This window comes from Dendrobium catenatum, unplaced genomic scaffold, assembly GCF_001605985.2.
Source record: "Dendrobium catenatum unplaced genomic scaffold, ASM160598v2 fragScaff_scaffold_151, whole genome shotgun sequence".
NCBI lineage: Eukaryota > Viridiplantae > Streptophyta > Magnoliopsida > Asparagales > Orchidaceae > Dendrobium > Dendrobium catenatum.
This window is the reverse complement of record NW_021318613.1, coordinates 120,410-264,588: the sequence shown is the minus strand read 5'-3', so window position 1 is coordinate 264,588 and position 144,179 is coordinate 120,410. Positions and strand designations below refer to the sequence as shown.

The window sequence follows — 144,179 nt, the reverse complement described above, 5'->3', positions numbered from 1 at the left end:
TTTTTATTTTAGCATGCATATGCTGAGGCTCGTGAGGGTATGCTAAAAAATAATTTTCTACTTAAAACCAATTAAAAATTTTAAGCTAATATAACAACTCTAACCATCCAAGAAGTAAGTCCGAGATCGTCAGGAGTTAGCTTAATCATATTTTTTCCTTCTCCTCCTCGTTAGGTACCTTCCAGCCTGTAGGTTTTGGTATACCACCAAGCCTTTGAAGGTGTAGATTTGTCAAGGAGATATTGTACAATCTATAGGAAACAATAAATTTTAATCCTCTTTTAAAAATCGCTTCATATACATTTTATGCATTTAATCAAGTCGATTAGTATACATTGCATTAAAATTATTTAAAATTTTAATTGCATTCGTTTTAAGCATTTTTTACCCAACATAAGTCAAGGGACCAATTAAGATCTGCTATAAACATGAATCCAATTCTAAAAATTTTAACAATAACGTCCATAGCATTCTTTCAAAAAAAAAATCGAACTTATGAATTTTAATGGGCTAGGTGGTTAACTAGTTGTCTAATACAGGCTGGGGTAAGTCCTTATTTGCATTGCATTAACTAAGTTCAAGTCACTATTATTAAGTTCCCAATTTAGATTTAATATCAAGGACAGATTTTAAATCATAAGACTCCAACCTCCAGAAATATAATCCTAAATTTCTAAAAAATTATTAAACTCAAATAAAAATTTTTCTTAAAAAAAAATTTAATGCCCAACACTTAGCTTTTGCTGAGGCACTTCTAAATTATTCCAAATTCCCAAAGTGTCTCCTACTCCTCCTCCATTGACTTCAAAAATAAGTGTTCAAAACTCTATATAATCCCTATTCAAATTCTAAACTCACTTTCTTTGATACCACTCTTAGAAAATATCTAAACTTAATTTCTACCATTATTGTAATCGAGAGTATTCATAAGAAATTCAACCTTACTACGATGTAATTAATTACGAGGGCTTGTGCTCGTAGAAGATTTAGAACCCAAATCTACTTTTCATATTCAATTTTCAAAACTTAACCAGTCTTTTTTTGGAAAATTAAATCAACAAAAATCATTATTGTCATAATTGATTAATCAATAATATGTGATATCTTTTCTCTTGGAAAGATATATCAAGTATTGCCATAACTTTGAATATGAAGATAATGGTGTTTCATCTAGGTTATGAGAGTAAAATTCAGTTAGAACGTCATTTGGATCCTTTAAGGTTATACGTATTTCTTCCTTCGATTTAAATATTATAATCGAAATAAAATTTTTAGTTTCATTACCGGCCTAAACCCATTAAGAAATGATATCATCACCTCCAAGGGCGTTATATTATTCGTAATGAACTATTCGATTTTGAGGTTGAAATACTAAGTTAAAATTCCCAAAAAAAAAAAACTAAACTTTTCAAAACCGCTTTCAAATTCAACCCAAATAACACAAATAAACAAGCCATCTTTTTTTATAGGAATAGAGTTTCATCAATCATTCACTTGAGAAAAATTTACAATGTTGTTTGCTAGCATGAAGTAAGAACAAGTAAACATAGAAAAAATAGGTATTTCTCAATTAAGAATCTCAGCGAAATGGTAAAAATGAATAATAGTGATAAAAATAATTTTTATTTTATATATTTTATTAGAAGCTTTTATATATACACTTCCCCAAAGGGCTCAATCTATTTTCTAGTGAAATAACCCCTGTCAAGGAGAGCAACTCTGAAATGTTAAGAGGAATGATAAGATAAATCTCAACCCTCATTTTTCCATTTTTATCACCTGACATCTCTCCTCTCCCTTAGAAAGTATTTCATTAAAAAGAAATCAGGAGCCTCTCATGCAACTCTCCTTCCTACAAACAAGTGCCACATTCTACCAAGTGACTCAGCAAGAAGAATGAACTTCCCGACCTGCTCGATGAGGTTGAATAAGCTCCTCAACCCTCTTAGCGATAGTCAACTAGTGTATCATCTCATATGCGCTTCAACTAATGTCTTCACCTTGAAGAATCAAAGCAAGAGAAAAGAAAATATGGAAATCATGAACATGACACTATCTTATAGCACCCAAGCTATTTTCCCTTTCACTTTTCCCAAAAAATGGAGCTACAAGCCACCTCTTATGTAAGAAATCCATTTACATCGAAAGGCTAACATTGGGAAGGAAGACACATTTCATTTCACTTTCTTTTTATTCCAAATTTCACAGGAAGAAGTACAAAAAATTTGACGAAAGCTCGCAGAGATGCCAACCATTAGAAGGTAAGCTTATCCTCAAAAAGTTGGCTTAAGGAATACCACCATCTCAACAAATGTAACCAACAAACAAGTTTATTCACACTCCAAAGAACCCACTCATTTTATTTATAAATGAAAGATTGTGAAGCAACACGCTAAAAGCCATAAAGGGTGACAATTAATCATTAAATATAAAGGACATTGAAATACAAATCATAATAAATGTGCCACCTGTAATTATGAGGTAATCTATTTCACCTCCCAAAATATTTATTGTTTTGTAAAAAAAGGATAAATATTTCCCTATATAGACAAGGATCACATCATCAATAGTAAAAAGCTAGCTTAAGCCACTATTGGCTGACTCCTCCCATCATGACAAGCTCCATAATGTGTAGCATGTGAATCCTCAATAAAAGTCAAGCCTTAAGTGCCTAGCACTTTAGGAAACTACAGGCACCACGTGCCATTATCCACTATAGGGTCTACCCTCTCCTTTTGTGACAAGCTCCATAAAAAGTAGCACATGATTTCTTTCTCAATCAGTGAAGTCTCGCACTGCAGATGATAACTGTGAATAGTCATGACAGGTGATTCCCTCTCCCTTTAATTCGACCAGCTTCGCAATAAGGGCATAGCATGGATCCCCTCTTCCAACTAGTCTTGATGGTTAGCCCCATGAAGTCCAAGAGTCTGACATAAGTTGTAGACCATCACAGGTGACTTCACATAAGCAATAAGCTTGCTCACCACTAAGTCAAGAAGATCAACCTGTATATCAAAAAGAAAGAAAGTTTGTAGTCTCAATTCTTCACAAAAAGCTCAACATGCTTAATATTAATACATAAAAACTAACTAGTATCACCACTTTTATATGATAAGGTATGAAAAATAACTAAGTTATAAAAGAATCTCTTTATATCTATGCGTGCATTAAATCAAAAGTACAACAAAATCATAAAATTTGGCCTGATGCAGCTCAATTATTAGTCACACTCGTTCCTTCACTATCTTTTTCACTATCACTATCAAGAACGTTTTTGAAGTAATAGGAAGGATCCTCATATCTGGAATGGCATGTAGCCATCAGCCTTTGAATGCAATCAGTTACCCATCAAAATAATGGCACCTAGTAAACACATAAAGTCTTTGTCATGAACATTATGGAGAATCTCTTCTAGCTTCTCAGCCAAGTTAATAATGATTTCTTCAACATGTTCCTTGACCTTTACGATCGTAGTAAAATCAGCAGCAATCACCTCAACCCGATCTTTAGCCTCCACGACTAAGATCGCTACAGTCTTCACCGAGTCCAATTCAAATTGATGTTGATTCTTCAGTCAGATGATCTTCTTCTCTATTAGATTCAGCTTCTTTGTCATATTCAAATGAATATTCCTCTCTTCCTCTAGGTCAACCTGGATGAGCTTCTTTATATCGCTCAGGCTATCAGCTATATTAATTAAACTTAGATGATGCTTGTTAAAAATATCTTCTACAAAGAATTAGCCAATGAGTTCATGGCTGAGCAAACCAACTCGTGAGGATCAAACTTTGATATGAACTTCTCTAGCTCAGCATTTTCGAGTACCTTACCTTTCCAGAAGCACTAATTGGATACTAAAACAAGACCTTGATCCTCACTCACAGTACACTTCTCAATGGAGGGTGAACCTTATTATCATCTAAATGTATGTAACCCCTAGACTCCTCTAAGGCTTCAGTGTAACAGGCAAGCTCTTTTCCTTTACTCGGTGTAATAATATTATCACCTATAGACGTCAGCTCGGCTAGCACTTCCTCCTTGTTAGAATATTTTATAGCTTCTGTTCCCCTCACAGGTGGGGGAGGATAGCTAAGAGTGTAAATGAGTCGAGTCGAGCTTGAGTCATGCCTAACTCAAGCTTATATTATTAAAATAAGAGTAAGCTTAAACTCGAGCTTAATCTTGAGCTCATCAAAATATCTAAAAAATCACACTCGACTTTATTACTCAATGGTCAAAGCTTTTGTAGCTCGTGGAAAAGGTATTACCGTGGCTAGTGGTAGCTTGACTCTGGAGAAGGCTCTGGTAGCTCACCGGAGAAGGCTATGAAAACTCATCAGAAAAGATATTATAGAGGCAGCTCATAGATAAGTCTTAGGTAACTCATCAAAGAAGGAGTGGAGTACAAAATATAAAGTTAGGAGGGTGAGCAGTAACTTTTTTATTAATCATTTTAATGTTTGATGGTCGTAAACTTATAGTGTAGCATTTTTGTCAAGAAAATAAAAGTATTGTAACAATGCTTTAACTATTGTATGAATATAACAAGAACTTTGCCATTTTATCTTTAAAAAAATGCTTTCAACTTAATTTTTATACAACAATAACAACAACAACATTAAGCCTTTGTCCCAGTATGTGGGGTCGGCTACATGAATCATTTTTCGCCATTTTGTCATGTTAAAAGTCAGATTCTTATTTAAATCTAATAAAGAAAGATCATTTCTAATATTTTATAAACAAGTCTTTTATGGTCTAGCTCTACCTTTCTTAACATAAGTCAAATATAATACCTCAACTTTCCTAACAGCTTAATTTTTATAGAAAAATGAAAAATTTTATCAAAAGAAATTTAATGATAGATATTTTTATTAAATTTAATATATAAAAATGATGATACGAGCTAACTCATGAGCTAACGAGCCAAGCTCGAGCTTGAGTCCATTTATCAAACGAGCTCTAATTTGAGCTTGAAATTGAGCTCATTAGTTGACAAGATCGACCCTTTATTAATGAGTGGAGCACATGCCAGCTCAAAAGCCAGATTGGCAAACTTACACTGCTAAGGATAGCTCTACCCCTCTAGCACCCATGATCTCTTTGCCCCTAGCACCAAGTAACTCACTGATTCTTCAAGCAAACCTCTCGATAAACTTCAAAAGTGACCAAAGAAGGCTTCTCCTTCAACCTCATTATTGCTATTGCAACCATCTTTAGAGATGTCAGGTCTGCAGGGAAAGTGCAACAGGTGAACTTCCTTATAAAGACATGCATAATATCATAACGAGGAAAATACTTCATCGCATTAAGACAAGTGAGCCACTTACTATAAAAGTCCTATGAATATTTTGATATGTGACATGATGTTGAATAATCAATAGTTAATTCTTCACAAAAGCCAATACCACCTCCTCTCCAGAAGATAATCCAGAAAGGACCAACTTCTTTTACCTCGGTGCTATCAAAGTAATCAACACCTTTCATCTGAGTACACTCAAAATCAAGATTTTAAAATTCAGATTGGACGGCGTTTGACCAATTCAACTGTGAACCTGTGTGAAGGTCGGTCCGGTTCAGCCTTAAAAACCGACTGTGCACCAAACCATCCCATTTAAATAATTAATTTTTTTTTTTAATTTGAATAATTTTTTAAAGGAAATATTACTTATTTAGTTAATAATACTTTATTTTTATCTATTTAATTTTTAATATATTTAATTATATATTATAAAGAATTAAATTTTATTGTGAGTTTTTTTATATAATTTATTATTTACTACGTCATCCGGTTCGACCCAGCTTCAACTAGTCGAACCATAAACCTCTTCTTCTTTTGGTTTGTTATTCGGTTTTCACAACCTTGCTCAAAATAACAAGCTTTGACTTCGATTCTCACACGTTATTCCCCAAGCTTACTATATATCTAGTCGAAAGCTTGCGAAAATTGGATGAAGAATTCTTAAGATGCCTTTGCCATAAAAAACATGCTTGAACAAGTTTAGCGACCATGAAAAATTGAATTCACACAGAAAGAAGCAAACAACATAATCAATACGCCCTTGAGTTTAGTGAAAGTTGAGCAGAAATGACTCCATGGAAATTCAAGGCTTATTTTATCTTGACCCAAAGAGGACATCGTAGCTACAACATCAAGTGATCTATGGGAATAAACAATTCTTCATCTAGTATAATGTTAATTTGCTCATCATCCTTTGCCAACCTCACTAATTAATCGGTATGAGAATAGTGAAAAGCTTGGAAGACATGCTCAGCGTACTCTTTTGTAAGATCATTCATAGGAAAGCCCATCTAACAAATTAACTTACTAGCACCCTTGCATAAGCGAGACATGTCAAAAGAGGTATTCAAGAATAGAAAAAATTAAAGAGGCAAAGTATATATCTCATTCTCAAGGGCCCACCTCTCCTATTTATAGTCCAAACATGGTACGCGGAGATTAAAACATCCTAAATCAAATTCAATATGGAAGAGCATGCCATTCCCTCTTGTTATTATAAGATTAAAAGAATCATATAAAACTTTCTCCCAATTTCCACAATGGTTGTTCTTAGAATCCGGGCACACCTTCCACCTTGTACTATTCGATGAAATTTTAAAAAAGATAAATATTTGTTGGTCATTGTAAGAAGCTAAATATTGTATTCATGAAAAGGAAAGTCTTGCTCGGGTTCACAAAAAGATACATTGATTGAAAAAAGGAAAATAAAATCAACCTATATAGCTACTATACAGGGCACGCTCCAATACAAGACACTTTGCAATACTCAGCGCTAATCCTCCCAGGCTTTCAAGATATTCCACAATGTATTGAGCTTTTGTTATAAAATCCCCCTAGCTTATTCTGACAAATAATTTAACACCACTGGAATCCCATTGATTTATATAGTTTTACACAGACACCATTTGATCATTAAGCAAAATCATAACAACTCTTATATTAACATTTCCCATGGTAGCAGCTCCCTCTCCACCAACATGTTGACCTCATTTTTGTATGAGGTCATAAAGTTTTTTTCCAAATTTTTGTTTGTTAATATGATGGTTGATATTCTTCTAAGTGTCAATCATCTAGAGATTTAATCTAGTTCAAAATTTAAACTCCAATTCAAACCTCAATCTAGCCTTCAAACCAGCATCTAATCTAATTTCAATCCTATCTAGTCATTTAAAATCATCCAATAAATTGTGAATGATGTGAATAATTCAAATTCAAGTATTTAAATCCAGAATTCTGATCAAACCCAAAAATCTAGACCAAAATATAATGCTAAAGGGCTAAGTCTTGAAACCCTTTTTCAATGATTTTTCAAACATTTCAAACCTCACTGAAATGACCCCCAAATCATGATCTATTACTTGCATATTGATTAGGCATACCCCTAGGCTCTACCCTCCAAATTTGAGTTCATTTTGAAACCTCTAACCCCAGAAACTGGATTAAAATCCAAAAACTATAAAACCTTAAAATATTTATGGCCTATGCTATTGGACCAATCCCTTTGTTGATTTTGACCATGGGCCCTGTCCTAAAACCCTTAACCATGTTCATAACCTTCGTTATTGAATGTTGACCAGTAAACTATATTTTGTAGGATTCGATTTGACCTAGAACTGATCAGGGAACAAATTACCAAAATACTCTTTAATTTTTTGGACTTTTGGACAAAACTCAACATTGTTCAATCTCTTCAACCCTTGAAACCTCTTCCAATGAATCCCAAATATCATTTAGGAGCTTTTGAACCCCAAACTCAAGATTTGATTTGGCATGGTTGATCAAGTCAATTGGGGTTGACCAAAATAGCCCCTTAAGGGTCCAAATAGTCAAATTGACCCAAATGACTATTCTAACCCTTGGGATCACCTCCACTATACTCAAAATATTATTTAAAATCTGTTTAGCCCAAAGCCATCCCCTGGGTCAACTTGGTTGACCAAGTCAACCTAGTTTAATCCAATAACGCATTAATGACCCAAATATGCGATTTTAACCCAGATGACCAATTTGACTCCTGAAACTACCTCCAATAGACCCCATTTATCATTTCAAATTTGTTTAACCTTGACCTAGGTCCTGAGTTAACATAGTTGACCAAGTCAACCTAGGTTGACCCAATCAACCCTTAAACTTATTTACACCCAATCAAACTCCAGATCAATTCCAAATCCTCTCTAGCTTACTTGATCACTTCTCCTAGAGATTTAACCATGATTGGATCTTCGACCCAATCAATAGTTGACCTAGTCAACTGAGTCTATGATTGGTCAAAGTTAAGCTATATGACTTAGTTTAATGCACTCAATTAAATCAATCTTTTTTAAGCCCCATCAAATCCTCAAATGCATTCAATCCATGGCTCAAGTGTCTCTAAACTCACCATGAGTCAAATCATGATGGATTTCACCAAGTCAACTAAACATAGCTTGGTCAAACTCCCACATGTGTATGTTTACTCACTCAAACTCTAAGTAGATTGCTTCTAATCCTTTCCAACTCACTTTTCTAGCTCCTTATGTTCCCTTCACTGCCACCTCAGCAAGGTTTGACTTGTTGATTAGTAAAACAATTCAACAAATGATTAAAAAAAGCTTTAAGAGATTAAACTACCCTCTCTCATCATGAATTGGTATGTGTTATACTCACCACTTACTCTCCCCATACATCTAGATAGCCTTACGGATATTTGGTATTAATCTAAGATTTCCCTACTCAATCTTAGCCATCTAAACCTAAGGGATAAGGGATAACTACCATAACTCTTCCAAGAGTGATGATGGCTTTTCATTTTCCAAAAACCTCCATCTCCAGTAGTCTCTAGCCCAACCAAATGGTGATTTAAGCTCTACAATTATAAGAAAGGCTTTTCTAAGCTTTTCCCCACTTCTTCCAAGCTTCCAAACCATACTTTGGTGAAGAGAGAGAGAGAGAGAGAGAGAGAGAGTGAGAGAGAGAGAGAGAGAGAGAGAATCAAGACATCCAAAGATATCTTTCCATCAACCTAGAACCAGGTCCTAATGCCTTCAAGGAAGTTGTGAGGATCTCTCCAGCTTTCCAACAAGCCCAAGATCATCAAAATCCATCAACTAGATTGTAAATTATCTTCATTTTAAGTTATATGATCAAATGTTGATTTCTCTGAAATCTCTATTCATGGAGTCTTGAAACTCCATAGCTTGAAAGATTAAGGTATCTATATACTATGTTTCAAATTTCATAAAATTTGAACGGTTTAATCAAAAGTTATGAGAATTTGTAATCCTAGTTCATTTTGTACTATGATTTTTGGAGCGATATAGGTTGCTCGATCACATTTGTATTTCTATCAGATGGTGGAGATCAAGCCGAACTACGCGCTATAGCCAGCGGGTTTCGAACCCCCACCATTTGGCCAAACATGCGTTGTTGTGGTAAAATATGGTTTGTCCATTCGATCTAGCGCAGATCAGACGGTTGATATTCTCGCAGTCATGGCAAATGGCTCAATCAGATTACGTCACGTGTCACATATGAGGAAAGCCACTGCCACTGTCATTCCAATGACTGGCCGGCAGTTAGATTAATTGAAAATGTATTTAAAATTTATTTTAAAAGCTTAAAACTTCAAAAATTCATGGAAAGTTCATTTTTAATCCAAATTAAGTGTTCTTGGGCTTGTTGGAAAGATCTTGACCTCTAAATTATTTTAAAATTTATTTCAGACTATTTTAATCATAGAATTTAGAGAAAAATATAAATGATTACTTTCCATTCTTCTCAAAATTTTCAAAATCCAATGGTCAAATTAACCTCAAATTAGGATGGAAAATATTTGGGGTTATCCATGACCTACCCTAATTTTCTTGGGTCATGTTTTGATCAGAATTGTTTTTTATGAATTGAATTTTCAAATGCATGGGTTCATTTTGGACCAATAAATTAAAAACTCCATAAAAAATTCCAAATAAATTCTAAACACATAAAAATATTCCCATGGATCATTCCTAACCTTTGGAACTGATTTCATATAGTTTAGAATGAGTTTGGATCAAAACAAACAAAACCTTCCTTATTAAATAATTAAAAAAATAAATAATTAACCAAACTTTAAAAAAAAACATAATTATTTAAAAATAAAGCCAAATTGAACAAAATTAATGGCATTGAACTTCATCTAAGTTCTAATATTTATTAAAAATATCAAACAAAAAAATCATTTAAAATTAAAAAATTCTTTTTAGTCAATTTTATTTTAAATTTCAACTTAAACTTCTAAAATTCATAACTAAATATGCAAAAATCTAATTCTAGCAAACTTATAGTCTAATTTCTCATCTTAATATTTAGTATTTCAAAAAATATTAAATTTCCAAAATTCAACTTTAATAAAAAATTTAAAACTTGATCCCTTTAATTAAGGCATTTAAAAAATTCAAACAAATCCAGAAATTTAATAATTGATTTTAAAATCCAAAAAACCTCAATCAAACTTTAAAATGAAAAAATAATAATAAAACTTAATTACTATTTTTCTATGCTTTCTGTATTACAGGTGAAGATGCTTCATGGCTTGTACCATCCAAATATTTTAAAATTTTATTCTTGGTGAGAATTAAGCAAAACTGAGAGTTCCCAGCCGTTGGCTGTACTGTATTATGACCTATGGATTAAGTCCTTAAGTTAAAAATGATTTGGATGCTCAATGAGTTTTCTGCAGATGGTCGTGCTCTTGAAGGGCAGTAAAAAGGGGGCTAAAAATGATGATAATTATTATAAATGTTACAGGTGCTCCAGCTTGCTTAGCCCCCAAATAAATAAGAGCACGGTTAAGTGTGGCTGGATTGAGTACTTTAATTTCATTATATATATAACGGCTTGAGATTAATTTATATTTAAATGCTTAAGATAATCCTACAGGAGAATCTATAATTTTTATTTTTATATAAATGTATTTTATTCAAAGTTAAGAGTAGTAAAAGTGTCTTTGAGTTTGTGATACTTAAACCCAAAATTAAATTCCAAAGAGTAAAGGGTACCCCTCAGGGGGATAGTATTTTTCCATTTGGAAGTTCAATTTTAGGTAACTCTACTACCCAAAGTGGTAAGAATAACCTCCCTCTCGTGGTAGAGTTTTCTTTCCCATTTAGGTATCCAACGACGATGAATCCAAGAAGCTCGAACTAAAGGTAGAAGAGTATCCCATTTGCGTTTGTCTTAGGATTAGAATTCAAGTTTGTTGTTAGTGGTGTCCGATCACTTTTAATTTATGTAATTCTAGGTTGAATTAAATGGTGCATTTACCGAGGTCACTACTTTAAGTTATTAATTATATTAATGTGTTTGATTTGACTCAATTGTGTATAAAATCTAGACCGCTTTTCCTATTTTTTTAGCATTTATGTGCCAATTTTATTTAGCATGGATACATAGAGGCTTATTAGGGATCGTTAAAACTTTTTCTACTTAAATTAAATTTAAAAATTTTAAGCTCACATAGAAATTATAATACTTTTAAGAAGTAAGCCCGAGACTGCTGGGAGTTTGTATAAGCATTTTTTATGCATTCTTTTTGCCTTTTGTTAGGCACTTCCTCACCCACGGGTTTTGGCAGACCACATTGCCTATAAGGGTGTAGATCTGTCAAGGAGAATCTATGCAATCTCTAGGGAAAAACCTATTTTTAATCCTTTTTAAAACTCCTTCATTTTGATTTAAATATTTATCGAGTAAACTAGCATGTTTTGCATTAGATACAAATTTAAAAGTGTATAAAAACTTAATTACATTTAGTTTTAGTATCAATTTACCCAGCATAAGTCAAGGGGTCAATTAGGATCAACTCTAGATGTCAACCCCATTTCTTAAAACTTAATTAAACAAAATTTTAACCACTCTTACATAAAAGACCAAACTCATAATTTTAAATCAACTAGGTGGGTAGCTGGCTCCCCAATATTGGTCAGGGTAAGTCTAAAGTTTATATTGTATTAGCTAGGTTCGGACTACTATGATCTAGTGTCTAATTTAGATTTAGGATCCAAGGCATATTCTGAATCATAAGACCATAATTTCTAGGAATATAATCCTAAATTTCTAATAAATTATTCAATTCAAAATAAAAATTTTCTCAATCCAAAATTTAAAGCCCAACACTTAGATTAGGTTGGGTCACTTTTGAATTATTTTAGAATCTCAAAATATTTCCTACCCCTCTTCTTTTGACTCTGGAAATAAGTGCTCAATCTTGCTCCAATACCACTCAAATTTCTAGTTTCACCTCATTTTATATCCACTCCTTGGAATCTCTAAACAAAATTTCTACTATTATTTTAATCAAGAGTTTTAATAGGAGACTTCAAATTCCTTTGATGTAATTAACTACGTAGGTTTACGCTCGTAGGAGATTTATAACCCACGTCATTTTTTTAAAACACAATTAATATTTCTTTTGAGAAATCAAACTTATAATGATCATCATCGTCATAAATGAATGATTGCTAACATATTATATCATCTTTCTTCTAGGAGATATATCACACGTTAACATGAATTCAAAAATGAAGTTAACAATCACTTCTCTTGATTGTCATAGTCGAATATTTGACTTAACTTCATTTAGACCCTCCAATGTCATATGTGGTTCTCTCTTAAATCAAGTTACAACATTCGAGAGAAAATTCATAATTCCAGGTCTGAACCTATTAGGAGATTTTATCTTCGCCTTCCAGGGTGGTATATTATCCCAAATGGTCTATTTGACTCTAGAATTGAAATTTAAACTTAATTTTTAATTTTCCCAAAGAAATTTAATTTAGATTTGTTTTGCACCTTGAAAAACAAGTCATCTTTTCAAGCACTTATTAACACTAACACAACATTAGGTTCACCTACATCCTTAGTATTAACTATTGATTCCAAGGTTACTAACCTTTATATAACTTCTTCTAATAAAATTCACTTCAGGGGAAGGGCGAGGTTAATGTACAATGTATATTAGAATGAAGTCAACGACTGCTCGAGGATCTTGCCCTCACTCCACTCCTAGGAAACCTCTTTGGCAATCTTTTTCAGTAGCAATGGAAGTATCATCAACAAATACATTCCATTTTTGGCACTTGCCACCTTCAAAGTGGCCTCACTCGTGCACTGTCTTGTGCTCTTGGGAGGAAAGGAATGATTCTTCCGTTCATCTAAAGGCCCTTCATGTTCCTCAGTCATCCCTCCTGTGATTAGAACAATGAGAGTGGTTATCTCCTTTGTCCATACAACAAGATTAAATGACTAATCATACTCAATGACAACAAGATCCCTATCATCAACATGCATCTTCTAATGTAGAGGACTAACAATAAGATTTGTCAAGTCTATTGAAACTTGCTCACCGTCTTAGAAAATAGACTTACTTAGTATGGTTTCTTCCATATTTTAGGCCTCCATACAAAAACTAGCTCGTGCTTTCTTGAAAGTAGCTCTCTTGGAAGCTTGAATGCCGAGAAGAGAGGAAAGATCCATCTTACTAAATTTATGTAAAGTTTTCAAGTTGGAAATAAAAAAGAAAGCACCTACTTGACTCGAAGCCAGTATTTACATAGAATGTTGGTGATTGGACTGTTCGATCTTTAGAGATACATGAACCCCACACAAGATTTAGGGTAGTAAATTTATATTTACTCATGCTTTTTTCTTTATTTTATGATTTGTTTTTCATACCTTTTTAACATTTGATTATTAAAGGGATAAATAAATTGGGGTACTAAATGTACGCTCATAACAGCTTGTGCATGTACCCTCTCATAGGTATCTTATAGGTTACGTTCAGGTTGTGTGGAAGGAAAATTCTCTCTTCTTTCAGGACAGTCAATTTGAAGGACTCAGTCAAGAAATGGGAAAGAGCTTATCAATGGTGAACAATAGATCACCTTATGCCAACATCCTTTAAGAAATTGCCTTCACTAGTGTGGGCGACTATAGAATTTCCTTCTTAGTTGGACAAGTCTTTCTTCATCTCCATCAAAGTTAAGTCATCTATGTGAAACCTATCAAAAGTCAATCTAAAGGCAGACATCTCAATCACAAGACATCCTTCATAAGTGTATCATGATTGAGCTCATATATATACTCTTTCTCTCTGCCTTCTTTTTCCTTACGTAAAGGTTCTCAACTCAAAGGAAGACCCATAAAGTACAGTCAGACATTATCCACTGAATAAATCTAGATTCAACACCCAATATCTAACTTTGTTACATCAAAGAGTCCATTGAAAGTGAGGACGATAATTGTTATCTCCTTTTTCATAGCTAATGTCCATATGAAAAGAAGGCCAAGAGTCTCAACTTCAAAATCATCTTATTATCTTTTAGATCTCTTTTTATCTCTCTCATTCTTAAGGGCAAGCTCTTCTCTAGGAATTATTATTTTTAAATTTCTTGATATTCACATTCAAATATAATTGCTTAACATCTACATTATTGCAACCATTTGATGTTGTAGTTGACTAACTTAAATTTTTAACTCATTGTAGTTTCTTACTCATTTCATTATCATCTTGGCTATACTTGCCTTTTTTAGGTTTCTTATAGCGGTAATACTAGTTCTTATGATTTTTTACAGTAACTTTTCAATAATGTATTTCACTCTAAGTTATCTTTGAATGTATACACTTTGATACTAAAAAACCCAATAAGTAATCCTTTCATGTCAATAAAAGCCACTGAAATTGAGAATTAGTAACTTTGTTTTTATATGAAGAAAAAATTTAAAGTAATAATATCATTAATAGACAAAAAAGCCATGAAAAGATATAATAAAAGGTAATAAGCTCTTCATTGAATATCCTTTTGCTCTATGTAGCTCTAATACTCGAAGTTTAGTTTAAGCGTTTAAGACCTAAGGTATAACAACCACCATTCTTTTAATATGAATATTACATTTTATGACCTTCTACACCTCTCATATTATTCCATATAACTTCCTTTATAAGAAATGGCAGGTCTATTATAATATAAATTACAACATAATAATTTTTTATTTTATTATGGCACACACATATGTTTTATATTTATTAGATAATATAAAGACTATGAATGGGAAGTTGGTATGGTTGACCTCACTTGCATCTTAATAGCGAAGCAATATTGCTAAGTAATAATCATTATTATGTAGCCAACAATTTTCTATGCTTTTAAAGTGGGTTTATCTTTTGAACACTTTTGAGGAGCCTTTTTGGGTTATATAAATTTTTATCATCCTAATTATATGGATAATGATGCTCAGTAATTCAACTCCTAGCATAAGACACTTATGAATTTCTTGATACCCCTTATGAACTATGATTGGGTCCAAAAATCATCACAACAGTAACACTCTTTTCTTTTAGTCTCTTCTTAGAATTATCATAAACCTCATTAAGACTCCATTCTTACTTCCACATCACAAAAATAAACACCCACAACATAAAGTGCTTGATCTCTTGATAAAATGGCAATATTTCTCATTATACGTGTAGGCTTAAAAAATGTAAACATATTCGATACACTTAAAGGTTTGTCTAGTTGAAGTCGCTTTTCATGCTAGATTTAATAACTAGTGTCAATTTAGATCACCTGAACTTGATTAGGTTAATACCCCTATCATGATCCTTTAACCATTTCTAAGAATGATTCCAGTGAATGCCTCCTCTTTTGAATTATATTCAATCCAAATCCTTAAATCATTTGTAGTCCTTAACTCAATCTTAGCTTATCTAGAAAGCTAAAATACCTACAGTAACAATTTTACACCTATTTTGACCCAACCCGGTATGCTTTGTGTGTTAGAACTTTTATATTTCCATTCTATATAAATTTGAGGATATTTTATATGCATATGAACGTCTAAATTCTATTTTGATGTGTGTCTTGAGGGTTTGTACGCATGAAACTTGAAATATGATATTTTTTGTTGGGAGCATTATGGCAATGGACTTGGGGGAATTGTGGTGCCAAGCTCTCAGGTTTAGGTCATTTTATTATAAATAGTATCGACACATTGGTGTCGTTGTCTAAAGCTCCATGGCACTAGGATATTTTTAAAATATCAAATTCCATTAAAATTTTATTTAGCCAAATTCCCCCTCTCCCTCCTTAAGCTGCCAATTCAGAGAGTGGGAAAGAGAGGTTCTAGAAGAGAAAGTTTGGGTTCAAGTGACTTTGGTCTATTTTTTGTTGTCGGCCTAGTACAAGAACTTAACCAAATCGAGGTCCTTATGCTTTTGAGGGATTCTCTTTTAAATGATTACACTGTATTCCTTGGTTAGGGCAACAATTTCAAAGTACTCTAGTTTTGTCTTTTTGTTCAAAACATTTTTAATGAACTTAACATAGGTGGACATATGTTATAGGTCTTCTATAAAGGAATGTAAATAGTCCATTTTTAAATACTTCTAAAAATTTAGAAAATTGTCTATCTAGGTTCTGGTTTAATAACCTTTAAGGAAAGGGTGGTGGTAGTCTCTTAACAGCCTTTCTAATAAACTTTATATTTCCTTATTAGGTTAAGGCCATTCTTAAGTCTTAGTGGGTTCTGTAGATTCTTCAATAGGTATATCCACCTTAGATTTATCCTTATTCCTAATTAGCTCATTTAACTCTCTTCCACTCCTCAATTGAATAGCTTCACATTGCTCCTTACATTTTCCATAGAATTTACCTCTATATTACTAGACCATTTTTTCAACCAAAGGATTTTCTATGTTGAAGGGTTTGGACATCAAAGAACCTCTTGCAGTTGCATTAATGATTATTATTAGATATCATACAAGCCTATTATAAAAGGTTTTGATGATAAGCAAATCAGACAAGATTTGGTGTGAGCGCTTCCAAAGCTCATTAAATCAATTCCAAGCTATATATTTTGATTCTCCATCTAGTTGAGTGAATTCAGTGATATTATTCCAAAGTTTTGCATTTTTGGATGGACGGAGGTACTTAGCTAGGAACTTGTAAGCTAAATCATTCCATGTGATAATTTTAATAAAATTTGAGGATTTTTAATATTTGATGGTAATAATTCTTATTTATTTGAAATTTTATTTATGTTGTTTGAAAGGATTTTAGTATTTCTCTTGAGATAAAAGTAATCAAGAATGTTGCAGGCTGAGAAATTCGCAACAGTAGAGTGAGAGTTTTTCATCTCAGTGATGCACAAAAATTCAACACACAAATAGATAATTTAGATGACAAGGGAACATAAGAATTTTTTTTTCATGGACAACCCAAAGAGGAAATAACCAAGAGACCTTGCCCATATGAAAAGATTATATTATATTTTTGTAGATTATAAAGGTCGACCCATCCTTAATTCAAAGATGGTAAAATTATAATAATTTGGGAGAATTGGAAATGCCTTACATGGGTACTTTGGAATTTGCACTAATTGTGATCAAACAATGGATGTGAAAAGTTAGGTGGCGGAGGCCAAGACAAGGCTTAATAGAGGCTTAGCCCTAAATACAACTTGGTGATTGGACGAAGTTTGAGTGGTCAAGAGAAGATCCACTAGGTGCGATGACACCTTAGAGGATATCCGTCAATAGTCTAAAGATAGGTAGAAGTCCTATGGTGATTAGTGGCCAAGAAGAAAATAGATTGAGTTTGTGAGGAGATCGTGTGATAGTTAGCAGACAAGCAAAAGTACAACGATGGTTGTTGATTGAAAAAAGACCTAGCGATGCAGCACCAGGGAGGAGATCCAAAGGAAACGATAATGATTGAAAAATATAAGAGATATCTCTTGTCTTCTCTTTCTCTTCCTCCAACTTTGTGTGAAGAATGAGGGTCCACTTATAATTTTTTGGGATTTCCATGCTTAATAATATTAAGAAGATATAGGGAAAATTTCAAGTGTTATATCGAATTACTTCAATGCAAGCATGCCATAAATTCCCTTAGGTTAGATGCAGTGTCAGCAGTAAAGAGGAGATCCAATAGGTGTGACGAACCGTAGAGGAGATATGGTGATAATCCACATACAGGTAGAAGTCTGACGATGATTAGTGGCCAAAAAGAAATTTGACAGAGTATGGGAGGAAATTCAGTGATAAGTAGCAGACAAGCAGAAGTTTGACAATGATTGTTGGTTGAGAAAAGTCCTAGTGGTGGAAACACCAAGGAGGAGATAAAACGTCGATGGAGAGAAAATATAAGAAAGCTCTCTTATCTTCTTCTTCTCATCCTTCAACCTTATGTGAAGAATGAGGGTCTACTTATAATTTTTTGGGATTTTTATGCTTAATAAATATTAAGAAGATCTACAGAAAATTTGGAGTGTTCTATCAAATGAATGATATTAATAACCTCGATCATGGAGTATTCTTAAAATATTTATATGTCATAATGATGTCAAAATTAAGCCATATTGGGCTCGTTGGATTCATCTTTTTGAGCCACTCAATTTGACTATAAGTATGTCGGATTTGAATATCATTTAGTCATCTAATTAGTGCATTAAAGCTTTCAAATACATTTGGGCCCTTCGATTTGTGCCTATTTGGGCTCAGATTGGACCGAATTTGGTATCGTTGGGTTTATCTCCTTGAGATGTTCAATTTGTTTATAAGTTTGTTTACATCATAGTTTGGATGTTCCCAAATTTAAATTTGAAAGATTCTAATTCAGATTCTTGGTGATATATCAATTTTCACCCTATTTTCTGATGTCAAAGCTTATAAAGTCCGAAAATATGTATCAAAGTATTCTAAAAAATTATAAATGCTAAATTATAGTTTCAAACAAATTATAAGGCATAACCCTTCCCTAGATGTCAATGTGGATTTCTCCTTATGGTCGTAAACCAAGTAAAATGACTTGGATTATAACTTAAACATTTCTTAAAGTTAAGGCATCGATTGAAACAAGAATTGTTGAAAAATTTTGCTACCAAAGTTTAAAATTGCTTGATATTAACTGTAGAAATTTCGTTTTACTCTAAAAGTGTTAAAAGTGATTCCATAATGTTGAAAAATAGCTTCAGGGACCCTAAGAACGTCCAAATTAGATTTTCTGGGCAAAATATTGGGCTCAAATGCAACTTGGCGGCCAAACTATCATGCCGACCACCGCCCACTGCCTTTCACCGCGGACCCCTACATGCGGGTAGCTATGCATCTATACGGGGTTAAGGGGAGCCCCACCTATAGTAGCAATTTTTGTTTTTTGTTTTTTCTTCTTGCCACCTCCAAGAGGGGGCAGCTTAGACATCAATACTGTTGTCTTGTTTAAAGTAATTGTTTTATTTTATTTTATAGAAATAATTGATTTTTTTCCTTCTAAAATTCCAAAAATAAAAAACCAATTTTTTTGACTTTTTTTGCCTTTCAAGTGCTTTGATATAATAATTATGGTATTCATTAAATGCTAATTTCAAGTGTATTTCTTCAGGTGGTGAATTAATGAATGTTTTAAGATTTACTCGTTTTGCTCTCAAAGTAGTGGGACAATATAAAGTTCTTTTGAATACGAAGACAAATGTTATTGCCTTTCATACTTTTTGATTTTATCGGATCATATAATCATCTTCTATCCTTTTTATAGTAATACTTGAGATAGCATGGCGGTGATTCACATGAAGTTTTATTTTTTGAATGATGTATTAAATATTGCCCCAAAAAGATCTAACCAGGCATGTTCTCCTCCTTCGAAATTCATAATAGTGTTCGAGATGACATTACATGCATGATTGAGGTTCCTTTAGCCCCCGAGTAGTTGCTCGAGATCTTTAGGGCATGCGACATTATTCTACCTCATTTTTTGTGTAGAACAACAACGATCATGATGGGCTAAACAACCTTATTTTAGAGAATGTGGGGCTGTCAAAGTTGTTTCTCATGTCAGGCTAATAAGAAGTTGTTATATTTTATAATACATGATCCTTCTAAGAATTGATCTAACTCATTCTTTTTTGTAAAGAACAAGTGGATCCTTCTTGAAAGATGAGGGAGGTTGAAGGGGCTACCAAATTCTCCTCATGTAAGAGAGGAGGATATATTTAAAATTCTAATTTTTTTCGATGTAGAAAGCCTTCAGTGGGAGCTGCGCTATATTAGTCGGTACCTAACAATAGAGTACCTTTTCAAAGTTGGCCTTTCCATTCAAGAAAGAAGATCTCATGCAATATAGGAAGGTTAATGAAGTAAGCTCCAGTTAATCCAAAAACCTCTAGAAGGTTAAAAAGAAGATGATTTTCCTCCTTGAAGAAAAGAAAAGTGGATGATAGAGTGATATTGCTAAGGTATGATGATGGATGTAGGGAAGTAGTACATCCCTCGATGATTCGTATTATTACTCTCGATTTAAATAGTGGGATTTGACCCTTAATGTTACCCATCCCTGAAGAAGTTTTAAAGCATGTTTATAGCTGAAGTTGAACATACAAATGCAATGGTTAATTATCTTGATCTCCCTTTTCTTCTTCTCATTCTTTTTCTTTACATATTTTAACATGATTATATATCTATTACAGATGATCCAACCACCATACTTGGAATCCCAATTTCAATAAGTACTAGACGAGTAAAATACTGAATTTGTTAAAGGCAAGTATATTCAAGGAGAATATGAGTGAAGGTTGAATGCAAAGATCAAAGAGACATCATCCTTGGATAGCCAATTGGCAAAGTGCCAAGTTGAGCTGGAAATGATTACTACCACTTTTTATTTTTAGATTTCGGAAGCCAACTTCTCTCTCCATGAGTTGATTGAGGCTCGCACCGAAGTATATCAACAAAAGAAATCTTGAAGACTTTTTATTGTAGAGAAGAGTGCCCTTTAGGCTGACAAGAAAACTCTTGAGAAAGTGTATAAAAACTTATAAAATTATCTTTTGAAGAGGGAGACAAACATATTAGATAATGTAGCTCATACTGAAGCCATATCATTAAATGCTATAAAAGAATACAAGAAGTCTTCGTATTGTCATTGAGAAATCTAAAATTGCATATAAGAGGCTTATGATAAATTAATGTGAGGGATTTCGAGCATCAGAGTCTTGAGAAAAGCTTTGCTCGTGGTTTCTTAAAAGGAGTTCGTCTAGTTCAACATAAGACTGAAGTTAATTGTGGTTGAAGGGCTGACTCCTAGCTAGATATTCAAGGATTATCCTCAACATCCAAGCGATAATGGTATTGAGAGTGTGTTGAGAAAAAGCTTTTCAAGTGATGACAAAGTTGTTGAGGTTATGTAAATTATTATTATTATTATTATTATTTATTATTATTATTATGGAATATTTTTAATTACATGATCATCTCTTTTTATTTATTTTAATTTTTTTAATATGGGATTGATGTTTGCTTGAAGTAATGAATAATCCATCTTTATTAAAGAATAATTTAGATTTGTGAACTTTCCCCCCAAAAGAAACTAAGTCCTTTATGTATTTTTAAGACATGCTTTGATATATTGCCCCCAGTTATATAAACTAGATTAGAGGAATTCATTCTTTCTAAAACTTTTATCCCTCTAGATTTTTGCAGAATCTAAGAAATATATATCTTATGAGGCTTTTAATCTTGAGATTTTTATGTACATGTAACTTTTTAAGATTTTAGCATTTTATGATTTTTGGTATACATGTGCCTTTAGAGGTGTATATCTTCTGAGATTTTTAGATAATCCTATACTCTATGAGGCTATGGCTTTTAAGGTTTTACTTGTATATATGGTCTTTCTAGTGAGGACCTTCTCTACTATTAACTTCCCTTCGAGGATACCTCATGGGCATGCCTTCTTTATATTATTTTGATCTCCTTTATGCTAAAGCTGATTATATGTAAATTACCTTTGCAAATAATGGCCTAAATGTCCTTGGTGAATTAGATGTTCAATTTCAACCTTAAATTGAAAGCATTTTTTAGTTAAGTGTTCTTTTGAATTGTGGAAGCTACAATATTGAGGTTGCTCTTCTCCGTTTGGGTTCCTTAGGAGCTTTGATCACTTGAGATGCTCAAAATTTTGAATCTCCATAAAGAAATTAGCCATTGATTTATTTAAAGGAGTATAGTTAGGTGACTTGGGATGCATTTGGTGAGATTTTTTTTTTTGTTTATTTATCCTGCCTTCTTCGTTGTATATGTTGATTAAATTCTTGTAATTTTTTCTATTTGAAGGAGTATTGATCAAATTACTTTTGATGAGCACTAATGCTTCTTTTATTGTTATTTGAGCTTCCACTAGATAAATCAGATCAATGTATGAGCGAATAGTCTCTCACATCAATGAAGAGTAGAACAATCCAAGTTAGAGACCTCCTGAAAAACACCACTTAATAATTTTGGATATACTCCTAAAATTTTACGTTCTTCAAAAGAAAATCTTTTGAAGTACTCTTTTAGTATTTCTTCCTCATTTTGACGAATCCTAGAAAGATAAGAGGAGTTCTTGATAATTCTTTGATTAACAATAAATTATTCAACAAAAAGTTTGGCAAGGTGGGTGAAGTTGTGGATAATATTTCTAGAGAGTCAGTAGAACCAATTGTGAGATTGACTCTTGAGAGTAAAAGGGAAGATCTGACAAAGAAGTGCATTAGAAGCTTATTGTATATGCTTAATAATTCTATGATGATCAATATGTTTGTAGGGATAAGAAGATCCATCATATGTATTAATAAAAGGCAGTTTGAATCGCACTTGAATAGGTTTCCAGAGAATTTCATTTATTAAGGGTGAGAACTCTTGAAAGATATATGGATGAGTAAATTGATTCCATTCCCTCAAAGGAAATTCCTTTCTGAATAAGGGTTCATACTACATTTCTTATATTGTCCAAAGTAGCATCAGTAAATTGATGTTGATCTAAGTCCTTCATAATAAATGGATGATTATAGGTTGGCTAAACAGTATGGGGAAGATGTGTTGAATTAGTTGTATTGAAGAGAACTTCATTGACTCTATCTCCAAACTGTTGTTTATATTGTGGAGGGAGAGATCCATCATATTGCAATGGTACCCTTTTATGTCCAGCCTCCTCTAACAATTGAAGGATTTGACTTTGAAGTTCATCCATCCTATGAATTTGATCCCCTATGTGAGGCTTGGGGGGACTTGTTCACCCACATTTTGTTATTTTTGATTAAGGGATTGATTCATATTAATTGAAGAAGTATGTTGGGAATGCTTCCCATAGACGATTCCAAATTATTGTGGGCTGAGAAATTCACAGTGGTAAAGTGAGATAGTTTATTTTTTCTTAGGGATGCACAAAAATTTAGCAAACAAATAAATAATTGAGATGATAAGGGAACACCATAAATTTTTTATGTTGAAAACCCAAAAAGGAAAAAAATCATGAGGCCTTGCCTAGATGAAAATATTCTAATATATGGCGTGGTCAAAAGGTGCAGTAGAGGTCTGAATGTAGATGTAGCTTTGGTGGTTGGATGGAGTGTCAGCAGTCAGGAGGAGATCTGGTAGGTGTGATGGCAGATAGGAGAAGATCTGACGATAGTCTACAGATAAGCAAAAGTCAACGGTGGTTGGTGGATGAAAAGAAATTCAACGACGTCCGGGAGGATATCAAGTGATAGTTAGCGGACATGTAAAAATTAGCGTTGGTTTTTAGTTAGTAAAAGACTCGGCAGTGGAAGCACTCGAGAGTAGATCCAGCGATGACGATGATGGCTGAAAAATATAAGAGAGCTTTCTTGTCTTCTCCTTCCTCCTCCGCCCCCCTTATGTCAAGAATGATGATCCATTTATAGTTTTTTGGGAGTGTCATATATAGTAAATATGGAGAAGAATTAAGAAAATATCGGAGTGTTCCTTCGGACAACTAATATCAATTCTCTTGATCATGAAGTATTATTCAAATATTTATATGTCATAATGATATCAGAATTAAGTGATCTTGGGTTGGTTGGATTCGTCTCAACGAGCCACCCGATTCGATTATAAGCATGTCATATTTGAATATCATTTGATCATCTAATTAAAGCTTTGAAATATGTTTTGGTCCTTTGATTTGGGTCTTTTTAGGCTCAGATTGGACCGAATTTGATGTCGTTGGGTTCTTCTTCTTGAGATGTTCAATTTCACTATAAATTTATTGAAATTGGAGTTTGGATGACCCCCAAATTTAATTTTGAAAGTTTTCGACTAAGATTTGCATCAAAATTCGTGCTTGATCAAAACATTTTTTTGGTGATGTATCAAGGAAATTATCAATCTAGCTGTAATTTGTGTGTGTCTATATATATATTGCAATGCATTTCATAAGGTTTCTCCACTATTTCAAGTATTCACTAATTTTCCAATACTTATTTTGGTTAGTTTCCTATTTTTTAAATTTCAAATAGCCTTTATTTCAATAACCAAATATAAAAAAGACCATAAATAGCTTTGTAAAATTTAAGTTTGCTTAAATATATTATTTTATGTGATCATGAGTGACACAACTCATCTTGATCTGTTGATTGGGAGTTTTGTATATCAATTAAGAGATATAGGATTCAAAGTTTGTGTATGTGATGTGTATGTGAATTTGTCTTAATTAAAATAAATGTAAAAAAAAAAAGATCATGTGTTTCTAATCATCTCGATTGATTAGAAACACTCAAACTTATTTGGCATTTTTAAAATTCCTTAGTAATTTATATAATTAATCTGATATTTATATTAATTTTAGAAAATATAACATAATTGAAGAAAACTAATATTATTTGAGAGTAATTCTAATATGTGCTTCAATATTGGATGTGTATGCATAATGATATGTAATTTTCATGATAAATAGCTAAATTTTTAATAATAAAAAGCATGTATCATTTGATTTGGTTGTTCGTGGATGGAATACTCTTTGATATTTGTTTATTGATGGTTCGAGGTTGACAATCATCGGAAATGGAGAAGATGCCAAAAAGAAGTAAGGTCGAGCAACTCACATGATTGAAATATTGTATAGCCGTTCAAAGAGAATTCCAAATCTATTTATTTAAGGGTTGTTTGGTTGGATTACATAAGAGTGTAAATTATTTTAAATGCAAAGGTTTTGAAAATTTTGGTGTTTGGTTGGATGAAAAAAAAAAATAGTATAAACCATTATAGTTCATTTTTTAGGTAAACCAAATTCATCCAATTTTGAACAGGAACGATTTACATCGTAAACAAGCTCATTTGACCACCGCCAATAGCTGCCGATCACCTCCACCCGCCTTCGCCAGTCACCGTCACCTGCTGCTGGCCACCACCATTGCTGCCACTCACTGCTGATCACCACCATCATCACCTACCTGTCGCTAGAACTTGCCCACCAGCCACCACCCTGGCCGCCCTTCAGCCACCATCGCCTCCTATGTTGCCACCTACCACCCGCCACCTGCCACCGACTATTACACTCATTCAAACAACTTTAAAATACTCTTCATACATTATAGTTCTTTTTTAGCCAATCAAACAATGCTTAAAGTATTATGTTTTGATTCGACTTTTAGGCATATTCAATTTAAATACAAATAATGGAGTCTTATACAATTTCAGAATTTCTATTATTTTAGGCTCTATAAAGTCAAATTTATGCATATAAACGACCGAAGATAAAATTTGGGTTTCGCGTTTTTGTTCTAAAAAATATTGATTCAATTGTCTTCATATTCTCGCATTGCACAAAGAGAAATGTGTTTGAGTTTGATCTATTCTCCTCCCCAAAGACACTCGCAACGCTCGAACCAATTTCTGCTCGGTTAGAATTCCATCAGTGGTTAAAGGGACCGGGGATTGTGGAAACAAAGCAAAGGGAAACAGAGGAATCTGAGGAACGAAGATGGTGAAGGTTAGAATGAACACGGCTGACGTGGCCGCTGAGGTGAAGTGCCTAAGAAGACTCATAGGGATGCGATGCGCAAACGTTTACGACATCTCTCCCAAAGTATTGCCTCCCTTCAGAACCCTAATCCTAACTTGCCGACTTATTTTTTGTCCAACCATTATTTTAACTTGATTCTTATATCACAATTGATTTATCCTTCAGAACCCTAATCCTAACTGACTTAAGGTGAAAGTTAGCTACTGGGAATCAAATATGCAATACGTTAAGTTGACTGAAGTCCATCGTATAATAAATCTTATGCTCGAACAAGAAAGAGGAGTGTAATTTGGCATGCCTTTGTTAGCATAGATCCGTGCATGATCGTTTTCCTTAACGTAGCTTAACCATTTTTGCCAACTTTCCAAGGTGTTGATATAGAAAACTAAGCAAGTTATTGTCCTGTAGTCTAACTCCTAGGCCATATTGGGCAACTACATGGACTTATTGTTGAAACAATAGAACTCAAATTGAAAAATTAATATCGAGAAGCATGGAAGGGTTGGAAAGTAGCTAATAAAAGTGGAGGCATGCTCCTATTGTAGTCTATATCATTAATGAGTTGAAAGAGAATGATAGGATTGTTTGAACATGAATTTGTGCATGGCTAGAGAGAAATATCAGTTAAAAGAGAAAAATTAACTGCTTTTCAATTTTTGTAGTTCATGTAAATGACCAAGTGAATGTTTATGTAGCTTTTCAAGAAATTTTTGCATTGTTGTTTACTGAAGTATGGATGTCTAACAGTTGTTCTGATCTCTTGTTGCATATTTTATAATTGTTGTGTAAGAAGTGTTTTGGCACTTTTCATATTTTGGCTACTGGCCTAGTATTTTGAAAGGCAATGCCTTACCACAGATATTTATTAAGGTTGCTTTTGGCTTTTGTGTGGCTTTGCATGCCAAGTTATGTTCAAACAAATGGAAAAGGGAGTTGCAATGTGGGTTGTTCTTTTACTAGTTATGAATTCCAACTTTGTTTTCTAAATGATAGTTGTTTGTTGAATATAGGGAGTTTGCTAGGGGTGTAAGTGAGCTGAGCTGGCTCATGAGCCGGCTCAAGCTCGTCTCATTTATGGGCTCACGATCCGAGCTTATCGAGCTCACGAGTCGAGCTCGAGCTAGAAATCGAGTAAATGAGCTTGAGTTCGAGCTTGATTAGGCTCGGCTCACGAGCTTGCGAGCCAGCTTGAAATTATTAAATTTAAACATTTTAAAAAATTAATAATAAATGTTATATAAATCCTGCTGTAGTTTCAGAGTTCCTGCGTGTATTTTGAGAATTTTCAAATCTCGTGCATGTATTTAAAAGTCATCTCTTTCTCTCTCTTCTCTTCTCTTCTCTTCTCTCTAACAGACTTCAGCAGTTCAATAAATGCTGAAGTAAAATATTCATTTATTATCGCTTAATAATAAATGCGGCCCAATACCTCTCTCTCCCTCCCCCTTTCTCTCATGCTGCTGTTTTAAAAGATTGCGGCGGAGGCTCGACAAGTTTAGAATGCAAACCAGATAGCGCCGTAGGCTTGACAAGCAGCTCGAGCTCATTTATAGTGGGACGAGCTTGAGTTCGAGCTCGCTTTCTAACTGACAAGCTTAGCTCAATAGTGCTAAAACTCGACTCGACTCGTTTACACCTCTAAAGTTGGCTGCTTGCTTCCCCTTTGTTTTTAACTTGATCTATGTTGTTTTACACAATAGTACAACATTCAGGATTATCATTAACAACCTAATTTTAGAGCTTGGAAAATTTGTCTTTGATTTGCCAAAACCTTGAATAATGGTAGAAATAAGTCAAACATGAGCAAGCTGGCACTTGTTTGAGCTTTATTCAAGTTTTCAAAATCCTATTTGTCTTCAGATTTTGTTTTAAAATTATTCATGATCATTCTCTCAAACTCTTCTTTTTGTCTTCTTGAAGCTTACGTCTAGCTTGTGTGGAACTTGCTAAGGTTAATTAGTTGAACTTGAGCTGTTTTAAAGCATGATGTGAAATTTATAAGTTCAAGATAAAGCTATTATTTGAGCAATGCACTTTATAAACAAAATTGACTTATTTTAAAATATCCCTTGTTTCTATCACTTGGGAAAAACATGAATGCGTTTGCATACCCACATGTGCACCCTTGTGAACATTTGTGCACCCTTGTGAACATTGCCCATTGTTATCTCATCTTTGTAATATTGTTTGTGGCTAGTTCATGAAGGAAGATAGGTTATCACATTTGTTTGCAATCAATTTTAGTCATTTACTTCAAATCTTCTTTGCTCATTTCTCCTGGATCCACTTTGCTTTATGAACCTGGCAATTGTGAGCTCTTCTAGGGCTATTTAGCTATGTATAATATACTTTCAGTTTGCCCCTCAAATAATATAATTTGCTTTACTTATGTGAATTGAAAAGCATATGCCATTTATGTTGTTCATTTTACTAATTGTTCTAACAATCTTAACTCCCAAGTCATTGCTGTTATCAACTTGTTTCTGAATTGCTTATGAATTGTCATAACCTTCTATCTTGCACTAATGGTATCCTAACAAGCATTCGCTCCTGCTTCAACAGACTTATCTTTTCAAGTTGATGAATAGCAGCGGAATTACTGAGTCTGGGGAGAGTGAGAAGGTTTTGCTGCTGATGGAAAGTGGTGTTAGGTTGCACACAACTGAATATGTGAGGTATATATATATAAGTTCTCATGAATTTCAAATTCAATGTCCTTTTCTAATTCTTATAATTTCTGCTTAATGTAGGGACAAAAATACAACTCCTTCCGGATTTACTCTTAAATTACGTAAGCATATTCGAACAAGAAGGCTTGAAGACGTCCGCCAACTTGGATATGATAGGGTACACGTGAAAAAGATACCTTCCCCCAATATTGCGAATGAATCAATGCACGAAATAATTTATACTCTCTATCAGAGTTCTTGTGTTTGACATGTCTTGTTATAATTGCATTATGTTTTCTCTATTTGTTATCTGAACTTTGCATTATATCAACCCAACAACTTGCACTATATCAACCCAACAACTTGCACATGATTGTTAAAGGATATTCTTAACTGTATCACATAATCGTATGGAAGCATATCGTCCACATCAATTTCGATTTATATACTCTATATTTGCAAAAAGATCTAATTTAAAACAATTTTTTTTAGTTGTATAAACTTTTTTTTTTACTTTTTATTTGCATTCTCATTGCCTTCTACTGTAGGATAGTAATTTATATGCAAAGGTGTCATATTATGATGTGAACGTGACAATTAGCATCTTTAGGTTGGTCTAACTGGAATGTTTGTGCGTTTATTTATTTTTAATTGTGGGGGAGGAGCTTGCATACACTGGTAGAGTGATTATTTGTTGGTAGTGGGCTATTTGAGCCTACATACCTAATATTTATTGTTAACATTTTTTTATCTTATGGGATTCTTAGTGACTAGCACTGATCTTTTTGCATTTTGTTTTGCTCGAGCAGATCATTCTTTTCCAGTTTGGATTGGGTGGTAATGCTCACTATATTATTTTGGAGTTATATGCCCAAGGAAATATCCTTTTAACAGACTCCGAGTTTACTGTCATGACACTTCTACGATCACATAGGTTTGTTGTTATATCCCCTGGTTTAACTATAATCTAATTTGATTTTTTTTGCTATTTTGCATTGTGGTTTTCTTATATGCCTTTGCTTATGCTATAAAGAGTATAAACTTTGTACATTTGAAATTTTTTGACTTCTTTCATGTTGATTTATAACCAGGGGAATTGGAATTGGATTTTGATTTTGATTTTCTTTTTAGATTTATCAAGATGGAAATGTTTTTGATTTTTCAATTGAAAACCTTTTGATTTTCTTGTTTCTAAAATTTCCCCAAAAATCATCATTCAAGTTAGTTAGTCATTTGCAACATCCTATTATAACTTATATTGTCGTATACTTGTATAACTTATCAACTTATAGTGGACGCTAGTGCACTAAAGTATTTTGCTTATTTTGTTTATAAAGAAATTAAGCATAAGAATTGCATTCTTACCTACGCTCTTTCGAAACTGCCATAGGGAAAGTAAATAGAAGAGAGGAAATTATTCATTTTTCTATTACATCCCTTAGTTTACATTCTTTATTCCTTTTATATTAAATCATATTAGCCTTCAATTACGTTCTTTAAAATAGAAAACAAAATAATAGAAATAAATGATCATGCTAATTAATCAGGGTGCCTAATTTGTTTAGCATATTGAAATTTCAACACTCTCCTTGATAGATGCTTATTATTCTCAGATTGAAACTAGTTTCTTCAAAAGTTACCCGAGGAAGGGTTTTAATGAGAATGTTTGCGATTTGATGGCGAGTTGGAATATGCTGAGGGATATATTTCCACCATATATATTTCGACCATCTATCTTTTCCTTGCAATATGTTTTATCTGGTCATGATGCACAAATTTTTTAGTAATATTTATATAGCTTGATTATCACATGATATAGCTTCATTGTCTCTTCTAATTCTGTTCTAATGATATGAACAATTAATTAAGAAGTCTTCTTAACTACGTTATCTTACATATTCCATGGCATTGCTGTAAACTTATCTTCTACACTGCTTTAGGCAACCACAAATTGCTTTTTATTGCAACATGTAACTGAATTTCCCCATACAAATTCACAATATCCTTGAGGTATCCTGAGGTAGACTTGCAATCCATAGTTGAGCCTACCCAATCAACATCAATGAAAATCTCAATCTTTCTATCCGTAAAAAGTCTCTTGAGTTTTCTCATTTCTTTTACAAAGTCTCCTATGTAAAATGCTATTAACTTGTGCAATCAGGACTATAGATTTACCTTCAAGTGATCTTTTGTCATAGAGATTGAAATTGTATGTATCCATAAAAATTGAGCAATTAGGTGAGTCTGTCAAATCAATCTCCTCATTGATATCACATCAATCCATATCCAACATATTTTTCTTTGGTAGTGTTAATGTATCAGGAGAACACGCTTATGAAGAGAAGCAAAGCATAATGGTTGTGAAGCTTCTTTGGAGGGTGGGAAGCATGGAGAATCTATTTGCTTTGTTTTGAAATAGCTAATTACAACGGTGTTTGCACCATTGTTTCAAACATTCATTAATTAAAGATTTAGGTAACATTAAGTACTTCTTAGAGATGGATGTGAGCATAGCTCGAAAACTTATTTCATTTAAACTAGACCTGACATTTGATTTCATGTGAGCATAGCCAACCAATTCTTGAAATTTTGCTGCTCAAGAACACATGGGTGCTATTTTTTTTTTTTTTTTTTAAATCTTGAGCCACTTAAAAATGACTCTAGGAAAGGAATTCTTCTTCTTCAAGAAAATTACCAACGGAACATTGAAGCTTTTATTGATGTAGATTAGGTTGGATCAATAACTGAATGTAGACTCATTTCTAGTTATTCATATAAAGCATTCTCGTGACTTAAGAAGCAGAAAGCAACCTATTGTTGTTAAATGTAATGCAAATATGATTTTGGGCTATAACATATGGTATTTGTGAAGGAATATGTTTAAATAGACTTTTTAACGAGCTCTTTATTCTTGGAAGTTAACATATCAACTTTTTGTGCGAAAGTCAAGTTGCAGTTAACATTGCTAAGAACTCAGTTTACCATGATTGGACAAAGCATATTGAATTTGCTTCATCAAAGAAAAAATTGACAATAGTATAATTTCTCTACTTTACGGTTCACCTTTGGCTATTGGTTGGGAGCTTTGGCTACCATCTAAGAGGTGTTGAGTTTGAGTCTTGCATATGTGATGTGTGTGTGAGTTTGCCTTAATTGTTCCGTCCCAAAAAAAATGGCGGCCTTTCGATCGCCCGATTAGGAGAGTGGATTTGACTTATGTTAAAAAAGATAGAGGTAGATCTAAAAGACTTGGTTAGAAAATATTAGAAATGACCTTTCTTTATCAGATTTAAATGAGAATTTGACTCTTAACAGGACACAATGGAGAAAAATGATTCATGTACCCGACCCTATGTAGTGGGATAAAAGCTTGATGTTGTTGTTGTTGTACAGTCCACCATATCTTGAACTTACTGACATCCTAATCAAAGCCCTTTGAAGGGCCCAATTTAATAGCTTAATGTCCAAGCTAGGAATGATGCATATTTATGATGATTTAAAAGACTTGGTTAGAAAATATTAGAAATGACATTTCTTTATCAGATTTAAATGAGAATTTGACTCTTAACATAATACAATGGAGAAAAATGATTCATGTACCCGACCTTACGTAGTGAGATAAAAGCTTGATGTTGTTGTTGTTGTACAGTCCATCATATCTTCAACTTGCTGACATCCTAATCAAAGCCCTTTGAAGGGCCCAATTTAATAGCTTAATGTCCAAGCTAGGAATGATGCATATTTATGATCCAAGTTGAGGGGTAGCGTTGTAAATTTGATCCTTATGGGTAAATTGACATAACATAGAATCTAGAAAAGTTTCATCTAACTTTGCTCCTGTTCCAGTCTAAAAAATTGGATTATTCAATATGTGGCTTATAATTTCATTTGGAAGTTATTGTATACATCATTCTCGAATATTTCTACAAGGAAAGCATTATATATATTGCGAGTTTTTTTCTTGGTTGCATACATGATCTGCTTGGTTTTAAGTTTTTGTATTTCTTTGCATTTATTGAAAATAACTTGTTATTTATTTTCTAATGTTGTTTGTTAAGTTATTTCTAATTTTTTTGCAATAGTTTACTCAACATTGAATTAGAAGAAAAAAATACTTCTTACATATTTTGTTCTCTGCTTTTCCTAAAAAATCCCATGTTTTGTTCTTTGAAGTGCTTCAATCTCTTCCCTGATAGAGGTTTTTCATTTAAGAATTTTGATTGCCTGGAGATTTGACTTTGGAACATGTATTTGATTTTAAGTGCTAACAAATGTACAGAAGCTGGGTGAAATACTTCATAAGATACTAAGTTACAATAGGGTGATTAGTGCAATATATCACTTATTTTCTTAAAACAACTAGCCTGAAAAGTTCATTATTAATTAATCAATTATTCGTGAGCTCAGTGGAGGTATTTTCTTAAATTTTTAATGGAGTCTAGGCTCAGATTGGACTATTTCCTTGCGCAAGGCTTGATGGGTGCTTCAGTCATATTTTTCTTCTTTTCTTTCTAGAGTAAACAATCATCTCATGATTTTTTAGGTATTGATAGACTAGGTGATGAGAGGTGCTCTTCTAGATTATTAGGAAGAACGGGACTCGATTATTCATGAAATTCACAAAGATTAAGAAAAAAATTAGCACTGTAGTTTAGACCAAGGGCGATTTTTAAGGAGTCTATGCCTGCTCAAAAGGTGTAATAAAATGTTATGGAATGAAAAGATTTTTGGTTTCTCCCTCTCTAGTCTCTCTTCTTCCCCTTCTTATTCTTTAAGGAGTCTACGCCTACTTAAAAGGTGCCTTCCCCTTCTTGATGTAGATCAACAAGCATTACAAATGGTGCTCTCGATGAGATCAAACTCACATATCCACCTCCTATCTCGGTCAGCCAGCAGTCTCCACCACAGGCCCACTTCTTTCAACCTCTAGCCACCTTTCTCTTCCACCGAAACCCACATTTTTCACCTCCTATCCCTGCAGGCCATCAGTTTCCACCGCAGCCAGCCTTTTTTTCCTCTACAGCCAGCATCCATGCTGCTTTCCACTTCACCAGGAGCAGCCTGCCTTCAGACACTGTTATTTTTCTCAAGAACTGCTCTTCATTTCAACTCAAAATCTGCCGTCAGCTGCTGCTCTCCAAAGAATCTGCCACCTACCTTCCTTTTTCAGCATCAACTATCAAATGGTGCTCTTGTTGCATTAAATTGTTTCTTGACACCACAACATTCCTTCTTCTCCACAGTTCTTGCCTCCACGCCAGCAGCAGCCATTGGTTTTTCGGCATCAGCGAACACCAAATTCTGCTCAGCAACCAGTACTTCAGCCTCTTCTTCCAGAATTCAGTTGCCACCAGTCACAATACAAGCAGCTTCTCAAAATTTCTGCTGTTTTTCAGCTTCTGCACCCAGATTCAGCACCTTTTTAGATTTTGCACCTGCAAGAACTTCAAAAACAGCCCTTCAATCACTACTTTTTCAGATTCTGCAAGAACCTGTTCTTCAGCCGCTTACTCTCCCCTGCAAGCTCCAATTGATATCAGCTGGCCACGAACCTAGTTATTTAGCTTCTTGCCATGGAATAGTTACCTTTTGTTCTTTTCACTGCCGCCAGTCATTTAAGTACAGTCATTCAACCACAACCTTACTTCCAAACGTCAGCTGCATTCATTATTACATCAGGTTAAGGTTCTTTTTATCAAGAACCACATCTTTTATTCATTTTCAGCAGCCACCAAAGAACTCTCAACATGAGAAACTTTGATTTGGCAGAAGCCATCCGGGCAATGCAAACAAATCAATAATTACAATTCTCTGAAATATAAAAATTTCTACAATAAGTCGATGTTTAATTTGTTTCCATTGGCTCATCCCTTCAACAAATTCATGCTTTCATGAATTCCTTAGACAAGAAAATTGATAGTTTGTGTATTGACCGTCCACATACTTCACTCTATCAAGATACTTCCTCTTCTGCCGGCATATTTGGTTCCACCTGCTGAATCCCTTCTCCACAATCTCCACCTCCTACTAATTTCTCATTTCTTACATATTATCTACCATTATCCAGTTCCACCTTACTCAAACAGTCTCAACATTGTTTCAGCCACCACAAGGTTTATCTCAACCTCATATCATTGATTAATGTATTTATCTTCCATCCTTATGTCAATTAGTTAACATATGTCCTTATCATTCTCCATATTTTCAAAAGGATGTTAATGGTACTTGGCATGCTTGCATTAACTCTAGACCCCTTAATATACTCAATATTAAAGTTAAATTTACTATTCCAATAGTACATGAATTTTTAGATGAATTACATAGAGCGTTTTTTTTTTCAAATTTCATTTTCATTTTGCCTCTCAAGATTCATTTTAAAGATGTTCATCAAACAATTCATGATGGTCACTATGAATTCCTCATGTTTTTTCTCCTTCTACATTTGTACAACTTCGCGGTCAAGTTTTCTTGCAATGGAAATTAAATTTCCAGATGATGTCACATGGAAAAATTTTGTAGCCCTCTCTTCATCTTTTTCTTCTCTCAACTTTGAGAACAATGTTGTTTTCAATTGCGATGGGAGTTTTATACATCAACAATATATCTTTAGCTAAGTAAAGTACAAAATAAATGGTCTATACATATTTAATAAGCACTTGTTTATTTCTTGTATTATATTACGTTTATGTTAGGTAGACCAGTTCTATATCGTAAACTTAGTCTATATTGTAAACTTTGTTTACCCAAGCATTTTAAATACCCCTCCTATTATAATAAAATGTTATGAAATGAAAAGATTTATGGTTTCTCCCTCTCTAATCTCTCTTCTTACTCGTCTTCATCTTGAAGGATTCCATGCCTACTCAAAAAGTGCCTTTCGCTTCTTGATGTAGATCAAGAAGCATAACACAAATCGACCTTTAGTAATATTCTCTAAATAAGAAACCACATAATAGATATAAAGAAGGCAAGTACTTATCGTAGTTAATCCATTTACCTAATATGGTCATCATATTCGAATTTTGATAGTATGAAATGCCCATGTTCCTTTTTCAATATGAGTTTTTGAAGACGACAGTACTCTAACTTTCTAGATAGAATTCTATTTGTAAATAAGTTAGAGAATTGAAGGATCATGTACCTTTTAGATGGAATTCTGGCTGGCAATGAGTTGGAAAAATTGAAGGATTATATAATGATTACATAAAGCTGAAATCTGTTATAACCTTAACCTTCTAGTTGAACTTAAGATATCCTGAAGACGTCGGAGATTAAACATAAAGCTAAAATGCACCTTATTTCTTTTTATATTTTTAAACTTTTTTTTTTAATATAGCTTGTTGCCACGGTGCAATGCATGCCACCCCATCCTCTTTTCTTTCTTCTGTTGCCACAGCTCAAGTATGGAAGGAGGTTCACTTCCACAACATAGGAGAAGGGAGATGTTAGAGCCTAAATTTTGAGATATACTGCTTAATGAGGGAGCCGAGATCTATAGTTTGCAGCTTTTCATTAGATAATGTAGTTACATTACATTAAATGAAAATCTCATCTAGAAATGTTAATTCTCTACATTTTAGAAATTCAAACATAAGTTTCTCTAGATTTTCCTGAATGCTTGCTCTCATAGAATTCTCTTGTTGACGATAAATCTTTTGGTTTGGCCCTAATAGAGATGGGTGGGATTTGTGAGATATCATGGGGCAAGTGTTAATTTTTCCAAGCACATTTAAAAGTGGAAAACAACGTAACGGGGCATTGAAATATGTATTTGGATAGAATAACGGGGAATGAAACTCAAGATATACAAAAAAATGCCATCTTATGTTCAGAAACAAAATCTGTAATGCGATTATTTAAATAGAGTATATATTGTATTTACCTAATCTATCTTGTGTTCATCCTGATGCACATTATAAGCCATGCCAAAAAAGGAATACATTTGCTTCACTTATGGGACTGAAGGTCCAAGGAAATTGTTCAACAAACAATTGATTTGAAAAACATTTTTAGAAATTCAAATTGTATGTTTTAAGCTTCTGGGAGAATGACGTAACTAAGAAAGGTTTTACTTAAGCCTCAAATGTGGATGTCACTTTTATCAGGAATTATTGTTGGGGCATCTTGGACTGAAATGATCTTCTTACCATATTCGCTTTGCATGGTGGAAATTATTAATTTGCAATTCCCTAGCCATGCTGAACAGAGCTTATTAGCAGAGCAAGCATTTCTTTGTAGAAAATTGCCTGATTGTCCTACTGTGTTTGAGATTCTTGTCAGTGCTGTGATATTGTTGTGAAATAGAGCCATTTGCTGAGTTAACATCACAAGTCATATTTTCTCTCAATGGTAGAAATACCAGCTTTTTATTGTTACACATGATATTTACCTCAGAGATGATGATAAGGGACTGGCAATCATGTCACGCCACCGCTATCCGATTGAAGCTTGCCGTGTTTTTGAGAGGACTGACTTCACGAAATTAAAAGCGTCTCTTACTCTCTGTAAATCATCAGATGGTGCTGAAGAATCTGACTTTACTGGAGGTGGTGCAGACTCATCTAATTTGTCAGAGCAGGTTAAGAATAATAACACCTGTAATGTATCAGGAAAGAGCAAGAAAGCTAATGATGGTGCTCGATCTAACAAGACTTCTTTGAAAGCAATTCTTGGTGAAGCATTAAGCTATGGTCCTGCGTTGGCTGAGCATATCATATTGGATGCTGGTCTTTCACCAAGTATGAAGGTTGGCGATGGCAGTAAAATTGATGAGGGAACAGTTGATATTTTGGGGCAAGCTGTCACAAGGTTTGAAGATTGGCTACAGGATGTTATATCTGGTGCAAAAGTGCCGGAAGGTTATATTTTAATGCAGAATAAAATTTCTGATAAGAAGGGATCTACAAATCAGGAGTCTGCTGTGGACAAGGTAGTTCAAATTTTTTTTTTTTCAGTTACACGAGTAATACGAATGGAAATCACTCAATATTGATATTCTTTAAGTAACTTATATAATTTTGAAGTTATGATGATCGTATTACATGAACTAGTTTTATGTTAAATTGTTTTTGCATGCTGTGGTTGCATATTCCAACTCCCCATATTTTCTTTTTCCTCTTTGAGAAATACTCAGTTTTACCTGCTCCTTGCTAAATGTACTTTGGATTGAACATTTTGCCTTTTTTATTCTGATGAATTATTTTCTTCACTATACCTATGCAATGCAACACATGGACTCAAACATAGACTCATGACGAAAATCAAAGTCCAAACTAAACCCAGATCAAATCAATTCATGAATTTTAATGTATTTTTTTGTTTTTCTAGGCTTATTTTTATTTAAATTAGGCAAAAATTATCCATGTTAAGGCTCTAGTTTTTAATTTTGAATTAGATGATAGTATTTACATTAAATTTGAATTAGATTATATGATTAATTTTGAATTTAAATTGTAAAACCGATTTATATGAACAGTTGAGGGATTTTTTTCATAATGGTGAATCACAATTGAAAATTTTCTCTTAAATCATCCATTATAATTCTCTCTTTTCTCCTAACTAGCTGAACCGTCCGTCTCTCTTGAAAAAAAGTTAATCTTTTTCTTCTTCTCACGCCCTTGATCTAATTGAAAGAATCACGCTTCTTTAGGCAGATTTTGCTCCTTTCTCTCAGTTTCTACAATCAACTCAAAGAGATAACCTCCTCAGAGATCTTTATCGGCAAGGTCTCCACCAATTTGGTATCAAAGTTGAAATTATGAAAGTAATTTCTAATTTAGTTCAATGTCACTGCCATCATTAATTTTTCCTACCTCTTAGCCATCTAAAATGAATCATCTCCGTCCTTTCCCAGAGCGAGCCCGCACCTCTTCTTCCTAAGCCAACCTGCTGAACCCCAACTCAACCGCTCTTCTTCCTAAACATTAAATAAAGAAACCGTTTTCATAATTCAGAATTGCTCCTCAGAGATCTGTATCGACAAGGTCCTCACCAATTTGGTATCAAAGTTGAAATTATGAAAGTAATTTCTCATTTAGTTCAATGTCACTGCCATCATTAATTTCTCCTACCTCTTAGCCATCCAAAATGAATCATCTCCGTCCTTTCCCAGAGCCAGCCCGCACAACTCCAACCCAGCGCCTCTTCTTCCTAAGCCAGCCTTCTGAAGCCCAACCCAACTGCTCTTCTTCCTAAACATTAAAAAAAGAAACCCTTTTCGGACTTCAGAATTGCTCCCCTTCCATTCTACAATCCAACTGAAATCAGAAACTCTAAAATCTAAAATATAATCTTAAAATCTTAGCCAAAATTCTTTGAGGCTCAAATCAATTTGGAAGACTAATGCAATCAATCAGGATAGGACAAATTGGGTGGAGAGAAAGATTTGTGTTGATAAAGTTCATTGGTGGACCTCACATGTATAACATTGCTTGTTAGTGGAGGTTCAATCTTGTTCAGTGGTAATGTTTGATCTCTATCTAACTCGAAAAATTTTAATTCTATGAGACATTTTACTTAAATTTGCATCGACATCCTACTAAGAATACCATACATTAGCAGTTGTTTACCAAGCATCAATCTACTTAACTCCTCCAAAAGTCTTGAAATTGCCAACTGTTTTAAACGAAAGTTTATTGTCAATTGTCTTATAATTCAAGCATGTTATGAGCTTAATTTAAAACTAGCAATTTATGTGAATAGAAACTATCAACTAATTTCATGATTTTTTTAACAATTTGTAATCTATATTGGCATACTTGCGTCGTGGCATTTTATTTTTAGATTCCTTTCTATACCTATCATAATTATATGTATTTATCTATCTCATAATATAAATTTATTACTTATTCATTATATTGCGTGTAAATAATTAAAAAATGCGTTACATGTGTGGGTCTCCGGAAATATAGTGCTAGCATCATAGAATGCAAAGGATACGATTGCACTATCCCATAGGACAAAACGATCACAAACGTTTACACTCTACATGAGCAGGCCTATAGAAGAGTAGATACAATTATATATATGATCATCCATAGAAAATAGTTGCTTTCTCTTACACATTTTGATGTATAATTATATATATATAATTCGATAGTTACGAGATTTCCCCCATTCAATACTTCAACTTAAGTGGGGTTTATTTGATGTGGGCGTCGGTTTCGCACGGAAGCATGCTTCCATGGTTAATTACATCTTAGGCCTTGACCTAAGAATACTCTCGATTAGGGATGATATTTTATCTCTTCTTGGTTTGGTGCATAGCGGGATTCCTAGGTTCTTCTAATTCAAAGGTGATAAATTCTTCTCTTCATCTTTAGTGAGGGTTTTATTTATTTTTTAAATGTATGAAGATTTGATTAAAAATTTGAGTTTAGAAGACTAAAGATTGATTTATTATTTCAGGAGAAATTATAGATCTAGAATTTATTTAGGATTTAGAGAAGACACACTGAGGGGTGCATAATCTAGATTTATGTTTGTCTTAAGTGGACAGTCAGCTAGCATTCTAGAAATCAATCAACGCCTTATTCATGCAATATAGGGTGGCTCTATCTTAGAGTCAAGGATTTTAATTTGAAAATTTAAATCAGGGATATACAAAATATGCAAATGAATTTACCTAGTGTCATTATTTATGATGATTTATGGAGCAAATACATAAAGAAAAATCTTTTATTCATTTATTTATAAAATATAAATACAACCCGGGTCTGCAAGAAAATTAGGTGGTCAAACTCCATCGAAACAAATCTGGTTTTCTACCTCTATGAAATATAGGTTTAAATATACTTGCTTATCATCTTTTGACTTCGGGCCTTCTATAGAATTTCAAAAGAGAACATCCCTTAAGGAAGAGGGGATTATCTTTTGGGGTCCTATATGTATATGTATAAGAAAATATTTTTAAACATTTACAACTCAATGAATATATATACAATTCAATCTAGTTACATTCTAGACACTTTATATTTACGTTTGACTCTTGTATATACATTTGCACTTACGTACATTCCGCTTCACTTACTTTTTACAAGGAAGCCTAGATATATTCTACTTTGCTCTTCTTTTTGCATTAAAGAAAGATATTATAAATATGTACATGCAATGCATGTATAATATAACATTCAGAGTGAATAAAATAAACAAACACACTAAGGATACCTTACAGAAAAATATATCCACATAAAACTAAACACGCTACGACTCAGTCTAAAATTAGAGTAAGTGGCCCTAACAAATAAATTCAAGTGTGTGAAAAATGTCATGTGCTGTTGATATGTCCTAGGATATATGATATTTAAATTATTTAAGTTTGAATTTATGTATTGGTTATAGGCCAATGAAGATTTTAATTTAAATTTAAGCTTTAATATTTTAAAATTATATTAATGTCTTTGAGACTTATTATTGATTTATTAGGCGACTTAAGATACAGGCCTTATAAATCCAATATATGTATGCTCTCTAAAAGGAATAAAGTATAATATATGAAGGGTTCAAATGTCTAAATGTTTTTTTATTGATTCGGATGAATGTTTATTTAAATTGAATATTTATCACCTTTGTTAAACCAGGGTAATGAGATTTATTTCACTCTCATTGGGGCTAAATTAATAGCTTTGTGGGCCGGGTTACCCAACAATTACCTATTTATTTAAGTTTGATTATTGGTTAGTGATTAGCTAAATTTTTGGTGATTTATTGAATTGTCACATTTATTCAAATATTTAATTAATTAAGTTTGACCAAACTGTCTTTTTAATTTACATTGGATTATGCAAATATTATATTCTCTTATAAATATTAGACTTAATGAATTATTTAAAGATCCTCCAATCCAATACATATGTATCTTCTAAGTAGAGTTAAATATAATGCATAAAGGTTCTTGATTTATTTAAAATTTATTAGAGACTTATAAATTTTAATATTTTATTTGAATGTTTAATTAATTTATCATGATTATTTAAGTTACATTATTGAATTTTATTTGGAATTTTCTTTTTAATTTATTTAATTTAGATTTATTTCATGTCATTTATTTGAACTTAATTTGTTTAATTTATTTATGTTTGATTATTCAATTTTATTTTTATTAATATATTAGTTTTACTTTATTTATTTAGAATTATACACATTATGGTTTATGAAAATTGAAAGGAGAAAATTCTAAATGTCGGTAATAAATCAGTACTACGTGTCCCTACACTTGACATTAATGAGTAAAGTCTTACTCACTAGCGAGTTACCGGGTTCGAAAAATTAAATGCGAGGTTTCTACAAGAACCTAAGATTTATGGAATCCTATTCACATGCAATACTTTGCAGACATAGGGGCCCTAAGTTTTAGATAGTTTACCGCATCAGAGCAAGTCAATGATGCGATCGATTTGCTCTCGTCTTGCAAAAGGCGAGATGGAGGGAGGAGGCCCGAGCTCGCTATATAAGTATTTCCTCGCAAATAAGACGAAGAGAGAGGTATGTGTCAGAATTTAGTGAATTGTAATTTCTAAATGTATATTTGCATATAAAATTTATGGTGATACTTAAGAATCATTATACACATAAACATAAGATATTGCTTCAAGTTCTTCCTTTCATGAATTATGAATACATGCAACTTAACATAGAAATTCATTTACATAGATCAATGTTTAAAATTGCGTAATCGGGTATTGAGACATTTTTTGTTCGTGAAGTGAGGCGTAAGCCTCAAAATCAAAAAATGACGTAAACATAAAATGATAAATTTTGTATATACTAATAAGTAAATAATATATAAAATATAAAAATGCTACTTACCATATCTTTGAGGATAAATAGCAATGACATATCACTTAAGAACTCATAAATCATCAACATTGTCATCAGTCATCACCATGGGGGTCTTCATTTGAATCATCCTAGTTGTGATGGATGTTGATGCTTTAAGACCATCAAAGAAATAAACTTTTAAATCTTCATCTTGTAATTCAGACAGCATTACTTCAACTTCATCATCTACAAACTACTCATCTTTAGATGCCACATCCTCGCAAAGCAAATGATATTCATCACCCATTAATCTTTTTTTCTTCAAATTCCTATCTCTGAGTCTCCTATTGTATATAATGTACGCCAGTGAATTCATCCTCAATGTCAACAAGCGATTTCTCCTCGTTGTATGACTTGGTTGTAGGTAATCCAATTTCTTTCACAGCTAGATGAAGCATGCCCAAAACTTTCACAGCAAAATGCTACAATTCTGGAGTCCCATCACCAAATTGAATCCACCACTCTACTAATATTTATATAAGAGAGTTTAATTAGTTTGAAAAAATAATTTTTAAATAAACGTTTAAACATTAAATAAAATCACCTGGAGATCGTTTGACAATTGTATCATTTGCTTGTTGTAATCCAAAAAAGCCTTCTTTGTTCCTAAATTGTACTAATTGCATGTCAGCATTTGATCTTTCAGTTGCATCACTTATTAGCCGATCCATGCAATGATACACTCCCAACTTTATTTCAGTTTTTGTAGACTTGTTCTCTGCATATTGATACTAGGGTTTAGGTAATAGCCAGTTGCCTGCAAGTGCCGGTGAAGATGTAGCTCCCACCTATCATTAATAATATTCTAAATTTTCCTAAAGCTTCCCTCATTGCCTCCTAAGTTGGAGGCAATCATCTCTTTGGCTTCATCAATGACATTGTAGATGAAACCCATTGTAGGCTTCTTCTCAGCATTCACTATCCTTAAAACATGAACTAAAAGTTTAGTGGTTGTAATGACATATAAGAAACTTTGCCAAAATCTGTCGTTTAAAATAATCTTTTTAATCTCTTTTCCCTTATTCTTCTTCGCCCAAATACAACTCAACCACTGTGTAGATGTGAACATAACCTCTAAAGATTGTCTAGCATTCAGCATGCTCTCTAAGGTCAAGTAAGCGGTGTCAAATCTTGTTGCTGCTGGCATTAAAATTTCTTTATTTGAAAATTTCCTCATAAGAGCTAGAACCCAAGAGTGCTTGTAAATAAATTTGGTTTTTTTTTTGCTTTAGTAAGTGCATTTTTATGTTGAGGTAGCTCCCCAAGCTTCTCAAGAATTAGATCTATGCAATGTGCAGCACATGGAGTCCTGTATAGATATTTCCTCTTCTCCATAAGTTTTTTACCTGCAGTCTTGTAAGCACTTGCATTATCTGTCATAACTTGTACAATCAAATGTTCTTCAACCTCATCAACAATATTATCTAATAATCCAAATATGAACTCAGCATCTTTGACTTGATCAGATGCTTCAATTAACCTTTAAAACACAATACTATAAGGATTATTAATGAGGATGTTGATCAGACTTTTATGTTTGATATTAGACCATCCATCTGACATAATTGTTACTCCTGTTTGGGCCAAAGTCCTCTTAATTTCTTCAATGCTTTTATCATTGTTTTCCAACTCCTTCATAATCCATGTTCTCAAATCATACATGGTTGGAGGTTTGAACCCTCTCTCAAATGCTCCAACTGAACGAATCATATTATAATAGGCAGGTGATGTTGCAACATTAAATGAAATTGCATTTTTGTTGAAGAATCTACCTATATCCTTACACAATCTTCTCCATGCCTCCCTTGAATTTTATGGGGCCATCTTCTGTGTAGTAGGAGGCTTATCCTCTGACGTGTCAACCATATAATGATCCATAGGCCCTCTAGCACCCCTAGATGAAATGTGCTTCATTGAACAAGATGGATTCCTAACGCTGCGCTCACTCCCGTAGTAAGAGCCAACATCAACTCTGTCCTCAAATTGCTTCTGTGCAAGATGTTTTGACATGGTAGACTTATTCATGTATGACTTTATCTTCTCCCTTATAGTATTAGGAACTTTAGAGCATGGAACAACATTCTTGTGAGACCCTGAAAGGTGTTCCTTCATCCTAGTCACACCACCTTTCACAATTTTATCATAATAATTGCATTTTAGATAGACATATGTTTTATCACTTCCTCTTGCATCCACTTGAGTGCTGTGTTTCCATGCTGGATCTTTTCTATGACCTGATGTAGCTTTATCCTTATTTTTGACAATTCTTTATGAGAAGAATATGAAGTAAATGTATTTCACCTTTGTCAATAAACCCTAAACTCCAACCACGAATAAGAAGAGCTTAAAGCGGTCGGTCGGAGGAGACAGCATCCCAACTCGTAGTAGAAGAAAACTTCAAGCAAGAGGCGAAGAGCAGCTCTCGTTGCTTCAACACTTAGACCTCGGTAAAGGTTTAAGTCGTATGTGCTGCGTACTTATGAATACTTGGAGCCGTCGAGGAAGCAGAACATTGCGTATACTATGCGTATTTTCTGCATATGTGCAGCGTACCTTGTGCGTACATACTACGTACATTGTGCGTATGTGATGCGCACTTTGTGCGTATGAAAGCCTGATGAATAATTGATGTTGGTTGTAATAAATCTTGGGAATGTCTGGGATTCAGGTTTGCAATCTATTTTTAAAATATTTGTAAATTAACAGTTGGAGTAGTTGTAAATTAATGTATTATTTTGTATTAATAGTTAATAAAAGAGATGATTTTCTGCGTAAAGTATGCGTACTGGTTGTGTTCAGCAATATTTTCTGCATATATTCTGCGAACTCAATGCGTATTTACTGCGTATATTGTGCGTACTCTCTGCGTATTATCTATGTATTTTTTAAAAAATATTAAAAAATCATTAAAAAAGTTCTTTTTCCTTTAAACAATAAGAATGTCTGTGTACATATTCATAACAGAATAAAGGAGTTTCATAAATGATAAAAAATTACAAAATAAAAAACACAAGGAACTAATTAAAAGAACATTTAGAACAATTATAAGAGAACCTATGTATGCCTCGCTTTCTTGCTGAGACATGATTATGCAAACAGAAGTAATGCAGCCTCAAATAGAAGGAAAGATTTTTTTACTTCAGAAATAAGTCTAAGGTTGCTGGTAGTTTGTGATTTGTTTGAGAATGAGGATTAACTAGTTTTTTTATTCTTACAATTTCGCAATCTACTTAGTTATCCTCATCTTCAAAAGAATCACAAACTAACAGCAGCCTTAGACTTAGTTTCTGAAATAAAAAATCTCACATTCTGGCCAGGCTGCATTACTTCTATTTGCATAATCATAAGTACCCTTAGCCAAACTTTCCCACATTATATAGTGAAAATTAGAATATTGAATAACAGTAAGCAATAAAATGTTAATAAAGGTTCATAAAAATTCAACCAACTCTCCCAACCATATCCGCCCACTCGTTAGTCCATAGCTAACAAAAATTATTACGCATGTCACGACCCACAGTCTTTAAAATTGTGTAACAAGGCAAAAGATATAAATAAATTTATCTACTTAATTAAATCATCTAATAGCAAGTTATTAATATGGATTACTGCGTATTCTATGCGTAATTTATGTGCATGGTCTGCGTATATTGTGCGTAATTCATGCATATTTTTTAAAAATATTAAAAAAAAAATTCTTTTTCCTTTAAACATTAAAGAATGTCTAACACTAAAATTTAAACCCAAATTACAAACACTAAAATTCTTTGACATCGTATTCCTTATTCCTCATCCTTAAATACTATCTACAAAGATCCCTAAACCCTTTGTACTTATTCCAATGCATTTAAGATTAGAAAATAAAATCATAATAAACACATTTACTCTAAATTGTAATAACAAATTTAATTTCAATGCGTAAAACATATTCCTCATCATTTCAATGTAAATAACTTAAAAATATAAATTTATCAACTTAATTAAATCATCTAATGACAAGTTATTAATATGGATTACTCTGTATTCTATGCATAATTTATGCGCATGGTACGCATGGTCTGTGTATATTGTCCGTAGTCCCTGCATATTTTTTTAAAAACATTAAAAAATCATTAAAAAGTTCTTTTTCCTTTAAACAATAAAGAATGTCTAACACTAAACTTTGTGATTCTTAGGTATAGCGCTTGCACTTGACACATCTCTTTGAGCTTCACTTTTGGCTTGGCCTTGCATGCTGTTTTATAGCAAGCGTGATTCTTATTGATGCCTTCTTTGGTTGATGCACTACCTTTAGGCTTTTCAAAAATTCTTTTAGCTTCTTTAGTTTCATTTATTCTAGGCAAGACTTTGACATCTAATTTTGTTTCTTTCGGGCTGGTTAAGGAAGCTTTAAGTATGCGTGACTTGTGGGTTCAATTGCTTTTCTTATTATGTTATTTTTGTTGTTACATGAGGATTACGAATGTAGGCTTTGAAGCCTTCAGAAAAAAAAAAAATTATAAAAAAAAGCTACTTTTGGACGTGAAAACCATTGTTCTTCTCTGAGATTCCAATATATAATCAGGTATTAAATTTGAAGCATTCTTGGTGAGGCTATCTACTTATTCAAGCTTGAGTTTTGCATTATCACTTGTCAACTCTCTTCTCTTTTTTCCTTTTCTTTTTTTTTTTCTCTTCATTATAGGTTGAAAGTGTATGCTGTTTCATTTTTTATAATAAATTTCAATCAATTGTGTGGTTTTTATGAGCTTATTTTTTTTGTTTTTAATTTCTTATAAAAATCCATGAAATTAGAATTTTGATAAAAACTTGTAATATAGGTTCTCTTATAGGCAAATTATTGAATTAATATATATTATGATTTATAGGAAGAAAAATATTCTATGCATTTAGGAAACTAAATGAGTTGGAGAGAAGGTTATGGAGATTAGTAGTTTAGGATTTAAACTATGATGTTCAGGTAAGAGTCATTCTATAAATGATGTAGGTATGATTATAGAGAAGGATAATGTTGTGGAAATTAATAGAATTAGAGATAGAAGTATTTAAAGATTGATGTTGATGCTAAGATTATTAATATTATAAGTGCTTATACTTCTTAAGTATGTTAGGATATATATTCAAAATTTAAATTTTGAAATAACTTAGAAGAATTAATATAAGAGATGCCTCTTAAAGAAGGTTTTTTTTGAAGGAGATTTAAATAACAATATTGGTGGAGAGGTAGAAGATTTTAAAAGCATTCATGGTAGCTGTAAGTTTGGAGCGACTAATGAAGGTGGTAGGATCATATTAAATTTTTCTTTATGATTTTGTAATTGTAACATTTTATTTAAGATAAAGAGAGGACCATTGCATCACTTATAAGAATGAATATAATAAAACTCAAATTGATTATTTTCTTATAATAAAAATAGATTGTTTAGATTGCAAAGATTGTAAAATTATTTCGAGTGAAAGTTTATATACCTAATGATGTAGAACGAAAACGCAAAGCTTTGCTATGGAGAGGATCTCCTCTCCAAAATCTGAAATTGTTCCTTGCAAAATCTGAAAGAAATCTGGATTTATCCCAGCTCACAAAATTTGAAAATTTTCTTCAGCTTTTTGTTCCAAAACCTAAGAAAATTCTCAGGTTCCAAGTAGAAGGAATGCTTCACGGGAGGAGGGAATTAATTTTCGGCTAGCAAGAGAAATTAGAGGGGATTTGTGGGGCCCGAACAGTCTCTTCTCCAAAAATCTGACAGCAAGCCTAGGTGAGGCCTTGGGAAATTTCAGCCTTGATGGAGAAAAGACAAGCTGAGAAAAATTCTTCCTACAGGAATTAACTGGACAGCAAATTATTTGAGGGAATTTGAATTATTTCCTCAAATACTTTGATGGAAAATTTAGGATTTAATTCCAACGGGAAAACTAGCAGCAGCAATCAGGTTCGGTGGATTGGTTTCTTATGGAAATTCGAAATAATACCAAGCCACAACAATTAAGGAGGAGGCGAATGAATTGGCCAGATTTTGTAATTACTTCCAAATCAGGAGGTTGAGAATAAATGGACAGAATTGACGTTAGCTTAAGGAGGTGGCTGAATTGTGGTTAGATTATTGGAATTAAAACCAATTCAGGAAACTGAAATAAGTGAATAGAATTGGACGTGACCACTAGGAGAATTGGCTCAGAAAACGGCTTGAGTTTAATTGGCAAGATTTCCTAAACTCAGCCACCTGGAATAGGAAAGAAATAAAGAGGGTTTAATTCTTGGATAATTCGGCCAAAGAGCAACAAAAATAATTTGCATTATTTTCCAATTGAGTTTATTTAGTAATGACAAAATAAATCCCAACTTAACTCATATAGGGGCCGGCGGCATTAATGGGCAAGAGGGAATGTGGGGATGAGGGGTCATGCTTGCATAATTGTAAATTTAGGATTAGGAAAGTAATTAAACAAATCCAATTGAATTTGAAATTCAAAAGAATTGATTTAAGTACTTTCCAAAAATAGAATGACAAATTAGGAAAGATTTCAAATTTCAAAATACATGATTTTGAAAACTTTCCAAAATAGCTTTCACAAATTAGGAAGGATTTCGAATTTCAAATTCGTTGGATTTGAATTTCGAAAATCTGTCCAAAGATTAAATTAGCCAAATTAGGCAAGGATTTCAATGGGGGTCGGGTGGAGTGTCGGCCGTGGGTTGAGGAGGTGGAGCTAGGGGGAATACTTGGGTGGATGAAGAGGGGAGGAAGGAGATGAACAATAAAAAATACGAGTAAAATAGAAGATAACTAACGAACTCACAAAGAGATCGTAAGAACCGCGAACCTCGGACTCTTCCAAAGATTGACGGGTATTGCTTTTGCCCTCAACTTGGGCTTTCCATAGAACTCACACAGAGATCTAGGAGAGTTGAACTCACCAAGAGATCAAGAAAATATGAACTCACAAAGAGATCAAAAGTAGAAATTTTCATTCATCATCATCATCCTAATACAAGAGAATGAGCCTCTATATATAGGTCTCAAGAGAAATTAAAAGTCACATTTGCCCCTTGAGCTTACATAAGACAAGAGGGTAAAAAAGGGAAATTGCGAAACTAAATTAAAATACACTTCATAAACGAAAATAAAACAAAGTGATCTCGGTCGTCGATCTTCAGCTCCTCCTCGGACAAGCATGGACGGTTGGATGTCCGCATCACCTAATATCGCTTATTAGTTTTGGACTTTAATATGAAGGGGTTGTATATGAAAAATAAAGTAAAATATTGTTTTAGGATTAGATAGGGATATTTATGAAATTCTAACAAAAATATTTTTGAGAGTAGGATTTAAGATTTTGACTGTATATGAGGAAAGCTAATGTTATATGGGTAAAAGTAATTAGTGATACTTGTAAAGATATGCTTGAAGCATCAAAAGAAAAGCTCGTAATAGTAAAAATAATTGATTGTAGAATCAAAATATATAAGAAAGGATAAAAAATAAAATTTGTTGTAAAAATTGGATAATATATAAAAATTCAAAAAATTTGGAAAGATATAAAGATGCTTGTTAAGAGTCTAAGAAAGTAATATGATGCTAAGAATTTAACTTTTAATTATTTATCTAATAAATTAGATACTAAGGAGGGTGAAAGATGTATGTATAAGTTAGCTAAGCAAAGAAATATGAGAAGTATAGATTTAGTTCAAGTAAGTGCATTAAGAATGAAGATAAAAAATGATTTTATTAGAAAATGATATTTAACAAAGATGGATGATATATTTTGATAAGCTTTTCAATGAAGATTGTGAGAATACGATTGACTTTAGTAAATTTAGCACCTTAAATGAAAATATAAATTTTTATTTTTTTTGACGTATTAGTAAAATTGAAGTTAGAGAGGCCTTAAAGAAAATAAAGTGTGGAAAAGCTGCTGGACCTGACGATATTCCAATTGAGATGTGAAAATGCTTTAGGAGATGATGGAATTTTTTGGTTTACGAAACATTTTAATATTATTTTGAAGACTAAATAGATGCGAGATGAGTGGAGTGTATTGATTATATTTTAAAAAATAAAGGTGATGCACAATAGTGTGTAAATTATAGAAGAATTAAATTAATGTGTCATATTTTAAAACTATGGGAGAGAGTTATTGAGCTTAGGTTATGACGTGATATAATGTTTCTCAAAATCAATTTAGATTCATGCGAGGTAGGCCTACTATGGAAGCTATACATTTATTGAGAGGTTTGATGGAGAAGTGTAAAGAGAATAAGAAGAATATCATATGATATTGATTGATTTAGAGAAAGCATATGGTAAAGTTCCAAGAGAAGTGCTATGGAGAGTTCTAGAAAAGAAATGGGTTAGTAATACTTATATTCAAGTCATTAACAATATGTATGCAAAAGATGTTACTTGTGTTCAAACACAAGGTAGTTTGACCAAGTATTTTCCTTATTCAATTATATTACATCAAGTATCAGCTTTATGCCCATATATTTTTGCTTTAGTCATAGATGCTTTTACTAGACCTTTGCAAGGGGATGTATCCAGGTATATGCTTTTTGCTGATGATATTCTTCTTGTTGATAAGACTAGAGAGGGAGTTAAAGGTAAATTTGAATTATGGAGGTCAACCTTAGAGTATAAAGATTTTTGTTTGAGTAGATCTAAAACATAATGCATGGAGTGTAATTTTAGTAGTAACAGATCTAGTAAGGGGATTGTGACTTTGGGCGATCAAGTCATTACGTTTTAGATATCTCGGATCTATTGTTTTGAGTGATGGTGAAATAGATGGGGATATTATTAGTAGAATTCAAATTGGATGCTTGAAGTGGAGGAATGCATTAGGTTTGTTCTGTGATAGAAAAGTACCCCTCCTTGTGAGAAAATTCTATTAGATGGCGGTGAGACTTGCAATGCTTTATGGCGTAGAATGCTGACCATTAAAAGAGAAACATAAAATTAAGTAAATTGTTGCAAAGATGAGGATCCTCATGTGGACGAGTGGCTGTACTCTTAGAGACAGAATGCGAAATGAGCATATACGTGAAAAGGTTGGAGTAACTCCAATGGAAAATAAGATTAGATAGAGTCGTCTTAAATTGTTTGGTCACATAAAATGTCGGCCTTCCGATGACATTGTCATGAGAGTAGATGTATTAGATTTGACCTACATTAACAAATGTAGAGGTAGACCTAAAAAGATTTGGTTATAAAATATTTGAAATGACTTTTTATTAGATTTAAATGAGAATTTGACTCTTAACATGACATAATGTAGAAAAAGGATTCATATAGCTGATCCCACGTTGTGAGATAAAGGCTTGATGTTGTTTTTGTTGATGTAATTTCTTATAGAAATGCAATTTCGTTTTGTCCAGATTGGATTTTAAACGTTTTCTGCTTTTATTGAAGTAGTAAGCAGTTTTTAAGACTGATAACTTGTTTTCCCTCAAAATGTGCATGTTTTTTTACACAAATTTATTGCATCTAACTTTGTACCACTTCTTATATCCTTATTTGACCCTAAACGCTAGAGCATTGTATATCAACGTGGGTATTGGTTTCTCGGCTATGAAGTTTTTATTTTTTCTTTAATTCAGGGAGTCAAATCAAACTAGAGATATCAAAAGTTAGTTATGGAAAGGAACAGGCAGCAATTTAAGTTTCAAGCTATAATAGAATTTTACTTGCAAGGGATATTTTCAAACTAGCCTTCTGAGTTATTTTATCTTGTTTATCAATTATATTTTGATCTATTTTTGTCAGCATTGCATACTAAGTTTGTATGGTTTTTAGTAGCTTCTTTTGCTTCGGTTAATACCATCGGTTAAACCAACATTGATCTGTTCTATATTTTGGTTAAATTTGCAGATTTATGATGAGTTTTGCCCCATTTTGTTGAATCAATTCAAGTCACGAGAGTGCATGAAATTTGAAACATTTGATGCCGCATTAGATGAATTTTATAGTAAGATCGAAAGCCAAAGATCAGAACAGCAGCAGAGGTCAAAGGAGGGCTCGGCCATGCAAAAGCTAAACAAGATACGCTTGGATCAGGTTATTTTCTTTTTCTTACCTTGGTAGTCAAACAGCATTGCCGGCTGCAGTCAAGTTGGGAAGAGCATTGTATATTTTTAGTACTAATGCAACATTAATGTTTCCATAGCTTTCCTTTGAGAGTGAAGCTTTTTTGTTGTGCATTTTTTTACTTCAAAAAAATAGTACATCATTCAAATAACTTAAGATAAATTTTTTGTACTTCTTTTCAGGGTAAGTGTAATTATACTGCTGATATCATTGTCTCCCGAGAAGAAACTCGTCTGTGATAGGATTTTGTTCGATATGACTATCTTTTTTGTAACTATCTCTTCCATTTAGTTTTTAAACCATAGCTTGTCCTCTGGCTAATGATATATGTAACAACTAGTTAATAAATAGCATTGGGCCTTGGCCCTATATGGGCCTGCTATGATGCACTTACAATGCATGGGTCTTTTATGACTCATTTTGTTGTCCATAGATGGCATGATATGGCTATAACGCACTGGTTGACCACATGGTATCTGCATAAGCCTATACTCTTTTGTTATTTTCAGCTATGCAATGAGTATCTGCAGTTGCCGCATTAGACAGCAAATTGGAAATGATAACGGGTATTACATGAATTACTTTGGATGTGCTTGATGACTATAAATCACAGTTAAAATACAAATATGATTATTATAAATATGTCGGATGTTAAGTAGAATAGAATACAAGAATATTTTGAATTATAAAATCACTTGGTCGTATTGAAACATTTGTGTATTTTTTCTTGCATGAATTTACATGCATACTTTTCATTTACATGGGTATGTATGCTTCCAACTACCACGCTAGTGTTCGTTTAAGAACATGCAACTTTGCTTTTATGTCTATGATAAGCAAATAATCACATTCAGTGAATTTTTTAAGTTGTTGGCGATTTCATATATATATATATATGTCACGACGTGGCTTGGGAGCTAGGAATGTTAAGGTTGGAAAAGACTGTCAGACGAAAATTTAAATACTGTACATTATCAATAATTTTAAAAGAAGTATTAAAAAATATTTTAATAAGATCATTATCGAATATATTGAAGAAGTTGCTAATTCATAGTCATTCTAAACCAAAATACAACAATGATGTTGTTGGTTGCTAATCTTTCAAATAATATAAATATTGTTCACTTCTTGTTCCACGTTAGCGATATGCAAAATCTCTTTTCCCATTAATGAAATGCTCTAGATTTTGTCCTATATATAATTGCGAAGAATTATTTTGAGTTATCAACAAAACTCAGTGGATAAATCACATCTCAAAGTTATATTAGCATAGAAGTACTTAGAAAATAATAGTCTGCTTGTCGAGTCGATAAATCTCTTTCAGCAATTTATTCTATTACAAGATGACAATGATAAAGGTATTGAAGCAATCATTTGTACAATAGTAATATGAATAAGCAAGAAACCATATCATGTCTTATCTTTTCTGTTTTATTTTTATTGTATAATAGAACTGTCAGAGTAGCATTATCTACTTGTATCATGTAAGGTACTTCAATAACAATATCCATTTTTAAACCTGAGGATAAGCCATTATGTTTTGTGTGGTTTCCTTAGCATCCTTTGTTTATATCATAGAAGGGTGAACTCTATCAGTCAACATGCTCATACAAGTATTTCTGCCAAGTTTTTTTTTTTTTTCATGTACATGTTTGGTAGTATTCAATATTTATCCACAAGAAACACTACATAAGATAAATAATTTAAATTTGACAAAAAACATATGTTCTTTTCAACATGATCAATACTTTCAAGGGTATTAGATTATCATAAACAACTTGTAATAACATTTGATTGGCTAATTTCAGTATCAATTTATGCCTTTAATTTAGAAGAAACATATATGCACTATAATATAGAAATAAGTGTGCCCATCTTAACCTTAGATAAGTTTCATTTGTTCTTTAATCCTTAAAACTCCACCTCTTTTAGTTGAATGCCTATAATCATTCAAATGGCATACCCATGTTAATTAGTTATATATATATATATATATTATAACTTAATTGCATTACTAATAAACTTTTTTCATTCAACCATATAATTCCTCCCCATTTGAAGAAAGTGAATTTTTGAATAATATCTTAAATTTTAGATTTCATTTAATTAAAATAAATTCTAAAATTTTCTTTTTAAATACATTACTCAAGTATTTCCCTTCTTTCTTCCTTTGTAAAATCACTAAATTTTCTCCTGCTCTTTTGATATATTATTCTTCATTGCATCAAATCCTTAACAATTTATTTTAGGAAATAGTAATTATATTTAAGATTTTAATTGAGTTTATAAAAAAATAATTCCTCGTTCTCTTCTTATTTACCATTCAAATGCCTCGTTTGTCTCTCAAGAACTATAACAAATACTCAATCTCCTTTGTTGTTTGTCTCCTTTTGACTCTTAGTCTCCCTCGTTTCCTCTCTTATATACACTTATTTGCTCTCTGTCTCATGCTCTCTTTTTCCCGCTTCACCTCTCTTAATTGAAGGTGGAATTGACATGTTGGTTCAATTGAATTGATGTTGTTGGTTCAATCTTTCTATTGATATATTTTTAATGAAATGACTTTTACAATCTTCAACAACATCAAGCCTTTATCTCACTATGTGGGGTCGGCTACATGAATCCTTTTTTGCCATTGTGTCATGTTAAGAGTCAAATTCATATTTAAATCTAATAAACAAAGTTCATTTCTAATAATTTCTAACCAAGCCTTTTTAGTCTACCTATACCTTTCTTAACATAGGCCGAATCTAATATATCTACTCTCCTAACCAGGTCATCAGAAGAGTGATGCTTTATGTTACCTAGTCATCTAAGAAGACTCTCTCTAATCTTATCTTCCATTGGAGCTACTCCACCTTTTCATAAATATACTTGTTTAGCATTTTGTCCATAAAAGTGAAGCCACTCATCCACCTGAGCATCCTGATCTCTGTAACACTTAGCTTAATTTTATGCTTCTCTTTTAATGGCCAAAATTTTGGGTCATAAAGCATTGCAGGTCTCACCACCAAAGTGTAGAATTTTCTCTTAAGTTTGAGGGGTACTTTTTTATCACACAATAGGCCTGATGCATTCCTTTACTTCAACCATCCAACATTAATTCTACTAATAATATCTCCATCTATTTCTTATCACTTTGAACAATAGTCTCGAGATATCTAAAAGGTGCACTATTATTAATTACTTGATCGTCCAAATTCATAGTCCCCCACTAGATCTATTACTACTAAAATTACGTTCTATGTATTCAGTTTTAGATCCACTCAAATGAAAACATTTACTCTAAAGTTGACCTCCATCAAGTTTACCTTTAACTCACTCTCTAGTCTTAGCAACAAAAAGAATATCATTAGCAAAAAGCTTATACTATAGTACATCCTCTTGCAAATGCCTAGTAAGAACATCTATGAATAAAGCAAAAAGATATGAGCTTAAAACTGATCCTTGATGTAATCCAATTGAAATAGGAAAAACTTGTCAAACCACCTTGTGTTTGAACACAAGTAATAGTTCTTGCATGCATATCATTGATGACTTGAATATAAGCATTATTAACCATTTCCTTTTCTAAAACTCTCCAGAGCACATCTCTTACAACTTTATTATATGTTTTCTCTAAATCAATAAATATCATATGTAGATCCTCCTTACTATTTCTACTTTTCTCCATCAAACCTCTTAATAAATGTATAGCTTTCATAGTAGACCTACTTGGCATGAATCCAAATTGATTTTGAGAAACAGTATCACGTCGTAACTACGCTCAATAACTCTTTCCCATATTTTTCAAGTATGACACATTAACTTAATTCCTCCATAATTCTCACTCTTGTGCATTACCTTTATTTTTAAAAATATGAATCAGCACACTCAACTCATCTGACATCTTTTTAGTCTTCAAAGTAGTATTGAAAATTTTTGTAAGCCAAAAAATTCCTACATCTCCTAAGCATTTTCACACCTCGATTAGAATATCATTAGATGCAATAGCTTTTTCACACTTTATTTTCTTTAAAGTCTCTATTTCTCCGATTTTACTAATACGCTGATAAAAATAAATATTTTTATTTTCATTTGGGGTGCTAAGGTCACTAAATTTAATAATATTCTCACAATCTTCATTGAAAAGCTTTTCAAAATACTTCATCCACTTTTGTTGAACATCCTCTTTTAATAAAAATACCTTTTTATCTTCATCCTTAATCCATTTCACTTGAACTAAATCCTTTTCCTCTCTTTGTTTGGCCAACTTATACATATATTTTTGTCCTCCTTAGTATCTAATCTATTATATAAATCACTAAAAGCTTAATTCTTTGCCTCGCATATTATTTTATTAGATTCCTTACAGACTTTTACAATCTTTCATTATAAAAATTCTTCCTGAAAATTTAAACAATGTGATAAGAGCAATCACACCTTAATTGAAAAAATATTGATAACATTCTCACTATTCTGATTTCATCTTCTTGTAACATATCTTTTTGTTCCATGTTTCCATAAAATTTGTGCAAATGAAATATTTTGATTACAAAGTCGTTTTACATTGCAGTTCAATGTTCTCTTTGGTACTTCATATATGTCTTATCAGGTTGTATATTAATATATTTATGGAATTTGTGACAGCCCTACTAGACTCATCAGCTATATATTTTCAAAATGGAAGAATATTTGTTTGCTGGTAATGCTAGTCTATAAACCAACTTCCCAATTCTTTCAATAGCTTCATACGATCCCGGGCTTAGCTTACCAGTCTTACCAAAATGTCATTCCTTCATTGAACTGACTTTAATAAACACAAATTCTCTAACATCAACTCTAGAGGTCGGAGTTTAACACATAATATTTTTTTCATATATCTTATACAACATTCAATCTATCCCAGATTAGTCAAATCTTGTCAGTAGTATCATCTAACAGTTAGGATCAATTACTTTCCTTTTACCTGTTTCTGCCAGCATAATGATGATGTCTTATATTTTATTTTATAGAAAACTTCCTACAATGCCATTCTGATGCTTGAAAATTGTTATTATAAGTAAATTATATTAGTGGTACATGTGGTTTCTAGCCTCCACAAAGTCATCTCACAGAGTCTAAGTAAATCTTCTATGATGTCTAAATTGTTCCTTTTGACCGGCTATCAATTTGAGTAGTGAAATGTAGTACTGAAGATGAGTTTAATACTGCAACCTTCATGAATCTTTTTCAATAAACTGGATGTAAAGCTGTTATCTTTATCTAAAACTATACATTTTGGCACCTCATGCAACTATAAAATCTTATCCACACATAACTTTAACTTCTCAATAGAATAAGTCCTTATAATAGGTAAGAATATACAAATTTGGTTAATCTATTAATAATAACTCATAAAATGTCACTGCTTATCCTTGCTAGCCCATAACAAAATTCATAGCTATTTCACCTCATTTTTATTTTGGTAGTCGCTAGGGTTGTAAAAGTCTACTTGACCTTTGATGTTTATTTTTAGCCATTTGATAAGTATGACACTTTACAAATTCTGCTATACTTTTTTTTTTAAGTCCTAGCCACAAAAAAACAATCCTTTGAGGTCTTGATATATCATGTTACTCCTTGGATGAATACTTCAATAGTATAGCTAGAGTAATTTGCTTCATGTAATTTTTTTTTTTAATTATTGTCATCTGGAACACAAACTATGCCTCTAATTACCTGACTGGTCATCCGTAGGCATAATGGCATCCATGTAAGCACCAACAAACATCTTAATGAATAGTTCCTCATGCTATTCAAAAGTTTGAAATGATTCATAATGAATAATTTGATGCATAATGGTATCCATGCAAGAACTAGCAAACATCTTAATGAATAGTTCTTCATGCTCTTCAAAAGTTTTAAATGATTCAATTGGCAAGTTTGCATACCACTGAAAGTCAAATATAGAAAATAATTTCATAAATTAATATAAAAGTAAAGCATCATTATTGCCAATGTTATTGCACAATGCTCTATAATAAGCTAAATACTAGTGTGGATTGCCAATACCATCAAATTTAGTGAATGAAGGAGGAACAAATCTCTTAGGATATGGAACTATTTTATATTCTTTCTGATAAGGTCAACCCTTTTTCAACAGAAGACTCACTTATTGTGCCACCATTAGACCTTGACTTGCATCTCAACCATTGATCACATATGAAAATTTGAAAGGGATGTGCAGGTGCAAATATCTTTTTTGATGCAGTGAAGAAATTTTATTTGCAAAAACTATTGTGCATGTGCAAAGTTCTATTATCTATATGCAACTTTCTTGGCACAGTGGAGTAGAGAAGGCCGTAGTATTTAAATGACCCATACATATATTTCTTAGCATGATGAGTAGACCCCAACATTTCCCCCCCAACACCTACGCAGGAGTTACGTTGGAATGCTATTGAAATTTCTAATGACAGGACAACAAAACAAAGTCAAACGACTTATTGAACTTAGAAAAATATTACTAAAAATTTTAAAAAATATTATAACATGACATTAAATGAGCTGTCAAAATGATATACAATTTTTGTTAGAAGAATTTGAAAGAACCAAAATAGAACACAAAATGAGAACTTGAACTAGACTTACAGGGGACTTATGTTGAATTTGAAAGCTTGTCAACAAGGAAGAGGATTTGTAATGAACTTGAGAGGTCGCTTGCTAGCATAGAACCTCCTTATTACATGTCACTGGTTGTCCAAGTGCTTGAATGATGTGCTCATCAACCACTAAAATCAACCCATGCACACCTCAAATGATGGTATGCTCTCGTGAATGATAGTAAGCTTCCATAAATAAAATTCTTTTGAAATGAGATGTGTAGGTCACTATTCTATGCGTAGTTGTTCCAAAAGATGTGCAAGATGTGTAAAATCATCAAAAGTAATTTTGTATGCATGTTATCTGACATACATGCTAAATGCTTTGATAAAATTGCCCGGACTGAAAATAACATAAATTCAAATTCTCCTACTGCAAAAAACATGCAACTGCACTAAAAAATGTGTAATTTCTCGTAAAAGCATGCAAATGTATTGTGAATCATAAAATGTGCTATGCCAATGTATAAAAAAATGTACAAGTACACTATGCAAGCTCTCTAATTTTTCTCCAAACTTTTGGAAATAAATATGTTTGCATGTCCTTCGACAAAAGTGATAAATGATTAAAATTAAAGTTAAATGTTGCATGGACCATAAAATATGACATCCAATTTTGCCCCCCTTTGAGAACTATGCAAACATTTTGAAAAGTAGGCAATCATTTTAAAATTCATAAGACTTTCTCAAATCCAAACTAAAATTCATCAAAATTTGTACATGTTCTCTAGTGGGCTACTTCATTTATAAGGTAAAATTGTAAGTCTAATATTTTAAGTTCGATCCTCTCCTTTATAAAGACTGGAGTTGATAAGACTTAAACCTCATGATGGATTCTTGAGCAATACATTTTAAGGTTATGATAAAAGAACCATTTTAAATCCTATAATGATTTGTAATTAAGTAAATTCATGAATGATCATACAACTGTAAAATTCATGAAAATATATGATTTTACATTCGCTTTAGTCCTTCAAAGCCTCCTATGAAGAAAATTCATTTGAAAAATATAAAATGTTGGGCCACCCACTTATATGGGAGCTCATAAAGTTAATCTTTGAATTTGATCTCCAATGATGGTTGTAATCATCGAACATCATAATCAAAAGGGTTCAATTTCAAAATTAGGCCTTTAAATTACAAATACAAATCATACGCATATCATTCCTCAATGATTGTAGCTTTGATAGAAAATCTCAATTGGAGGGGATATTATCAACAAAATGCCCCGATTCGAAAAGCAAACCACTTCGGTGAGGTTTGGTTGATTAACTTTGCTGATTAAGTAGAACGAGGATCATGATACTTCGGGTTGACAAAATCATGAAATTTTAATCAGAGTTCGTCATCAATTTCTCAACCATTTGTTTTAAATGAAAATGTGATAAATTTCCTCAGTCCCAAAATCAAAATTGAAACACGCTAAGCACTTGGCACCAAACGATTAACGTTAATCAAAAGTTCTCTTTTATAACCAAGAGGGGTAATTAATTATAGGGTTTTACATGTATGAGAAACCTAGAATTAGATCATAAAGTTATCGTAAAATGAGGGTGAAATCTCGGAATAATTTTTTATCTATAATCTAATTTGTCTTTTGAAAATTTGACATAGCACCGAACTCTCTTAGAAGAGTCATATAAGAATTTTTGGAGCCTACCAGCATTACCAAAGGAACATGTGACAACATGCTAAAAATAAGAGTGTGGTACCTTTCTTCTATACGTTATATAGGTATGTCCCCTCAATGTTAGTTATATGGTTAACATAATGCATGACGTGTGCAGTGCGTGATATTTGATTTGTGGTGTGGCCTTGACGGTGTTGGTTGTGGTGTAAATCTGTTGATTGTTGAACTTGTTTGATGAGTTTTTATATTTGCAGAATTACTAGTTACTCTTTAGTTATACAACTATTTGTGTGAGAAGCTGATTGAAAAACAGAGAGAAAACAAATGCTGATCAACTTGGCGTATGCCTTTTCCTTAAAAGGTTTCATGTTTGTATTTGGCCTGTTAATGCAGTGGAATTTACATTTAAAGTTATTCCTGATCTATTACCTAAACAAGTTTTCATCTGAGTGTTTTGGTGCAGGAAAATCGTGTACTTACCCTGAAGAAAGAAGTGGACCATTCCATTAAGATGGCAGAATTAATTGAATACAACTTGGAAGATGTTGATGCTGCCATCTTAGCTGTTCGTGTTGCTCTTTCAAAAGGAATGACTTGGGATGACCTTGCACGTATGGTGAAGGAAGAGAAGAAAGCTGGAAATCCTATTGCTGGTCTCATTGAAAAACTCCATCTTGAAAGAAATTGCATTACTTTGTTGCTGAGCAACAACTTGGATGAAATGGATGAAGATGAAAAAACTTGCCCTGTTGACAAGGTAACCCTTTAAAGGTCAAATGTGGTTGTTACAGCCAACCAGGTAACCCTTTAAAGGTCAAATGTGGTTGTTACAGCCAACCATGTTCTTGGATTGCTTTATACAACAGAACAGAAATAGATGCCTTGCCTTTTTATGAACGTTTCTAAATTGAGACCTGATTACTTGTCACCTTATATATATATTTTTTCTGACTATCTAAATACAAGATTGAATGGAATATTGTTAATGTTTATTGGTTAGTTTTTTAATACCATGATGGAATTTTTTAGGTAGAAGTCGATTTAGCACTATCTGCTCATGCAAATGCTCGGTCTTGGTACGAACTTAAGAAAAAACAGGAGTTTAAACAAGAAAAAACTCTAACAGCACATGAGAAAGCTTTCAAAGCAGCTGAGAAGAAGACACGTCTCCAGCTTGCTCAGGTATTACTCTTTTTTGTTGGAGTATTGCTTTTCTTCAGTTCTTTTCAGCTAGAGGGGCTTTCTTTCTTTAATAATGTGTCATCGTAATTAAAATGTTTAAGGAGAATGGATAATATAAAATTACATGTTATCATGATCCTTATTTTGATATGATTGAGGCTGTTCGAAGCATTAAGATGCCCCTTATCAAATCTGAAGTACCTTTTTGTCAACATTGATTAGCCATAATTTTATTTTTATCATGCAACGCTGGAATTTTTGCTTGCTTTGCAGGAAAAGACTGTTGCTGCAATTTCTCACATGCGCAAAGTTCACTGGTTTGAGAAATTCAACTGGTTTATCAGCAGTGAAAATTTTTTAATAATTAGTGGTAGAGATGCTCAACAGAATGAGATGATAGTCAAGCGATATATGTCAAAAGGAGATATGTGAGTATATTTATCAAGAGTTTTCTTTTCATGAAAGGATCCGTGGCCCATTAGTTTAATGAAAATGTTGTTTCACCTAGACCACTGGTTCGATCCACATATTTTGCAATTTATTCTAAAAAAAGAAAAGTTTGCTTTTGCTCGGAATATCATGGAAAGCTTTACGATGCTCCAAAAAAAATAGCCCAAGGTCCATCTACGATGTGTGGTTTTTCATGCTTGTATTCTAAGAAAGTCATTTAACAATTTCATCATATTTCTAAATTGATTACCTATATCAGAGCTATTCATCTGTCGAGAACTTTGGTTGATTTTCTGATAGTATCAATTCATGCTTGTTGTTGGTTTAGTCAATTCATGATATCAAATATCTTTCACTTATCAACTGTTCTATTTCTTGTAATTTATTGGTTCTTACTAGCATGGATAAAACCCATGTAAAGAAAGGTGGTGGGGGAAGTGGGTAAGAAGTGTGCGACTTTTGTGTATCATTATGTTATGTGAGAATTGATATCTGATTATGCCCAACAGGCCTCTGTTCCTTCAGTTGACTTACTGATGATTCAATGACTTGCATGCTCCTCATAAAAGGCATAATTGTTGACCTTAATACTAGTGTCGGGGTTGGGTCGACCGTGCACTATCATTTTCGAAAGCAAAAGAGCCTGACGTCACGCGTAATTCACTGGATGCACATCGACCAAAAGCCCAAATCGCTGAAATGGCTCCCGTTTGCGAAACAAACGCCGGTGCGTTCGGAGCCACGAAAATAACTAAGATCGATACCCATATTGATTGCGATTGTTGATAGATGAAAATTTAAAATTTTACCTGCGTGAATTGAGGCAGTTTTGACGTGCGCGAATGACGACAATGACTTGACGATCGAGTCTAGTCACAATTAAAAAAATCACATCAATTTTTTTTAATTAAAATAAATTATAAATAGTAAAAAAAGAAAGAAGAGGGAGATTTAAAAAAAGGAGAAATTAATTAAATCTAAATAAATTTATATCCAAAAATACCCCACACCCTCATAACTCACACATGACTCCCACTTGCCTGACCAATCTTTCCCTCTCTCGGTTCTCTCGTGCGTGCCCAACTCCAACGTCGGCTAAGGCTCCCACCGTCACCGGCTACTCTAGGTTGAAGCTTCTTGCTCTTCTCTCCTCCTTTCCTCCTTTCACTTTTTTTTATTCTTCTTCATTCTCCTCCATTTTTCTCTTATTTTTTCTCTCTTTCTCCCCCTCCTCTCTCTCCTTCTTCTTCATCTCATTCTTCTTCTTCATCACTACCTTCCCAAAGCCTACCCAAAAAACCTAACCCCAGTTTTTTGATTTCTCCATCTCTATCTCTCAAACCACCAATATACCTTCACTAAAAACCTTCACAGGCACCTCTTACACCTCCACCAAAAAGCCTCATTATCCTGCACTTTCTCTCTCCAGATCTAGAGAGAAAAACTTTTCTCTAGAAAGAGAAAAAAATTATAATTTTACCCTTCAAACACCTCATTCAATACCTCCACCTCTCACCCTCATTCATGCTCTTCCCTCAACCTAGAGAGAAAAAAATTCATCTCTTTCTCTTTAAATTTGGAGTGAGAAGGATTTTCTCTCGCTAACATCACACTCATCATCACTACCATATTCCTACATTTCCATCAAAATCCCCTTTCCCTATCTTTCTCTCTCTAGAATGAGAGGTTGTACCCTCTCTTTCTCTCTCTAGCCCCTATTTAAAAAACGCATATAATTAAATATAATAAATAATAATCATAAAAAAATATTGGTGTATTATAGGCCTCGTGCATCACTGTTGCCGTCGTATTGTCGTCACCACCTCGGTTGCTATGCATCTAAGATATAATCCCGTCACTAGCTATTTTATAATTTTCCTATGCATGAAATATAAATACTTGTGACCACTTTTATTAACGAGCGGGGAAATATAAGTACTCATGATCACTTTTATTAGCAAGAGGAGAAATTCCTATGCATGAATATAAGTACTCGTGACCGTTTTTATTAGCGAGTGGGAAAATTTGTTTGCATGAGATAAGTACCCGTAACCGCTTTTATTAGCGAGCGAGAAAATTTATTCACATGAGATAAGTACGCATGTCTTGAGCTTCTGCTAGTGTAGTAGTATCAACGAACAAAGGATTCTCTTCAAATTCCTCTTCTTCTTTTTTCTCTTAGAAGTCGTCATCTCTACCGGTAATGGATCTAACCCCATATTGTCACTGCTATACTCTTAAAAGTGGCTGCTCATTATCATGCCTCACCATATAGACTATATCAATATCCATGGTCTATTGATTGCCATATTCTTCTTCTTGCATTCGGATCTCTAAGCGACATCGCCACTGGATCTACGACTCATTATTTGGTACAAGAAACTCATCGATCCGCGTGCTGCGATCGAAGCTAGCTTCTTCTTGAGATGACATAGTTAGCTGATCATGGGATTCCCTGGAGGATTCTCCAGCGTGTTGATTAGCGAAATAATTATCAATTGGGACCTTCTGGACTTATTTCTAATGGCTTTTATTACTGGGGGCGGATCTCTGGGAGGCTACACTAGATTTCATGCCCATACTTTCTTCTATAATATTATGTTTTCATGAGGCCTTGGCTTCGAAACTTATTTGTCTTTTCAGTGGGCCCTTTCAGCGGTAGATTCTTCGACACGCGGTCCAATTGTCACGCTCGTTGTGCTTCCTTCAGAGCTAACTTCAATTTTCTTTTAGTCACCAGAGGTGGCAACTCTCTAAGTGGGGTTTTTATGGCCTCAATCACAAATAGCCTTTGGTACTTCTTATTCACCAGCCCCTTTTCCTTCGCAACCTTCAAAACTTTTTGTTAAAAGATAGAGAAGGTACAGTTGTAGGTCCCACCAGCATAGGATCATTTTGCTAAATGACAGGAAACATACATTTGCTGGTCCCACCAGCCTAAGATCCCTTTGTTAAAAATAATGAATGTACATTTGCAGGTTCTCTATCAGCTTAGGATTCTTTTGCTAAAAGACAGGGAAGGTACATTTGCGGGCTCCATAGACTTAGGATCCATGTTTAAAATGTGTGAAGATGTCACTTTGAGACTTTCTTTGGATTCCTTGAGTATTCACAGCAACAACAATAACAACAACATCAAGCCTTTGTCCCACTACGTGGGGTCGGCTACATGAATCCTTTTTCTCCATTATGTCATTGAGTATTCACAAGCTAGTAAAATATGAGCATAAATATCTCCAAATACATGTAATAATTACTCTAAGGGGGTAAAATCAAAAAAATTATTTGCGTTCCTATGAAAATTCACTTACATTAATAATCTTCACATGGGATGCCTACAACATATGTATGATTATCATCTTAATTAAATGTTCCATAATGAATTAAAAGTATTAATCATATTGCAAGTCACGGGTGTGCAATTACCCCAAATAATTTACATGTCAGTTGTCTAAAATAAGGAGATTCATATTCCCATGAATATGTCGTACATCCCGTGAAGTATTGCAAGTTACGGGTGGTACATCTTTCTCGATCAAGTGTGTGAGATGTGCTAAATCACCAAAAGAAACGTCTCCTACATGCCTCTTATTTTAGTGTGCATAATAATGGCCAATATATAATAATATCCTATAATAAGAATATAATAAATCAGGATACTATAACAAAAATATAACTACACCATAGCCTACTCTAACAATATTTATAGTAGTGCGAATCATATGACCTAACATGTGTATTATGTGGTCATGGTAGTGATCCTTAAATGATTGTGATAAAACTATCAAGATTGACCTTATCAAAGAGTTTTAAATAAATATATTGATCAGAAAAGAGGTTTTCCAATTTCTTAAAAGAAAATAATTCAATTAACTAAATAATTTTAAATTAGACATGGTGCTAAGGTGGAATGCTTTGAGATATTTTGACTCTAAGGTTTCATTTGAGACAACTTTCTTACTTCTTTCTAAAGCAGCTTTTTAGTATAAAATTTTTTTGTAGTAAAAAACTGCTTTAAAAAGCTGTCTCAAATGAAGCCTAAAGCAATTATATAATATGTAGTTATGGGATAATCATTATTATTATGCAATGAATAATAAATGATAAAGCTTGTCATCATGTCATAAACATAAATCATCTAATGTATAAAGTACCCAATGCCTTTGACTGGGGTGAGATTTGAACCTAGTGCATTGCGTGAGTGCATCATGAAAAGTGCACTAAAATACATTGAAGTATGTCGCGCAAGTGTTATGAATATACAAGTGCGTTGCGTGAGTGCATCATGAAACTCATAGAAATGTTGTGAAAATGCATTGAAACTCATGCATGTAAATTGCATAAGCATACTATAAGACATTCAAATATGTTGTGCGAGTGCATTACTAAACATTCAAATACTCAATGCATATGTACCACCGAACAAATCAAATGTATCCTGTATATGTATTATGTGACACACAACATATATTATCCAATAATGTGACATGTATATATATTATCTGATATATGAATACATTATACAAAATGCATTGAAAAGCATGCAAACCGCATGTTTATTGACGAGTGTGACATATACATGACATTTAAGGATGTTGCGCAGACAAAAAAAAAAGAAGACAAATGAACCGTTGAGCATCCATATCATGCAAATTTAAAATATTGCATGGGTCCTAATGAGCTTGCGTGTATACACATGAGATTTGAGGATGCTGTGCGGACTAAAAGAAATAATGAATGAATTTTCAAACGTACGAAATATATTGTATAAGTACGTTGACATACATATCTATATCATTTAAAATGATGTTTAAGATACATGTATGGGCCCCGACGAGCCTGATATATGTACACACAAGACGTTTGAGAATGCTGCGCGGGTCAAAGTGAATTTAAGTTCAAGTCTAATCCTCCTTTTTGAATGAACCGAAGTTGACACGACCTGAACCACTAAACAAATATACAGTCATAGCAATGACTAGAGTATTTTGTTTTATATGTTCATATTAAGCCTTCAAGGTCTATTATAAATAAAGTTCACTACTAAAAGTATAAACTCTCAGAATCAACATTCATTGAAGTTAACTGAATTATTTGATTTTATACATTCATCTTAAGACTTTAAGGTCTCTTACAAAAAAAATTCACATATTAAAATGAATACTCCGGGTTCTAATATCTATATGATAACATCTAAACATTTTGCTAAAAGACAAAGAAGATACAACTACGGGTCCCACCAGCATAGGATCATTTTGCTAAATGACAGGAAATGTACATTTACGGGTCCCACCGGCCTAGTATCCCTTTGCTAAAAGATAGTGAATGTATATTTGCGGGTTCCTCCAGCTTAGGATTCTTTTGCTAAATGATAGGGAAGGTACATTTGTGGGCCCCACCGACTTAGGATCCATATTTAAAACGTGTGAAGATGTCACTTCGAAACTATTTCTTTGGATTACTTGAGTATTCAAAAGATAGTAAAATACGAGTGTAAATATACCTAATTAAATACATGTAATAATTACTCTAAGGGGGTAAAAGTAAAAATTATTTACGTTCCTATGAAAATTCACTTTCATTAATAATCACCACGTGGGATGTCTCCAACATATGCTTTCATGCCATACAAGTGTACTATACAAGCACACTATATAACATGTATGTATACTACCAATCATATGGACACACTGCATAATATGTATGCATACCATTGATCATACAAATGCACAAACAATAATGTAAAGATAGTATGCATACATACTAAACAAACATATAAATGCATCATACATGTGCGCCAAGTATAATGCTAGTGCCTTATATAAATTGCACTAAAATAAATTCAAGTATGTCGCGCAAGTGTACTATGAATATGCAAGTGCGTTGCGTGAGTGCATCATGAAACACAGAAATGTTGTGAAAATGCATTGAAACTCATGCATGTACATTGCATAAGCATACTATAAGACATTCAAATATGTTGTGCGAGTGCATTAATAAACATTCAAATACTCAATGCATATGTACTATCCAACACATCAAATGTATCATGTATATGTATTATGTGACACGCAAATACATCATACATGTATTGTCTAATAATGTGACATGTATATATACTATCTGATATATGAATACATTATGTAAAATGCATTGAAAAGCATTCAAACCACATGTGCATCGACGAGGGTGACATATACATGACGCCTAAGGATGCTGCGCGGACAAAAAAAAAGACAAATGAACCATTGAGCATGCATATCATGTAAATTTAAAATATTGCACGGGCCTTGACGAGCATGATGTGTATACACGTGACGTCTGATGATGCTGCGCGGACTAAAGAAATAATGAATGAATTTTCAAACGTATGATATACATTGTTTAAGTACGATGACATACATACGCATATCATTTAAAATGAAATTTAAGATGCCCGTATGGTCCCTGATGAGCTTGATATGTGTACACATGCGATGTCTGAGGATGCTGCGCGGGTCAAAAAGTGAATTTAAGTTCAAGTCTAATCCTCTTTTTTGAATGAACCAGAGTTGACACGACTTGGACCATTGAACAAATACACAGTCGTAGCACCGACTAGAGTATTTTGTTTTATATGTTCATATTAGACCTTCAAGGTCTATTACAAAAAAAGTTCACTACTAAAAGCATAAACTCTCAGAATTGACCTTCGTAGAAGTTAACCGAAGTATTTAATTTTATATGTTCATATTAGGCCTTTAATGCCTCTTACAAAGAAAATGCACATATTAAAATGAATACTCCGAGTTTCGATATCTATATTATAACTTCAAAATTTTTTGTTAAAAGACAAGGTACAGTTGCGGGTCCCAGCGTAGGATCATTTTGCTAAATGACAGGAAAGGTACATTTGCGGCTTCCACCAACCTAGGATCCCTTTGTTAAAAAATAGTGAATGTACATTTGCGGGTTCCACCAGCTAAGGATTCTTTTGCTAAAAGACAAGGAAGGTACATTTGCGGGCTCCACCGACTTAGGATCCATGTTTAAAATGTGTGAGGATGTCACTTCGAGACTCTTTCTTTGGATTCCTTGAGAATTCACAAGCTAGTAAAATATGAGTGTAAATATACCTAAATGCATGTAATAATTACTCTAAGCTAAGGCGGTAAAAGTAAAAATTATTTACGTTTCTATGAAAATTAACTTATATTAATAATCGCCATGTGGGATGTCTCCAACATATGTATATCATCTTAATTAAATGTTCCATAACGAATTAAAAGTATTAATCATATTGCAGGCCATGCACGAGTGCGCAATTACCCCCCAATAACGTACATGTCAGTTGTCTAAAATAAGGAGATTCATATTTCCATGAATAAGTCGTACATCCCGTGAACTATTGCAATTTACGGGTGGTACATCTTTCTCATTCAAGTGGAGATATGCTAAATCACCAAAATAAATGTCTCCTACATGCCTCTTGATTGTATAATACAAATGCTTTCATGCCATACAAGTGTACTATACGAGCACACTATATAACATATATGTATACTGCCAATCATATGGACACTGCATAATATGTATGCATATCATTGATCGTACAAATGCATGTTGCAAATGCACAAACAATCATGCAAAGATAGTATGCATGCATACTAAACAAACATATAAATGCATCATATATGTGCACCAAGTAAAATGTAAGTGCCTTATATAAAGTGCATTAAAATACATTCAAGTATGTCGCGCAAGTGTACTATGAATATGCAAATGCGTTGCTTGAGTGCATCTTGAAACACAGAAATGTTGTGAAAATGCATTGAAACTCATGCATGTACATTGCATAAGCATACTATAAGACATTCAAATATGTTGTCCGAGTGCATTACTAAACATTCAAATACTCAATGCCAATGTACTATCCAACACATCAAATATATCCTATATATGTATTATGTGACATGCAAATACATCATACATGTATTGTCCAATAATGTGACATGCATATATACTATATGATATATGAATACATTATGCAAAATGCTCTGAAAAGCATGCAAACCGCATGTGCACCGACGAGTGTGACATATACATGATGTCTAAAGATGCTGCGCGGACAAAAAAAAAGACAAATAAACTATTGAGCATGCATATCATGTAAATTTAAAATATTGCGTGGGCCCTAACGAGCGTGATGTGTATACACGTGACGTCTAAGGATACTGCGCGGACCAAAGAAATAATGAATGAATTTTCAAACATATGAAATACATTGTATAAATACGTTAACATACATACACATATCATTTAAAATGAAATTTAAGATACTTGTATGGGCCTTGACGAGCCAAATATATGTACGCACGCGACGTCTGAGGATGCTGCGTGGGTCAAAAGTGAATTTAAGTTCAAGTTTAATCCTCCTTTTTGAATGAACTGTAGTTGACACGACTTGAACCATTGAACAACTACACGGTCGTAACACCGACTAGAGTATTTTATTTTATATGTTCATATTAGGCATTCAAGGTCTATTATAAGAAAAGTTTAATGCTAAAAGCATAAACTCTCTGAATCAATATTCATTGAAGTTAATCGAAGTATTTAATTTTATACGTTCATATTAGGCCTTTAAGGTCTTTTACAAAGAAAATTTACATATTAAATTAAATACTCCGGGTTCTGATATCTATATGATAAATTCAAAAAATTAGGAGTTGAACTTGATCCTCTGTTTGCAAGAAAACATAGTTGACAAGGTTCGACTAATGAAATTAAAATACCCATAAAATCTGATGATGGCCATGTTTACTGAAAATCTCAACCGGAGGGTTCTCTATCTTTTAAATGCCCATAAGTCTTAAAATTTATCATCACGGGGCTCTAATTTTAATATAAGTTTAAAAATTAAAAAATCATCAAAATTAAGATATTTAAGATGAAATAATCACCAAATAATTTAAAGAGAAAATCCTTCCACCCTCCACAATAGTTTGTTGAGGATGATAAATTTAGAAAATACTTCAGCTCACAAAGAGCGAATATCCAGTTGAGATTATCTCGACGATTCATTGTCAAACTATCTCTTGTCAATAAGGACATGACACATATCCTCTAATTGATAGTTTCGATGCCAAATAGTACCACTAAATTACGGTCACGACCAGAACTCGAATGCCTCCTAATGGCTCTATAAACTTGAGTAATGAATTAATAGGATATAATTGATAGGGCACAAAGCTTTGTCTGCTAAGGTGGGCTCAAATCTGTCCCTTAGGCAAACATTTAACCCAAGTCTACGAGATACCTTTGGCAAAGCAACCCATGGTTGTCAACAAGGATCCTTCGGTCTGGTTGGGTCGACTACCTCTTCTGACTAAGTAAACTCGAGAACATGATGGTCCGGGATGACGGAATCATGTGTTCTTAATCGGGTTTTTCATCATTCCCTCCACTATCGACTTTAAGTGCGTGGTGATAAATTTTTGATTTTCAATATCTAATTATACTTTACGCTGGATACTACGTATCTGTTCAACGACTAGCCTTAATCGAAAGTTGTCTCGTTATCGAAAGGGGTAATTAACTTTAGGGCTTGCGCCTATAGGAAACAGAACTTAGATTATAAATTCCTTGCAAAATGAGGGCGAATTCTTTGGGTAGTGTCTTATATAAAAACTCAATGTCTTCTAAAAATTTATCTTGGAACCTAAACTAGTTAAAACTCTCCTCATCGACAAAAAAGAAAGCTGTCGCGAAAAAGTTGAGGTGTGAATTTTTGGAGCACAAGATTTCTGGCGACTCCACTGGGGATGGTTTCTTTTTCCATCTTTGGCTAGTCGTATATTTAAGCTAAGTAGCAACAAAATCTAATGAGTGAATATTTAATCATCATTTATAAAATGAAAAATGTTTATTTAAACTCATTAAAAATTCTCTGAACAATATTTTGAAATTATACAAAGTATCTGTTTATGTTATTTTGTTTTGTCGATTCCTTACGCTTTAAAATTATGGGGTAATATATGAAATTCTGATCACTAATCTCCTTTTTTTCATCTTATGCAAAATGGACCTCCTGAACACTCCTTTCACTATTCAACTGGGTCGTGCTTCCAGCATTATAGCTGCAAATGCTATCATTAACACCGGAGACTCTAGTGCCACCACTTAATTTGGTGGGATATAATTCTCTTCAACTATTGCAAGGGATGCTATCGTTCCTATATACAACATGGATACTGAAGGGCTTGCCAGGAGGTCTCACGCTGCTGACATTGCTTCTCATTGTGTGCATTTTCCATCACAATGACCACGGCCCGCCATAGCTATTACTGCGAATGAGTTCCCCTAGAACAGGGTCTCGGTCTTCAAAAGGTTGTCAAATTCTGAAGCCCCGACAATGAGAAGAGTAGTGGTCAGAAGACAAATTTCTATTGTGCCTGCCAAAACCACTGCATTGCCAAACAAGCCTTTTGCACCGAGAAGGCATGAAGCTGAAGCTTTCTCATATAGAAGAAAGTTATTAAGGAGGCATAGAAGGAAGTACCAAAGGCCGTTGGTGATTAAGGCCTGGAGAACCCCACCAAGAGAGTTGTCACCTCTACTGACTCAGAAAATTGAAGTCAGCTCCACAGGAAGTACATCGGGGGGTAACACTTGGACTATGTGTCTAAGAATCTATCGCCAAAAGGGCCCAGTGGAAAGACAAATAAGGTTTGAGGCCAAGGCCTCATGCAAGCAGAAAACTTAAAAATAAAAAAAGTATGGGAGTGACATCTATTGTAGCCTCCTAGAGATCCACTCCCACTAATATAGAAGGTCCCAATTGATAATTCTTTTGATGGTCGACATCCTAGATAATGCTACAGTGGATCTGATTATCAGCCAACTACGACATTCCAAGAAGAAGCCAGCTTCGGCCGTAGCCTGTGGATCAAAGAGTTTCCTGTACCAAATAATGAGCCAGAGATCCAGAGTCGGTGCCGCTTAGAGATCCGAATACAAGAAGAAGAAGATGACGATGAAGATACTATGGATGTTGAAGTGGTCTGTATGGTAGGGCATGATGATGGGCTGCCACTTTTATGGGTATACGAATGACAACTTGGGGTTGGATCCACTGCCAGTAGAGATGCTGACTTCTCGGAGAATGAAGAAGAGGTGGAATTTGAAGAGAATCTTTTATTCGTTGATGCTACTACACTAGCAGAAGCACAAAGGCACAGGTACTTATCTCATATAAACAAATTTTTTCTGCACGCTAAGTGGCCATGGGTATTTATCTCATGCAAACGAATTTTTCGGCTCACTAATAAAATCGGTTACAAGTACTTATCTCATGCAAAAAAAAAAAAAAACTCGATTTATATATAATAATAATAATAATAATAATATTTTTTATAATATTTGAAAGCTTATTTTATAAAAAAACTACCCGCAGCTACAGTTTTTCAGATGAGCTCGATCTCGAGCTCGAGCTCGAGCTCATTAAGGATTAAACGAGCCAGGCTTGATAAGGCAAATACTTGACTCGTTTACACCCCTAGTGAAGAGCATGAATGAGGGTGGGAGGTGTAGGTGTTGAATGAGGTGCTTGAAGGGTGAAATCATGGATTTATCTCTCTAGACAGAAAATTTTCTCTCTAGGTCTAGAGAGAGAAAATTTTCTCTCTAGGTCTAGAGAGAAAATTTTCTCTCTCTAGACCTAGAGAGAGAAAGTGTGGGATGTGATTTTTTGGTGGATAAGGTGTAGAAGGTGTTTGTGAAGGTTTTTTTTGAAGGCATGTTGGTGGTTTGAGGGATAGAGATGGAGAAATAAAAAATATTAGGATTAGTTTTTTTCGGTAGTTTTTTTGAAAGTTGGTGATGAGCAAGAAGGAGATGAAGAAGATGGAGAAGTGGAAGAGGGGAATGAGAGAGAAATGGAGGAGGAGAAAGACTAAGAAGAAAGAATGTGGAAGAAGGAGAAGAAGAAAGAAATTAGAAGAACGAAGAAAGGAGAGAAGAAGAGAAACCTTTTACCTAGAGTGGCTTGTGAAGCTGGGAGGCTTGGTCAGCGGTGGAGTCTGGCACGCACGAGAGAACCAAGAGAGGGAGATAGTGGTCGGGCGAGTAGGAGTCGTGAGGGGGTGTGAGGAGTGAGTTATGAGGGAGTAGGGTATTTTAGGATATAAATTATTTAGATTTAACTAATTTCCCTTTTTAAAATCTCCTTTTTTTCTTTTTTTTTACTATTTGTAATTTATTTTAGTTATATAATTGATGTAATTTTTTTATCATCTCAACTCGATCGCCACGTCGTCGTCTTCCGCACATGTCGATACTGCCTTTATTCGCATATGCAATACTTCAAAGTTTCATCGATCGACCATCCCAATCAATATGATTGTTGATCTTAGCTGTTTTTGTTGCTTCGGACGCGCCGGCGTTGTCCGTTTTGTAAACGTAAGCAATTTCATCGATTTGGGTTTTGGTTGACGTGCATCGGGTGAGTTACACGTGACAATTCACTCTTTTGATTTTAAAAATCACCATGCACGGTCGATCCGACCCCGACACTAATATTGAGGTCAACAATAATTAATTAGTGCTATTTTGATTTTGTATTTGTGATTTTCTTAATTAATTGTTAGATAGGATAACCATAGATTATGTGCCACTTCTTACCATTTTAGTGTTACTATAATTGTTTTTCTTTTTCTTGTTTATAATTTCTCTTTATGTTAATAATCCCGGGCAATGTAATTTTGTCAGCTTATGATAAGTTTGATTATTTAGTCTAAAACATTTTAAAATTAATTATGATTATTGGCATAAAAATGATGCTTATTATTCTTCCTCCTCTTATCAGCTGCATGCTTAATTCTTTTTCTTCCCTCTTTCCCTTTTTTTCCTCTCTGATATGCCTAGTCCGGTGCAGGAGGAACCGGTCTAGCCGGCCCAACCCTATGGTCGGTGTTATGCTGTCGGCCAAGGAGGGGCCGGCTGGACCGGTCTTGGTTTATTCCCACAAGCCAAAGCTGGGCGGAGAACAAGGAGGGGGCGGCAGCCCTTGTGGGCCCAAGCATTGATTGTATTAACTTTAGGAGGGAAATTTTGAATTGAGGGGATGTTTAGGGATTTTTAATTATTCCTTTTGCTTTAACTAGGGAGAAGGGTGTGAGGAGGGGGCATCTTGAATTTGAATGAGATTTGAGATCTAGGGTTTGTTTGTTCTTGGGCTCTTGGCTTTGCCGGAGATTAGGAGAGTAATTCCTTCCTCTCGAATTGAAGGAAATTGTATCTTGCTTGTTGTTTGCATCTTCTATTGGAATACAAGAGATTTTCTTTTTTTTCTCTCAGATTTCTAGCGAATATCTCATGTTTTTCTCTGTTTTGTGGCTGTTTTCCGCTGTGGACAGCAACAATGTTGTTGTGGTTTACTAATTTGGGTTTGGATTACTTGCGAATACAAGTATTTCCTATCAAATTGGTATCACAGCCTCGATTTGGGACCGTTGGCGGCTGGATTTTTGAAATTTCAGCGGTGGATTTGTCTCAATCGGAAGAAGATTTCTCAAGTTCTAAGAAGGTACTATGGCCGGAAGAAAAGTTGAGGTCTTGGAAGGAGAGCTAGGGCAATTGAAGACGGATTTCGAAGATAAGATCTCAGATTTTCAAAATCAATTTTCGTCAATCAATGAGAAGATGGACGGAAGATTTGTCGCGCTAGAAGAATTAATGAAAAAATGATTGAAGAAAAACAAAAACCGGCATCATCTGAAACCGTCGGCGGCCATGGAAGGGGAGGAAACCCTAACCCGTTTGGGGGTAGGGAAAATCCAGAAGAGGAAGTTTTAGAGGGAGATGATGGGATGCCTCCGCTAGAACCGCTTTCGAGGGAGGAGTTGAGTAGGGGATACGGCAAACAGGAGGCTGATTTTGTCGGCAGAAGGGAAGAATTCCATCGCCGAGGTGCTGGATTCAAAAGAATACAGCGTCGAGGTGCTGATTTTGAAGGGGGGAGGGAGGAATTTCATCGCCGAGGTGCTGAATTCGAAAGAATTCAGCGTTGAGGGGCTGATTTTGAAGGAAGAAGGGAGGAATTTCATTGTCGAGGTGCTGAATTTGAAGGAATTCAGCTTCGAGGTGATGATTTCGAAGGAAGAAGGGGGGTGTATGATGAGGGGTTCGAGTATAATCGTCGGAGGGACGATCGGGACACATGGGGAGCTCTCCCCCTTCGAGGGATGAGAGGTTATGGAGGATACCGAGGAAATGGAGGAGATCCAAAGGTGAGGAAGCTGAAGATGCCCGTCTTTGAGGGCGAGGACGGCCATGGGTGGATCTATAAGGTGGAGTGATATTTTGCTGTCAATAGGCTGGCGGAGGAGGAGAAATTGACAGCGGTGGGAATGTGGAGGGAGAAGCCTTAGCCTGGTATCAGTGGCGTAATAGGAGGGAGCCCATTCGCAGCTTTAGAGAGTTTAAGGATTGTTTATTGGAGCGTTTCCGATTCGATGATGGAGGAGACTTCTATGATCAATTCTTTGCTCTGACTCAGGAGGGGACCGTGGCAGACTACCGGGACAAGTTCGAGTACTTGGCTAGCAGATTGGATCACATTTCAGAGTCAGCCCTTGAAGGGAACTTCATGAAAGGGCTGAAACCGGGATCCGAACAGCAGTCAGGGTGCTGGAGCCGAGGAACCTAGGAAAGGCTATGGAGCTAGCGCAGTTGGTGGAAGATCAGAAGAAATTAGAGAGAGGAGCTCGAGGGAACTATTATGGAGGATCATACAAGATGACTACCACTTTCTTACCATCAATGGGGGGAGTGCCAGGTGGTCAGAAGGAAGCACCCAAGGAGAAGACTGGAGGGGGGAATGGGGGACAGTTCAAAAAGCTGACAGAAAAAGAAACGCAGGATAAGAGAGCGAAGGGGTTGTGCTTCAGATGTGATGAGAAGTACATGCCGGGGCACAGGTGCAAGGACCGAACTCTTTAGGTCCTTGTCTGTGAAGATGAGGAAGACGAGGTGGTCAGAAGGAAGCACCCAAGGAGTGGTGGCAGATCTGAGTAAAATTGAGGCAATGCAGAAGTGGCCAAAGCCTAGGAACATAAGGGAGCTGAGAGGATTCCTAGGGTTAACTGGGTACTATCGACGATTCATGAAGGGGTACAGCTCCATTGTCTAGCCGTTGACCGAGCAATTGAAGAAGGTAATGATTGTGAATGACAATGGTTGAAATAATTACAGTCGAAATTGTAATGGTATGTCCTGTGTGACTTAGCATAAGAGTGGCAATCATGAACAAAGTAAGGTGTATATATTTATGTTTAGCAACTTTAGAGCACACATAAAGATAAGATCAACATCTTATGCATGTACTTCCTTGCAATAATTTGTGATTTTTTAATTTTTTTTCTTTTTTTACTTTTTACTATTTGTATTTTATTTTAATTATAAAATTGATTTGATTTTTTTATTGTCTCTAACTTGATCACCATGTCGTCATCTTTCGCGCACGTTGACATTGTCTTGATTTGCATGTGCAATATTTCAAAGTTTCATCGACCGACTATGCCAATCAATATGATTGTTGATCTTAACTATTTCTGTTGCTTCGAATGCGCCGACGTTATCCATTTCACAAACAGAAGCAATTTCGTCGATTTGGATTTTTGGTTAACACGCATCAGGTGAGTTACGCGTGACGTCGCACACTTTTGCTTTTAAAAATCACCATGCATGGTCGATCCGACCCAAACACTAGTATTGAGGTTAACAATAATTAATTAGTGCTATTTTGATTTTGTATTTGTGATTATTTTAATTAATTAGATCCGACGCGCATCGGGTTAGTTTTTTTACATATTTTAGAATATAGAAAATAGAGAGAATGCTATTATGAATTGTCTGAATAGTGAGGGTATTAGGTGTAGAGAGAAAGGGGACATCAAGATGATAGAGCAAAGTGGTTAGGTATGGGAGACGTCTTATTGATTTTTGTGAGACAAGGGATGGAAATTTAAGAGAGAGAAGAGGGCTAGTTGATTGAGTAAGGATATAGTTTATGATTTTTTTTTAATTAGTTTGTTTAGATTTTTTAGAAATAGAAAATATAATCCAGAATTTTGAATTTATTAAACTTAAGATTTAGTTTAAATCAATCTTAAAGTTAGGTGAAGGTTAATTGGGGATTATATATAATAATAATAATAATAATAATAATAATAATAATAATAATAAAGTTCTCTTTTTTGAATTTTTTATTTTTATATTTTTCTTTAAGGGGTTTGAGGGGAAAACAGTGATAAGCCAAGGGTTAAAAAATTAGTATGTCACGACCCGATCTGGAGGCTTGAATTAATTAGGCGGAAACAGACGGTCGGACGGTTGATTAAATTTCAATTAGCAACTAATTATTTCCAATACATAGAAAGAGCCACAAAAATCTAAAAATTTGAAACAAAGTTAAATATTATAAATACATTCCTTTTGGTGCACCGCTCTTACGATATATATTATCTTCTCTTCTATTCATTTTAACTTTGAATAATTCTTGTTCATTTATAAATTTTGGAGTGAGTCATAAAAGAACTTAGTGAGTAAATCATGCATCTAAATTACAGTAATATAAGACCTTTAAAACATTATGCATGCTCAGCTCCAAACATAAAATAAGTCCGTTTAAATTCATTTCGAACATGACCATCAACATTATACTTATATCATTATCATATATTTATTTTTAAGTTTATCCTTTCTTATAAATAATACAATCGTCACAGGAGTCATCGTCTAAAATAGTACCAATAAAGGTACTTCTTTTTCATTTCTTTTTTCTTTTTTATAACCTTTTTTTCATTTACATGTACGGGTATATTGCATTCCTAGCAGTACCTGATTAGAATTTCTCTTATTCATGAATACTAAAATTTACACTTACTCTTTTTCTCTCTCTAATTACTTATTAAATATATCCAATTAGTTCTATTATTATTATTATTATTATTATTATTATTCTTATTATTTCATATTTCTATATTATTATAATTTATTTATATTCACTAACACATTTCTTTAATTAACTTATTATTATTTATTTATATAACATAAATTTCACTTTTCTCTCTTAATTTAATACTCATTTTTCTATAAATAGTTAAATTAATAATAACTTAATTTATGGATAAAATTTTATTTGAATATATGCTGCCCATCCCTTTGTATATCTTCCATTTATCATAAACATGTTTAATATAATCATTTTCAAAATATATAATTTTAGATTAAATTTCCTTAAACAACATTTACTAATTTATAAAAATTTACCTTTCCAAGTCATGTTTGCGTGCCGCTCGATCCCTTGCTCGCCGTTCGTCCAAACCTTCTCCCTTGCTTCCGCTATCACTCTCTCGGTCTCCCTTTCTTCCTCTTTTCCCTTGCTTCCGCTTTCACTCTCTCGATTTCCCTTTCTTCATCTTTCTCTCTATTTCCTTCCTTCTTCTTCCTCTTGGTTGTTGTTTTATCAGTTTCTTTCGCTCATTTTCCAAACTGGATGGAGCGAAATGAAATTATCTTGCGTGAGGAGTCGTTGCTTTTCACTCCTGCACGCATTTCCTCACTTATCTATGCGATCCGATCCCATTCGTAGCTCTCATGCTCGTTTGGGCCGCTCGCTTCACTTGCTGGACTTCGCCTGCTCGACTTACTGCTTCACTCAGTTTTAGCTTGGGCCGGTTCAATTGAACTGGAAAAACCAGTTCTTATGGAGCAAGTGGGTATTTTTGCTAAAAAATGTAAGAAGGATGTAGAAAAATAAACCTCTTATACCCATTTGACACAATATGGAAACGCAGGCAAGTTATTGACATTAAGGTTATGGCTTATGATGTAATGTGATTGTTTTCTTAAACAATAAATTTATAATTAGATAATGAAATAAGTGTAACAAGGACATTTGATTAGGATTGCAAGAGAGAAAGAAAAATGAATAGGATAACTGATGTGAAACATATGTGAATGGAGGGTGAATTAGGAACTTGCACGCTTGATCTAGAGAACAATATTATTTAAAAGCTTTTAAGCAATAAAACGACGAGATAAAACACGAGAGTGGTGTCATAAGTTTAGGCTAAGTCACATATATAAAAGTTAAAATCACAAAAGTAATCAATTACTCTTAACATTGCATGCGAGATAGGTTTCAATAATGAATCCCTCCACTAACAATAAGACTAGTCACTACAAGATGATCCCTCACTCAACTCTTCCAACTTCTAGCTTTAGCGGAGAGTAATTAACAAGCTTCTTATGAATCAATTAAATCACATAGTAGGATAACTATGAAGATAAGAGACTATGGGAAAGAGTTCACCATTATCAAGCACTAGGTAGTAGTTAGAAGCCTCAGATCAGCAACATCATTAGTCTCCAAAGTTAGGACAGCAATCTAGAATGACCAAGGAGTTCTTGGCAGCAGTTGGGGGCCTTCCCGTTGAAGTTGTGGTGCTGGGGAGCCTGCTAAACTATGTGGATAGCAACTTTGGACAGCAGTTTGGCAGCTCCTGAGTGGTAGACAGCAAGTGAACCTGACTTGGACTCCTTGGACAGCAATTGGAAGGCCCTGGACAGCAGCTTTCTAGGTCCTAAATCTCAGGGCAGCACTTAGAACCATTCCAGATTTCTGGATAGCAAGTGGAAGGAGGGGAAATCAGTGACTTTCCTCTCCGGGTTGCACAGGAACTAAGGGATTTTAGTGGGGAATCCCGTGGGCAGCTGTGGGAGAAAATATTTGGGATCCAGCACTTGCTTAGGTGGCCAATATAATTAAATTCAGATTAAGTGAAATTGGCGGGATGAATTTGAATTTGAATTCAAATTCTAATTGTGAGAATTAAAGTGGATGAGAGGGTAGGGGGATCGGCGGGTGGAGCTCTTGGCCGGCGGTGGGGTTTCAGCCGGCGGCTAGGTTGGGAGGGGCGGCTGGATGGTTTGGTGGGGAGAATCGTGGAGAGGGAACCAAGGGGGGAGGGTCTCGGACCTTGGAAAAAAGGAGAAGGAAATTTAAAACCCACAAACCTCAATTCTTCATCCGTTAGAACTCACAAAGAGATCTACAACACTATCTCCTCAAGAACTCACAAAGAGATCTCGAGAAAGTGCTACGAATTCACAAAGAGATCAATAAGAGAAAAAATTTTCATTCATCAATGTCTAGTACAATGCATGAGGCCTCCTATAAATAGGCCAAAATGAAACAAAAACAAAAAGACATAAATGCCCTCGGAGCTACAATATAAAATGACCACCCCTAGGGGTAAAATGGGAAAACAGGAAAACAAAATAAACTAGTACATAAGACACAAAAGAAAATAATAAACTCCACATCATAGCCGTTGATCTTCTGATGTCCTCATCAATAAAATAAAAACATATAACACAAGCAACCATCATAGTTTGCAAACTACTTTCGTTGGACTGCATAACATGAAACCCTGTGAAAACATGAGAGTGATGATACATTTTTTCTTGTTTCGGCTTCATCTAGTGAATAAGATATGAAATTTCCTATCAATCAATGCATTAGTACTAGTATATTGCCATTAGAATCAAGAGGATATTTTGCATCATGATTATCCAGCTGTTTATGGGAGATGAGGAATTTCCAGATTAGGAAGATCAATGCCCAAGGTATGATCCAATGCAGCACGTAGAATCATTTATATTTAAACATATGAATAGATTTTTCTTTTCATATTTCAACAATTAGGATTATAAATTGATAGATTCACATGTCACTTTTTAAACATGAGTAGATTAGTTTACTTTGAGGTTGCATCTTCATTTCCTTTGTCTCTACATCCGATTGGTTTTTATGTAGCATCTATAGCTTGTTAAAGTGGGCTGCTTGTCTGTGAAATTTTTTGCTAAATGTTTTTGACATTGAAACAGATATGTGCATGCAGAACTCCATGGTGCTTCTAGTACCGTGATCAAGAATCATAGGCCTGACAACCCTGTTCCACCTCTTACTTTAAATCAAGCTGGATGCTTTACTGTAAGTTTAATTATCCGCTTTTAACTTGTGAGATACAAATAATCCATTTTTTGAGATTTGGGAGATTCTTACTTATCTACATGATATGGATCTAACTTCAGTCCTCAACATCACCCAACCTACTATGAAATTCAATATTTTGCACCTTGCAGGTATGTCACAGCCAGGCATGGGACTCGAAGATTGTTACCAGTGCTTGGTGGGTTTACCCTCATCAAGTTAGCAAAACAGCTCCTACTGGAGAGTATCTTACAGTGGGTAGCTTTATGATTCGTGGTAAAAAGAACTTTCTACCTCCCCACCCTCTTGTTATGGGTTTTGGAATTCTGTTTCGCTTGGACGAGAGCTCTTTGGGATCTCATTTAAATGAAAGAAGGGTGCGGGGAGAAGATGAAGGTGCCCCTGAGATGGAAAGTGGATCACATAAGGAGATTAGTGAGTCTGATTCACTTGAAGAAATTATCAACGAGATTAGAACAGAGGAGGGTGATGCTCCATCTAAGTTGGACACCGATCATCATGTAGTTGAAATAGGCTTTTATGATGAAACCGATGCCAAAACTGATGTGATGACTACGGGGTTTCAAATTTCTGACCATTTGGAAATAACGGTCAGAGATGCAGAAGGCCACTCTAATGACTTGCATGATGGAAAAATCTTTGATATGGATGAAAGAGGAAAATATTCTACTTCATCTAAACTTGATGATATCATTGATAAGGCTCTCGGTGTTGGACCTGCAAAACTATTAGATAAAGATTCAGGATTCACTAATAATCTCTCAATTTTACGTGAGGATCACGAGGGAATCAAGAGTACAGGTCGAGATAAGCCTTACATGTCAAAGACAGAAAGACGAAAGTTGAAGAAAAACCAAAAAAGTGAAAACGATGTAATAAATGACTTTTCTGAGCTTGAAGAAAATGATCAATGTAGCACATCGAGTACTCTGACAGACAAAAGCCATCAGAATCTGAAGCCAGCTAATGCAAAGATAGCTCGTGGGCAGAGGGCTAAACTCAAGAAGATCAAGGAAAAGTATGCAGAGCAGGATGAGGAAGAGAGAGGAATTCGCATGGCTCTACTTGCGGTGAGTTACACGACATAATTGAACATATTATTGGTAGGCCTTGTTGCATTTTTCCTGCTATTCCAGTATTTGGCGCGCTCATTGTTCTTTAGTTCTTTTAGTCTGCAGGAAATGCTCAGAAAAAGGAAAAAGGAACGAACGATCGTGATGGAGCTATAGGCAAATCAGCCAGAACAGTAGCCGGTATTTAAAAGTGCTAATTCTGTGTGATTTTTACTTTTATGGAGCTATAGGCAAATCAGCCGGACCGCCAGTATTTAGAAGTGCTACGATTTATACATTTATGAAATGCAGTAAAAAAATAATCTGATTGCCAATAAAGTTAGAGATATGATTTTGTATTTATAGTACCTTCTACTTGATGATAGGTTTAATTCAATTTTTGTCCAGGATTATAGTACCTTGGGATGCTTCTATATGCCATGCATTCCTGACTATTCTTTTTCCCCTTTTCCTTCTAAATGTAACATCTTAAGGATGAACACCTGATTTATAATTTTACTGCACTGTAAAATTGGTTTCATGCCCTCAGAATTTTTTTTTTGCTCCATATATTCCTTTCCGGCTTTTAAATTTATTAGTAATTGTGCGGATAACTCAGTTTGGATTCATGCTAGATAGGTCTACTATGAAAACTATACATTTGTTGAGAGATTTGATGGAGAAGTATGGAGAGAGCGAGGATCCAGATTTTATATTTATTGATTTAGAGAAAATATATGTTAAAGTCTCAAGAGAAGTGCTCTGCAGAGTTATAGGAAAGAAATGAGTTAATAATGCTTATATTCAAATTATTAAGGATATGTATACAAGAGCTGTTACTTGTGTTCAAATACAAGATGGTGACCTAGTGTTTTCTTATTTCAATTAGATTACATCAAGGATCAACTTTAAGACCATATCTTTTTTGCTTTAGTCATAGATGTTCTTCCTAGACATTTCCAAGAGGATGTACCTTGTTATATGTTTTTTGCTATTGATATTCTTCTGTTGAGAAGACTTTAGAGAGAGTTGAAGGAAAACTTTAATTATGGAGGTCACTCTTAGAGTCCAAAGGTTTTTGTTTGAGCAAATCATAAAATGTAATACATGGTGTTTAATTTTAATAGTAATAGATCTAGTGGGGGATTGCTATATTGGTTGATCAAGTGTTTGAAAAGAGTTCACATTTTAGATATCTCAGATCTATTGTTCAAATGGATGGTAAAATAGATGGGGATATTATTAGTCGAATTCAAGTTGGAGTAGCGCCGGTGGTAGATAAGATTAGAAGGAATCACCTTAGATGGTTTGCTTGGGCCTTTTGATGACTCGAGTAGCAGACTAGATATTTTAGATCTATTCTATGTTAAGAAAGGTAAAGGTAGATCTAAAAAGATTTGGTTAGAAAATATTAGAAATGACATTTGTTTATTAGATTTAAATGAGAATTTGACCGACACAATTAAGAAAAAGGATTCATGTAGCCAACCTAACGTAATGGGATAAATGTTAGATGTTGTTGTTGAAGTAGTAATTGTGTGAACAAGTGAATGCAAGGCCAACTATTAAATAACATGTGAATTTAATTGAACTATTCTGATAATTATCGTGTAACTACAGTTTTAGTTGCTGCTTTTAGTTTTGATTTTTTGAATTTTGCTGATTTTGTTCACTTCTCAATAGCGCCAGACCAACGTGATCCCTCCAAAATTTGCTATAAATGTAAGAAGCCAGGTCATCTTTCTCGGGATTGTCCGGAACTTGAAGGTGGCCCAGCACTAACAACTGAAGGTGGCCCAGCGCTAACAACTGGGAGCAAACATTCCAATGGCAGTGTTGCTGAATATTCACATACTGAATTGGATGGAGCTATCAGTGAGATGGACAAGATTTCAATGGAGGAGGAAGGCATCAATGAGCTTGGAGAGGAAGAGAAAGAAAAGCTAAATGATTTGGATTATTTGACTGGGACTCCACTCTCGAATGATATATTATTATACGCGGTACCTGTATGTGCTCCTTACACTGCATTGCAATCATACAAGTATCGTGTCAAAATAACTCCAGGTTCTGCAAAGAAAGGCAAAGGTACTCTTCTAATGATTTTTTCCTCTTGTAATCTCGTTTCTTTTTTCATATTCTGTTACAGCATAGCCTTTGAGTTAATTTTTCCTGTCATATCACGTATATCTTCTCCTCCAAACAATCTATATACTTAGTCTTTTCCCATTAGTTTGGGGCGATTTCTTTGACTATTTTTGTATCAGGAAAGTAGATAGAAAAAAGAAGCATCTGGTTGGAGGCAAAATTACAATTTTTTTCTTATTGAACCAGCGGAAAATGGGAAAATAAGTTTTTTTTTTTTTGTGGCAGCTGCAAAAGGCGCAATGAATCTTTTCTTTCATATGCAAGAAGTTACAAACCGTGAGAAAGAGCTGATGAAAGCATGCACTGATGCTGAGCTGGTCGCTGCCATAGTCGGCAATGCGAAGATCACAGCACCGGGCCTAACTCAGTTGAAGCAGAAAGAAAAGAAAGGGAAAAAGATTACCAAGAATGATTTCTAGCAATATATAATTCACATTTGATTCCAATACACTGAGATTTTAATATTAAGCGGATGGTATGCCTTAATTTTGCTAAGAACCCAGTGCCCGTTTTCTTGCTAGAATTTTACCTTACACAGCACGGCATCTTTAGCTTCAGGCCATGTTAGATTGAAAGAAGTTCTTAAAAATAGAAAGGGAAATTTCATTTAAAGGAATGTTGTCTTTTATTTCTTTTGGAGTTCTGGTAAGGAAGTGGAGTTTTTCTCATGTTTGATTGTTAGACAATGCAAAATACAAAGTTCATTGTTTTTATATGGATAATATATATAATGTATTGAGAATGAAGAGTTGAAGATTGTAATAATATCTAGTTATAGAAGATGATTATGCTTGTTGGGATAAAACTTTTTCTTGTCATTCAACTATAAATTTTGATATGAAGCATGAAATTCGAGACACTTGAGGAACTGAATTTTTTATTTTAATTAGAAGAATAAAATCAGAGATCATACGAGCTTGGAATGGAAAATTTGAATACAAGATTTTTGATTCGGTTGTGATAGTTTTCTTGCTGCTTTCTAAAGATATTTTCTAGTACATTTTTTTTTCAAAATATTGTACTAAAAAATTGCTTTAAAAATAATAAGAAATCCATCTCAAACGAATTTTTAGGCTTCGTTTGGGACGATTTTTTTCTTGTTTTTTAAAGCAATTTTTTAGTATAAAAATTTTAATTTTATATTAGAAAGCTGTTTTTAGAAGCAGAAAAAAACTATCCAAAATAAAATATTAGTGTCTCAGTTGACATACCATGAAATAAAATTGTTCATTACTTATTTAAATATGCTTATAAAGCATATGGTTTAATATTGTTGTGCATTGTGATTCATGTACACTATATTGATGTGATTGATGTATGCATACATGCATTGTATTATGCATATACTGATTTGACGGCAAGAATGAATGTTACTTTTCTTACCGTGTATTTAGGCTTTGCTTGAGAGGTTTTTTTTTTTTTTTAACTTTTTTTTTAAGTAATTTTTTAGTACAAAATTTTTAATTTTTTAACTAGAAAATTACTTTAAGAAGTAATTGAAAGCAGTCCCAAAGGAAGCTTAAGTTTTATAGTGGGTTGAGTACTTTTATTTGCTTATTGCTTTCCTTATTTTACCTAAATATAAGTATGCAAGGAACCTGTGCAGTAGAGGTTTGTGTTCTTTAGGTTATAAGGTAGAAGGTTCTAAATTTTGGAAGACTACAATTGAACTCTTTTGTGATTGTGACTACATGTTTCTATTAATGTCATAATTGTTAACATATTATTATTATTGTAATTTTTTTTTTGTAACATCATGATCTTGTAAATAGTGTTGTATGGTTGAAGCTGCTTGTATACCAAATGATGTAAATCTAATGCTGGTAGATGAATCATATCAAAATTTACTCTTGTGATGATGCCAGTTGTATGTTATGTATAAGAGGAGAAACCTTTGATGCCTTAATCAGTTCAAATATAGAGCAATATTCTCATGGATGTTCAAGCAGATGAAAGGAATTTTGACACGTAAAAGTCATAAAAAGTATAATAAAAAGTATACACATAATATAATGATCATAATACAACTTATAATCATCATCTGACATCAAGGTTAAACAAAACACAAGACTTGGGTTTCGTTTGAGATGACTTTCTTACTGTTTGTTAAAGCATCTTTTAATTTTTGCACTAAAAAGTTATTTAAAAAAACAGTAAGAAAGTTGTCCCAAACGAAGCTTTAATATACTCCATAAATACATGTTTTAAAAATCAAAATTTTAAGCATGAAAATTTCATGAATTTGATGAAAAAGCCCCATAAAGGGAAATCATACTCTCAAATCACCTCTTTTAGACTTAGTTTGAGATAACATTTTTTACAATTTTTTTAAAATATTTTTTAGTAAAAAAATTTTAGTTCAAAAAGTTTTTACATTAAAAAGTTTCTTTTTAAAGTAATAAGAAAGCTATCTCAAATGAAGCATTAGTTTCATGAAATATAATAAAAAGTTAAAATAATTTGTTTTATTGAATGGTAGGATAATTACAAAGTTTTAATCTAATGCAACAATTTTAGTTTTTAACTACAGTACTATTGCCACACAATAGCTCTATTATAGATAAATAGATTAATGGCATCATTAAACACAAAATTAGAAGTAAATTTGATTTGGTTCTTAACAAAATTCTAAAAAAAAAAAAAGTGCCACTATCAAAGTCTTTGCGTGCTCACTTATTTCGAGGCTTCTTCCATCTTAATCTGTGTTATTCTATATTCTTCATAGTTTTGATAGTAGCTTTTGACAACCAACCTGAGCTTATGGGGTGGAAATTTCATGAGAAAGTGAAAGCAGTGAGGCATTAATGATTGGTCAAAATGTTCCTCTCTCTCTCTCTCTTAGCCAATGTTGCTATGATCGTTTACTTAACAATGATTAGGAGTTTTTTTTTTTATAATTTTACATAAAGGTTTAAAATTAGGAGCAGTTTAAATGCTCTCTTAATAGTTATCCTTCATTGTTGGATTTTTGAACATATTTCTCATTTATTGATGTTAAACTATTGTTATTATTATTTTTTTTGAAAGGGCATTTGAAAGATTTTTTTTTTTTATTCCAAACTTCAAGATGTAGACTTGTCATAGGTAAAGGTTCATTGTGAGTAATCTGGACCGAAACCTGCATTGAGAAAACAATGGAAGAATGCAAGAATAGGGAAAGCAAGGGATTACTAAAGCTTCAGGAGAATAATGCTTTTCATCTCTACTATTCCTGATACAATGCAACAAGTATATAAGGATTAAAAGCAGGGAACAAAGGCTGTAGGAACAGCTAAAGGCTGACGCTGTTAGCTGCCTTGCAGAAGTAGTGTTGCCTGCACATGTCTGCTCCAAGCGGTGTAGGTTAAATAACATGTGCTAACGGTATACTCTAACAGCCCCCCTCAAACTAAGCATTTGAGGAGCAAATGGTTAGTTTGTCACGAAGCTCAGCAAAATGAATAGGAGAGAGGGGTTTCGTTAGAATATCCGCAGTTTGATCCAGAGAATTGATATGATGAACGGCAATAGCTCCATGTTGTATATGGTGGCTGATAAAATGATAGTCTATCTCTATAAGCTTTGTGCGAGCATGGAAAATAGGGTTGTGTGCTAATGCAATGGCAGAAGTACTATCACAAAAAATAGACGTCGGAGACGGTTGAGAAAGACCAAACTCAGCCAATAACCGGCGAAGCCAGAGAATTTCTGAGGTAGCGGAAGATAAAGCACGATACTCAGCTTCAGTTGAAGATTTTGCCACCGTGACTTGCTTTTTAACACACCAAGACATAAGAGTCGATCCAAGAAAAGAACAGAATCCATAAACCGATTTGCGGTCCAAGGAATCGGAGGCACAATCAGTATCCACATATGTAGTTAGCTGCATATTTCCTGGAATGAGAGGTAAGCCATAGGATTTCATACCCTGTAGATAGCAGAGAATGCGTTTGATTGACATAAAATCAGCATTTGTGGGATTGTGCATATGTTGGCAAACAGAATTGACAGCATATGCAATATCAGGTTTAGTTATAGTGCGATAATTAAGTGAACCAACTAGACACCTGAAGAGAAGAGAATCAACAAAAGGTTGAGCAGTAGTTGCCATTTTTGAAGGTTTGAGAGTAATTAGGGTTGAGATCAGTTTTGAAGTAGTGAACCTAGCAGAAGCAATAATATATGTGGCATATTTAGCTTGATGAAGTAATAAGGCATTTGATTTTTTATGAACCTGAATGCCTAAAAAATTGTCCACAGATTCAAGCTACTTTAATGAGAAAGTAGACCGAAGCATTTGAAGTAAATGTTGAATAGTTTGAGAATCATTTCCAGTTAGTAACAAGTCAGCAACGTATATGAGCAGATAAAGTTGAACAATAGACTTGTTGTAAACAAGCAATGATGGATCCGCTTTGCTAAAAATGAAACCAAACTGAACCAAAGATTGTGTAAGCTTGGTATACCACTGGCGAGGAGCCTGTTTAAGACCATAAATAGCTTTATGTAATTTGCAAACATAGTGTGGATGTTGAACATCAACAAAGCCCGGCGGTTTCTTCATAAACACTTCTTCAAGAAGATCACCATGAAGAAAGGCATTGGAAATATCAAATTGAAGAATGGGCCAATTCCGATAAAGAGCAAGAAGAAGAAGTATACGGATTGTCGGTAACTTGGCCACCAGACTGAAGGTCTCGTTAAAGTTGATTCCATGCTCTTGATTATAGCCTTGGGCAACTAACCTCGTCTTATAGCGATCAATTTGACCATATGATTTTGTTTTTAGTTTGAAGACCCATTTGCAACCAAGAATGGGTTTGTTTTTGGGAGGGGGCATTAGACTCCATGTGCCTTGCTTGTGAAGTACTAAAAATTCATCGGACATGGCATTTCTCCAAGATTCATGCTTAATTGCTTGATTGTAAGATGTAGGAGTGACCACAGATTGAGGAACCGTAAGCAAATCAAAGACAATTTTGGGCTTTTGATGACCTATTTTTAACCTAGTATACATAGGATGTATAGAAGTAGACGGTGGAAGAGTTTGTGGAGCTAAAGAAGTAGGAGAAAATGAACTGGTTCTATTTGAAGAATGTGTGGAAGAAATGGGTGAAACAGTACCATTTGCTGGAGGAAATGGTTGAGCCGTAGGTAGATCCTGGAAGAGAGATCTGGATTGGAAAAAAGATTTGTAGCAGGAATGGACGTTGGAGTTAATAGGAAGGGATTTGTAGGTGGATTAGGAAGTGAGGTAGATAGGGATGATGTAGTAGAGATATATGGAAATATATGTTCATAGAAGATGACATAATGGGAAATATAGATTCTATTGGTTTGTGGATTTAAGCAACGATAACCCTTATGAGACGAAGAGTAGCCCAGGAAAATACACTCATGAGAGTGTGGAGAAAGTTTATCTTTTGAAAGTGGTTGAAGCCAAGAAAAGCATAGACAACCAAATGTCTTCAAATGATTGTAATATGGTAATGTGCCATGTAACAGTTGGTAAGGTATTTTGAGACGACAAGCTTTGGTTGGTAAGATGTTAATAAGATAATTTGACGTCAGGAGAGCTTCAGCCCAAAAAAATTGAGGAAGATGTGCAGTATGAAGAAGTGCTCTAGTCGTCTCAAGTAGATGACGATGCTTGCGTTCAGCAAGACCATTCTGTTCAGGTGTATAAGGACAGTTAAATTGATGAGTGATTCCATGCTGATTTAAATAAGTACGAAACAGATGACTAGTATACTCTCCACCACCATCGGTTCGTAGAGTTTGAATTGATTTATTAAAAGAATTTTTAATAAGTTGATGAAAATGCTGAAATTTCGAGAAGGATTCATCTTTAGAGTGCAAAAGATAAAGCCAAGTATACCTTGTATGATCATCTATAAACAAAATATAATAGCAAAAACCATTAAAAAAAAGACACCGGAGCTGGTCCCCAAACATCAGAATGTATTAATTGAAAGGGTTGAAGTACATGACTAGTAGATGAGCTAAATGGAAACTTGTGGCTTTTGGCCACATTACAAGACATACATATAAAGGTAGATGGAGGAGTACATATTGCAGGAACTACATTAGAAAGAAATTGTAAAATTCTAATATTTGGATGACCAAGACGTGCATGCCACGGCTCGGAGGAGCTGACCATCGATTGCAAAGAGTGCGGAGAGGAACGATAGGCAGTTTGAACTGGATAAAGACCATCTCGAGAACAACCACAAAGAAGGATACTATTGTCCGAGAGATCCTTAATAAGAAAACCATGTGCATCAAACAAGATAGAATAGTTATTATCATAGGTTAATTTATGAATTGAAAGAAGATTATGAGAGAGAAGTGGAACATGGAGGAGATTTTGAAGGCAAAGCTTACGGTTCTTATCGGAAGAGGAAGAAGTCCTTGACCGGTGTGGTGAATCGGAAGAGTGCTGCCACTAGCCACTGATACCGTGTCGGATCCAGTATATGGTGTGGAATGTTGCAAATGAGTAGCATCAGATGTCAAATGAGAAGATGCACCGGAGTCTAATACCCATTGAGTTATAGGAGCATTCAAACTATTGTTGGAGGTCATAAGCAATGCACGCGGATTTCCAGTAGATGTAGTAGGAGCATATTTCATATTGCAACGATGCCAACAATTGAGAGCAACATGGCCAAGTTTTCCACAAATTTGACATGTCGGATGAGCAGCAGCCGGGGTAGTTGGTCGATAGCTATTGTAGTTTTCAGGATATGGAGAGGTCGGTACAGGAGAACTTGTTCTGAAGGGAGCTCCTCTTCCTCAAGATCTGGAGGAAAATCTGCCACGAGAGGTATTAGAACGAACTGTCCATAGTGCCGTGTGATCGGAAGGTGGTGGAACTTCCTTCTGCTGCTCGGTCTGTAAGTTGATTTCTTCACTGCACAAAAGAGAATATAATACATCTAAGCTAATCGGCTGCTGAGTTGTGCGAATAGAAGATTTAAATGGATTGTAAGTGGACGGCAATCCATTTAATGTATGTAGAATCACATCTTCAACATCAACATGGCCTCCGGAAGCTGCAATATTGTCCACAAGGGTTTTAAGCTGAGCAAGATATTGTGTCATAGTGAGCTCTTTCATTTGAATATGATGCAACTCATTTTTAAGTTGAATCACACGGGAACGATTTGTGGGTTGAAGACGTTTTTCCAATGTTATCCATATCTCATGAGCTGTGGATACTGAGAGAATGTATGGCAGAACTGAAGCTGAGATTGTAGATAGCAGTGCCAAAATGAGGTTATGATCAATAAGCTTCTAGAGTCGCAGATCAGCGGCATTTGACTCAGTGGCAGATGTAATTGGTTGAATCACAGTTCCAGTCAAATAACCTTCAAAACCATTTGCAGAGAACAGTTTGAAAACTTGGAGATGCCAAATGGGATAGTTCTCATTTGTGAGGGAAGTAGACACAACGTGCTTTAAATTGCTCATGAGAAATTTTAAGGAAGAAGGAATAGAGATTTCTGCCATTGCCGCCGATAAGGAAGATGTAGCAGGTGCTGGAGATGACAATCCTTGAGACGCCATTTAAAAATAATGCAAAAAAGAGCTTACCTAGAGCTCTGATACCATGTGAGTAATCTGGACCGAAACCTGCATTGAAAAAACAATGGAAGAATGCAAGAACAGGGAAAGCAAGGGATTACTGAAGCTTCAGGAGAATAATGCTTTTCATCTCTACTATTCTTGATACAATGCAACAAGTATATAAAGATTAAAAGCAGGGAACAAAGGCTGTAGGAACGGCTAAAGGCTGACGCTGTCAGCTGCCTTGCAGAAGTAGTGTTTCCTGCACATGTATGCTCCAAGTGGTGTAGGTTAAATAACCTGTGCTGACGGTATACTCTAACTTCAAGATGTAGACTTGTTCCAAACTTCAAGATGTAGACTTGTCATAGGTAAAGGTTCATTTCATCTCTTTTAAAAGCTTTATTCTCCTAATCGGTGTATACACATAAATGCTTCACCACATTAATTTGATGGAATTGATCTACTTTGTAGTAACTTCATTTAAGTAAAGATGATAACACTTAGTACGTGCCAAACATCCCATCTAAGTCGCCAACCATGCGTTTTACTTTCCCTTATTGGCGTCTTCAACATGGAGTAGTTGACTCCATAAGGGATAAGTAGCTTCCAACATGTATTCCCAAAAGACATAAATAAAGTTTCCAACGATCAAGGTGTGCTCGCTCAAGATCAAGGCGCACTCACCAAGAACTGCAACGGAATTGTTTGGGTCGCTTGCCCAATCAATTGGAGTCACTCGTCCAGCCAATAAGAGAACCCAACCTTAGCCTATCTGATGATGGCGACTTCATGCATTTAGTTAGAGATTACTCCTTAGTGACTCACCTAAGGAGATATCCATGTGTACTCATTTAAAGCTCTGATTATTGTGTCCACTTGTCTATAACTATCATATTATATATTTTACTGTTAATTTTTACTTGTCTTAGCAATAAATTTTCATTTAATGCTAAAACTACTATAAAAACAAGGTTAAATGATCATTTTACGAATCAAAGATGAGATATTGTACTCTTGACTTCGATTCTTGACAGCATGATACTCAGAGCTTCTCTCTCAAAAACTACCTCTTTCTAAATGTCTCTATATGCTATTTGTTAGAAACGTATAAGCCTTGCAAGTAAGATTTGGGTGCCCCCACATGCAAATTTGGATTCAACATCCTAAAAGGTGTAGTGAGCATGAATAGATGCCAAAAAATGAAAACTAAACAGTAAGAGAAGCATAACAACAAAATAGAGAAGGATCATGGAACATGGAGAATCAAGAGTTCATGACCAACAAGAAACTTGTAGAGATGAAGGAGAGGTTCATGAGAGAGTTAAAGGTTAAAGTGCTAGAAAACTCTTTAGACTCTATAAATGGGACGATATCATTTTATTATATATTTTGCATAACAAATTCATCTTACATCTATTGCTTATATGTATTGTTAAAAAGTAAATAAATAAATAAAAAGAAATATTTTATTTTACAAACTAAAGATGTCTCTGGGTTTAAAAAATTTGTGTTTTTGTGGCCCCGAACTCTTCCCGTTATATTTAGGAGGAGTCTTAATGGATTATGTTATTGGAAAAAAATTTGGATGGTAGATTAGATAGAGACAAGACACTACCTAGAGATTTTTCCCTCTAAATGAGAACTTTAAGATATGAGTTCTAGTTTCCTATATGCATATGCCCTTATAGTTAACTATCCCTCACTATATTGAGAGAGAACTTTTGATTAAGGATAATTATTAAACAGATACATAGTATCTGGGCTATAATATAACATAACTATATATTAAAAATTAAAAATTTATTACCACGCACTTAAAGTGGGTGATGAGGGTAGTGATGATGAACCTGATAAATATCCCATAATTTGGTCGTCTCTATAATGCCCCAATACCTAAAAGAGGAATTTGAACCTACTTTGCTATATTTATTAGATTTCATTTTCCAATGGATTATACATTGAGCACCTAATCCTCAATAATATATAAATAAACATTCAAAGTGTGCAAATAATAGCTTCTCTTCTCAAATACTAAATTGGTTAAAAATATAATTATTAGTAGTTAATTATTTGGATTTCATACGACAGATATTATAGTTTCAGGACATTATGGTCCCTATTCTACTTAGTTAGAGGAGGTAGTCAACCCAACCTGATCAAAGGATCCGTGTCGGCAGACATAGGTTTCTTCATATAAGATGACCTTGTAGACTTTGGGTAAATGTTTGTTTAAAGGACAAATTCATCAAATTTAGGTAATAGAAGGCTTTGTGCCCTATCGATTATGCCATTTAATTCATTACTCAAGAGTAAATATCCATTGGAGAACATATAATTTTTTAGCCACGATCATAACATGGTGGAGTCATTTGACCAAGCCACTAGGTCGGAGGGTTGTGTTCATAATTGTTTACCATATAGAGATGTTCTGGCCAAACTATGGGTTCTTGATGGAGCCATCTAGACAAACCACCTATTAGAGGACTAATCATAATCATATCATGTGAAGTCATCTGGCCAAGCCATAGATTATATGTATTTCATTTAGATTTGGAGGTAGTTAAAATTTAGAGTCCTCACTAGTTGAGATTAATTGTTAACACGACCATCATCGATGATTTAAATAATTGATTATTTAAATCTTGTTAACTCTGTTCATCTGCTAAGAGAGGACCAGGTTTGATAATTGATTATCATGCAAATGCTAAAACTAATAACTTATGTCTTATGAATTTCATTTAAAGAGCCTTTAAAGACCTAATATGAACTTTAAAATAAAATATTATGGTAGATTTATGATTAGGTATTCTTTTGTTAATCCATGTCTTGTCGAGTCCAATCCTTTCAAGGAGGAATATTATACTTAAATATTTGGTCTGCGCAATATTCTCACATCTTTGAATTAGGAGTTATATGTGATGGTCGAAGCACAATGGGTAATCAAAATTCTTTTTAAATTAATGTGCACATTTTCTTATGCATTCATGTGATGCACTTACACATATTTTGATGCATTTGTATAATATGTTTGCATGATTTTTAATATAGGCACATTGTTGATTTAGTGTATGCTTCTCGATGCAGTGACTCACTTTTTAAGGTGGTCCATTTTTCTCAGGGTTTTTGCTTGATTCCTATGGTTGCTCCGTACTCTTATAGGTGTTGGCATGCTTCTTTGTTTCAATCCAAGATCAAAAGCTTGTGATTTTGATGATAACCAATATTATTAATTTAATTTTCACTTATCCTAGCATTTGCATTGTATATTTGCTTATGTGTGAACTAATATTTCAGGTGAAAGTTCGTTAGGGATGTTAGGTCCTATGAAATAGCCCAAGGATAATTAAAAGATAGAGGTGAATTGGTATTTTAAAAATTTTTTAAACCAAAGACAACAAACCAAAATCATCATAAAGAAATCAACGATGCGGAAATTAAATGCGGAAGTAATAAAGGAAAGAACACACTAGATTTATAGTGGTTCAGTCAAACCTTGACCTACGTCCACTCCTTGGAGGCACCCTCCAAGTATTGCACTAAACTAAGTGTCTCTCCTTTAGTCGGAGAAGCCCTTACAAAATCACTTCCACCTTCCCCGGTGCGGTGGAGTCGCCGGGTCCTTTGACACCAAAGAGATCTTCTTCTTTGGTGAACTTCCCTTAAGACAAGCCTTGAATCCGACGGTATTATGGTGGAAGCCTGCCGGAGCAACAGTGTGGAATCCCCATCCACACTCCCTTGAGTCCCCCATCACAGGATCTTCTCCCTCTCAGACTTCACCCGTTACTCACTCCCTTTCAAGCTCTCTCTTCAAGTTCCCCCCAAAAGAACAAAGCTACAATGGCTGCCAAAGACACTTACAAAGTGTCATGTCATAGCTTAAATAGAATATCTCAAAACGAGCTCATTAATGCAAGTTGTCGACTTTATCGTCCAGGACAATATTCCTATCGTCCTGTACGGTCAGTGCAAATTAAGCCCAATCAGTCGGGACGATTTGAGACAATCAGAAGAAAATTGTTCATATCGTCCAGGACGATATATTATAGTCCTGGATGATCAGTACAAATCGTGGAATATCGTCGTGAACATTGCCCTGAAAAAGAGCTGTCTGATGTCCAATCGTCCAGCGTATCGTCCCAAATGATCCTACGATTGTCCAGGACGATTTGATCATCCAATCAAGTCATAATTGCTTTTAATTTTTTGAAAGAAAAATGATACAAATTCAACAGTACGTTCTCCCCCTTTTACATTATAAAAAAGAGAAGAGGCACAAACAATTAAGAAAACAAAATAATTCCTGATCAAGTGAACAAAATAAATATTCTTAAAATGAGAAAGTTACCACTTTGTTTTAATAAAAAATTTAGTCGAATTGTAGGGTTCAATGGGTGGTCATAGGGTTTTGAATTGGCTTGGGAAAGCCTTGGTCAAAGGGTTTGAATGGATATAAGTGTATGAGAGGTTTTGTTAAACTTGGTTGACTTGGTCAACTAGGTTGACCTAGGGTCAAGGGTTGGGTCTATTGAGTTCAAATTTATCATATGAACTCAATGGAGGTTGTTTTAAATAAATAGGAGATCATTTGGTTTGTAATAGGTGTTTAAACCCTTAAGGGCAACTTTAGTCAACCATGGTTGACTTGGTCAACTAGGTCAAATTAAAGGGTGGGTTTGGGTTTGATGTGTTCCTAATGATATTTAGGATTCATTGGGGGTCTATTTTAAAGGTTGATAGGATTGAACTATATTGAGTTTTGGGTTAAATACCAAAAACCCCTTTAAAGGTTTTTTTGGTCATTTTGACCTTGGTCAACCGTAGGTCAAATAGGGCCCACCAATATGCAGGTGACTAACCAATAGGTCATGACAAGGGCCATGCATGTGGTTAGAAGGTTTGTAAAGAGTCCCAAGGCCAATTTCTACTAAATGGCAAGTCTAGTGGCTTAGAATATAAATATTTGAAGATTTTGTATCATTTGGAAATCAATTTAATTTCTAGGGTTAGGAGCCTCATAATGAGCTCAAATTTGGTGGGTTTATCTTAGAGACATATCTAAACAATATGAAATTGATATATCCAAAATAAGAGGTCATTTGATTGGGTTTCAAGATGGTACAAAAACCACCTAGAAAAGGTTTCATGATTTGGGTCCTTAACCTTGGGATTTGGTTTGGAAATTTAGATTTGGATTGGATTTTGGACTTGAATGGTTGAGTTTGAATTATACAGATCTATGAAAATCAAAATAATGATTGAGATTGATTGGATATGATTTGAAAGTTGATTGAAAGTTTGTGGAAGGCTGGACTAGAGATTGAATTGAAGGGTGGAACTAATTTGATTAGACTTGGATTTGGTTTTAACTTGGACTTATATGATTTAGAAGTGGACAACTTATAATCATTAATTCACCAGAAAGAAACCCATGTAGTTTCTAGTGGTCTCATACAGAAATGAGTTCAACAGCTCTCTTAATAACCTTTTGTGTAGTCTTTTAGCTGTTGAGTTTTCTAAGAGAGAGCTGTGAAAGATCTTAGAGAGCTTGGAGAAGGAAGGGTTTTATGCGAGGGAGAAGTTTCTTCAAGCAAGCTTCTTCCTTGGTTCAATGGGGGTGTTAAGCCTCGTTGAACTATCTCTAAGCACACCAAGAGGGGGGATGGTGAATTGGTTGAAGAAGCTTATACACCTTGCATTCTCGATCCATCATATTTATGTTTAGCAATCATACTTTAATGCATTAGAGAATTTAAAATATTTAAATATAATCAATTGCATAAGTGATTATTATTGGAAAGTGTATAAGATTTTATTTGAAATTTGAGAAACGCCTTATATTCTCTTGTACGAGTATTGCAAAACCAATAACTTTAGAAGAAAGTTTGATTTGTTGAAGTTGTATTTTATAGTATATAAGAAAGATATTATTTAGTTCATTTTTCCTCCTTCAATTTATCACATCATTCAACATAGCCCATTGGAGATGTTTGTTGAATAGGCACTAATCATAATCTTGCTCATAAGTGAGCTTTTATTTGTTGTGAATCTTGTATTATCGATTATAGGCTAGTTGTTGTGTGCACTACAAATTCCCTATTGTTGCTTGTAGGTATGTAGAATTGCTCGATATGTGCCTCTTGCCCTTCCCCATAGGCGAGTTATTATGTGCACCATGAGTTCACTACTCTTGCTCACAGGCGAATGGTAGTATGCATTAAAGATTCTTTCTTTATTGTAGGCAAATTACTATGTACACTATGAATTACATGTTCCTACTCACAACTGAATTATAGTACTCTTTACAAGTTTGTTAATATTGTTCGTACGAAAATTGCTTTCATTACAAATCACTTCTTAATGCTCATAAGCGAGCTGCATTAAATGCAAATCCTCTAATATTCCTGGTAAGTGAGCTACTATGCACACTAAGAGTCTTATTTTAGCTCTTAAGCAAGTCATGTTCATTAGAAGCCTTATATTAACATCCATAGGTGAGCTGTCGTTTACATTACATGTCCCTTACTTATTCTTTCATATTTGTTCAAAGTAACATAAATTGTATTTTGGTATTTATTTTTTTATCCTCCATGTGCATTTAAGTTTAGATTTTGTTGTATTGTTTATTCAATAGGTTGTTCTTAAAGGTCACCTATTTACTAAAAAGTTTGGTAGCTTCCTAGTGTCTCCCTTATTTGGGAGAAAATTTAGGGAGTTTAGGCCTACACACCACAATAAGAAAGGCATGCATAGTTAGTTTCGTGTGACATTGCGGCTGTGATATTCAATTTTACTATGCCCAAAAAGGCGTGCATGGGTCTTTAGGATACTTGCATAGACATGTAGAAATTTTTCTGCCACGTTTGAACAACATGAATGGCTACTTAATTTTACACCGCCATGTTAAAAAAAACATGCAAAGGGCTTACCCGCTTCATCGCAAGCGTCACATCGAGCTTCCTCCCATCATGCTAATAAAAGCACATATATGGGGTCTACTCATTACACCATAAGCTTTGATAATAAGATTTGAGTTTTTGAAATTTTCAAGCATTATACCTTAGCATGTGCGAGGGGATGACGATGGTATGGTGAGGGGAAAAACACAATAATTATTTTGTTTTTGTTTTTTCTTTATGATGACAACAACAACAACAATAATAATAATAATAATAATAATAATAATAGCAACAACAACAACAACAATATGAGAGAGAGAGGATAGTGGAGGGGGAAGTCTCTATCAGAGAGTGAGAGAAAACAAAGAGAGAATGGAGAGAAAGTTCTTTAATTGGGAGAATAGGGTCTATTTGAGTTTAGCTTGGTGAGAAATATAGACTGGTTGGGAAGGGCTGTGAGGTTTGGCTTTCGAGTTTCAATAAAGAGTGGGAGAGCTCTATGGGTGGAGAAGTTAAAGCTATTAGAGATGTGAACAAGAGTAATAGATGTTTAATATAGCGAGGAAGGAGGGGACCTATGTAGCACAAATACTCCTATTTACAAGGAAAGCTGTATCGGATAAGCGTCAGATACAGATAAGCCTCTGATACAATACAAATTTATGTCGGATATGACTTTTTTGTGTCCAATTAAAATATTATTTAAATTTAACAGGACAAATGTATAAGATCAGCGTATCTTATTAAAAAAATGGAACAACAATTTGTCCTATTCATTTCAGGTACCCGCTCGATATCCCTATTCATTTATGGTTCTTAAATATTTTTGCGAGCTAGTTTTTTGTTTCCTCACAAGCATTCTTCTTCTTCATTTTAGTCGAAGGAGCGGCTCGATGATACAAGTATAGAAGCAGACAGAATCATCCTTCGTCGATGAAGAGGCTCGATGACACGAGCATTAAAGCTGACATAATCATCCTTCATTGACAGAGAGGCTCGATGACACAAACATTCAAGGTTAATTTTCTTCATTTTCTTCATTGTAGGCATAGTATCAAAACTTGATACCGCTCGGTATCGAACTCGGTACCGCTCCGTATTGGAATTCGGTACCGCTCGGTACTAGTCGGTACCTCTCTGCAATGCTCGGTACAATGCTCAGTGTCATTGCTCGGTACCTCTAAGTACCGAGGGGTACCGAATGGTACCAAGCAACACCGAGAAGCTAGATAAAGCTTTAAAATTACCCTAATTGAATCCTTCCAGGGGATATCACCCCCTTGGACCCCAGGCATATCTGCGACATATCTACACTTTTACTTACAAAATTTCATATTTCAAATTCATGTGGTTTAATTTGTGTCGATCATTCGTAGGATGATGAGCTCTAGTGGCATATGAATTTGGTTTGATGATGGCCCATCAGAGACCAATATTAAAGATAGCAAATATATGTGGGGTTATGTGACAAAAATAGGTAAAATGTCAGAAGGGGGTAGCAATATTGTATTCAAATGCAATTATTATAATGCCACATACAAAGGATCAAATTATAGAGTGAAAGCTCATTTGTTGAAGATTAATGGTCATGGAATTAAAGTATGCCCGAAGATAACCTTAGCACAAATTGCTGAATTACAAAGGAAAATTAGTGAAGCTGAAAAAAGGAGTAAAAAGAGCTTCAAAAATAAATTCCACTTCAAAGCACCCATGCTTCATATCCTTCATCATGTTCTTCAATTAGAAGTGATGACAGTACTATAAATCAAGAGCTTTTCTGGATGGAGGGATATGAGCCAAAAAGAAGAAAACATGTTATAGATAGTGCTTTGGAGAAAGCATTTAATTTACAAATGAGAGAATAACTAGATTGGAAAATAGCTAGAACGTTTTGCTCAGTTAGAATTTCTTTTAACCTAACAAGAAATCTACATTACAATAATAACTTTACCTACGCATGCAATAATAATCTTGCAGGATACGTGTCACCAAGATATAATATCATTAGAACAAAATTGTTATAAAGAGAATTGGATAATAATGAGAAGTTGCTCGAGCCTACTAGATGAGTTTGGAAGGAAAAATGTGTTACTTGGTTTGTGATGGGTGGACAAATCCATAAAGAAGACTACTTATCATCTTCGTGGCTGTAACAGAGAGCTATCCTATGTTTATCAAAGCTGTAAACTATAAAGGATAGTACAAGGATAAGTTCTTTATTTCTATTTTAATCAAAGAAGTTATCATGATGGTGTAGCCTTCAAACATCATCTAGGTCATTACTATTAATGTGCATATTTGTAGAGCTGCAGGTCTATTTATAGAGCAAGCCTGTCCTTATATTTTCTGGACACCCTGTGTTGTGCATACGTTTAATCTTTCATTGAAGAATATTTGTGCAGCTAAGAATACCGAGGCAAACAAAATCACCTACACTGAATGTCATAGCATCATAGTGATTGCTGGAGATGCAGTTGTAATTAGGAATTTTATTATGAATCACTCCATGAGAATCTTTTTTTTCAATGATTTCTCTAATTTGAAGATGCTTGCAGTTGTTGAAACTCAGTTTGCTTTTATTATAGTGATGTTGAGAAGATTCAAAAAAATAAAAAATGTTCTTCAAGTTATGGTGGTCAGTGACAAATATTCCTGTTATAGGAAAGATGATGTTGGAAAGGCTAGGTATGTAAAGGAGATGCTTTTAGATGATTTATGATGGGATGAGATTGAATATATCTTAAATTTCATATATCCAATTTATGAGATGTTGAGAGTAGCTAATGTAGATAAGTCTTGTTTACATCTCATTTATGAGACGTGGGATTCAATGGTAGCCAAAGTAAAACAAATTATATATAAACATGAGAGGAAGACACTTCATGAAGATTTAAGCTTTTTAGATATTATTTATGCTATTTTAGAAGATATGTGGAGTAAAAGTAATACAGATTTATATTATTTGGCTCTCCCACTAAATTCCAAGTTAATTTCAATATTTTTATTATTAATTAACAATTTATTGTTTATTAATTTCAACATTTTTTATTATTTAGTTTTAATGTTATTTTAAGATATTCAATTAAAGAATGACTTCAAGAGGATCAAAAAGTTTCTCCACAGAAAGATTTAAAAATTTTAAATATGAGGAAGACATGTTTGAAGCATTATTTTTCAAATGAGGAGAGAAGAAGTGTTAATATTGAGCTTGTTATATTTTTTGGTTATTTAGAGGACTTTGGTGACCAAGAATCATTGCATGATAGGTGGAGAATTGATCCGAAAATGTGGTGGATTATATATGGAGCTTCAGCACCTCAACTTCAAACAATCATCATAAAATTGTTTGGCAAAGTTTCATCTTCATCTTGTTGTGAAAGAAATTGGAGCACATATTCATTCATCTAATTAATGAAGAGAAATAAAATTACTCCACAACGGGCTGAAGATTTAGTTTATGTGCATACAAACGTTCGGCTTCTCTCAAGAAAAACTCCAACTTATATGGAGGAGGCAATAGGATGAGGGATGTTGCTGGAGATGAATTTGAATATCTCTTGAGGATATAAGAATATTAGAAATTGCTAATCTTTCACTTGATGAGCATGAATTAGAAGCTATGATATTTATTGAAGATGATATAGAAGTTCAAAGACAAATCACTGAAGAAGCTAATCCTATAATTCCTTCTATTGAATAGTTGAAACTTCATGTGCTTGATAATTTATGTTTTTGTTTTTGTTGTTGTACTAGACATTTAAATATTTAATGCTTAATTTTATTTTGATATTATAAGATACAATGCTACAAATGATGTTGCTTTCAAATTTTTTATTTTTGTCATTTCAAATATTACGCTTTGATAACAATTTTAATTTTTATGTATGATTTATATATTATAATGACGTATCCGTGTTGTATCCACGTCGTACCCGTATCCTATATTTTTAAGAATTGACATGTCCCATATCCGTATTGTGCCGTATCTATGCTGTTGTTGTATCTGTAACGGTGCAACATAGGAGGAGACTATTTTGGAAGCAACTGTAGTGAATGTCCAACTATTAGGAACATGTTGGTAGAGGGAATGAGGAAGAGTGGAGTCTACAGGTTTGGAGTTTGTGTAGGCAAGTAGGTGGCTGAGTGATCTTCAGGTGGACTTGTTGGAAGGAGAAGTTGAAGGCAGCTGGGTGAGGAGGATGAAGCTCACTGAAGTGGAACTGGTGTTAGTTAGGCTAATTGAGGTGGAGGAGCTCAGTTGTGGCTGTAGGAGGAGGGTAGGTGAGATGTAGCAGTGGGTAGTAGGCTGAAAGTGACAGGCTTCATTTTGTCCGACGAAGAGGAAGAGGAGTCCTCTGGAGTTGGGTAAGATGGGTGCAGCAACAGATTGGAGGAACGGAGGAAGAGGGGATGATGCTGCCGCCATTGGAGGAGACAGAGAAGTTTGGGAGTTGGGTTCAGCAGAGAGTATGGAAGAGAGGGAGTTATGTTTGTGTGAGAATGAATGGGAGAGAATGAGAGTTGCGTGAGCTTTGTGTGGGTGTACGAGAGTATTTGGGCGAGGGGAAAGAGCATCGAGATAAGTTGATCGTGCCAAAATGTAGGGATTTTGTCGGGACAGAATAGGATTTGAACAGGATAGAAATTTTTATAATATATATAAGATACATCATCAAAAAATTATCTTGATCGGGCACGAATCCGATGCAAAATCATATTGGAAACTTCTAAAATTAAAATTGGGACCATCCAAACTCCGATTTCAGCAAACTTATAGTGAAACTGAACATCTCGGAAATACAAACCCAACGACACCAAATTCGACTCAATCCGAGCCCAAATGAGTGCAAATAAAATACCCGAAACACTGTTGGAAATTTCAAACCAAAATTTGGGTTACCAAATGGTTTCTAAACATGACGTGCCTATAGTCAAATCGAGCGGCTCAACGAGAGGAATCCAACGAGTCCAAAAATCGCTGAATTCCGACATCATTAAGACCTTCAATTGTTTGATGAAGGGTCCATGATTAAGGGATTCAATATCGATTGTCCATCCAACCACTCCCCATTTACCCTTGATCTCTCACCTATTTACGGGCCATGCCACTCTAGAAATCTATAAATAGACCCCTCATTTATCTTGAAAAGGGGGGATCCAAGCATGAAGAGAAGAAGAGAAGAAGAAGAGAAGGAAGGGAAGGAAGAAGCCCCTCCTTGACCACCACCTAAGTTCTGCCGGACCATCGCCTGATATCATTGCTATGCTGGACCACCACCTGAGGCCCTCACCATTGTCGTACTACCGCTTGACGTCGTTGCTCTACCGAACCACCACTTGAGGCTCTGAGCTCCACCGAACAACTACTTGAGGCCTTGAGCTCCACCGGACCACCACTTGAGGCCCTCACCTCCGTCAGACCACCGCCTGACGTCGTTGCTCCGCTGGACCATGAATTGAAGCTCTAACCTCTATCGGATCACCACTTTAGGCCCTCACCTCTGTCGGACCACCGTCTGGTGTCGTTGCTCTACCGAAACACCACTTGAGGCCCTGAGTTCCACCGGACCACTACATGAGACCCTGGGCTCCGTTGGACAACCACTTGAAGCTCTAAGCTCCGTCGGACCACCACTTCAGGCCCTCACCTAGCCGGACAACCGCCTGACGTTGTTGCTCTGCCGAACCACCACTTGAAGCCCTGAGCTCCATCGGACCACCACTTGAGGCTCTCACCTCTCTCGGACCACCACTTGAGGCCCTGAGCTCTGCTAGACCACCACATGAAGTCCGAACTTCTACCTGACCACCACTCGAGGCCCAAACTTCTATTGGGTCACCACATGACACCTAGAGTTCTATTGGTGTACTGCCCTACTTCAACGGTCTTTCAGACCCCAGACTCCTACCGACTACAGTCCTTTTGACCTTCGTTGCCTACTATGGTCATTCCAGCCTCCATCACCAGACAACGGTCTTTAAGACTCCGGTCTCATGCCGGCTACGATCCTTCCGACCTCCGTCGCCTACTATGATGGTTCCGACCTCCATCACCAGACAACGATTTTTCTGACCCCGGTGCCCCGCCAACTATGGACTTTCAAACTTCTGTCTCTTGCCAACTATGGTCCTTCTGACCTCTATCTCCTGCTATGGTCGTTCCGACCTGCATCAGCAGACAACAATCTTTCTGAACCTGATCTACTGTCAACTACAGTCTTTCTGACCTCTATCTTATCAACTATGATCTTGCTGACCAAACAAACATGTCTATGCTGATTATTGTAACTCTCACCATGTAATGCACTCTATATGATGTACATTTGTACCATCAAGCCAATGCCTTCTCCCTAAGAAGAGCCTCATTTGTAATCGACTACAGATACTAGTGGATTCTTTCAAACTGGGCCAACCCCCGTAGTTTTCCTCCTTTTTCAGGGGTTTCCACGTAAAAACTCTGGCGTCTCTTATGAATGCTACACCCTCTATCTAATCTGCTTGTGTACTGGATCTTCATACAATGCTAAGACGTTAAACTTCATATTTCTCTACCGCCACGAATATTTCAGGACGCAACAATATACCGAACTAATATTTGTTTAAAATTTATTAAATTTATTAAAACAATATAAAAGATTAATGAAACATGAATCAACCCCTTGCATAATTTACTTGTCATTCATGTTTCTCGAAATATATGTCATCTGCTTGTGTGTGGCTGAAATTTTAAATTAAAAATTGTGCCGACGCCTAAGTAACATTTCTGACATTTCTAAGTAAATTTGACATTCCAGACCTCGCCACAACGCCACAACACTGAAGTTCGCTTGATGAATGGGTAATGTTTGAGTAACGTCACACAATGTTTCATCTTTAGTCCGTTGATTTTGACCGCCCTCGCTCAACTCGATCATGAGAGGGTCCTTCTTGGGTAATTTCAATGTTTCGAGTTCAACAATGCAGTTTGTTTGACGGCCAGAGATTGTTTGGGAAATTTTTTGTAGCATCGTGCTTTCCAACAATCGTGATTGACATCATTTTTGATTGAGTTGCACACAAATGACTCTTAGTAAATTCGGTGTCCTGAGTGCATTGATGAGGTCTCTTTCAAAATCGAATGAAGTTTGAATAATTTTATCATGATCGAGATACTCCAATCTTCTTTCTGAATGACATATTGTCTTCCAATAGTAGTGATAGTCGTTGCCTTTGCTTGCATTAGCCATGCCATGTTTATGGAGGTCAACAATGAGCTCAATAAAATATTCCAAATGAGTTCACCAAGTTACCCTCCTTGCACTCACCTCACACTAGAGGAACATGACTCTCTTTACGAGTTCAATGGAACACAATGATGGAAGGGGGTGCACTCAAACTTAGGCAAGTGGCAAGACCAACATTGTGAAAAATTTTAACATAGAATATCAGTATTCATCTAACAAATAAAAGGAAAAATGACTTGGGTTAGCGATCAAAGTGATCTCAACTCAAAGCCAAATTTAAAGAGACGAACTGATTCATAGCAAGAGAGCTAAGGCCCTTAAGTAGATGGACAACCTGCACCTAGCGGAATTGATTTTCTTAATTTTAAAAAAATATATATATTTCCAATAAATTTGAAAGAAAAAAAACCTTTCCATTTCCTAAAAAGTATTTATATAATATCTTTATTCAGTGCTCTTTAATGCATTGCTTATAATATCATTAATTAGGCTTACCTAAAGCATGGTGCGTTCTTTAAAATATTTTGAACAAATCTTATAGTTTGAATTATTATACAGAGTACTTATGATCTTCTAAACTATAAGTCAATATAACTAAATTATTAAATAAATAGAATTATACTATTAAACAATACATCCAAATTATTTTATATACATAATCATAACAGAAAAAAAAATAATGAGTGCCTAATAATTTATTTATATTATTCATTGATATTCTTTTATTAAACATAAATTTGAAATGAAATTAACAACACATTTCATAAAAATAGTCAATTTTGATCATGAGATAGTTAATAAAAATTGTAATAACTTCTACTATATATATATATGCACAGCTCAAATTTATGAGAAAATTTAGACATTAATAAAACAAGTTGAATGCTTCTAAATATCTTTCCTAGATTTTAATTGAATTTCCTAGCTCCTTAATTAAATTTAAAAAATCAACAAAAATGAAAAATCTCTTTCCAAGATATTAAGGTTTATACTAAATTTAAATTTAATTTGTAATATTGAATGCATGGAAAATAGAATGCATTTGTTATTTTCAAAACTTAATATTTAATTTTAAAATTAAATTCAATTTTGAGTTCATCCGAAATTCAAAATTTTGATTTAAAAATCATCTAAACGCACTTGAATAGGAGTCAATATTAGCCTTATGGTGAGTTTAGGGCTACTGTAGCCTTTTATAATACTGATTATGAACTTATGTGTAAAGTAAAATTTTTAAAAGTTTTTATGAGTATTATAAATATGTTTTTTTAATAAGTCAAACAATAATTCTGTATAGCTCTTGCACATTAGTCCATTTTATCAAAATCTTTAAAACCTATTTCAGCCAATTAGAGAGAGAGGACTCTAGTGAGAGAGTTGGACTTTGGCGCTACCCATCAATTTTGTGTTATCAACCTAGTTCATGAAATTGTCTAGATTGAGGTTAAGTTACATTTCACTTATCTCATTTTTCAAAATACGTGAATTTTGATATTTTTTAAAATTTAATTTATAATTTTTTTAGCTCAAAAATTGGAATAACTTTGTAACTGTAAATATTTCACCACGTTTTCTATATGTTATAGATATGAGAATTTTGGACGAGATATGCACTTTAATGAACCGATGAGTATTTCTTTCCTAGCGTCCGAGAGCTGCGTCGACCAAACCTCGCCGACTTTAGCCAAAAGATGCCCCGAATGCCACCTGTAATTGCAGGTATTATCTCATTACCTTAAGTTTGGATGTTCTCACTAGACATTTGCAAGAGAAGGTATGTTGGTGCATGCCTTTTGGTTTTCGTATGAATGTTCTCACTAGAGATTTTCAAAAGAATGAATCTTAGTGTATGCTTTTGCTTTTGTAATGGATGTTCTCACTAGGCACTAAGAGTGGTAATTGATTTGGGATTATTGGGGTTTCCAGTCTCTACAAACTTGATTAGGAAAGAGATTTCATTACAAATCTCTCCTTTCTAATTCAAATTAAACGTGGATTGAATAAGGAAACTTTCCAAAATTAATGTATCTAGCAAATTGAAAGAAATTTCAAAATTAAAATGAACTTGAATGGTGAGACTTTCCTAAATTAAATCCCCTTATTTAAGAAAGGGAATTTTTAGATTTTGGAATGATTTGAAATATGAATACTAATATATGTTTGTTATAGAAATAGGTGCTGGGTAGTTATTGAATTGCATAGTCATACGCACAAGCGACAAGTGGACTAGCAATGGGTTGAAGACCGAGTGAAGAGAGCCTATGTAAGTATATAAGTTTAATTTTCTTGATGCCATGTATAAATTGCTTACATTTTTATTAACTTTCATAGGAGGAGTATACACGACTTCGAGAGAGCCAGGCTGTAGCAGGTTAACGTTCTTCTAGTGGATCAGCAGAATATTCTAAGTACCACATTTAGTCGCAAGCAGTAGGAGGAATGCAGCGCGACATAGTATACTGTTTAGGCTAGCAAGCCTATGCATATGAGGGTTTGACATCTGGTGGCTCCAACTTCTCAGCAAATACCAAAGATTCTTTATATAGCTAACAGGTAGCTGCCCTTACAACCGAGCTAGAACAGGTAAGGAAAGCAAAAGCTGACAGACATATAGATTCAACAACAGATGGAGATGCAGCACACACAGGTGCAGTTGCAACAAACTCAAATGTTAGAGGAAATGTGAAAGATGAGGGAGCAGTTAAGTGGGCAAAATACAGCTTCATCAGTAGAGGAGGAGACTAAATCAGAGTGGATGTTTATTTTAATGATGTGTACATATGCGATTATGTATTCGTGGACATATTTACTTGTTCGTTTTATGGACATCTGGACTTTTTTATTATTAGATATTTGTTGATGATATTTTTCTTGTTTTTGTTAATTGTTATTGAGTACATGTTTGGTGATGTTCTTGATTAGAGCTGGATGTTTGAATGTATATAGTATTACATTTTTGTCTATACATGTTTTTAGAAATCAATTTTAGAAGTTAGGTGGTTTTTTTTTGTATATGCAACAAGTTTCCAGTGGATTATTCGTCGGAACCACTATCGGCAACATGATGCAACAAAACATAATCGTTGTTTTTGGCATGCATTTCTGCCAGCCTTTCTGGCGGTATATATGCCGGCACTGTCGCTGATAAAAGTGCAGTGGCTGGGGTGGTAGATTATCTGCCAGTTGTTCTGACATATAATATCCTTCAAAAATACAAGGGAAAGAAATGCAAGAATTTGCCACCTTAAAAGACGTTAGTTTCTCAAATTTTGTGCGAGAAAACTGCCAGAAAATATACCAGCAAAAATGTTATGCCGGTATAGATTTTTTAACGCGTGAATTACCATTGAAGTCATTTTCACCGGTATTTTGCTAGAAATAAGGATTTTCTAGCAAATTACTCGTGTTATCCACGTATTTTATCCACTCATAATAATGCTTTTTCCTGTAGTGTATATATATACCGTCTTGATTAGGCACGAATCTTGAGGAATTTTTTTATTTAAAAACTTTAAAATTTAATTATGGAGCATTTGAACTCTTATCTTAGCAAACTTATGGTCAAATTGAACATCTTAATAAGACGGGCCCAATGATGCAAAAATAAGTCTAATCCAAACCAAAATGGACCCAAATTGAGGCCCTAAAACATATTAGGAAGTTTTAGGACATTAATTGGGTGACCAAGTGGTATCCAAATATTGCATGCTTATAATCAAATTGAGCAGCACTATGAGAAGAATCTAATGAGCCTAAGATCACTTAATTCTGATATCATTAGGCACTTAAAAGATTGAAGAAGGCTCCATGATTGAGGGGATCAATACAAGGCATCCGATTGAGTGCTCCATATTTACTCCAAAATTTATTTATATTTATGGAGCATGCCACTCTAAAAATTTATAAATAAGCCCTACTCTCTACATGGGAGGGGTAGGCTTTGACCTTAGTTAGAGATTCAAGAGAGCTCTAAAGCTTGAAGTGTTTCAGAGTTCCACCTAAACACCACCACCATCAAGCCCTCACCGCTTAGCTGTTGTTACCGAACCTCTGCCTGGCCAATGCAGGATCTCCTCCTAGTCAACATTGCTGGAATTTTGCCCAACTTATACTGTTGGAACTACCATCAACGGACTACTGTTGCTAGACCTCCTTTATATGGTTGTAACCTGACCACCACCAAACCAATTCTAGAATCTTGCCTACCAATCACTACCATTTTACTTTTCACTGGCCATTACCCTCCCTCTGACGACTATCACCTCATGACTACGGCCCCTCCAACACCATCACCTGAATATAGACCCTATGACCACCATTGCTCGACTACAGTCCCTCTAGTCTAAGTCACCCAATAATAGTTTTTCTGACCACTGTCATTTGAGTATGAACCCTTAAAATACCATCGCCTGGCTATGATCAGTCTAACCATCTTCACCTAAATATGGTCCTCAGATCACTTTTGCACGACTACGATCCCTCTAACATGAGTAGTCCAACCATAATGCCTCTAACCATCGAATATGATCATTGGACCACCGTCACACAACTACGATCCTCACACCACTGTCACCTGGCTACAGTCCTTCCAAAATTAGTTGTCCATCGACTATAATCATTCTAATCTCAGTCACCAGCTGACTATGATCCTTAGACCACCATCTCTTGATTATGATCCTCAAATCATCATCACTAGATTACGATCCCTTTGACCTCAGTTACTTGACTACGGTCCCTCCGACCTCTATTATTGATTATAATACTTGAACTACTGTTACCCCTACTCTATATATAAGGGGGAGGCTTGGACCTTGGCTAGAGATTTAAGAGAGTTTTGAAGTGAAAAGAATCTGAGAACTCCGCTCGAACACCGGCTGTTGTCGTCAGACTTCTACCTGGCCAATACATGATCTCCTCTTGGACAACATCTCCAAAAGTTTTCCTAACCACCATTTTTGGAACTATCATCGACCGACCATTATTGTTGGACCTCCTTTACATGGCCATCACCCGACCACCACTAGACCATTGCTAGAACTTTGCCTACCAATCACCACCATCATACTTTTCACTGGACAGTCACCACCCTCCAACCATCATCACCCGATTATAACCCCTCCAACATCCATCACCCAAATACGACCCCTATGACCACTATTGTCTAATTACAGTTATTCTAGCCCCAATCACCTGATAATGGTCTTTCTGACCACTATTTCTTGACTATGATCCCTCTAACCACCTTTTCCCAAATATGATCCTTATATCATCTTTTTTCGATTATAGTTCCTCTAACCTCAGTAGCCCTACCATGGTCCCTTTTACCTTAAACTACAATCCTCGGACCACCATCGGCCAACTATGGTCCTTATATAACAATCACCTAACTACAATCCTTCCAACCTTAGTTGCCCATTGACTATAGTATTTCCAATCTCAGCATCCGTCGACTATAATCCTCATACCACCATCACTAGACTATGATCATCAGACCACCATCTTCTGGTAATGGTCCACAAACCCAGCCACTTGACTACGACCCCCTGACTCTATCACTGACCATGATCTTTAGATCACCGTTGCCCGAATATATTCCTTCTAACATTTGTCACTCTCTAATTACATCATATGACCACCATCACTTGATTACATTCATTTTACCATTGGTACTCGACTAAGGTCCCTCCAACATGAGTCTCCCAATAATGTGTCACATCATGGGATCAAAAATAGAAGAATTGTATCATTCTTTCTAAATTGTTAATAACATTTAACTAGTGCTTACAAATTTCACATAAACAACAAAAAGAAATGCATTCATTCATCAACATGTACAATTATTACTAGCAAAAAATAACATATATACAATAATCATGATTTAAAAAGATCAGTCTATTACTATACAGACATCAAGACTATAAAATAAACTAAAAGTGCTGAAAGAAAAATCACACATGCTGTGCAAAGCCTCAATCCATAGGGTTCTTATCTTTTCCAGAAAATATGTAGAAACCATATAATGAGTAGATAACCCAGCAAGTAAACAAAATCTTACAACTAAATTTAATGCAAGATAAAAGAGAAATATTATGCTATAAATCGTGTAAGTAAACTATGCATCAATAATCATTACCTTATTTAATCAATTGGCCAGCCTATCTTTATCATTCAGTTAGTTTTATTCAATCTTATCATTAAATTATTCATGTTAGACTATCAATTATAGCAGCAGTATCAATATCTATATTCAGTAATAACAAGCAGCAATAATAATCAGTATCTATACAGTATCAGTAATATTCATCAATAATCAATTACATTTATTCATCATTATATTTATCAGTAATCTTTGTCAGTATAGTATCCAAAATCAATAATAATAAGTAGTAAGAATAACAATAATAGTATCAGTACAATAGTTGTTATCAGTATCAATAATTAAGAATTAGTGACATATATATTAGATATTCATATGACGGTATCTTGTATCTTGCTCATGCAATTATGACTCTGATCAATTTCCCCTTATAACTCCTAATTAATGAACTCCTTATAACTCTCAATCAACGAATCACTTGAATCATTCACCTTGACATTTTTTAACTCCTAATCAGACTCCATCTCCTTATGACTCCCATCAGTGAATCAATGAATCTTGAGGGTATCACGTGGGAATATCATATAATTTTTATTTGATATTAAATAGTATATCCTTTCAGTCAGATCAGTTCACTTCATTCTTTCAGTTAGATCAGTAGCACATTTCAGTACATATCAGTCCTATCAATCATTTTAACACATACATCTTTGTATCACTTTCAACTTATTTTCAATATACCTTTTCTCTTCTCATTTCACTGAAACATTCATATACATATTTTTATTTCATTAAAATGTAATAAAATATATTATATTTTTTAGAATGATTAAATCTATAATATATAAAAAAATCATACGGCAAAAGCTCACGAATTAGGAGATAATACATTTTAGGCAACTTTAAGAGAGATAAAATTCAAAAAATTAGTATTATTAAAAATTAAAGTAAGATGATAGTTACTTACAACGAATAAAACAAAATTCATAAGAGGAATGATGGAAAAAAAACCTTGGAGAGCTTCCTCTATCCTCTTCTTCTCTCTACTTCCCTTCCTTCCCTTTCCTTCCCAGTTAAGCCCTGTGAGAGTGAGCGGAGGGGTGAGGGTGGCAGGGATATTTATAATTTAATATATATAAAAATTTCATTAGTGTCCTAGCACCATAGTGCCTAATCCAGCACTACAGCGCTGCATGTTGAAACAAGAATTACCGTTAAAATAGTGGCTTCAATGTTGCGGCGATGATTTATGGCATCGTTGCGCTCAAGGACCAGCACCTCAGCGCTCACAAGCTTAATGCCAAATGTTTAGGTTATTACACTATGGTCCATTCGATCTCTATTGTCTGCCAACTACGGTCCTCAGACCACCACCGCTCGACTACAACACTTAGACCATTGTTCCTCACCGACTATAGTCCTCAAACTATCATTTTTTTACTATGATCCTCAAACCACCATTGCCAAATATGATCTCTTCAACCTTCGTCACTTTTTTGCGGTCTTGTTGCCCACCTACTATGGTCCTCAAATCACTATCATCCAACTACGTACTTGAATCACTATCACCCGACTATAGTCCTCATACTACCAATGCCCGTCGATTACGATCACGGATTACTATTGTTTGACTATGGTCATTAGAACTAAACCCTAAACTATGATTCTTAGGCCACCATCTTTGACTACGATCCCCCACCTCCATCGCTCAACTACAGTTATTCCTACCTTTGTCGCTCGTCGACTTTGGTCCTTGGATCACCATCGCCTGATTAAAGTCCTCAGACCACCATCACTCAACTATAATTCCTTCAAATATAATTTTTGCTAATTATTAAGTCAGATATAACTTAAGTAGTTTATGTATTAAATATTGAATTTCACATATGAAATAGAAGAGTACATTGTTCTGTATAATTAGAGAGTGCATAAAATACATAATGATGCATTTGTTGTGGGTTTCATGAGATTAAGGCTTCGTTTGGGACGGTTTTTTATTGCTTTTTAACGGAGTTTTAATATAAAAATAAAAAATTTTGTACTAAAATTCCGTTTTAGAAAGCAATAAAAAAAGCCATCCCAAACGAAGCCTAAATATATAATTATGCACTTATTATGTGTTGTATTTTATTAGAGTATGTACGCAACTCGATCGAACTAAAACATGTAAAAATTATTGTATGCGGGTTTAAGTAACTCAATTTTTGGAGTACCCAATACAAAATTATGTATTTGTTATGTGCTTCTTTTTCGACAGGCCTACTTGGAGCACTTTTAAATGAACTGAGAAGTGAGCATGGGGTGAGTGGCTGTGAATCAATACCAATTTCGGTGCTGGTCTTCTTATCCTTTACATATGGTGAGGAGAGGAAGAAGTAAGGGATAAAAGAGAGTCGAAGAGGAAGAGGCAACACTTGCTGAACGATCGATTGGAAGAAGCCATGGCTAGGCTAGTTGTGTTGCAGCAAGCTTCCCCTCAAAGCCCAAAGCTTTCTTCCTTACTCCCTTCCTCATTATCCGAATTCAATGGCTCAGCTTTCAGAATCGCAATCAAGGTGAACCAATAATGAAGCCAAAATGATATTTTTTAGCAGAGTAAAATGCAGTGGGGGTAAATATAATACATGAATTTATCAACTGAAGTCTGTTTCTCTTCTTTGTTTCATTGTTTGAACATTGGTGTAGTTTTGTTTTGGAGCAAAATTGTTATGGAGGACAGATGTTTGATAAATTGCTTGAATGAGAAAGTCTTAAGAAAATTATAGAGGCCTATTTGATTGTTTTTTGTCCTTTTTTTTGTTTTTTGCTCGAATTAAAAATATGTGAGTGCGCACTTATTTTTTTATTTTGATAATAGCTATATTAAAAAAAAGTGAACATCTTATATGACATTTCAAAAAGTTCTAAATACTCATTAATTTATTTTGGAAAATAAAAAATATAAACATCCAATCAAATATATTTTTTGAACATAAATAGCAGTTTAGAATAGAGGAAAAAGCCAGAAACAAAAACGGCAAGTTTTTGAATCTAACGTTTCCCATCTGACATGTTTTTCAAATGGATGAATATTTCGCACTTTTGCTTGCAAAGTGCTTCTTATTAGTTGATGGGTTAGATTGGAAACAGGTGTTTCGAGGATTACTAGGATATTATCACTTTTTAAGCCATTGTTGATGTAATAGAATCCTTTAATTTTTAACACTTATAATTGGGTTTTTATCATGCTATGTAAGATCTCTGTTTTTTTTTCTTTCTAATAATGTTGAGTGTTCGAAGCACGATATTTCATGCAGGTGGGATTCAATCTTAGGTCCCTAATAATAACTTCCAAAAGATCTTTATCAATTAAGCTAGTTTGATTAATCTTGCTCTTCAATTGGTTCAGAGTAGAAGGAAAGCTTTGCAACCAAATGGAAGTTTTCAAGTCACTGCATCTAGTGCTAAAAAGATTCTAATTATGGGTGGCACTAGGTTTATTGGAGTGTTTCTCACCAGGCTCCTAGTGAAAGACGGGCATCAGGTGCGAATAAAAAATTGTGCTTAAAGTTTGTCTTTTGAAATGAAAAGTATAATTGCATATTGATGAATTTTTCATGTGTGTGACTTTGGGTTTCCAGGTGACCTTGTTTACTAGAGGTAAGGCATCTATCACCCAGCAATTGCCTGGAGAATCAGATCAGGAGTATAAAGAGTTCAAATCTAAGGTAAAGCAATACTATCCATTGAGCTTACATATTTTCTCCTGTTGTACATGTAAATCCACATGAAGTTTTGAATTTAGTTCAACATTAGATGGGTGAAAAATATTTTGGTGTAAAAATATGGAGGGGATGTTTGGCTACAAGTAGGATTTAGCAAATCTTATATATCCATATTTGGTAAATCTTGAGAGAATTAAAATTTGAACCACTTTGTTACGAGTGCTGCTGAATTTTACTAAATTATTTGGCTATTTGGTTTTGTATTTAAAATTTGCGAGAGCAAAAATTCTTACATCCATTAAATCCTGTGAATAGTGGGATTTAGTCAATAACGTTGTTAAATTGAGATTTATCAAAGCATTTAAACTTTCAACAATTTTATTCAGTAGGATTTAGGCTAAAGTTTTCTTAAATCCGGTCTAAAATTGAATAACAAACAACCTCCAAGTGGTTAGCCTAGTTTGAAAATAGTTTTGACCACTACTACATCTAGTCCAACTTTCTTCTCCTTTTGATTCACACTCCTTAACATTAGATGGCTCTAGAATATACCATATAAAATTATTTTGCATGATTAAGCAACGATAAAACAACATCCTGCTTTTTTTTTGGCCTTGAGAATGCTAATTTGAAGTTGAGCGTAAATACCTTCTATTTTAAAGATTTCATGCCATCTAGTCTGAACTATTTGTAGGTCTTGCATTTGAAAGGAGATAGGAAAGACTCTGAGTTTGTAAAGTCAAGTCTTGCAGCTGAGGGCTTTGAAGTTGTTTACGACATAAATGGTGACCACCCCTCTGAATTGAGAAGCCTTTTTGTATTCATATTAAGAGTTTACAGTTTAGAGTAGAAAGCATGATTTGTAATTGTAGTTTGCAGAGGAATAAAATGACTAAGTTTTGCTGAAGTAATGCTGCATGTTTTTTTCATTACATATTGATCTTTCTAATATTCCCCTCTTTCAAATTATTCTCATTTAGGGCGTGAAGCTGTTGAAGCAGAACCTATTTTGGATGCTTTGCCAAACCTGGAGCAGTAAGATCCCTTCCTGAATGGACTAATAAAAAATCTTGAAATGATTTCTAATGATTTCAAACCTATTTAAAGTTAATTATGTTTTAGAGATTCTTATTTGTTTTGTAAACTCATCTTCATCAAACTACTTTCAAGCTCCTCTACAGAACCTGGCTCCTTTATCTTCATTAGTTTACTATTGGTTTCTTCCACATTTTATTGTATTTTGTTTATCTTTGTCCCTCTCTATCCTTTCCTTTTGAGTACCTTCCATCATTTCTAATGTCCCACAAAATTGTTGTTTATCTTGTATTTGACCAATGTCTTTGTTAAACTGCTTGTTTGAAGTTATCACATTTCCTTTTGTCTAGACGTACTCTAAAATCTGTAAAATTTCTCTCTTATTATATCACAATGCTTATAGTTGTATGATAGGAAATAGCCACCAAAAATAGAGAAAACTACAGCAGTTTCAGTGCAAATTTTACAAAAATTATAGGAAAAATCAAGAAGAATGCTCTTGAAATTCAGTACTAAAAGAAAAGAAACAACCCGTTACAACAAATCTTCAATTCAAGAGGAAGATTCAGCTCTCCAAATCTCTAGCCAAAATCTAGAGCCCAAAACCAACACCAAGATCTCAAATTTCAGAATTCATTCAAGATGACCCTAACCCTAGTAAGAAGAAACTAATTAAAGAAAAAAGACAAATTATTAATCCCTAAACAACCCATAATTTGAATTTTCCCTCCAACCCAAAGCTTCGTTAGTGCATGGGCCCCATCCAATTAGCCTCCCGCCTCCCTGGATCCATCCCCCCCCCCTGGCCTGCCTCCTGTAAGCGTGAACCGGTTCGGAGGACCCTTTGGCCGGTCTAATATTACCCCTCCCAAAGACTCACCTTGTCCTCAAGGTGAAATGAAGGAAATTGATGCTTCACCCTTTCATACGGTTCCCAAGCGACATCGAAGTTGGGAAGGCCCCTCCATTTAATCAGCACTTCTTTGTTCCCCCTTTACCTAATCTCACCCGTTTTAGCTCCAATGGTTCTAAGACCACTTCCAACTCCTCAGTCAGTGTCGTCGATAACTCTGCACTAATTGCATGCTCCCCCAAAGCTTTTCTCAACTATGACACATGGAATAATGGGTGTATGATGACGGTCGGGGGTAGCTTTAATCGGTATGCCACTGCTCCAATCTTTTCCACTATCTCGTAGGGCTCGAAATACCTCGGATCGTGGTAAGCAATTTATGAAATCCATGGACACCTCCTCCCGTACCCTGTTTGGAAGTGCTAAGGGTTGTAGTAACCCCCCTGGAGCCATAACCATGTACTTATTTTTCTGTCACACCTCACACCTCCTCACCATCTCCTCCATATCCGTATGCATACCCTTCCAGTATAATTCAACTGTCAGTCTTCTGTACCCTGGAATGGCCTACAACCGCACTCCCGTGGAACTCTTGCAGTAGGTGGGGAAAATGGATTGAGGTTCGTGGCATCACAAATCTCCCTTGGTACAATAGCCTCTCTACCTCGAGGCAGTAGCCCGGGTGGCTACTCCTATCTTTTAGCAAGTCTCTCTGAATCTTCTTCAGCTCCTCGTCTTGCACCAGGGCGAAGAACTGCTCATAGAAGTATTCTCTCCTATTGGTTCAGAAATGTTCTAGTAATCAGTTCTTGAATTCTCGCCAACTCCGAATGGGTTCACCTCATATCCCTCCACTGATACCAAGCCAACGCCTTCCCTTCTAGACATAGCCCCGCCGCTGTCAATTCTCCTTGGCCAACCCATTGATTACAAAATATCTCTCTATTTTGTAGATCCACACATGTGCGTCCTCACCCTTAAAGATAGGCATCTTCAATTTCCTTACACTTGGGTCACCCCCATTTCCCCTGAATCCTCCGTAGCTACACATTCCTCAAAGAGTAGGTGCTCTCCAATTGTCAAGCTCTTCCCTTCGGCGCTCAAACCAAAATCCTTTGTCAAAGTCCCCTCTCCTTTCAAATTCAGCAACCCGGCGATCAAAATTCTCCCCTATTTTCTCAAAATCAGCACCCCTTCATTCGTAGCCGATACTCATCTCCTCTCTAGAAAGTGACTCTAGAGGAGGCACCTCGTCTTCTCCCTCCAGAATCTCCACTTCTATGTTTTCCCTTCCCCTAAACATGTTAGGGTTTCCACCTTTTCCATGGTCGTCGGTGGTTTCCTTCGCTTTAGATGTCACCGGATTGGGTTTGACTTCAAGCGATTTCTTCAACATGTCTTCTACTATGACAAACCTTCCGTCTATCTTTTCATGGACGGATGCAAACTTATTTTGAAAATCAGAAATTTTCTCTTCAAAATCTGATTTCAGTTGACCTAATTCTCTCTCTAAAACTATCACTTTTCATTTGGCTATTGGTTTCCCTTAGATCGACGTGCGCTTATACCAATTTGATGGGAAATAGCCACCAAAAACAGAGAAAACTGCTGAATTTCAGAGATTTTAGTGCAGATTTTATAAAAATTGTAGGAAAAATCAAGAAGAAAGCTCTTGAAATTTAGTAATTGAAGAAAATAAACAACCCGATACAATGAATCTTCAATTCGAGAGGAAGATTCAACTCTCCAAATCTCTAGCCAAAGTCTAGAGACTAAAACCAACACCAAGATCTCAAATTTCATAATTCATTCAAGATGACGCCAACCCTAGGAAGAAGAAACTAATTAAAGCAAAATGACAAATTATTAATCCCTAAACAGCTCCTAATTTTAATTTTCCTTCTAACCCAAAGCTTCATTAGTGCATAGGCCCCATCCAATCAGCCGCCCCTCTCCTTGGTTCCCCTCCGTTGGCCTGCTTCTTGTAAACGTGTACCGGTCCAGGATGGACCGGTTCAGCTGGCCGGTCTAACATTATAGCTTTTGAGTCAATAGTGAAATTTTCTTTTGCATGAACTGATTTTCTTACATCTCAATTCTTTGACGATCCTTGTGAATAATATGTAATTGGATCCATAATTAGTGGCTTAATTTGATGTTGTTCGTACGGTTATATATTCTTCATATAAGAGTTCATTTTCTAGAATAGAAGACTTATTTGCTTTGGATAGTTGTCTGAGATCTTGGTAGAATGACATTTTCCATATTCAGATATGCCTTTTTTGAAGATTTAGATTGTAAATTTCAAAATAATTAGTTATTGCATCTTCTCAAAATTGAAATATGAGATCTTGACATTTGTAATCAAATCTGAAAAATAATTTCTGTTGACAAATTGATCTCAGCACTAATTTTTTTTTGAAATTCATCTATGGGTTCATTTGGTTGTTTTTTTAATCTAAAAAAAAAATGTTTTAAAAAAGTGATTTTGTTTTCACTCAAATTTGGTGTCAAATAGGCATTCTTACTCTTTAAAATCTATATTTATTTTTAATTATATCCAATGAAATTATGAAATCTTAATAAATCTATCATTTTTCAAAACATGGCTTCTGTAACTTCAACCAACCAAATGGACCCAACATAACTAACAATGAACTGTCACGTTTGCTATGTAATCAGAAGATAACTTTGCAGGTATATATACTGCTCATCAGCTGGAGTATATCTCAAATCCGATTTGTTGCCTCACTTTGAGGTATTATTTTCTTCAGTTTGGAGTTCAATAACCTTTTAACCTTTTTCTTTTGTACTCTCATGTAATGACGTTTGTGAGTGATTATTAGTCTGATGCAGTTGATCCAAAGAGCAGGCACAAGGGGAAGCTTGAGACAGAGAGCCTGTTGGATTCAAAGGGAGTGAACTGGACTTCTCTAAGACCTGTCTACATATATGGGCCATTGAACTACAATCCAGTAGAAGAGTGGTTCTTCCACCGCCTAAAAGCTGGTCGTCCCATTCCAATTCCCAACTCTGGAGTTCAAATCACTCAGCTTGGACATGTTAAGGTTAGTCACATCTTGGACATTTTAAGATTACTAGGTAACTCTTACTACCAAAAATTACTTATATGTGCGTTGTGTAAAAACTTATTGTAAGTGCAAATGGTCTTACTACTAAAACATGACGTGACTTGTATGTTCAGACTTTTCTTTTGCATGCTAGCACTAATTTGACACAACCATTGTTAAGTTGTGAATTTTAATTTTTATCTTAGGAAGAAAACATGCTACGTTGACTTAGTGTGGGTTAGGGGTGTAAACGAGTCGAGTCGAGTTTTAGCATTATCGAGCTCAGCTCATTACACGGAAAATGAGCTCGAGCTCGAGCTAAAAAGACGAGCTCGAGTTCGAGCTCGTCAAACTAAAAACGAGCTCGAGCCGGCTCGCAAGCCGTTCGATTTCTCATCCATCCGATTTTTTATTTTTCCCGCCCACTTCTTAATTTTCCGCCTGGCATCCATCCAAACAGAGTTTTTTTTCCCACCCATGAATGGCTGCCATCTTTTTTTTATTGGGGAAATGGCTGCCATCTTAAAAAGCTGTCATAATGACAAGCTGCAAAGGATCCTTTGCATTAATAAAAAGCTGCATTCACTTGAAACGAGACAATGAAATTATATGAATTAACATTAAAAGCAATGCTTGACATTAAAAGCAACGTTTGAATCTCATATTATAAGCCGAATGCCATTAGTTTCTTTAAAATACCCTAAATATTATAGTTTCGAGCCGGCTCGTTAGCTCACGAGCCAAGCCACATCAAGCTCGAACTCGAGCTCGAGCTTGACTTTGAGCTCGAGCTTGACTTTGAGCTCGAGCTCGTTAACGAGTGGAGTTCGATCCAGCTCGCGAGCCGGCTCGGCTCACTTACACCCCTAGTGTGGGTTGACTTTGACCAAGAAACATCTCTCTCTCACGGCAAATTATTGGGTCAGGTGACCGAACGCAGAGATAGGTGCGGATATTAATAAAATATTATTTTAAATTTAGCGCAAGTAAAGTGCAAGTAAAGCGCAGGTAAAGCGTAACTAAAGCGCAAGTAAAGCGCAACTAAAGCGCAGGTAAAGCGCAAATGGGATAATGGGATGCTTTGAAGGGAAAATCACGAAGGACACAGGCCCACAATAAAATTTGAAGTAGCCATCTCTATTTGCATTGATGAAATGGTTATCCTATAAGAGTACATTGTTAAGTTGTGGAATCTAATTTATGACCTATGAAGAAATGTTTTTTGGAAAAACATCAATATTTGTGAGTTATTTTATTCAGGATATTTTGGTGATTTTACCAATTTTTTCGAGGACCTTTGACTTTTTCATTATAAGGGAGCACCATCATTTGGTTATATATGCCTTCTAAGTCAATTTATATGGAGGTGATATTAATTGTTTTTATCAATTTATTAAGATTTATATGTCATGCATGAGCGACTTTGTTGTGACATTCCTTTATAACACATCTGTGAAGAATTTACATTATTTCAAAAGTAAAATCTCCAGAAAGGCACTTGTAATCCAGCTTAAATTATTTTACAGGACTTGGCTGATGCTTTTGTTAAGGTGTTGGGCAATCCTAAAGCAAGCAAGCAAGTCTACAACATTTCTGGATCAAAATATGTTACCTTTAATGGTTTGGCTAGGGCGTGTGCCAAGGTAAATCATTTAAGGAAGAAAAATATGTTTTAATTGCGTTGGGAAGATTTCCTTCAATCTATTAATATTCCTGATTTGTGTAGGCTGCAGGGTTTCCTGAACCAGAGATCATTAACTACAACCCAAAGGAATTTGATTTTGGGAAAAAGAAAGCCTTTCCATTCAGAGATCAGGTATTCTTGTGAGCCTATTCCCAACAAACTATATCTAAAATATGCAAGGAAACATTTACTGTTTGGAAAGGTCATATAATTTCTCAATTCAAAACATGCTTTTCTGCATGGAACTCAAGATTAAGGCTTCATTTGGAATGACATTTTTACTGTTTTTTAAAATAATTTTTTAGCAAAAAAAAATTTTGAGGTAAAAATTTTGATACCGAAAGCTGCTTTAGAAAACAATAACAAAGCTGTTCCAAACGAAGCTTAAAACTTGGTTTTGCAGCAGCTGATGATAGCTTTCTTTGGATTGAAATTTTTGTTATTCTGGTTATTTCAATGATTTTTATATGGTGATACTGGGATCTTATATGAACTGCAGCACTTTTTTGCTTCAATTGAGAAAGCACAAGCTGAGCTGAATTGGAAGCCAGAGTTTGGCTTAATTGATGGTCTTGCAGACTCATATAACTTGGACTTTGGTCGAGGAACTTACCGCAAAGAAGCTGATTTCTCTACAGACGATATAATTCTTGGCAAGTCTCTTGTCCTTCAGAACTAACCTACCCTTTCTTTATCAATGTAAATTCAGTTATTTCTGAAACCAAAGTTCATAAAAATTTCAATAAAATTTTCAGTAAACTATAGATTTTCTGCATGCATTGAGTTCATTATGTATTGTTAGTATGTTACTTAGTATTTCTTGTCAATAGCCGAAGCATGAGAAATGTGATGCAGATTGATGTTACTTAATGAAAAAATGTTATGCAATAGCAGAATTATTGTAGAAAAAAGATAGTGCAGACGGATGTGGCATTGTTTAGAAGAAGGTTTCGTTTGAGATGATTTTTTTATTGCTTTCTAAAGCAGTTTTATAGTACATAATTTTCTTTTAAAAAACAAAATATGTACTAAAAAGCTGCTTTAGAAAGTAGTAAGAAAGCTGTCACAAATGCGGCTAAAGGGTTTGATTTCTTTTTTAAAATAAAATTTTGCCGGACTCATTGCTTTTTAGGAAAAATTTGGGTAAGGTTATCTTGACGTCATAATGGATTTGAGTCATTGGATTTACTTTGAGATTAATAAAACATATAGTTAATCAATCTAAATTTGTATTTTGTTTATTTAAAAGCTAATCCAAAGGCTACCATGGAATTTACAACTGGATGCTTCGATTCAACTTTTTTCCCTTTTTGATAATATATATTTTTTAAATCCTAATTCTCATTGGATTTAAGGATTTCTCTCACATGCAAATTTTAATAATTAAATAATTTCTTAGAATTTTGCAAAATTTATCCAGTGTATTGCCAAACAATTTTCAGATTTTAATCCTCTCAAGATTTACTAAGACTTGGTCTTAGATGGTTTTTTATTGCTTCTTAAAACAGTTTTTTTGTAAAAATAAATAAAACTTTTATACTAAAAAGTTGTTTTAAAAAGCAGTAAGAAAGCCGTCCCAATCTAAACTTATAGAAGTTACTTAAATACTAGCCAAATAACTCTTAAAAAATGTTTTAGGTTAGATGGATGATCATCTATTGAAAAATTAGATAATGAAATATCAATGTACAAGTATATTTATCAAAAGATAGATAATGCAAAATAGATAAAATAGATAAAATTAGTATGTTAAAGTGTTAATATATCTCGTTATTCATCAAAACTAGATGGCTCTTGTTCTCCTATTAATAGCTTTTGAGAAAGATTTTGGGGAGATCTAGTTGATGAATCATTTTTTTTTATCTATTTTGAAGAGGTAGGTGGGACATAGCTTCCTTATAGCTTCTTAAAACAAATTTTTAGTACAAAAATTTTAGATTTAGTACTGAAAAGGTGTAATAAGAAGAGTAAGAAAATCATCACAAATGAAGCCTTAGTAGTTGGTACCCACTTATGCATGGTAAAAGCCTATGAAGGAGCACTTGTGTTTTTGACATATGGGCTTTGACCATGATAGTAATATAATCGTGCTATTTCATGACGAACCACTCAGTTTAAAGGGTGTCGGTCATAACCGTTTACCTGTAAAGCCATTTGGCAGTGGAATCCACTGTGTGGTGCCATTTGATGGCAAAACCACCAGTTAGAGGATGTTTGCAACATCCTTATTGGCAAGAGACAAATTGTGAATGAATCCTAATGATATTCTCGACTAGACATTGGCTCTTTTTGAGTTAAAGTAATTTTTAGAATTATCCATCTCAACAAACTGTTGTGGAGGGTGGATGGATTTTTACTTCAAGTGTTTGATGATTTATTTCAATCTTAAATATTATTGAATTTAGGTACTTTTGTAGTTTTAGATGTTATGGGTGTTTTGGGAGCATTTTTTAATGTTTGTGGTCCCTTCGATTGAGATTTTTTATTAACACAGCCATCATCAGGGTGTTCATGGGGTTCTTTGAAAATATTTGTATTTTGTGGAATTTAAACTTTATAGAGGTTTGATTGCATTTGAAAATGTATGTTCCCCTCTGGTTGATATTTACATTCAATATAACCATCATCGAGGTATATTTTGAGGACATTAAAAACATTTGTATTCTATGAAAGTTTGAGGGCATTTGAAAATATATGATCCCCTCTGATTGAGATTTACATTCAATATGGCCATCATTAGGCAATTCATGGGTTATTACATTTTTTCGATTAAACTGTGTCAAGTCTGTCTACTTGTCGATAGAGGATCGGGTTCAAATTCGGATTTATTTTTTAACCTGCGCAACATTCTTAAATGTCACGTGTGTATCGATAATACGCAGTTGGGGGATCATATAGGTGTATGTTGTTGGATGCATTTCACACGATGCCTTCATGTGTATACATGGTATAATTTTTGAAATGCAATTGCAGTGTAACATGACATACTGGAGTGAAACCCTTTGCTTATTATCAATGCATGAGGAGGTATTTTGAAATGCAATAACAACATCAAAGCAACGCACTAGAATGATACCCTCTTCTTATGTAGGAGGTTAATTTTTGAAGTGCAACTACAGTGTCAAATGACATAGTAGAGTAATACCCTCTACTTATATATGTGGTTCTTTCAACATGTAACAGTTATGTCAGATGACATGCCCGTGTTCTGAAGTTACAACACATGCATATGTAACATATTAACATGCAAATGTAATGCATTTGTTATAATTAAGAGTCTCTCACTATGCATATATAACAGGGCATTTTAAAATGTTTTGCAAGCAGTGTAGAGGGTTGTCCGGTTGCATTAGTGACTATCATTTTCGAATGCTCGGGGCTTTATTTTGGGCTTTTTTATGGCTTATGTATGCTTGTATGAGCGTTGCATATTCGATGGCATAGCGTTGCATTTCAGCAGCCCATATTTTTTACTATTGACTCCTTGCCTTTGCTTGCAGGTGAATCATAATGTTGTCACCTAACTGTTATAAAGTACTTCATTATTCTGATATAAACTCCCTTTTCTCATTCATAGGGAGATTGGATTCACGAATTGATGGATCCTTGTTTAGATTGGATGAAGACATTTAAATGATATGAGGTTATTTTGTGATAGATGAGGTATCCTCATCTAATGAGACCAAGGACTCGGCTAGTGCATCAAAAGAAAACTTTGTCTCCAACTCATCAGGGGTGGGACACTAGGTTGAGGGGCTTGATTTTCGGGTCCTCACTTAAATGGCGTGGCATAGTTTTTGAGAGCCCCATCATTTTGCAGATGTGATAGAATGAGATATCATTTATCATTTTTTTCTCTTAATGTGCTCATTCTTTGACTATACAAAATCATTTACAAAACCATTTGACTTAATATTATAGTGTCGTAGCTAGGGCCTTCTTTTTTTAGTAGATTTGCAAGTTCCTTGTAGCAGCTCGTAAACACTTACAATTGTTGGAAGTCTTTATTATCTTTGTAGAGATGATAATATGAAACATCTTTTCAACTGATTATTCTTTAACTCTACATAATAATTCACGATATCATTTAACTTTGTGTTTTTATTGGAATCTCCCTTTGATGATATATCAACATACTTCCTCCGTGCATCGAGTTATCCTTATACTCAATGTATTCACAGCATCTAAATCATCATTGCCGTAGGTGCTTGTCTCTTGTGCTCATTTGCATGTCACTATTGACCACTAGTGACGTGCATTTATTATTGATTTCACTGGACTTGTTAATTGCATCATGTATCATGTGCAACAGATGTACAATATCCCTTAGGTGTTCACACATATTGCATATTGTTTGTTATCACCAATAGGTGGGCTACTAGTTATTTGTAAGTGTTACATCTATTTGTGTCTGCAAAGGCTCCATTGTACTCATGATGTATCCATTGTTGTTATCCACAAAAAGGTCATGCCTGTCATCATTGTTCACAAGGAATGGTCATGTTCACTACAATCTTCTAGATGTGCTTGTAGAAAAGCCATTACACTTGTATCATATCCACCTTCACCATTCACAGGTGGTATGATATATTTATTTACAATGGTATATAAGATATTGATGTTGGCGGTAGGGCATTACTACTGTTGACTAGAGAAGTTACAAAATTCACTGCATATTAGCATTAATTATCAAATGACACTGCAATCCCTGCTGCATCTTTTTATGTATATTGGTTGGTTGTTGGTTGTTGGTTGTTTTACAATGTGCATCTATCCCTTCTACTTATAAGGGATAAGTGTACTTTTTGGATGGCAGCTTTCATATACTTACATTTAATATAACTTCTTCATAAGTATTTGCACTCAAGTTGCATTTGCCTCGTACTTTGCAAATGCACATGTGATAAAATAAAATATTGAAAAACCCACATAGATTCGGGGTGCTCCTATTTTTGTGTTCGAATATGACATTGAGAATACCATACTATCTCGAATGATAGAAACGATATTTTATAATAGATTCAAATACAAAAAAAGGGGTTTTAAAATTTCACTTTTGTAATCAAATACATATAGAAGAACAACATATTGCCTCGAAAGATAGAAATGTCATTCTAAGATAGTATTTTTGGAAGATAAAAGTGAGGATTAAAAATTTTTCTTTTTTGTTATAAAATACAATAATGATCATATCATATCACCTTAAAAGGTGAAAATGATATTTTACAACGGAATTCAAATAAAAAAATGGATTTTAAAAAATTGTCTACTTTTCTTAAGATTTTTCCCCCTCATGAAAATAAGATAGGGATTATTTTAATATGGAGTTGCAGGTTCCTCATAAGGGTAAGCCCCTATGGTTAATTATATCCCGGGAGAAATGAATCCTACAAGAATACTCTCGATTAAATTAGTGACAAGTATTTTCTTGGATTTCAAAGATTAAGACAAGGATGAGGGATTTTGGAATTTTCAAGGAGATAGGTTCAAATTTTGAACAATTATTTCTGGAAGCCAAAGGATGAAAAGTATGCAGTACTTTAAAATTCTAACACCACTTATAAGCACTCCAGTCTATCTTATATTAGGTTTTAATATTTTAGATAGAGAATTTTTATGTTTTAATTGACATTTTATTAGAAATTTGAGATTATATTTTGGAGGGTGATAACTCAACATTTAAAATCTACCTCATAACCTAGATCGAAATTGGGTACTACAAAGTAGTGACCTGAACCTATCTAATGAAGTGCAATATAGGCTTATATATTACATGAAATATAAAGCAAGCTAAACCACTTAATCGCATCAAAACCATGTTGTATAGTCTTATGAAAGATGGGTTGTGGGTCTCCGAAAGGATTCCGCTCGCGTGGTTCGAATGCAAAGGGGACGATCAAACTATCCCGTAGGACAAAATGGTCGTAGGCCTTTACACTCGGCACAAGCAGGCCGATGGAAGAGCAGATGGAGAATTCAATAAAATAAGGTAAAATAAATCAAACTCAAATTAATGTCGATTCGAATTGAATCGAGCCCGACAAGGCCTAATCGACTCGACCCAAAAGCGCTCGAGCGCAAATCAAGACAAAAACGAGGTCAACATGGGTAAGCTATTGTTTACTTTTTTTTTTTAATGGAATTTAGGGCCGACATCTAAAGATGTTTTTAAGGGGCCCTAGACTTATAAAGGGTGTTATGCCTCTAAAACTAATGCAATTAAATTTTTAATTTTACTTTATTTTTAATACAATACATGCTAGTTAAAATACCAAAATTATGAATGCATAAAATTAAAAAAAAAACTTAAAAATACTTTTTTAGAAGACTAGGCTTCTCCATATTCAACACATCATCCTCATAGGTCAGATTATCTAAATTCTTCGAAGTGTCTAAAATAAGGATATAAGAAATACTTTAATATGCATGCGACTCCGGATGGTCTTCGGTTTACTTTCTTAGAACATTTATATTTTTCTATTATTTATACCTAAATTTTAATTTTAATTACCGGCAAAAAATCTTTTTATATCTCAGAGCCTAATAAAATTCATGCATATGCATAAGCAAGAAAGAAACCTATAAATTAATTTAAACAATAAATCAAATCAAATAATCAACCAAAATATAATGTTCGAAGTCCGCGTGACCAGTGCCACTTAATATACAACCATGGGTCTACTCAAAAGTAAAGATAGCCAACCTCCACCGGCAACAACCTATGTTCTAATCCTATGAAATGTTATAAATCTTAAAATGAGGCATTTTATTTTTTTCTTCATCTATTGTTCTTCTGTCGGGTTCTTTTTTCAGGCTTCTTGTTGTTAATCCAATAGGATATCTAAATGAAAAGAATTTTCCTATAAAGGATTTTCTTTTTTCTTTGGAACCCTAATATTTTTAGAAAATATAGAAAATCTAAACACTAATAATTTACTTCAAAAAATCATAACTATTTATTCATTAGATGGAATTTAATAATTCAAAATGCTCATAAAATCCATATATATCATTAAAAAAATTATATGGTAAAAGCATAATAAATCAAGAGAAAAATATATTTAATTTAATTTTGAGAAGATTAAATAAAAAAAATTGAAAACTAAAGTGGTATAGGTTACTGTTAAGTGTAAATTATGTATTATTTATTATGTTAAATTTTAGTGAAAATGTGTTATTTTAGTTGTTTTTGTGTAATTATTGTTTAAGAGAAGGCAAAATTCACAAGTATTAAATGAGCACTGTAATGCCCGTAGATTTTGCACTGTAGCGTTATCATATACAATACCCCAGCACTTTAGTTAGACATTGTAGCACTAGCTGCTGTAAAATTTAAGAAAAAATCAACACCTTGATGGAACGAAGGTCAATGTCGTAGTGTTCAATAGCACTACAGCATCTGAATCTCAAGAATTTGAATGTAAGAGCATTGATCATTAAAACAACATAGTGTCATATTGCATTTTCAAATGCCATAGTGCTTAACTTTTCCAACACCCTGGTGGAACAATTACCAAAATGTGGAGCCACACCAACTCAGGTAAAAGACTTATCGATTCAACCATTAATTATGCCAGGTCAACACAGTATCATAACAGAGCAAGCCTAACAACATTGAGACTCTAGTTCATTTTATGATGTCGCGGTGCCAACATTACAAGCACCACAGTGCCTAAGCTTATTTTTGTACTTATCATAAATAAGTTTTTAGTTTGTTTTTGTAAAGTTCTATTATTTTTAGTGGGGTTTTATACTTTTGAGTACTTTTCTTTAGTTTCATCTAAAGTCGAAGGAGGCTAGGGAAGGGTAAGATACATTCATTTGGAGTTTTATCCTATACTATGTAAGCAACTCTATTATTGGAGGAAGAACGAGTGAGTAGAATATCAATTGACTTTTTCTAGTGGCATTTCTTTTATATCTTTTTTCTTATATGAGTGAAATAAATATGAGTTTGTATTTTAGTGTTTTTCATGTCTTACTAAATCTCTAAGTTTTGGGCTAATGATGTAAACAAGACTCTTGTACTTTGAATTATAGTTTATAAACATTTTTAATATCTCATATTCTTGATTTAATATATATATATATATATATATATATATAATATATAATATATATGTGCATAGAAGGAGTATTAAAATGGAATGTTGGGTTACCTAGATATATAATGTTAAATCTTCTAGGATATGGAGATATTATAATTATAGAAAGGCCATAAATATTTTTTTCTCACTCCTATAAGCTTGATCGAGATCCAGGGATGCATATGCTCTGATCCACATCTAAAATTAAGAGTCTAATTAAGGAAACTATGTTATTTTGCATTCATTAGTCCAATACACTTTATTTATGTTAGTATTCAATTTTTTCCAAGTCTTAATTAAGTGATAAAAACTTAAAAATATCCATTTTACATTTAGTAGGATAAATTAAGCATCTAGATTAAATAGTAAAAGTTTAATTGAAATTGAGTAGAACACTTTTTTGAGGGATTGACAGTCTTCTCTATCACTTTATTACTTGATGGACACATATACTTAAGTATTTAGTGGGTGTTCATTATTTTTATATAAAGAATCCAAAGCATATTCGAATTGCATTCTTTCTCAATGTAGCTCATCTCGTTTAGTTCCCAAGACCAATAACAAGCACCCACCATCATTAGGTTATATTTTGCCTATTTCCATTTTTAATAATATGAAAACTTTAGATTTTTTTATTAAAATTATAAAGTCATAATGAAAAATAAGGACAACTTCACATTTGTTAAACTTTTACAATGTAATTATCTATATATTATAAGTATGAGTATTCTTCACATTTTAGAATTTTATCTAAAGATTTTCACTAGATAAATTAAAAGTTTATTATTTTTAGCAAATTAAAAATTATTTTTGACCTCAAAAAATAATGCTCTAGCTTAGTTAGAGCTTCACAATAGTGTTATGAATAATTCCTGATAATTTGGTGAAATTCTAAAATTATAAAATTATTCTTGGTTGTTGAATATATTGGCTACCGATATAGAAAATTTAGGATTTATGCATTTTATTAATTTTTATTTATTTTAATAAAATGCAATTATATGTGCACTAATCTACTTAATATGTGTGATTATAGGGAGTTTTGGATGTTCAAGGAAATTCTATTATGCTAAATGTACTAGGAGCTATAAGGCATTACATTCTGAATATCTGGTGTGCAAAGAATTTGGGAGTCATAGGAGTTTATTTTTTGATGTACTAGTAGAGGGAGTCATAGGGGTCTGAACTCTGATATCTATTTTTATTTGGAGGTATAAGGGCCTGAGAAAAATCTATTACTTTTTTGCTCTGATATATAAAATATTTATTTATATTTTATGCAAAGTTGATTTAACTTTGATTATATGTTAGCATTTCTCTATTTAATATTGTAACTAATTATTAACTTCTCTTAATTTTAGTTAAATGCACTGATTATTTATTAAAATTTAGATTAGCTGTGTGACTTACTGAGTCATCTGGTAAGGAGATAGTTGAGCAGTTGCAATTGTAGGTTTTGATCTTATGAGTATGTATATGTATTTTCTTGTTTATAGATTTGGTATAGTCATGACTATTTTCTACTTTACTCAATTCTTTTTTGTTGCCATATACTGTATTCTAATGATTTTATTGTATATGTATTTTAAATAAATGAAAAGGAGAAATTGTGGATAAGTTATTTTCTATTTCTTGGAAGTGATTTAGTAGCTAAGTTGTCTATTAATACTTGAGAGAAATCTAAAAAGCTCTCCAAAACTTAGATCTTGAGCTTGGTCTGCCTCCATCCTACATGATATGACCTATCTCATTTGAGGGGTTATACTAGGTTGGGTTGTAACAATTCACCCCTCATAAAGATAGCTGAAGGACACCATGTAAAAAGTTTTTAATACTGCTAAAGAACTCATCAACATTAGTCCTTCTGGCTTGTTGTGGACTCACCTCCATTAACTCACATGTGAACAATAGGTGCAAGAGAACTCACCATGAGGCTGAGGAGTTGGAGTAGAAGACTCAATCATTACCAATGCTTATCAGAGCAAGACATTTATTTAGGGCATCCTTTCAGGGTTTCATTTATTATTATAATTTTTATCTTTCTTAGTGTAACATTCCATATATCCCTTGTATACTTATAAATAAATGGTGAATATGTACATTTAAAATACATTCTCTTAATCTTCTTCTTTCCTACTCAGTCACAAGCCTTCGGGTTCTAGTCTGTTGAGCTTGCCTGCTTGTAACATTGTGTATTGCTTACAGAAAAAACATGGATCCAATAGTAGAACAAATATAATAAACTTCATTTGATTTGATTCAAAATTTTTACAATAAAAATGTTGGTTTTTGCTTGGAGAAAGAGAGGAGAATACAATAAAATTTTCAAGGATTGAAACATTCACCTTGAATATGATAGATGTATTAGGATAAATTCCATATTTTCTCATTTCAAAATGCCTTAGGATGTGATGTCTATGGGAATTTTATTTGAAAATTAAATTATTTGGTTATATATTGGATAATGGCCATGGAATATATGACATCTAAATTAGAAAAGTTTAAAAAACATGAACATTTATATTGGAAAAAAAAATTGCAACACATGCAATTATCATAAGATAAAAAATTAAATTATGATTTCAACTAAAAATGATAATAATGAATTTAAATGAAATTGAAATCAAATCATGAATGAATTTTAATAATAAAGAATTTTCAATTTTTGTAAAAAAGGTCATTGTTTGTGAGCTTAGTGTCATGTTATGCAAGGAACATCCTTACATATTCTTTTGTTATAAAAAATATGTTTTAAAGTTTTCTAAAGGCTTGTTCACTCCCTCTTTTCCTCTTGGATAGTGTAAATTATAAATAGAGTCAACAATTGTAAAGAGATATCACTTGCTATGAATACTGAGCTATGTTTGTGAGAAATAAAGAGAACCTAAGAGAAAAAAAGAAGATGATAACTTTATGCAGAATATTCATTTTTGGTGATATATTTCTTGTGGTGATTTTCATATGTAATATATGCATTTATATAAGCCTAAGGTGGTAATACTTTACAACTATATGGATGAGATGTATCAAATTAGTTATAAAGCTATATTGGTGATTTAAGATTCTTTAGTAATGGCTGCTCCCCTTTAGATGTGGAAGTGACTCTCTCTATTAGTCCCCTCGTAAGCTGATGATTCATGTTTAACTATCATCTTGAGTTAAAATAGTTGGAACTAGTAAGTTGAGAGAGGTTTGTCAGAATGTCTGCGAGCTGGTCTTACTAGGTAATTGGTACTACATGAATATCTTGAGATTGAATATGATCACGAATGAAATGATAATATATTTTTATGTATTTTGTTTTAGCATGGAAGATGGTATTATTAGCGAGTGAGAAATCAAAGGTGTTGTCATAACACCAATCAGCTGCTTGAGGTAGCTAAATAAGAAATTCTTTGAGTAAGTGATGAAGCCAAATTATGTTAGTGATGGCAGCTATAAGGGCTCTGTATTTAGCTTTTATTGATTAGTGGGCAACGATGTGTTGCTTCTTGATGCTCCAGGTGATGAGAGTGTAATTGAGGAATGAACAAAATAAAGTGGTAGGTCGCTGAGTGGAAGTATAACTTACCTAATCAGAGTCGAAGGAGGTCAGGATGAGTGATCCTTTATGGATTTGTAGGCCAAAGTGAATTGTTCCTTTGAGATAGTGGAGAAGATGTTTGAGGAGCAGAGAATAATGAGGAATAGGGTTGTGTATGTAGTGACATAGTTGATTTAAGATGAAGGAGAGATTGGGTCAAGTGATGGTGAGATATTGAAGGAAACATATTATATGATGGTATGTGTTTGAGTTGGTGAGAATGGAGTTGGTGGGAGGAGTGGTTGGAGGTTTAAAAGAGGAAATATTGGAGAGGGAGTTGCATTAGTTGAGGTGTACATGTTACAGTATGACAGTGGTGTAGGGGTGTTGGGAGATGAAGTCAGAGTTTTGGTGATGATAAATTTGAAGGCCAAGAAAGTTTGTTGCAAGACTGAGATATTTCATATTGAATTTAGAGATGAGATTATCAATAAGTTGGTATATGGTGGTAACGTTGTTACCTGTGAGGAGTGATGGGGGTGATTGAGTAACCTAAAAAAAATGTAAAAATGATTTAGAACTCTATCAATCCCTAAACAATGCTTAGATTTTCTTTGATATAAAGATTATAAAAATCCCACTTTACATACACAAGTATACATGTTGAATCAAGTAAGATTGTGATATTTTAGAGTATCAATCCTACAAGGAAGAATATTTACAATCAAATACTAGTATTGTCTACTTCAACTATAATAATTATTCTACTCAATAAAAATATATTTTGGTGGAGATTCAATCACTTAATTTAAAATAAAAATAATTAAGTAAAATACTATTTGAATAAATTATTCTAGATTTTTTTTTGAAAGATGCTAAAGAAATAACATTAAAAAGAAACTATTACAACCTACTAATAAATTAGCATTCCTCCTTTAACAAATTAAAAAAATAAGGAGGAATACTACTCAAACTAAAATCATCCCAAAGAAAATCATTATAAAGAGCTATGTTAGTATAAAGATCAACTAACTTATTACAATCACTATCAAAATAATTAAAAATAACATAATTAAAGCCTTTAAGACAAATAATATTCTCCTATTGATTATCCACTACATGATATTTAGAAATCTTCGACCAACAACTCTCTTAGGATTCACTCTATTAGCAGGCCACTGTAAATTATTTGTTTCCATTTCTTTAATTAATTAATAAACATCTTCAAAAGGCTTTGACATCAAAGAACCTCCAACTGCAGCAACAATTATATCTCTAAGGGATCTTACCAAAAAGTTTGAATTACTAACCAATTAGGTAATGCATGGTGAGGGAAATTTTTAAGCATCTCCTTGAATCTCTCCTAACTCACATAAATACATTCTTCTTTTAACTGAGTAAAAGAAGTAATATCATTTCTAAGTTTGATTGTGTTATAAGATGGGAAATACTTTCTTATAAATTTATGGGCCAACTCATTTTATGTGGTAATAGAGCATAGAGGTAAAGAATTTAACCACATTTTTTTCTTATCTCTTAGAGAAAATGGGAATAATCTAAGTCTAATAGCATCATCACTAATACCATTATACATTAATATTGTATAATTTTCTAAGAAACTTGTTAAATATAGGTTAGGGTCTTCAGTAGGAGTTTCCTCAAACTGAGAATTCTATTCCATCTAAATGATCGCAGGTTTTAATTTAAAATTATTTGCTTGGATGGAAAGTTTATTTATGCTTTGGTGAATTCTATCTACTAAAGGATTTGAAAAATCCTTAAGAGGTCTAGAATGAATTAAGTTTTGAATAGGGTTGGTCGTTACAAAAATCTTTTAGGTGGTTCTAATTTTTGAAAGGGCTCTCTCAATTTCAAAATCAAAATTTAAATGTGACTTCTCTCTATGTCTTGTAAGAACGTAACCAAATTTTTGTAATTAGTAAATTAAAATAAAAAAATATAATAGGAGTAATTATGCAATTGATTCAATAATATAATAAATTTGCAAATAAAATAAAATTTTCTACGGTAATGTTGCCAAAAACTTTATGGGGAAATAGATTAACCTAAAGAACTATGAAAATGATTTAGGACTCTATCAATCCCTAAATAATGCTTAGGTTTTTTTTTTGATATAAAAAATATAAAATTTGTACTTAATATATGCAAGTATACATACCAAATCAAATAATATAATGATAGAGTATAGTATCGATCACACGAAGAAGAATATTTACTTGCAAATACTAATACTATCTACTTAAACTAAAATGATTATCCTGCTCAATAAAAATACATTTTGGTGGAGATTCAATTATTTATTTAAAAAATAAATAAATTAAATACTATTTGGATAAATTATTTTGGATTGATGGAATATATATACAATATATTTTTTAATGATTCTCTTTTATGTTGATACTATTCAAAACATATGCATCACTGAATACTTAGTTAGGTATGAAAATATAAAGGATAGATTAAATCTTCAAACCTCAATACCATTCTAAACTCCAATAGTCTATCACTCTATGAGAATCTTAGAAGATTAAGTAAAATATGTACTATTAAAACCCCCTAATGATAATTCATCTTTATAAATTTAATATATGACAAGCACTATGCCTATGCTTGCCTCATACCAATCCAAAATACATGGTTGTGCCAGCTTTTTTATTCCTAGGCTCTATATTACACATGATATTAACTACACATATGGTCATTGTATATAATAAATGAGGATATGGTATATACTATCATTAATTTCATAATAAAAGTTACAATAATAATTGATATATCCTCTTAAGGGAAGAAGATATGAATCATTGCTGATTATTTAAAAATTACGATAACGATAATTAATTTTGATTTAAATTTTCCTAAATATAATTAATTAAGATTTTGAAAAACTTGATATGAGTTTCTAAATCTCCTATGAGCACAATCCCTTATAGTTAATTATATCATAGAAAAGTGACATTTCTTACGAATACTCTCGATTAAAATAAAAGGTAAAAATTTTATTTTGAATTTTCAAAGATTGATCTCAAAGGATCGAGGCTTGAATTTCAACTGGGATTAAATCAAGATTGAATAATTATTTTTGGAAGTTAAAGGGGGAGTGGTAAGAGGTGTTTGGAATTCTGAAATAATTTAGAAATACCCTAACCTATCCTATATGTTAGACTTGAATTCTGTATTGAAGAGAATTTTTTAATTTGAATAAAAATTTTAATATAATGTTGGGATTATATTCCCAGAAAAGTTGAGGTCTTATAGTCTGAACCTGTCTTAGAACTTAAGTCTAAATTGGGCATTGAAAAATGAGTAACTCAAACCTAGCTAATGTAGTGAAAATTTGGACTTACCTTGGTCTAGATTGGGGTGCTAGCTAACCACCTAATCACTTAAAACCCATGAATTCGACCTTTAATGCAAAGTGGTAGGGATGTTTAATTAAGTTTAGATGAGTTGGGGCTGACATTTAGAGTTGATTCTAATTGGCTCATTAACTTATATTGGGTAAATTGATGCTTGAAAGTAAAAATGCAATTAAAATTTAGACACTTTTATATTTGTATCTAATGCAATGCTTGTTAGTTGACTCGATAAATGCTTAAATCAAATATGAAGTAATTTTAAAAAGGCATAAAAATTAGTTTTTTCCTAAAGATTGCACAACTTTCTCTTGACTGGACTGCATCTTAATATGTCAGGTGGCCTACTAGAACCCATATGCAAGAAGGTGCCTAACACGGAAGAGAAGGTTAAAATATGATGCATGAGACCCTCAACATTTTGAGCTTACTTCTTAAAATTATTATATTTTCTATCTGAGCTTAAAATTTTTAAATTTAATTAAGGTAGAAAATATTTTATCATTTCCTTATGAGCCTCTGATCGGATTCCAAGCTAAATAAAATTATGACATGCAACAACAAAAATTTAAGAAAACCAAGCAATCTTAATAGTAATTAAAATAAATAATTAATCAAATCAAATCAAATTAATTAAATAAATTTAATAGTCCATCTCGCAAGTGCCACTTAATATTATAATTGAGGGTCTTCAAAAAGTAAAGTGGTTTGGTACCACTCATAACAACCTAGATTCTACTCCAAAAAATTAAGTGACTTTGAGAATGAGATTTTTCTCGATCTTCATTTCTTCTTCCTTATGCAAGCTCCTTAGATTCATCGAATATGGATATCCAAATGAAAAGAAACTTTCCCCTAAAAGGGGTATTTTCTTTTCTCTTTGAGTTCTCAAAGTATCATAATATGGGTATCCAAATGAAGAGGGACTCTCCCCTAGGGGATGTCTCCCTTCTGTTTAGATTCTAGATTGGATATCTATCCCATCTCAAATTATCACTTTAATAATTACAACTCAATTGAATTTAAATTACATTACATGAAAAGGAAAAATCTAGACTCGAACAACCTGTAGGATTATCCTAGGAAATTAATATTTAAATAATCTCAAGCAGTTATATAATAAAATTAAAACTCTCAAGCCAACCACACTTTGTCATGTTCTTTTAATTTTTAAAGGGAACATAACATTCTGAAGCACCTGTAGAAAACATCATCAATTTTTAAAAGCTTAATTTTTTTACTTGCCCCCTTTAATTTTAATATCCTATATGAGCATGCCACATGCATAAGATTGTATTAGCATTTAAATCATTCCTAACCTAAGGGTAAATCTAATGCTCAACACATCAATATATAGATTATAAAAATTAAATAAACAATCACATCAATTAGTAAATTTTCAAAAAATATGAAGTGAAAAATAGAAATGCCCAGCACATAATAGTTAGAAAATAAAACACCGGTCTAGCCTAAAACTAGAGTTGGTTGTCCTAGCAAACTATCAAAGGTGTGTGAGGTAGGCTGTGTGATTTAGATATATCATGTTATTTGATGTTTTGGTTCATTGAAGGATTAAAATAATTTTTATTCAAATTAAAATATTAATGTTTTAAACTTGATTTTAAAATATATTTAAATGTTAAATGATCACTACCTTTGTTAAACAAAGGGCATGAAGTTTATTTCACCCTCTTTGGTGCTAAGTCAATAGCCTCGTAGACCCGGGTTACCTAGTAGTAATATGTATAAATTAACTAGCTTGATTGATTAAAGGTTTAGAAGTTGATAAATTTTACTTAAAATGATTAGATACTGGTTTTAATGTTGGATTAAAGTTTTCTAAACTTTTAAATTAAATATTGATTTTTAAGGACTATTTGAATTATTTAAATGCATTAATTAAAGGGGTCAAATTTTGACTTTTTGATTAAAGTTGATTTTTGGAATTTTAATATTTTTCTTAAATACTAGACCTTAAGATAAATAATTAAACTATAAGTTTGCTAAAACTTTCTAGAATTATTTTATGATTTTTCAAAGTTTGGTTAATTAATTGATTTTTTTTAATTATTAAATTAGGATGGTTTTGATTATTTTAATCCAAAATCATCCTAAATTGCATGGAATCACTACCAATGGTTAGGGATGACCAATGGGAGTGTTTTTAGGTGTTTACAATTTATAATAATTTAATATAATTTTATTTAATTAAATATTGATTTTCACTAAAATAATTAAAGTAAAATTAAAGGTCCAGTGATGAGGCTTTTATTTTTCCTAAGAAGATGATCAAATTTTGGTAATTTTTATATATTGTTTATATTTTTTTATTTAATTTGGATTTATTATAATTTTTTAAAGTTTTTGGGTCCCTAAAAAGGTTAAATTTTGACTTATTTAATTTTCTATCTAATTACCTTCAAATTCAATGAAATTTAAACATATAGTGTATAATGTCACTAAGTTCACTGTGTTTAATTTTCATGCCCATTGGGTGTGTGCATACTTTCCAAGAATGTTTCTAAGTTGATTAGATCATGTCCTTAATTATTTTTCCTATGTGTCACTAGTGTTCATTTAGGTTACGATCTTTGTCCAGCTTACCCTAATATTGATAGAAGCATACCACATAAATTAGATAGTATAATTCTAATAATTTAGAAAGTTATGAATTTTTAAAGCTTTGGGTTCAAAATGGACCCATCACTTTGTAAATTCACCTCAGAACAATCCACTGAGCATTTTGACCCAGGAAAAATGTAGGGCATGCCTAAGATGATAAAAAATATTTCATCAAAAGTTGTGTCCAATTTGACCACTGGATTGTGAGAAAATTGGAATGTGATCTAACTCAAATATCTCACAATCCATTGGTCAAATTAACTTAAATTTAATTTTAATAAATATTATATGTCAACACCTTTTACATGACACCAAAAATACTTAATTTGGTGAAAAATTGATTTTCCATGAATTTTAGAAGTTATGGGCTATAAAATTCAATTTTAATTCAATTTATGTCAAAATCAGCATCGACTTCATCGATTGATGGCGACATGGCACTGCATCACATGCCACACATCGACCCTGGCGGATCCACTTAACTATGTTAGATCGCTAAATCTGACGGTTGATTTCGACCGCAGATAATTTGATGGCTAAAAATGGCCATATCACCCTCCACGACCATGTGTTAACTCGTGTTTGAATCTGATCGTAATATTTGACCATCTGATACAATGTGGACCATCTAATTACATGCTAATCTTGATTAGACGGTCAGAATTGTGCCATAATGGTTAGTTCAAAAATGAACTAAAAATTGAAATGCCCGTTTCTCTCAAAATACCTTCCAAATTAGATGAAATTTGAAACACGTTAAGGGTAACATAATCTTACAATACGTGGAGTTTGAAGGCTCCATGTATTATAGATTTTCTGTATTTTTAAATTGAATTCTAAACTAAAATTTGAGATAACTTTCAATCCAGTGGATGGATTTAGATGTTTTTGGGCTTATTGGAAAGTTAATGAGATCCTCTACAACTTCACTGAAGGGCTTAGAAGATTTTGATGGCTAGATTAAAATCTGTTATATCAAATACTCTTCCTCTCTCTTTATATCTCTCTCTCTTCTCAAAATGGGGTTTTGAGCTTGGAAAAGGGTGGTATAAAGGTTTGGGAAGTCTTAGAAATAGCTGGAGAGGTTGGATGATGAATGGGATGGGCTCAAGGCTGCAAAAATTAGAATTTTTAGATAAGATGAAGTAGGTCTAAAGCTTTGAGTTAAATGTAATATTATCTGTTCATCCTAATGATTACTAGTATTAATTGAGAGAGAGAGGCCTTGGGTTATTACCAAGTAACCATCACAGCCATCCAAATGCATGGAGAGGACATGTATTGATGAGAAGTGCATGAGTTGAATGTTTAAGCATTTTTTACCACTCTAAGTATCCATGTATACTATTTGACCAATCAACTTGCCATATGGGCTAGTGAGTTGGCATCTGAGGATTCCTTGAGTGCTAGAGTGAAGAGTTGAAGGGGGTTTAATGGTTAGGAATTGAAATTTAAATGCTTTGAAGGAAATTTCAAGTAGTTTGACCAAGTCTTGTTATGCTGTCTTGGTTAACTAGACTTGACTTTGATTGAACAAAAATTGGGGTGTGTTAATCTCATGAGTTGGAGTTATTTTGAGGTTTGATAAGGGTCTGAAATAATCAAATTGAAGTTTAAGTGAATTGAGTACATGTATTTGAGTATTTGACCAAATTATCAAAGTTTGACCAATTCAAGCCTATATTATTTGACTCATGCTAGTTTTAAAAATATTTGAGGCATTAAATAGAATATATTTGAGGGGTTAAAGACATTAATTTGATTAAATGAGTTGGATTGACCTATTTAACTCTTAAGGGGTTATTGGGTCAACCGGATTTACCTAGAATTTGAGTTTAGATCAAACAAGTTTGGTTTGATATTTGAAATCTGTTAAAAGTGGTCTCATGCAAAGAGGAGGCCATTTAGTTTGAAATGATTGTTCAAACCCATAAGGGGTATTTTAGTCATTTTGACCCTTGGTCAACTGGGGGTCAAAGTTGGTCTACAAAAATGTAGTTTAGTACTTAAAAAGTCATAATCAAAGGTCTAGATATGATTAGAGCATTTGGTGAATGCTCCAAGGTCAAATTCCAATTGTTGACAACTCTAGTGGCATATGCTATAAATATTTGAAGATTTTACAATATTTTGGATTTCAATCAATTTTTTGGGTTAGAGACCTCTGATTGAGCATAAATTTGGGAGTAAACCCTAGCGACATGCCTAATCAATATATAATTGATATATCATGAATTAAGGGTCATTTGATTGGGGTTTAAAGTGTTTAAAAATCACTAAAAAAAGGCTTTCAAGATAGGGCCTTTGAATCTTGAATTTTGGTCTGAATTTTTGGGTTTGAGCTATATTTTGGGTTTGATTAATTAAATTGGAATTATCCAAGTCATTTACAATCAACTGAATGATTTTTTTTAATTAAATAAGGTTGAAGCTAGATTATAAAATGATTTGAAAGTTGGATTGAGGTTTGAACTAGAGTTCGAATATTGAACTGGATTAAAGTCTGGATTTGATTGAACCGAAGCTCTAAATGATTAAAACTTTGATGAATATCAATCATCATATCAATATGTAAAGATTAGGATGGGTCCCTATGACCTCATGAAAAAATGAGGTCAATAATATATTAAAAATATCATGAAATTATTAAAGAAGAGAATTCATTAGTACTCTACATTCCATTTACACAAGTGATCCAAAACTAAAGAATTTAGCTAAACATGAAAATAAGTGAAACAAATTTATTTTCATTAATTACACAAACTAAAAAAAGTATATAAGAAACGATATCTCTGGATGGGTTCAATGATCTCCTCAACGCTCCTCCTTGAACTTACAAAATTAATTTCACAAATACAAGTCAAGCACTCTAATGGAATGTATCTAGTACTTCTCAGAATTCCCTTA

The 144,179-nt window shown here is 33.9% G+C and overlaps 2 protein-coding genes and 1 non-coding gene across 7 annotated transcripts; all 3 read left to right on the top strand.

The window, feature by feature from the left end:
* The first annotated feature begins 25,577 nt into the window (after window positions 1-25,577).
* LOC110113120 (nuclear export mediator factor NEMF) lies at window positions 25,578-86,405 on the top strand. Of its 3 annotated transcripts, none has more exons than XM_020845553.2 (14): window positions 25,579-25,896; window positions 28,396-28,508; window positions 28,584-28,680; window positions 29,312-29,436; window positions 36,897-37,431; window positions 52,187-52,372; window positions 61,119-61,412; window positions 61,685-61,837; window positions 62,111-62,265; window positions 82,220-82,325; window positions 82,478-83,416; window positions 83,518-83,599; window positions 85,088-85,486; window positions 85,772-86,405. In XM_020845553.2, exons 1-14 carry the CDS (start codon window positions 25,792-25,794, stop codon window positions 85,963-85,965), a joined length of 3,483 nt encoding a protein of 1,160 aa, XP_020701212.1. In that variant the 5' UTR covers window positions 25,579-25,791; the 3' UTR covers window positions 85,966-86,405. The 3 variants fall into 3 exon arrangements, 2 of the variants coding, with proteins under 2 accessions (XP_020701212.1, XP_020701211.1); XM_020845552.2 differs by having other exon boundaries at window positions 25,580-25,896; window positions 85,082-85,486; XR_002305110.2 differs by lacking the exon at window positions 85,772-86,405 and having other exon boundaries at window positions 25,578-25,896; window positions 83,509-83,599; window positions 85,082-85,132.
* Window positions 86,406-115,620: 29,215 nt separating this feature from the next.
* On the top strand, window positions 115,621-124,464 carry LOC110113121 (chloroplast stem-loop binding protein of 41 kDa b, chloroplastic). 3 transcript variants are annotated; one of them, XM_020845554.2, is made up of 10 exons: window positions 115,621-115,871; window positions 116,705-116,839; window positions 116,937-117,023; window positions 117,715-117,805; window positions 118,001-118,055; window positions 121,606-121,666; window positions 121,755-121,976; window positions 123,506-123,622; window positions 123,706-123,795; window positions 124,163-124,464. In XM_020845554.2, exons 1-10 carry the CDS (start codon window positions 115,758-115,760, stop codon window positions 124,340-124,342), a joined length of 1,152 nt encoding a protein of 383 aa, XP_020701213.1. In that variant the 5' UTR covers window positions 115,621-115,757; the 3' UTR covers window positions 124,343-124,464. The 3 variants fall into 3 exon arrangements, with proteins under 3 accessions (XP_020701213.1, XP_020701215.1, XP_028556965.1); XM_020845556.2 differs by having other exon boundaries at window positions 115,676-115,871; window positions 116,710-116,839; XM_028701132.1 differs by lacking the exon at window positions 115,621-115,871 and adding an exon at window positions 115,902-115,927 and having other exon boundaries at window positions 116,710-116,839.
* A 12,128-nt stretch (window positions 124,465-136,592) lies between these two features.
* On the top strand, window positions 136,593-136,699 carry LOC114581305. The gene has a single exon (XR_003703193.1). It is a non-coding gene; the product is annotated as a small nucleolar RNA R71 (small nucleolar RNA).
* The last annotated feature ends 7,480 nt before the right edge of the window (window positions 136,700-144,179 follow it).

What these genes read in the sequence shown, in the direction of transcription:
- LOC110113121 (XM_020845554.2), top strand. Translation starts at nt 115,758, where the DNA reads ATGGCTAGGCTAGTTGTGTTGCAGCAAGCTTCCCCTCAAAGCCCAAAG. An exon ending in AGTTGTTTACGACATAAATG is followed by an intron (nt 117,806 to 118,000) that starts GTGACCACCCCT and finishes ATTCTCATTTAG; the next exon opens with GGCGTGAAGCTGTTGAAGCA. An exon ending in CCTTTCCATTCAGAGATCAG is followed by an intron (nt 123,796 to 124,162) that starts GTATTCTTGTGA and finishes TATGAACTGCAG; the next exon opens with CACTTTTTTGCTTCAATTGA.
- LOC110113120 (XM_020845552.2), top strand. Translation starts at nt 25,792, where the DNA reads ATGGTGAAGGTTAGAATGAACACGGCTGACGTGGCCGCTGAGGTGAAG. An exon ending in ATCAAGCTGGATGCTTTACT is followed by an intron (nt 82,326 to 82,477) that starts GTAAGTTTAATT and finishes TGCACCTTGCAG; the next exon opens with GTATGTCACAGCCAGGCATG. An exon ending in ATCAGCCAGAACAGTAGCCG is followed by an intron (nt 83,600 to 85,081) that starts GTATTTAAAAGT and finishes ACTTCTCAATAG; the next exon opens with CGCCAGACCAACGTGATCCC.